Source organism: Synchiropus splendidus, chromosome 1 (assembly GCF_027744825.2).
Source record: "Synchiropus splendidus isolate RoL2022-P1 chromosome 1, RoL_Sspl_1.0, whole genome shotgun sequence".
In the NCBI taxonomy this organism is placed as follows: Eukaryota; Metazoa; Chordata; class Actinopteri; order Syngnathiformes; family Callionymidae; genus Synchiropus; species Synchiropus splendidus.
In genome coordinates this window covers 48,833,206-48,955,101 of record NC_071334.1, presented here as the reverse complement: position 1 = coordinate 48,955,101, position 121,896 = coordinate 48,833,206, and the positions used below count along the sequence as shown (strand labels likewise).

Genomic DNA, 121,896 nt, shown 5'->3' with positions numbered 1-121,896 from the left:
TAGCTCAAGGAAATGTCTGATTCTTCTGCATAAAAGGAACATCAGAAAGTCCAAAGAAAGTGGCTTCAATATCAAACACTATAAATGGAGATTCATTAACAGAGAAAAAGAGTCAAAACAGAACAGAATATCACATCTCTGCTAAGTGTAACCCATTTAACACTTTGCTGTCAGAATATTTCCATTGTGTATTCAGTTTACTACCGGAGCCTTTGACAGTTTTCTGTCCAGCATCTATGGGATCAAGCATTGGATGCATAATATAACTTTAATTTTGCCTTCAAGTCTTTACTTTGACGCAGGTTCTCTAATTTAATAGGAGCAAAATAACCTGTCAGATGAACAGATAAGAATGTTGGAAAAACAAACCTCACCCAGGGAAAACGTGAAAAGAAAACAAAGGGAAAAAATAATTCTTGATAAGTGCATGAGAAAATAAAATATGAACCAAAATTAAATATACAGATTCTGAAATTGAATGACATTTTTAAGGGCATTTGAGAAACTGTCAAAATGAGTAAGCCTTCACTTCCTGGTGTGGTCTGTGTGTATTTCAGATAGACTCAGTCGTCTATCTAGCAACTTGAGTTGGACCCAGTCCATCATATCTGGATGGACCACCTTTAAAGCGTTAAAGCTGTGGGAGGAAACCAGAGGCTACAGAGGTCTCGTAGTGCAAGCTAGATTTGGATACCACTTACCACACGACTTCTTAAATAATCTGTTAAACGCTGATCTGATCTTTGAGATGAGAGAAGAACTTGTAATGTGTGGAAACATCTCCTCACCTGGAGGCTAAGGAAAGTCAACCGAGCGTAAAGAACACATAAAAATGTAATAGAAATTGAGGTAAAAAAGAAGTTGAGCTCGTAAAAAAACGTAATAGTAATTGAGATCAAAAAGTTGCGCTAGTGGACGCACCATGTGTAATTCAGGAAATGAACACTAGATAGCAGCGCTGCGTAAAGTATTTGCCCAGCTCGATGAGCGCTTCTTCCGGCTCCTCTAAGTCCAAGATCATTGTTCTCAGTTGTAAATAGTTGGAATCACCAATCCAGGTTGGAGCTAAGATCCTTCAGGTTTACGTTACTCAAGGTCTTGATCATGAGAGAGGAAGACATGTGGGCAGTATGCTATTAGGGTGAAAAAAAGAGCTGAGCCAAAACTCAAAGCTGGAAGTGGATTTCTACTCTCTTGCGATCGCGAGTGTTGGGAAGTGAGACTCAGAGTGGAACCACAGCCCCCGGCGTTGCGAGGTAGAAATGTGGGGATCAGGATGTCTTGAGACCTCTCAGGTGTGCCGAGCACCTCACCTCCTTAGGTCACCCACCCCCACAGAGCTGGGGAGTTTGAGTGGATGGGCAAGATGTGACAGCTACTATCCCCAAGCAGTCAGACTTCTGACCTCTAAACCAGCAATAAACCACTCTCGGTGATATGTTTCGTGATATGTTCACTGCTCTGCAATAGCTCACTGACTGCAATACTTACCTTACCTACCTCTGCGATACTTATCGCACTGACTGTGCAAGAAGTTTTTAAAGTTTTATTTCTCTTTTTTAATCTACCCTGCACTAGCATTGCCTGTTACTACTACTTCGTATGGTTGTCCTCATCTCAAACATTCAATTGGATTGCAGACGCAGTGTTGAAAGTGAGCAAGACAAATAAACGCATCTTGAATCTTGGATTTTCAGTTTCAGCTCAAGTAATTAACTAAAAAGCAAATGTGAGTTTGCCTTACTTTCACTCATTACTCCAAAATATTTCATGAAAATCTTGCATAACACCGATGAACTAACGCGTTCTGCGTGAGCTGTGATGAGGCCTTGTCCCGCCTGTAGTCAAGACAAGCCAAACAGCAGGGGGCGTCAGAGACGCTCTATCCCCCTCCCCTCCGGCTTCTCGTGCCCGCGCAGCAGCAGCTGTCAGTGAGTCGGCGCGGATGCACGCGCTGAGAGCCTGTGGTGGTTGTGGATGGACGCAGCGGCTTCTTCTGGCCATCTTGTAGCAGACACGATGAGACGCTGACAGAACCAGCACTGGATCCTCTCTTTTCCCTGCGACACCGTCCTTGACAACTGTTAACGACCAACGCCAGTGTAGACTTGAACCTCGGGACCAAAACACGGGAGTTGTGGATTACACCGCGGACGCCGCGCTGGAACCATGAGCTGGGGGTCGGAGCTGTGGGTGAGTCGTGCCGCAATTGTCCCCCTCTCTCTGCTTGCATTAAAAAAAAAAAAGCGCGGATAGTGGCGCCTCAAATACCCGAACATTGTCCTTAAACCCGCACTCCCAGCTCTCCCTCGGAGCTAACGCGGGGGCTAATTTGTAGCGCTAAGTGCTAAACGCTTTAAAGCGTTACTTGGTTATTACGTCACAACGTGGAGGAGCTTTGATGTTTTCACCAAAACACAGCAGTAGATGAACCAGCGCAGGATGAATATCATTTTTGGATGCACACCTGACTATTTACCAGCACGTTTAGAACACACCCCCTCAAAATACAGCCTCTCGTCCAGGACCCAATAGTAGTTGGGATGTTTTGGTTGTTGCCCGGTGGAAGTTGTTTCCAGATATTGTGACACATCTGTATTCGTTAGTTTGTTGGCCCGTATAAAAACCATTAATAGATTATTTTGCCTATGTAAAACTCAGCGTCGAAGTGATATTTCCCTCACAAATGAACCCGTATTACGTAATGACGTGATCATTACGCGTCAACCGTCTCTAAAGTGATAAGCCACACTGAGTAAGACTAGTAAAATAGCTTTTTAATAGTAACCTGACAATTCCCCGAAATGGTCTGATTTATTGAACGTGAAAACATTACAAAATAGGTCCCAGATGGACAAAATGCATTGTAAAGTAAACAACTCTTATCTGTTTAGAATTGCATTAGTAAGTATCTTGGATTTTTATGATAACCATGTCATAACATATATTTGGATATGGTGTTTGCAGATGTCTCAGAGTCAGTTACCAATTCTCCTCCATTGAGTCCAGAGAGCAGCCCAGAACAGAGCTGGCCCTCTTTGACTGTCCAGCTTCTTCTTGTCTCTCTCAGAAATACTTCCCGCCTGGCGGAGTACTCCATACAAAACAGCTAATATTACCACCAAATAATGTAACTTTCTTACAATAGAGGCATTTGCTAATTGAGACCAAATTGTAATTCTTAAAACAAAAACAAACATGTCTATTTTTCATCCGTGTATCTTGAGTCATCACAGTGTGGGGATATTGAACTAAAAGCTCAGTAGTAGTGCACAAATGCATTCAATATATTGGTAAATACAAACTGGCGTTCATGTGCCAAGCGTGATGCATTTGGCCCTATACTGACAGTAACTGCACGGCAAAGCTCATGGAACGCTTGAAGCATACTTAATCTATTTTCACATCCTGCTGAGGAAGTTCTGGGTCCTACCCTGATGACAGTTGCTGGAGACTAAAGCTTGTGCTCAATAAGTGAAAAAATGTGTTGCAATCTTAAATATTCTTCGCAATATAGTCGTCTTGAGTGGTCATAAAATCACATTGACAGCAGGAGAAGAGGGTTAAGTAAGATAGGCATGGATAAAATGATGGCTAAAAAAACAGGTTTCTTTTTAATAATGTGAGGCAAATGATGTGGATAGATGTTTTCATTTTAGGTTGATGTCATTGGATCATTAATTGCCACCAAGTATGTAATTTGATTTGTCAGTGGTTGGGCTAACAGCTGTGACAATTAACTGTCAAACATTTTTGGACGTGACCATGAAAGTTGAACCATACAAAGAACAACTAAATTGCTCGTTCCTTCTGATCTGAGAAGCCCAAAACTTACTTTAAGTAGTGACTTGGTTCACAACCATAAACACAACGTGTGGTGATCGTGTCATGCACTGTAGACATATTGTCTTTCCAAATTTTTTTTTCAAATTTTCAATTGTTGAATTTCAACACCATTAAGTAGCGCTACCGCAGTAGCGCTTATTGCCTCTTCAGGAGACAAAAGACCTTGTGGAGCTTTGAATTCCAGCCTTGTGATGTCATTCTTTAGCCCAATACTTTATTACAACACTCTGTATCTGATGTCAATTCAGTCTCTGAGTCTGTGCAATTCTCAAATGTGCAGGCTTCTCTAGTATTACATCTGTAAAGCAGTCATATAGATTTCAGGTCTGTCTTCAACAATTTTACGACTTGATAATAAGCAGGCGTGTGAAGTTGAATTCCTGCTGTTGGGGGTTTATGCTTTGGCGGCTCGTGCTGCTGTTTTGTTGTGGAAACGACTGACTGGAAGTGCAGCAAGGCATTCAGCAACTGGAGAGGAGTGGGCTTGTTGTTGCAGGATTCAGTGTGTGTGTTGGTATGTTTTCCATGTTCATGCATGCATATGCAAGTTACCATACTGTGCTGGTCGTAATGTAAACCAGTGTTGCGTTGTCTTCCTGGTTTAATTTGTTGAGTCAAAAATTATTCATCGAATGAGCCAGCAGCAATAAAATCTGGAGATAGTTAAATCTGTTTGCCTTTCCAAGAAAAAGGGAAAGAGGAGGGGCAGAGAGGGGCTGCTCTCCTGAATTCTCCAGTAATTTACCTGTTCCAAAGTTCACTGAGAACACAACTGGTGCCCCACATTCTTTTCCCCAGTGATGTCGGAGTGTTAGCACTTCTGTATAGGTAGTTGAGCAAAGCAAATAAAGCCGGGAGGTATGTTTAATGCTTGCATAAGAATGGTAAATCTGAAAAAGGTTTCCATAATGTAAAGATCATATCCTGATGTCTTGGTTGGTGTATGGAATGTAGACATAGACTTGTTTGTGTAATTTTAAGGAACTTACCTTGCACTGGGCAGGTGGCATGCTCCAGTTGGCTAATTGTTGGCTGGTTGAAGGCTTATTATTTTCAGCCCAAACAACAAAAACTAGAGATCCTGAGAGCCACTGAACCCTGAAAGAAAAAGCAACAAACTGCATCACTCACATTTCAGCATTTGTTTTGTTCCTGGCATTGCAAACACTACAAACAGCAGATGAATAATACAAGTACAAACACAGAAGTCAATTAAATAAAATGGATTATTTTCTACATAGTAATGAAATTAAGTTCATACTCCTTTGCTATATGTGTTTTTACCATGATAGAGATTACTGTATGTTCTGTAATGTTCACACCAGATTGGTCCTCATGGTTTTCATGAGTTGTCTTGACATGTGATCATATACAGATATGACTTGAAAGCCTGCATCACTGTGTCTGGACATTTAGAATATGATTTTGGCCATCACATCAAAAGATGTGGATGTGGTTAGCACCAGATATCTTGCTTGTTGCGTGACAAGGATTTTAACATCTGACTTTCTGTGGGGGTTTATTGACTTTTAACGATACATTTTATTCTATATTACTTAGTAATGTTTCTGTCTCTGTTGTCAGATCTCAAAGTGGAACATTGAATCCCAGGAATACAATACAGCTTAAAGAAAATATGGCATGTTTTACCCTGAAATGTTCAGTCTCAAATCACAAAACTGCGCTGCAGGGATACATACAGTACATGCTTTCTATCATCCTGTTCATGGTTTTCAACAGGAAACAAAGTTAGATCTCAGGAAGTGACATCATCAATGAGCAACATTTCACAACCGCTTCAGCATAACACGAGGCAGCACTCTGAAGCTGAACCTCAACTCAAACTCACAACAGTGCACAGAAAGATGTTCCATTGTGTGAATAAACAGGTGTTATTGTTGTGAGTAACACAACAGTAAGTATTCTCAGATTCCTTTTGTGTCACATCATCATGGTAATGGTAGTATTTACCGTGACTTAAAGACAGATATTGGTGTGACATCACCATTTCACTCACCTGTCATTTCAACATATAGCAGATGCAACCTAAGATGCTGAATTTGTTGTGTGCTTGCAGAGGCACCCAGCAGCAACACTGAACAATAAAAGACCAAGAGTGAAACTTTGTTATTGTACATATGTAGTATAGTTCAAAGTTCAGATTTATGATCCTAGTTTGCTTCTTCTTTCTTCATTTTACCATGTATTTAAGTTGAAATTTGCTTATTAAATGTTCCAGGAAACAGTAGCTGTGATAACAATTGTAACCACTCCTATTTTGTTGTTTTTAGTGTAACATTAATGCACATCATCTAAACAACCTCTTTGAATGGCCATTTTACTTTCTTTGTGGCTCTTTTTCAGATTTATATTTCAGTACCCTTTTTATTCTGGTTCCTCTTATCGGTTCCTCAGACAGGTTTGTTCCACGCACACACGTGTTGTAGAGTGGATGTCATCGGATAAAGAGTACTGTATTTGACCTGCTATGCTAAACACCCTAGGCGTTCATAGCACTTTTGCGCCAACTCCTAGCATGATGGATAGCATCTTCCCCACCATCATCTGAAGTCACTTATGAATGATCTTAATGCAGCTTTACTGTACCTACTATATCTTTTGGTTTCAGACCTGGGTGTATTGAGTTTTGATGGACTCGGTAATTGAAGGGAATCAGAACTAGAATTGTTAGTTTGACAAATTTTGAAGCATACTTTCAATTAATAACTCACTAATTTTCTGAGTTTTCTGTGAATTTGGTTTCGATATGACATTCTTTTTTACTGTTCAGTGGTGGAATATAATGAAACTACAATGCAGTCTTTCTTTCTTTGAATTCCAAAATCACATGATTCAAAGAGGATATTTGTTTTGAATGTGCGTGAAAGAAACATTTTGTACAAACTGGAGCAAGGAAGGGGGAAGTCATCTGTGGTGAGACATGTGACTGTTTCTCAGTTCAGATGAGAAATTAAATTATAAATGGATGTTTACGAAAGTTGATTGTGTGCTGCTTATCTAATACGTTTCTAATGACTTTCTCTGATGATATACGCGGTGTTTATATGGACGTTTAACTTAATTTCCATAAATTAGTATTTGCTTCCCGGTGAAGAACAAAAAGTTGGTGGCTCTATGTCATATCCCTTTTTTCGGTTGTTAACACCTTTCACTTCTCATGGTGAAATCATTTAGGACGCCACTTTTCATGGTGGAACCAGAGTACGGCTATCTTCCAGAGAAAAAGAAATATTTGATTTGGTACAATGGAGAAATCTGAGACTCTCCTGAAAGAGCTGCAGCTGAAGGTAGGTTGCATTCCTCGGTGGTCATCAGCGTCATTTTAGCTAATCTCAATTGAGTGTCAAGTGAAGGGTTTGGCTTTAAGGGAAAGATTTTAATTGTGGGCACTTTCTTTTCTTCAGATGATTACAAGGAGAAAGTTGCTTTTGTCCGTGGGGCCCCCACTTCACTGCTCTTGTGCTTGTAAAATTGGTCTTGAGATATTGCCTGAGGGGACACAGATGGAAGTCCAATCTAAACCTCATGAGTCTTGAGGATTCCAAGCATCTGCCAGTAGGAGTGAGATATATGAGCTAATACCAAGGTGATGTTCTTAGAGCCTTCTGGTCTTTCTGTTCTGTGATCAGACCCCCGCCACCCTGACCAGCCTTATCCCCTGCTGCTCATTTGACATTCAGGTCACATCCAGGACTGAAACCCGAGCCACTTTGTTTCCTTCTGTCAATGTGCTGGAGTCATGGGGGGTCATGACTGACTTCAGCCTTCCCCCGGTAACTTTTCCCATTACATCCACCCACCTGCCGCCTCTTGATACCATCGGGCCCACTTTGTCTCGCTGTAAACCCCCACGACTGAAGAATTACGGTCAATGGAGCCACATCTGAGCTCACAGAACACAGAGATCCCCAGGGGGTAAGAATCTTAAAAAGAGAGGATGAAGAGGATGGAGGGCACGTGCATGAGTGGGGTGCTTTTTCATATGTAAATAGAAGGTCATGGGGGTTCATATAGCATATCCCCTCTTATATTTCAGCCCATCATTAGCTTGATGTACTGATCACGCGAGGCATAACATCTGCAGAGGAACTGTTAAAAGGATAAAAACTTTTTTAAGAAATCCAGCCGCCTAAGAGTAGGATTTTGAAATAGGGCGTCCAAAGCCCCGCCGCTAGCCCTTTCACCTCCCGGCATGACTGACTAAACAACTTGCTTTATAAAAAAGAAGCTGCAAACATCTATTTGTACAAAACTAACTTTTTAATAAAAACAAACATCTTAGTCAAATAGCAGAGATTAACTCAGTAGAGTTGACCCTAATGAATTAAAAAAACAACATATTTTTATGATGATTCTTTCCCTTACTACAAGCTAAGTGTCTACAGTTTTTTTTCCGAATTATGAAGCGAATCCTCACTAGGTTTTGAGTTTTTATGTTTAACATTTGATTTTGATTCAATTTTGAATTGGAAATGCCTCTCCTCTACTTTGTTTCATCGATCCTTTGCTCCAGGGGTCATATATTCTGGTTGGACTGCACAGTATACATGATAATGCTCAGTTGACAACATCTACTCTGGTTCATTATTGCTGTCATTTAGTTTGAACATAATTCTTAATGCTCAACAGAAATTATTTATATCAGTAATCACTGCTTCAATACTTCTATTGAATACAATACAATGGTTATTAATCTCTGAAAGACGTGTGGCTGACAAAGTTTTAGTTTTGAAAAGCAACTTAAATTTTTGTGCTATCTGAATCATGCTCCTTCTGTTGTGTTTCTGTGTCACCCGTTTGGTTAGTATCTCCTCTGGTATTTAATAAAACAAAACAAAACAAAAAAAAAACACTTCAGTCACATGACCCATGGTCATCTGAGCCTGATCTGCTTATTGGCATATTGTACTACAAACCTGTACACAGACTCATTTGTTGTTCTTGCTGCTGTGGCGTCGTGTTTCCATCAGCAAGGTGACACGAGGACAGTGACTCAGTTGAGAGCTTCTTCTGTGACCAACACGTTTAGTTTTAGCTTCTGCTTGATATTAGTGTTGTAAAAGAATGTATTAACTCATAAGGACACATTTAGTAAGAAACAGGGGAGAAATTGTGCTTAACTGAATTTTTCAAATCATATTTTCATGTTTTTCATTTTTCTCTGAAGCACACTTCCTGGACTTCTGTAAATCCAAACAGTATCATAAATCAAAAATGTACCTCCATTACCAAAGGAAATGCATTTTTCTGATGTATCATACATCAATAAATGTCAAATATGCACTTCATAAACTGTTTTATCATGCCTTGAAGATGCCTTTACCATATGTGGCCTTCTGTGATTGTGAGGTTACGTGATCTTTGGGTTGAGAATCAGAGTGACATTCGTGGTCTGTTATTTCACTTCCTAAAAAAGCCATTGTTCTACGGACACACCAGATGTCTGTGCTGACATGTGAACCTGAGCTGGAAAATTCCACTTCATTAAACCTATCCACGTCTGATGATGAATCCAGATATTTAAGCGAGAACATCAATCAGGTTAATCGAAGAAAAAGTCTCCCAAAAATGACTTCCAACCTTACATAGCGATACGAGGAGATGCTGATTCAGTAGAATGAATAGAACGGACAGATGTATTCCCTACTACTGCTAATACCTGTAGCAGGTATTCTGATGGGCACACTTTGCTACCACTTTGTGGCTAAAATGTAATATATACATAGATGATGAAAACGCAAGTGTTGGCTTTGCAGATTATAGTACTTTTAGTAAGTTATGGTTGCATTTTGGTATAAAGGATATAACTGTATGCATAAATCTATTCTCAAATAAGTCAAGTTATTATAAAAGTAAATTTGTACTATTGACCTCCGGCTTTGTATTTCATCACTGCTGTTTATTTGAGTGATGCTATTTGTGCCACAGTCCATTCTGGTATATTTCTGCTAGATGCAGTTATAAAGTGAGTAGCTTGTTTCATCATATATGTATGCTCATGCAGTGCACACGCACACTTCCTTGATTGTGTTTGTAAGCGTGTGGTGACAAAAACGTTCCTCTTGACGAGCTTCCTTTTCTTTTTTTGCATGTCAAATTTGATGCAGCCTGGTATTTCCTAGACAGAGCTTCACATGCTGAGATTTAATACATGGTTGGTATGTACAAAAAAGATGTCAAAAGGTGGGAATAGAATGTTGGGACAGATTTTCCCTTCATCAGTGGAAAAACAACCTGTTCAGTCATTAAAAGTTGTCAAGGAAGGACTGAAGGAAGTGGTTTTTGGGAACGGTTTCTCACATTGGTCTTGTGTCTTTGTGGTAACTCTGTAGATCTTCTGCTCTGCAATGGGGTGGTGAAGGGAAATCATGACCAAATCTCAAGGTGTTTAGACCGTGAGGACCTGAATGATTTGGGAATCTGCATGCTGTTATAATATTACTATTTCTTGTGCATCAGGCTCCATGGTGGATGTATCATATCAAACAGCCTCTATGGACAAATTGAGAAATAAACCTTTGTCGTTCACCTGTTGTGGTCGGTGCTTGATGTGTAAACCCTTTATATATTGGTGCTGTCTGATGTAATGCGTGTTGTAACACCTTCCTGTATGTGAGGGAGTTTGCATATAATTTGCACAGTGCCCAGACTGCCTCGATGGAAGTGCAAGAGAGCAAAAGCCATCACTTCACGCTCTAAGGTATTGATCTTGGCTGCCAGAGTCAGGTTGATTGAGCCACACAACCAGTTCCAACACAGCAACTTCTAGCTTGAGGAGCAGTTTGAATCAGTAGGTATATCGAGGATTATGGCGTTACTTTCTTGCAACATCTCACTTTTAATCTTGAAACACCTTGAAAGGTAAATAAAAGTATGGTGTTTTGCAGTGGTGGAAAAAAAAAGTTTTTGGACGCCCCATCCATTCTGCCGTGTGCGAATGGCATGCCTGACAGATATTAAATTGACAATGTTGTGGTTTTGTTTTATGTGCAGGTTTAAGCACATTCTGTAATTTGTTGACTTGGACACTGACAATGTTGAGAATTGACATATTGAAACAGTCAAAAATTAGTTTTGCTACTTTGTCTTGTAAACAATAAATAACAAACACACAAATAAAAAAATACGTTTGTTTCTAGGGGTGTCACAATATCCACCTCGGCACAATATTATCACGACATAAACCTCACGGTATGATATTCATTGTAATATCGTGGGGAAGCTTGCAATATCAAGAATAACAACAAAAAATGCTTTGACAACATTTATTGTCATAATCAAGGTTGTCGGATAAGTACAAAATTCAAGTAACAACTCCACATATCATTTTTGAAAAAGGCAACCCATGAATTAAATTAAATGAGACAGTAGAAATTTAAACAGCCTATTTAATAAATAAAAATACACAGGTACAAAAATGCCCAGCCTTAAATAGTTATTATAAAATAAAAATTATACAAATAATTTAAAAGAAAAAAAAAACTCCCTAGTCTTTGACAGTCCAATAGAAATAAATATAAGTACTGAGATACCACAAAATTGCCTCATCTTTAGCAGTTAATAAACAACAACAGTAATTACAAAAAAACAAAATTCCACCACAATATCGCCTTATGTGCCATAATATGATATCGACAATACCGTGACACCTCTATTTGTTTGTGTCTGTATAATTCAGAAACACCTTTTGAAACACACAAAAATATTTTTCCACAATTTTTTCATCATTATATTTCAGATTATGTCAAATTTAAAGGCTGTGTTTAAGTCTTTTTTCCACCACTGTGTTTACTTATGCCATTCTTCTTGTGCTTGGTGTTTCCCTCATTTGACCATGACAGCTGTTGGAAAGAAGTGTAGTGGTCATGATTGTTTTTGAGCCACAACGTGAAAGCAATTGAGCTGTGTGTAGCACGACTTGGCTTGAGCAACACCAAAGCCCTTCGAACCAAAATTAGCTTCTCCAGTATCCTCCGTGCGGTCATCTGAGCTGAGTGGCATGTACAGTCTACGAGCGGTGATATTTGTATCTCAACAGAACTCGCTTGGTGTGTCTCACACTGTGTTGTGAAAATGTGAAGATCATATGACACTGCTGGACACTCAGATACATTTACAGATACAACTCGAGGTATGTCATGTATGACAGTCTTCAACAACAAAAATAAATATATAGATAAAAATATATAAAAAATAATATAAAAAATAAAGCCTATTCCTAACTCATTTACATGTTTCACATGGGAACAGGATATGTTTGTAAACCTTTGACTCGCACACAGAAGTTGTTTACGATGACATTTGATTTGATTTATTTGATTTCAGCACCAATCAGCTTCTTCATTTACTGACGAATCTTTGACGCAGTGACTCGCTCCCACCATGTTTGACCGGGTGTGCTTGAGGGTTGATGGAACACATTAGTCAATTCCAGCAGTCATATGACATGTAACGTCTAATCGACTACAAAAATTTGTCACGTTGCTTTGTAAAAACACACGGGCCACAGGTTGGGCATTGAGGTCGTTATTCAGAAGCAGTGAGAAAATATCACATTCTCTGGAATCATTAAGATATGTTGATTTATATTCCTTTAATTGGTTCCTGACTGAGGTCCGACTCCAAGTGGCCACCATCGCTGCGCGTCACGGAGGAGTTCGAGCGGTGACAGGTCAAAGTGTTCAAAAGTGAGGCTTCATTTTGTTTGTGAAGATAATGCGTCTTAAGGATGAGCAGCCCCCATCGACACCATGGTAGAATGATGAAAGAGCGTTCCGTGTTTGGTCTGTGACGTCACACACCCTCGAGCTAACAGCTAGCATGTCGGTTAGCACGGAGCCAACTTGTAAGAGGCGATTGATTTCTTTTGAATGATGTCACACACGTCACATCTGCATTATTAGAGGTTTTTTTTTTTTTACAGTGATGTAGTGAAGTGTCTTCAGTGTCTCTCCTCCTAATAATAACCAGAACTGAACTAGGGAGCAACTGAATACATCGTTTTAGATTATTATTCAAATAAGACCTTTTGATGTGGATGTTGATCAGATATTTTATATGAGACACATATGTGTATAGTGATGATTTTAAATTATTTTGTTTTGTGCTTCATGCTTCACAGGGTTAATACATGTTCCTGGATTATCCCAATGATTTTGAGGAAACCAAATGTCAAATCCGGTCAAATACCACAACTTTCGTTCTTGACGTCACTGTTTCATATTTTCATTTTAAGTTCGAGAAGCATCACATTTGAATGGCACAACACTGAAAGAAGAATTATTATTAAAATATTGTGCTTGGGTCACATAAGTCTGTGGCTTTTAAACAAAATGAACCCCAGCCCATCACCATTTAAACTAAGTCCTGGTCTGTCCACACTCAGGCACTGGTTGGTTGCAGCATGACGTTATAACGTGTACAGTGTGAACACAGTGAGTGTGCTGCGACTGAGAGGCAGGAACGGGATATTTGGAAACTAGACATTCTAAACAAAATCATCAAGACAAATTTGTGATATTATCTACGTGTGAGGTGAACATTTAAAATCTGAAAAGGGGGGGGGGGGGGGGGGGGGGGGGCAATAAATGGAAATCAATATTCCCAGTGTAATTAATATTCATTGACAGGAGATGAGTCAGAGCTAATCGGAGCCCAACTAGAATAAAAGTTTTGCCTTTCTTTCAGCATCAGGTAGGACAGTCATGTGATGAAACATGAAAACGGCAACCTAGCTGTTGGAGCAACACGCATACATAGGTGTACAATGAATACATATACAGTATAGTATGTACTTGTAAGCAAACTGGTGATGATAATGATATATCTTTTGTTGAAACAAACAAACAAAACAATGTAACGTGATAAACACCCATCAATGAGCAGGACATCAGAAAGGTTACCTGTCCATTGTGACATGGATAAGGAAAGTCATATGCTTGACTTGTAAAGATCCTGAATTTTCAAGTGACATAGTTAGCAGAGCGCAACTGACCGATGACAGCTTTTCTAGAAACACATATGATGATTTCAAGCGACTGTACATTCACTACAAAGAACCTCAGTCAGGTTTAAGTAGTTGTTGGAGGCAGGACTTAAAGTATTAGTCCTCCCTCTAGCAGCATTGTGTCCGTTTTCCTGCCTGAATAAATCTGAGTTGACAAGTTACACCCATAGAGTTGTTGGGAGTTTTGCTTGCTAATTGATGACATCTTCCCATATTGAAGACACAAATTTCCTTGATTCTCTAAAATAGGCCTTATGTAAGATGTTAAAGAGCTTTGTCCACCATCAAAACAGCTTAAGAAGAACAATGGCTAATGTGTGTTAGCTGGCCCAGCGGGATTAATCCGTCCAACAACAGCCTCTCATTGGGCAGCGGAGACGTTACTCCGCAGGTGTCGTAATGCGATTAAAGCTGCGTAATTTAATCAAGTTTAGCGACATTTCAATCCTTTTTTGCTTTGTTTTCGTGCTGTCTGCCGTCTTTAATGACTCCGCCACCTTTTTTTGATCCATCTGAAGGTTGCTTCTGGATGGTTCCACCGTAAAGAGGATTACCACGGGCGGTAGACCGTCAGTTCAAGTTGTCCTCTGAGGTGCATCGACGAATGCTCAGCTTCTCTTTTGCCGTTTTGTCGTGAAGACTGATCATGTTGCGCAGGCGAAGCGAGTTTAACATTTTCCTGGAGAATGTCAGCTCTTTGAAATCTGAGGGAAATCAGACCGGCGCCTTTGAGGAGTATGTGCAGTCGTTACTACAGATGAAGATGACCAGCACTGTGAGTGACTTGACATACCTAGCATTCGGCAATGCGTGAAACCCTTCAGTAAGATTTTGAGATGCTACAGTTGCCTCTCTGGCAACTTATTATTTCAACCATGCTTTAATGTTTCACTGCAGTGTTGCAACTTTCTGAATTAGTCGCAACAAAGGAAGTTATTGAGACAAAAAGAACAAACTGACACTGCAGTCATACATGTGTGTCTTTTTCTTCCCCTCTCTCAGTGGTGTCGACATGCCTGTGCTGTTAGTGTACAAGCTCACAGGGTATCCTTCATGTAATTGCTCAGCCGTCTGGTATTTTGGGTTCGTCATTGTTGTGTGTCACAGAAAATACCTTCTGCCTTATAAGATTTGGAACTCATCAGACGGTTTTAGCGTCTTGGTCTTTTTGAGAAGTCCAGGAAATTAGCGGGATCTTTTGTGCAAATTTGACTCATTTCAGTGCTGGAAATCAGACTTGTCCTACTGGGAGAAGGATTTATTATTTTAACATTTGTATGGTTGTTTGGGGTGAGAAAAGTGAAAGGAGGAGATTCAAGAGCACTGAACGTGACCCGCACTCCAACACTTAGATTTCAGGCGAGCTCAGGCAGGCGTTGTGTCTATAAATATCTTCCTGGCATGCAAACAAGAAGTCTTTTGCCTAACATCTACTGAGGCCTCAACAGCTGTTCATATTTTATTTTACATTTTTTTTAAACATTCCTGTAGTTTGCTTATTTTCTTCCATGGAATTCTTCGATTACATGGAAGTGAAATCACTCGTAGAAGTAAATAAAATGGTGGATTAGAAGGATCATGGTGATTATATTGCAACATAATGAAGGGTGCATATAACAAATTATTATGAACATTTTGATGAGAACATTGTGGAGTGCGACAACATGGATGAAAATGTTGATTGCTATGACTGGAAATGAGCGACTCTATTGCTCAAATGACTCACATGATTGTCAGTAGCTCATGGTTATGGGACTGCTGTTCATATTCCTGACATGGAGGCTGTGCACGCCTGAGGACACATTGTTCCGGCTTTCTCACTGGGACAAAGCCTGGTGTGTGTTCCACTGAGGGTTTGGTATCTCCCCCAAATATTTGTTCATGCTGCAGGACGCCCACTGTCAGCGCGACATGGACCAACCCCTTGTCCGACAGTAACTTTGTGTAGAGCTCAGTGTGTCACGCTCGAGCTGTATCATGATCAGCAGCCATGTTGCTCTTAGTCTGTTGATGAAAAGCAGTCTAGAACTTTGCTTTTAAACCACAAGAATAGTCCTGCTCTGTTTAAACAGTAGGGTCTTTTATTGGTGATTTGAATGGATGGAACTCTCATGATGATCACTAGTGTTTCCGCTTGTACTGTAGAACTGACATTGTATAATGTTCGCCTAGCTGTCATGGCAGCTGTTATTTGGAGTTAAAACGTTGAATTGAAATGAATCCAGCCGGCAACAAGGTTATCATGAAGTTCTGAGCTGTTATAAAGGGCTATTTTGAATCAGTTTTTTTTTCACGTTGACTTACTCCTACGATGTACTAGCCACCCTTTTCAGGGTCCTGTCCAGGGTCCAGCCTCTCGCCAAAGAACCGCTGGGATAGACATCAGCATCAAAGCGTCTCCATCAGTTGTGAATCAGAATGCTGCGTGAGTGTCTTCTTGGACTTCTGTGGACTTGTGTTGCCCACTGTGTGTGTGAGATGGAGGTGCCAGTGCTCAAACTCCCATTTTTGACTCTCCCATTTCCAGGGAGGCAGTTCCGCCGCTCAACGTTCCCACTCAGGTCCCTGTTTTTTCAGTCCGATTTTCTGTATTCACAGGACCAATCTAATCTAATCTAATCTAATCTAATCTAATCTAATCTAATCTAATCTAATCTAATCTAATCTAATCTAATCTAATCTAATCTAATCTAATCTAATCTAATCAGATTAGATGCATGAGGTTTAGGAGACTGCACAGATGACGATGTTCGCTAATGATATGGTGGTTTGCAGTGAGAGTAGGGAGTAGGGCTGAATGATTTTGGTAAATAATCTAATTGCGATTTTTTTCTCTCAATATCTTCTCATGTATTTTACAGCAAACACAACTAATAAATCAATCTGTATTATAATAAACCATATGTGATTCAGTATATATAATTGTTCTTGCTTATAGGCTATTCTTATGTTAAGATAAAGGCAAATTAAGCATGAATTAAAATGAAAGATGGTTTATTTGTCTACTTCAGTTTCAACTGTAGACTTACTAAACTGATAAATCACGCAAACTAAAGTGCATATTACAACAATAATGCAAACCAATATGTGGCTTTACCACTCTTAACACGTCCAACTCTTCATGTAAACGTGGATTGCACTTTTTAACCACTGTCTGAACATAAACAGCCCATAGTTAGTAATAAAAAAAAGCCGATTGGACAATAGACGTCACGTATTGCTGCCACTTCTACGAGTGCGCATCAGTTTTATTTACAGGTGCGAGAAGAGATGCAAAAAGGGTGCACGTGCATACGGATTGTGTTCTACGAGTATGTGGAACTTATGCACCTGTTTTGGCGGTGGTTGAGGTGGAAAACTTAATGAATCACAATTGCAGTGTCAAGAGCTCGTGTTTAGCCACTTGTATCTGTGCACTTAGAAAATGAAGGCGAAATTACTTTTCGTGTTTGTATGAATGTAAATCTTCTTTTTACACGCACTCGCCACGGGGTTTATGGATCCAAATGTGCAGTTATGGATACGAGTCTTGTGTTACGGGTATGTTGCACCCATTTTACCTTCATAGGCTAAAGCCGTAATTTACAGCTCAATGGCTGAAGCTCACTGTTGCGCTGCGCCACCAACGTGAAAGTCACGTGACCAGTCACATCGCAGCCTTACGTTGAGAAAATCACGTTTTATCATATTGCGGTATAATCGCAAATGCAATTAATCGTTCAGCCCTAGTAGGGAGGTGGTGTAAAAGCTCAGGAGGTGGAAACAGCATGAATATTTTGCCTCAATTGTGTAGTGTAAATGAACCGAGATGAAGTGGACAAAATCAGACGCAAATGCATCAGTAGGACAGCTAACAGTAAAGAAGTTAGGACAGATGGTTGGGACACACGGAGAGGAGAGTGTGTTAGACAAGAATCATAGAGGCTCATTGAAGTAGTGGATGTGCACATGAAGACAGTAGATGTGACTAGGGAGGTTTATCAAGGTGGGTGGAGGCTGTGGAAATGACCACAGAAGAAAAGTTACTGTGTTGTCGTGTTCCAGTGGTAGCTGTTCAAGCTGTCACTGTGTCTTCATTGCGACTGTTACAGCCTCTTCTTTTGTTGATGTTGCCATCTTTGTAGTTGTTGTCGATAACATTTAGTTCCAATGTTTAACAGTACTCATCAACATTTTAGTCTGTGTGCGCTTATTGAAACAGCATCTCGGTAGCACTGTCTTCAGCCCACGTGTGTCCACTAAAAAGACAAACGTGTCCTATTGTCACTTTGTTCAGCCTCCACTGAACATCTGTCCCTCGGGTCTCTCTGGAGCTGCAGTGTGACATCTGCTTTTTGTTCTCTCAGCAGGTTTCCTGTCAGAGGCCCTGCTTCTTATCCACACACCAGTGACACAACACCAGGAAATTGTTGCAAGAATCCCTTCAAACTCTGCAACATTTTTATCAAAATATCTAAAGTGACTTTTAAAAAGCTTCACATTTATCATTTTTTTGGTCATGGTTGCGTTCTGAAGAGCCTATTGATCTTCCTTTGAATCCCCAGAGTTCAGACCTCAGTAGCTTTAATGAAACAAAATCCTCTGGAGCCTGTGGCGGTGACCATCAGCCTAGTTCGCTGCTCTTGTATCACTGTTTTATCGCTTTCGTTCTGATTTTGATGAGTCAACAATTTCTACTGATTTTTACGGCTGTGCAAGCAAGCTGACACCACACATCCTGTCTAAAACAATCAGTGTTTTCAATAAGCTGTTGTGCAGCTCGTCTTTCTAACAGACACAGATGCAAGAATCACTAGTTTCACATTATACCTTTTCGTCAACATAGAGGGCGTTCAATTATATGTTGTAATTGTTGGGTAATATTTTCACAGTTTTTTCAGTTTTAATGTGTTACAATATTTATTGTTGTATAATTACATCAGCTTACTTTTCTCATTTTTAAAATACAGATTTATTTTCAAGATTGCCTATTCTTAACCTAATACAACCTGACTGTATTTTTTAACGGAAAGGAAAGTATATAATAAAAACTTTTTGCTATCACTGCTCCTGTCCTCCCCTGGTAAGTCTCTGTATGTCTACCGGATGGTAGTATGTAATTTCGTTGTTAATGCAGTATTTGTGGTGCTCTGACAAGAAAGGCTAGTTTATCTTTCATCATCTTCATCTTCGGGTAATTGTTTTAGTTTGTGGTGACCGAGTTATTTACTATGCAGTTTGTCACAAAAATTGCTCATTTGTTTTTATTTTACTGGTAAGGATTTGACATATTTAGGAAATAGTCAGGAAACATCGGCATTAATCTTTATTTAAAACATACAATATTTGAATAAATTTTACTAATCCAAAGCTGGAACAAGGTTGATTAAGATCAAACCTCTTTAGAGTCTAACTTATCAAGATAGTCTTTTTTTGTGGTGTACAGGCCCGAAAAGTAATTTCAGTGGGTAACCAGGTCAATCTTCCTTTCGGTCCGAGATCCCATCTTAACTGGATGCTAAATAATGTGCATTAGTTGAGATTAACTGAAGTCCAGTGCATTTAACCAGACCTTAATCCATACCAGTTGATAGAGCTGCAAGACCACGAGGTTGATCATAAACAACACAGTGGTTGTTTGGAGTGCAACATTGTATTTTGTCTTCTCGTTCTTTCAACCTGTTTCCTGAATAAAAAGGAATATTTAGCCTCTCAGTTGTATTTATTTGAACTGGTGTTGTACCACAATAGGAGATGCTTCCCGGGGAGCAGGCCTCAGTTCTGAAATAACAAACAGGGTGGGATTGGCCGGACTCCCGAATGCTTCATCTCCCAACATGCTGCAACTCAGGTCAGATGTTGGGTTGAGACAGCACGATCAATCAAGAGGTTATCGGATGAGTCGAACCTCCTTTGTGCAGGTGTTTTTCAGAGTACGAGTTCAAAGGGACTCTTGGATTAAATTAGATTAGATTGCCTCATATTGAAAGTAACCCTTCTGTGGATGAGTTTTCAGGACTGTGTCAAAGGTGCACGTGGAGATTCTGCTGATTAAATATGGCCATTTTCTTCCCCCATTGAGAAGGACTTATCGGGCTCTGACAGGCTAGTCTTCTGAATACACCAATTTAATGGCTGTGTGGAATAATGATTTCATGAGTCAGACCCACATCCTGTCTGATTCATATCCCACTGGGATTCAAGGACTCACAGTTCTGAGGTACTGGTTTCGGACCGCAGAGTCACCTCAGAGACTTTTCCTCTTACGCACCATTAAGTTGTCAAATAGTGAATCCTTTTCACTTTTTTGACTATGAAAGCGGTGTTTTTCAAATTGTGATATACAGACTGGAACGTAGGTGAATTGGTTCGGAAAGGTCTATATTTTTGATAAGCTAAAACTGAAATATTAAAAGTCATTTAACCATCAGTATGTCTTTGTTAAGTTACGTCACACTTCCAAATTTGGAGGATTAGTTGGAGCTTTTTTAAGTGTTGCATTGTCCTCTTCCTGGGAACTAAGCAATCCCATCAGCCTACAGTAACAAGCTTTGGCGATTTTGGCGACAGACCTGATTGTGTGACGCTACTCCTTTTCCTGTTACTGACAGCATGTTTAGAGGGAAGTGTTTCCGCTCACTCTGCTGCATTATTTATTAAATTCACCTCCCGTGGATTGATGGCTTTCCACTCAGCATCAGATGTTTGAAAGCTCAGTGACTTGTCACTGTGAGGAAGATCCTGGAGATAATTTTCTCCTTAGATGTTTATGGCAGTGATGTAGGAGTGGAAACTTTGGCAGCAGTGACTGTAGACTTGACCCCCTCCCATAAAAATGTAATCCCCTCTCATGTAATCCCGCCTTCTCTGTCATCTCCAGTCCTTTGAAAGCCCTCCTCCCTCTCCCCCGTCCTCCTCTGCCATCCCACTTATTCCACCTTACGCCTGATGGAGCATTAGGCTCAGAGCGCTAAGGGCGGCCACAGATTCACATTCAGAGTGCGAGTGGGCTGCAGCTCCAACACTTCCTCCCTGGGTCCCTTGGATTCTGACTTATTCCAGACGTTCAGGAATTACTTTGCTGTGATTCTTTTGTTTTTCCCGCTGAAGTACTCTGCACTTCACCCACCATCTCTCGGACGTTCAGGAAATGTGTTTCTCGTTTGGATATCGTCCCCTCCCCAGCCTCTAACCTGGATAAGAATGTTTCAGAAGGGTATTCCCTCTGTGGATAAGATGGTGCCCCTGCAAAAACGGGTAATTTGAATTGTGTATGGAGGAGTGTGAGTTGCAGAGAAAGGAGGGTTTGATGTGAGAATGTGGCTTCAGTGAGGCATGCGGGTTATTGTCTGTATTGTTCCCTGAGCCGCTCATGTGCAGAGGAGCAGCACAGTGTCAGGATGGCTTATGTACTAACCAGGGTTGAAACTGAAGATTGCATATTGATTGTCCACTAGAAAGCATACGTAACTGCATTACTTTGTCCGCTAATTCAACTGTTTGCTGGAGCTGATGGTTCAAAGTTCATTCATGACACGTACGATTGACAATTCCCAAGATAATTAAATCAAAAATCATAATGAACTAAACTATGGTGAAAGGAAACTAAAGATCAAAGAACTAAGATTAGAGGTGTTAAACAAAGAAGCTTGTTTTTGTTATCACATCATGCAAAGTAAGGCTGGACAGTAACAAAATTAGATTATAATAAATAAAAAGCATAGCAAAAGTACTTCAATCAAGCACGTAATGCTGTCATAGAAGTTGTAAACTGATTCAACATTATTTTTTCAATTCTAGAAAGTTCTAGCATGCTGGATCAACATGTTGACATGTTCAGGTGTGTTCAAAGGCTGAGAAACGTGTCTTTTTTATACTCTATAATGAAGCACCCAACTGTAAATAGAATATTCGCTGTGCTTCTGAAAAGGACATAGGAGCCAAACAAATGTTACTGCTTGTGTCTAACCAGTAACTCTGGGTTTTTAATCTTGTCACATACTGCTGAGTGGCTCGTCTGTGGTGAGTAATAGCTCATTGAAAACGAGCAACAATAGCGGCAGGAAAAGTCCCGCTCCCTCATTGTTTCACTTAACTGACCCAACGAACAGTTTGTCGATTAATGTCAGGCTTTAATAAAACATTATGAAACACACACACAAAAAAAATACAGGTTGCACTAGACACAAAAACCGCTTCCTTCCTTGCTTAGAGGAAGACGTTCTCGGTGCTGATGTCATTGAAGGTAAAGTGGAACACTTTGCAGTGGGAAACATTGTAGCTATCATTCGGAAAGAAAAAGCACTTTTGTGGATTGAAATATATTTCAAACATGGTTGATGACCTGATGGGTGACTGTTGGAGCTTCATCAAGGTACTTCTTCATTCTGCATCATCTTTTCCTGTTGCATGTTAAAGCTTTGTGAAAAATTGCTTTCGTTGGCAGCCAGATTTCTTGCTAAATAGCTCATTCTTAGCAGTTATTTTGCTCCAGGTCATGAATAAAGTTGACTGCCAGCTATCCCAATGTCGGTCAACGTGTGCTGGCACCTCTTTTTTGAACGTCTCAGCACATGAAACACGAAAGAGCCAAACTCTATTCCATGCCACAATGCTCAGGATTAACCTCTGACAGAACTAGGATAATTCATTTTACATTTTAATGCTACAAATTCTTTGCTGCAGTTCTGCTTAATATGTGATTTTGTGGCTATGTACTGTCTAAGGTTGTAAAGTCAATAGCAATGCCGTTGCATGCTATGTCGACTACTGCAATGACACTCAATAATGTCATTACAATTACATGTAAACTTGAAAACCGCTACATAGAATGTCAAAACCTCAACCTCAGTCTGAGTTCTACAGAAAGCAATAAGAGAAACAAAGACAAACTTTGAGACCTGCAAATTAGTGATTGTTAAGCTGCAGTGCTAGCCACTGTTCTGTGATACAAATATATTACCCTCAAAAGATTATGTTCCACATCCAAAGTGCATGGTTACACTCGACATACTGGTCATCCTTCTCGTCTTGTAGCTGGGACACTTCAGAAATGCCGACTGGATAAACAACTCATCCAGCTGTGCAGCAAGAGACCTCACACTGTCCAAATCTGACCTTCTGTGCAACTCCAGAACCAAGGACGTTTCTTCATAGATTCTGCCTCGTTTTCTTTCTGTCTTTCTGTATTTTATAACAGTTGATTAACTTGCTGTTAGACTTCAGACATCATCCTTCTAGGCTCCATCTACACAGCTATTCTTCAACTATTTTTTCCCCAGTTAAAAAAAGTGCTTTCTGCCATGCGCACAGATTTTTAAACACATTTAGTTCAACTCAGGCTTTAAGTTGGGCTTTTGAACCAGGGCATCCAAATCCCGCCCCTGGCCCATAAACCCGCCCCCAGCACGCAAACCTTTTATAAAAACAAACATCTGAGTCAAATAATTATCAACAGAATGAACGCCACAATAACACTTTCAGACGCAGGAGTCTCTTGGGCAGTTGTTTTACTCTGCTGACCCTGATTAATTTAAAAACAGATATAGTTAACATGATTCTATCGCTTACTATAGGCTAAATGTCTACAGCTTTGTTAATCTTCTTCCATGCCGTGAGTGTCATGACTCGAGAGATGTGGATAAGCACAAGATTATGCCGGTAAATAAATATGGCGGCCAAGCTACGGCTGCAGAAGTTTTGAGAAATGGCAAATTTTGATCATGTTCAGTGAAATTACCAAGCGGAAACACCGTTTTCTTGGAAACCAGCGTCACGACAGTACACACAAGGCATCACACTGGCACTAATAATCAGACATTTAGGGCGTCCTGCTGAGAAAAACTGGGCGTCCATTTTTTTTTTTTTTAGGCAGATCTGTGGTCGCATGCTCACGCAACACTCGCAACACTCCACCACTAGGGAGTAACCCAAGTTTCAGTTAGATTCAAGTTTTGATTCTGAAATATTTACGTGAGACTTGTTTGTGCCTGGCTTTTCTGAAGACTGTGCTTTAACTGTTACAGTATGTCCACAAAACATCTATGTTCACAATGATTGTTTGCTGCTCATTATGAACGTTTTGTCTTTACATTTACATGGTGTTTAAATGTTACATGTTACAGTTGTTGCTGAATGAGCGCCAGTCTGAAGTTTGTTATTTAAGTGATGATTTTCAAGGAGAGAGCTGAGACAGATGGTGGTGTCATTGTTCCTACTGATCAGTTGTTTATGCAGAGTGACAGGTCTGGCATTTTTCAATTGTATCCACTCAGGGACGCAGTCTCCAAAATGATCAGATCCATTAAGGATGCAAGGCCTATCCGACATAACCAGTGTGGATTAGGGCTGGGTAAAAAATATTTTAAATTTATTTAATTAAGCATTTTCCATTTTGCTTCACAGAGCATGAAATCAATTTGCATGTCATCTCACAGCGGCATGCGTAAGTCAGGTGGAAGCTTAGAAGTCTGCATGTCAGCACACTATTTTGGATCATCAATACAATAATATATGGATTTAAAAACAATCTAAGACATGAAGCTGGTCGTGGCTGCCAAGTGGAGCTCGGTTACTGCAACATTATGAAAAACCTCAGAACCCACGTGACCAGGTATATCACACTGCACCTCAAACCTTAGAGTTAGCTGTCGACTACAATCCATCTGGGGCAAAACAAATGTTTAGGTTTTTCAGTTTTTCCCTCCCACTATTGCTGTGTACATTTGACACAGGGTGGTTTGGGCTTGTGGTTGGGAGATGTTCCCTTTTCTTCACAGCTCCTGCTCGACTGGAGTTATCTTAAAGTGGTATATGAGTGGTACATTAAGGCAAACATGATGATCAGAAAGGGACTAATATTGCTAACAATAAGACAATGTGTGTTGCTTGCTTCAGCGTGATATTTGTGTTTGTTTACATGCTGAGATTGCCTGTATGAAAAAACAAAAGAAAACATATCATGAATTACTCTCTGGGAAAGACTCACTGGACTTACTGACAGCTGCTCGTCCACTTTGAGAGGGGCCAGCTGTGGTGGGCATCTCGTCTGGACACACTGGAGAGAAGATTCTGAGTTGACTTTCCAAAGCCTCTCTATTCCCATGACCAGAGCGAGTCATTTTTAATCTGGCTGGTGCCCCCACTACTGGTGGTGAGTGGGGAAAAATGCCATTTGTCAGTTAACCACGTTATCTCTTAAATATTTATTTTAAGTGACATTCAACACCACCACTTTCACATAGCTGCATTTACAGAGGTTTGCCTTCCATTAGCCATACCTGCACCTTGCTGTGTTACTTTCACTGTTCGTGGTCCTGTGTAAAGAGCTGACCTAACATACTCATTTTTTCCTTATGAACACATCATAATGCATAAGTCTCGGCAGGACAGATGGCATTGGTTAAAACAATCGTTCACTTTTAACAATTGGACTTTCATCTGCATCAGTTTGCACCTGTGTTGATTCATAGCTGTGAGAAAATCATCACATATTGAACACATTGTTTTGGCTGGTTTTCCTCCTTTTGGCTCTTATGTATTTTCTGTCAGATTTGTATTTTAATTAAAAAAAAAACAAAACAGAAGCCCAAACTGTTTTATTTTTTTATCTCACTGTACATTTTTCTATTCATCTTTTTCTATTCTTCTTCTCCTACTTCTATTTATAATGACAGTATAATTGAACTTGATGATCATTTTAGTGTTTTATTATTTTCATTTGGTTATTTGTCAGTCCCTCCTGCATTAGGTCTTTTAGGATTTAATTTAAATTATATTTGGACTCTTTTTATTCATTTGATTTTTACATTTTAGATCGATTTAATTTAAAGCTTAATTTACATGTTTAAACCAAGAAGATTTGTGTTCAGGTAAATTAAGCATGAAGAAATGTTATATTTGTAAATGTTAATAATGTCTTCTAATTTTCTTACTCTGCAGGATCAGTTCGACAACTTGGAGAAGCACACTCAGTGGGGGATCGAATTTGTGGAGAAGTACGCCAAATTTGTCAAAGAGCGCTCAGAGATTGAAGCCAGCTATGCAAAACAAATTAGGTAAGTATGGTCCTTCGCTAAGGATCAATGTTTCCTGACGTACTGGTGCTGTAGTTTGAAAAGCACACCGAACTACGCATCCCAACACTTGTTTGTTGTTCTTGGTCATTTCTGTTTTATTTCTTGTTCATTGATTTGTTGTTGTGTTTAATAATTTGTTATTTTATTTCCATTGTGCTTAGTGATTTGTTGTGTTTGCTATTTGATGAGGAGCTAATTTGATTAGTGTTTGTTTGATTTGTTAGTGTTAGGCCATTTGGCGCTTGTTTTATTAATTGTTTTTGTTTTGTTTATAAATACCTTTGTTGATATAGTGACCCAGTTTTTTGCGTTGGTCTTGTTCCGTCAAGGTACTTGTTGATTTTCCTATTTCCAGTGTTTAGTCATTTGTTGTTGTGCTTTGCACTTGAGGGCAATTGTGGTCTTGTCAGGCGTCTTGTGATGACAGACTCTGGAGAGTTTTGAGACGACCCTGACCTCTGTGTGGAGGAGGGAACTTGAAGTTGTAAATTAGCCATTGTAAAGACCAGGGATCTGTCAGTTTCCATGGTGACACACTCAGCAGAATAAGAGCTAATATGGATTTGAAGCAAAGACGTGGAGGAAGACATGGTTTCGCTCAAATCTAAATCTGCTGTTGCTCTAGGCCTGACGTGGTCATGTTGTGGGGGAGGGGCGTGGCTTGTGTTACTATAGAGACCACTAGGTATCAGCATTATCAACCCCAGGTCTGACCCAGATATTTTCCCCTTCAGTGTTGGGCGCCCCCCACCTCCCATCAAGCCCTCCCTTCAAACTCACGCTCTGTTGTGAATGATTTCCAAAGATAAGTGCTGCACTGAGATGATCCGTCTGCTGAGGACTTTAGCTCCCTAACTCAGTGGGAGACGGAGCACAAATCCACTGACTGTCCTTGCTTAAGAGCGCTCCCAATATGGCTAATGCTTTAAGTATTGACCCCGACACCCACTAGCTCAGAGAGACCCTCCGATACACACAGCATGGCAACCCCCGCTCATGAAGCCTTTCGGACCACACTTTTGAAGTCAGCTTGAGATAATAGGACTATAGACTTTGTTTACATACAAGCATTACCCACAATGCCTGTGAACTCCTCATATTTAAACAGAGGGATTACATGAATCATATTCCCTCAGTGTACCCGCCTTTATTATTATTATTATTATTATTATTATTATTATTATTATTATTATTATTATTATTATTATTATTATTATTATTATTATTATTATTATTATATAAACAAACTCTGCAATGTTCTCAACTTGAATCATGAAATTACATCTTTTATTCACATTAAAGCGTTCAGAATGCACTGTTTTCATCTGTGTGTCTGAAGTTCTGACACCACAGCCGGTCTCAGCCGGTGCTTCCCATTTCCAGTCATCTTGGAGATCGGCTCTGTGTGACACGCGGGTGTCAAGAGTGCATTTTGATCGCTGTAAATCTGTGATTTCATTGGTTAAATGTGACGAGACTCAATACTTTGGCTACATGACGCTCTTTAGCTTGTAAAAATCCATACATTAGGCAAGTCGTTGTAGTGTATAGAGACTGCAAGAAAAGTAGCATCTTATAGTCTGGAAATTACGGTATTTCCTAACAAGGATGTTGTATTTTGCCTCTCTGTGTCCTCTCTACTTCTAATGCTCCTCTATAGTCAGTTATCTTGTTCAATCAGGTTTAATCTAACCATCACGCTTCCACTAAAGCAGATGCGCTGCTAATTGCTTTTCTGTCGCTTTTTCTGTCAGATTTTCACTTCTTTTAAATTGCTGTGTCACAATAATTGATGTTTCACTGTGATGGGCAAGCCCCATCATGCATTAAAATTGTTGGACTCAGTCTTTTTTATTCTCATTTCCTCTTATTAAACAGATGGAAACACTGAAGCAAGTATTTGCTGCTTCTACTCTGTATGTGGCGTTACTGACACAGGAAATAGTGACTGAAAATCCGATGTAAAGTGTCGATTTACTTGAACTTACTGGTTAGCCAATTGTAGCACAGTCCTCGTCAAAATAATTAGTACCAAGCCCATCCATCTATCCATCCATCAATTTAATGATGCTTATATTCTATATATGCTTATATGGTATGGTATCGATACTTTCAGCAGGCAGTGACACTGGCACCTTGGCCATGGTTCATCACATACAGTGGTACCTGGGTTCTCGACCACAGTCCGTTCCAGAAGGCCGTTTCAGATGGCCGTTACAGAAGTGATTCGTTCGAAATCCGAATCGATTTTTCCCATTACAATTAATGGAAAAAGAAATAATGCGTTCCAAGCCTTAAAATAGGCTTTTGTAGGAGTGAATGTAGAGTGTCTGCTGCAGGTGCGCTGTTCCTCTATGTGTGTGGCCGCTGCATGTGGGAGGGGTTGCCGAGTGAGTGACGTCTCTCCAGAAGTGAAGAGGTGCCCGGTGCGTGTCCAGCTCTGAATGTGCGCTTCTGTGCAGTTTGGCTGTGACAAAGTCATAAACCAAGTCACGCTCTGTCCCAGACTCGCCTCATCCCTGTCCCGGCTCCAGCCGACGGCAGGACATCAAACCCTGCCTCGGAGCTGAGAGTCGAGAGTGAGCACCTCCCCACGGTCCAGTGCGGAGACAGGAAAGGTTTTACACCTCAATATGAAGAAAAAACATCAGTGCAATATAAATGTAGCTAACGGGACACGTCTGCATACAGAGGCTGCGTCATACACAATAACAATGCGCGCTGTGGGTCAGCTGATCGGTCCGCGCACGTTATGTTTTTTCTGGCTTTTTTCGGGGGTGTTCGAGTTCTGGATTTTTGTTCGAAATCCGAAGCAAAAAATCTCAAAATTTTTGTTTGAACTCCGATTTGTTCGAAGTCCGGGACGTTCAAAAACCGATATTTATTTATTAATTTGCTTTTTTTAACATTAAATTTGCCCTCTAAAAATCATGATAGTGCGTATCCAGCAATTTTAGTAATATGACAACCCTGTATTCCAGTTTAATTCAGTCTAACCAGGTTCCTCATATATTCTCAACATCTAAGCCAAACCCAAAAGTGTCAATAGTTGACCAAATATGTTCTGCTGTCTGACAAAATCTGTCACAAAGTTCCTAAGATTGTTTCAAATCTGCCATGTCTATTTCAGACTTGCTGTTTACTAGGTCTTCTTCGAAGACTGTCCACCATGTCTATTGCAGATCTATCGAGCATACCAAGCCAGCTGTGGATTTTACACAGCATCCTTTGCTGGCGTCATTACACTTTGGTTTGGTTGGAGGATCTCCATTAGCTGCTGAGCTAAATTGCTGCTGTCAACTGCTCATCTGTTTACATCTGACAATAGCCACCGCGGTTCCAATCCAATGATAATCCTCCTCCATTGCATTGATGAAAACATGCACAATGCTTCCGTCTCGTCGACAGTTTAATGCCCCCTCCCCCAATTGGCTGCCCCATATGGCCCTGCAGAGGTCTAAACTTCCACTAATATCGGTGTGGGGCTGAGGGTGTGAAGAAATGTGTGTCAGATATTTTATTCCAGGACCAGACACCATCTTGTAATTAGCTCCAACCCAGCACATTTCCTCAATATGTTGGGATGATAATTGAATCTGTCATGTGACCAACAGTGGTGCACTAGTTCCAGGAGGGGATGGTGAGGAAGTGACGCAGATCTGCCTAGCAACAGAGTAAACATCATCAGGGAACAGAAGTGTGTGTACGTTGGTGGGGGGATTGTGGGTCGGCCATCAAAATCACACACGATTGTAACACATGGATTATTTATTCCAGACAGCATTTTCTTAAATTAAACATACGTACTGAGGCATGAATGAAAAATTCAACCTTATGAAGCAATTTCACTTCTTGTTAACATGAGCTTTGACCTAGATTTAGTTTCTTTTTTTTTTATGTTGATGTTGTTAATGAGTTTGGATTTTGGTGATGTGGCAGTTGGTAGTCATTTGAATGATTCTTTTCATGATATTATTACTTTGTTTTTTTTTTTTTTGCAATAATAATATTAATCCCTTTTCTTAACCATTAAGTTAAAGAATATATACGCAGAACATCAAATAAATGAATCTGGAAGTAAATAAATGAGTTACAAGTCAAATTTGCAACACATAAAATGAAGCTGACTAAACAATGGAATCAGCTTACCTTACCTCATCTATCATATGTCATAGATTTTTTTATTTAACATTTATTTATTGATTCATTGAAATTGTTATTCGTTTTTTACACCCTTTATCAGTGACATATTAAATGGTAATAAATTGTTTTGTTACTTTTCTATCCACATTTATTCATATTTCTTTTGTTAATGTTGCAGACATGTATTTCTAATGTAATTTTGAAGATATTTTGTTGCCTATCCCTCCAAAATAGGAAGAGACATTCTTAATTTATAACTATGAGCAGACACCACTTCCACCCCGGAGCAGAGAAATTATAGATATGTTTTTCTGACAGAGGAGCCTCTGAAAGCAGCAGTGGCTCTACAGCGTAGAATGAGTGTGTGACAAAATAAAAGGCAGGAGTTGAAGGAGCTGTTGGCTATTCAAACCCTCTGTCATATTTCAACTGCCAGTGTGTTTATTGAATATGTTAAAGTGTTAAATTGACCTGATCTCTGAAGGGGTCAAACTGAAAAGATTGCTCAAGAGGACTCTGCAGATGTCTGTAAATCAGATGACAGAACACAAGCCTGACTGCAGCTCCCATCTGCTTGTCTTGTGCCACTGACACACAAGCAGTGTCAAATTAAGGCCACACGAGGAACATGGCTGCACTAGCACTGTGAATTCTCTAAAGATTTATGATCATGAGATGGTGGTTCAGAAGCACTCTGCTGGATTGAAGCACTATACTGTATGATCTGTTGACTGGTATTGATGAGGAAATATGAAGAGAAATCTGTTGACAATGATGTTTGTCTGATGGTCATCTGACACTGTTGTCCTCTTCACAGGAATTTATCAAAGAAATATCAACCCAAGAAGAACTCCAGAGAAGAGGAAGAGAGCAAGTAAGTGAAAAATTCATACTCCTTTTTCCTATTGTCTCGGCAACACAAATGTGACTTATGATAGCACACACACACTCACGTTTCACTAGTTTTTTGAGGACTTCTCATTTACAAAGCCCTTTCCCCAGCCTCTCCCGCTTAACTTAACCATCCAAAACAAATGGCTAAACTTAACCAGGACCCTGAACCAAACTTTAACCTAATTATAAATACCCTGTTCTTTTGAAGATTTCATCCTCAAATTGAGGCTAACCTTGTGGAGTCCGGAAAAAGGGCCTCACAAAGATACGAGAGCCCCACAAGGAGGTGTTTTCCCCAAATTGGTCCTCACTATGATAGGATAAGAGTTTGCAATGGAAAGTGTGAAGAAGCCATGTAATGTAATAGTTATACAATTGTCATACAACTGTGATATAACACGTTTGGGGGATGAGAGCTGCATTCCAAATGCCTCAGATATAAGACAGAGGTTTTTGCTGCCTTTCGTGTTGACTATGAATCGGTAATCATTGCTGTCTTGCAGATACACATTCTGTCGAGCATTCCTGACGACGCTCAACGAGATGAACGACTATGCCGGGCAGCATGAGGTCATTGCTGAGAACTTGACCTCTCAAATCATCATAGAGCTTTCACGCTACCTGCAGGAGCTCAAAGCCGAGAGGAAGTCGGTGAGTGGCATCATACTTCTTTTTGAGTTGAAGACATATAAGAGTGAAATGTTCTGAGCTTGCTGTGCTTCGTCTTTGCTGAGGTCATTGCAGAGTAAATATAGACCCACTGGAAGGCTCGCCAGAGGAGCAGAACGTGTCACTCCTTTTTCTGGAACAAGCTCACTATCATTAACTCAATATTTCTCTCTACTGGAAGTTAGATGCACCACACACACACACACACAGACTAAAAGTTGAGGTCACCATCACATCAGGAAGCCATTTGCAGCAACAGTGCAGCGACCATTGAGTCATCAGAGATGGAATAATTCCTGAAGAAGTCAAGAGAGTCATGGAAGGTCAGCTGAGGGAAGTGGAGTGGAAACACCACTGCAGAGCAAACATCTGGTCACTGCTGGTGTCATCAGAGCTGCTGTCACGGTCACCTTTAGAAACAAAACATCTGGAGTTACCTTCAGAGATCAATGTTGAAACTCTGTGGAAAATACTGGGAATAAATAATGGGGATCTGAGAGTTTTTGATGGATTGTCAAGCCGATTCCATCAGAAGTGTGGCGTTTTTTTTTTTTTTTTTTTAGTACATGTAGTCATTACGGGCGACGTCACCTCTGGAACGAAGATATAAGTGCGAAGGATGACTGCAAAGCCTCACAGCTGCTGTAAATATTTAAATGTTCCACGCTCCTCTGTGCTCTCGTGCTGTAATTTGTCAGACACGTTTGCCAGCAGAGCCAGACGTGAGGCTCATACAGTGGTCACCTCTCCCCGTCATGTCTTTATCTGGGCTCATAGCAGATTCCAAAATGAAGGAGCCAAAATTGAAAAAGAAGTTTTCTGGCTGTTTCGTAGTCACTCCTCCTGCTTCCCACAGTGAGCCTCATGCAGAGCGCAGCGTGGGGCCACATGAGAGGTGAGGCCGAGGATGTTGTCTCTATGGATTTTGAAAGAGCCGCTGAGATTGTTTTTACAAAACAGGGGCAGGCTTGACATTTCCTGGCTGTGGAGAGTTTCATAATGTTACCAAATATGTATGTTATTTTAACTAGTTCTTACATCACTCTTTATGTGAAAGGCTTTTATGACAAAAGATTTTTTCCATTACATTTTCTTAATATTGTATCCTCAACCATGTTAAATATTTGGTATTTTTGATTTTGCATGGTCCAATCCATTTCATAACCCTATTAATAGTTCTTCTTTTGATGTCCATTTGCAGGTATTGCTTATACTCAAGCAACTTAAACATAATAACGTCTAAGATTGGTATTAAATAAAATAAAATAATAAAATATAATCAGATAGCAGTAATTGATTTCCTGAAAAGTCATTATCAACTTGAAAGTAATGTCAACTGAATAACATTGAATCTAATGTAATATTAGTTTTGATGAGTGCACTTTATTAATCAGACACTCCAGATTCTTTGAATTATTTATTTATTATTCGTGTATCTTGGATTTTACTCATTAAATTCATACATGCTAAATGTATTTTTGCTATATTGTAAGCGACAGAAATGGAGGCCTTTCAGTCGTGTCATTCTATAGTTCGACCATGGTGGAATGAAGACAGTGCCATTGGAGCACTCATCTGCATTGTTCCATCCAATTCAGTCCAAGTGTTAATAGTTGAAGGATAAGGAAGGGAGCTAACTCTTCCTGTCCTGAAAGTGTGCTGGGGAATCACAATAAGCTGTACGGTCAGCAAAGTTCTGACTCAGCGATTGCTGGGCTTAAAGACGTGTCCTCTCTAATCATGATAGATAAAGACACAATATAGATGTCAGCACCTGTAGCTCTTTTTATTATCTTTCCTCCTATCCTATCATCACACACCGTTACAATAACCAATGTACTGCAAAGGATGTACAATACGGCTTCTGCTTCGGCTGCACCAGCAGAAAGGTTAGCTGGCAAATGAGCTGAGTATATCTTCAGGTGGGTTTGGCAGCAGGTTGGGACCACGATCTTCTGCTGTCCAGGGGGGAACAATAAAAGTATTAACCATAGAATGAATGTTTCCTGCCTCTAATATCGCGTCATGAAGTCCAAATTTAGGGGTTAAAGGGGTGTAAAAGGGTTGACGCAAACTATCATATATATTTTTCAACACAATTTAGCAGGAGCTGGCTGTGTATTTGAAGTTGACTAAACTAATACTTTAACAACAGACTGATGATCAAGTACATTTTATAAGTGGGGTTCAATTACATATATGCTATAACTATACTTAGGCTTGATTTAGTGCAAGGGTCCAAACACTTTTTTTTCAGTGACCCAGGCTAGTGCTACAGCAGGAGAAGTGATGATGGTCCACTTGGCACTATTTAACTTTAACCTTAAACTCAGACAAAGATGTTGCAGCTGAGTGGAACACTCATGCGCAAGTTTCCTTTGGTGGCACAATGCTGTAAAAGTTTAATACAACCAAGCTCATTGCACATTTGAAGCAGCACAAACAAGATCCCTGAGACGCAGAAACAAAAAAAAAACACTAAAGTGCTGCGCGAATTGTCCACCCAAAAAGCTTTTGTCCATGTCATTTTAGATGGCATCGTTTTTACTTAGGTTAATTTTCAGGGTCTTCTAATTTATTTCATTCAATTGTAGAATGCTGTAATACTGAAATGTTTTTATGCTCTGATGCTGACAAGGTACTGTAGCACTAGTGGGTTTGTGAGGGGAAGTCCAATCTGATCTATTTATCGAGCCGTATATTCATGTGTGACTTCTGTGTTGCGTATAATTAACAGCGCATGAAGGCACGCTTCAACTAATCTCTCTTGTAGTATCCCTAATTCCGGGTTCCCATTGTGACATATCTAGTAAAATGCATGATGATACCTATACCGGTCATTTTCTGACAGCTGTATCAATGTCGATACAAATTGACACCTCTTATTGTGTCAGCCGTGACAGTGATAAGCTGTGTTGGTATTATATTCATCGATGCATGTTGTTAAAACTGAACTAATATCAGTCAATGTTTATCCTATTGTGAGCATGTGTCACAGCTTTTATGATCAAAGCTCGAGATGTAAAGAGGAGCAATGAGGCATGTACTCAAAATTGGGTCAAATCTTGTAACATATAGTACAGCACCCCCTCCTGTGGAGGTACAACTGACAGAAAAACGTTATGAGGTGGCCCTCATGTACAGGCTCACAACGTCCTAGCACAGTTTTTTTCTCTGTCTTCGAGCCCGTTTAAAGAATGAGTCAAAGTCCTTCTTTTTAGGTATGGCTGAATGAAACAGTCTCTCCTTTTATTAATCATCCCTCTTGTTTCTAATTTGCAAACAACAGTTTGTGCTCATCTTTGTGTTTGTTGACACAGTGCACACTACAGGTGCATTTTTGGTAAATGAAAACGTGTTGCTGGATGACTCACTGGCACATTTGCTTCAGGTTTCTGTTCCTCTTGGGAATTAGAACTAGCTCGGTCTGTTTTTTTTTTTCTCTTTGTTATTGGTCCGTAGATGTGTGTGTGTGCTGAACCACGGAGCTCTTGAGTCACAGAGTGGAAATGTTCCACTCAGTTGTTCGTCTTTGTCCTGGCCAACAGAGGGAAGATGCTGGGAAGTTGAGGTTGATAAGTGAGACAGGCAAGAAATGCTCTACAACAATGTGTTTTTATCTACCAGTCCAATTGTTTTCCACCTTGATTCATTGAATGCGTCGTGTGATGATGACTTTGCTCAGATACTGATCATGTAGCAACTCATTGATTGATTACTATTATATCTTGCTGCCTTTTGTTTTGCCAGTATCACCAGTTTTCTTTATTTTTCAACCCACTCATTCACAGTTAACAATCGTATCTGCGATCCAGATGCTTTTTACTTGATGCATTTTCAAGACAGATTTCAAAGACAATGAGGTCATGATTTGTGGCCTAAACAAACCGTAGTGTTTCACTTGAGCTGTTTGGAGAAGTGTGTGTGTAGTTTATTTATCTCGGCCTTGGTGCTCACTGTGGCAGGAAAGTGTTTCCTGGTTTCCATGGAGACCAATGTTGGTTTAAGATTGCTAGTTTTCATCTCTTTGTTGTTACACTTTGCAACCGTTGACAGATTAGTATCCTGTCAGCTGTCGAAATACTTCCTCTGCTGAGTTGTTGCACTTCTTTCTTACGCAAAGTTTGAGGGAAGATCGGGAAATGAGAAGCGCAGGTCATCGCTGCATAATCAGGTATACAGTGTTTAAAAAACTGAAATCTTCCATTGGCTGTTCTGATCCTCTGAAACAGCTGCGTTAAACATCAAACTGAGGTGAAGCTGTAGCCTAACATCTGGTACATCATGATAGGACATGAGTCGACTCATCACAAAGGTCCTCCACCTCACAACCCTTCTCACTACCAGTGTATTTTTAGCCATTTTGTTTGGGACATTCACATTTCTCTTCCTTTAAGGTTGAATCTGCAGTGCTTGTCCATTTTGACCAATGAAATGAGACACTCAAGATGTGAGACTCGATTTGCTCTGCAGAAGAGCATGGTAGCGGTAACTGCTAAGAAGACTTGAGTCTGCAAATTGTTGTGAAATCACATTCACTGTGGAAAATAGTGGCGGTAAAATAGCAAGTGTTTCAGTACATGGCACCCGAAGGCTCGCCTGAGATTTCAATTCATAGCTGAGAATCACAGAACCTCACGTGACAAGCCGAGTTGTGATTAGAAACCTTGGTGACTTGATCAGGAAGTCACATCTCTCATAGTAGGGAAATGTGTAATTTCCAATGTCAACTTCAAACGTGTCTTGTTCTGTGTCTGCAATAGTCATTTGTAACCTCAAGTGATGAAAAGTGGAAGGCGGAAAGATCGTTGGCGAGCTGAGGCATCAATATTCAGCTCAGCCTCTGCAGTCTGGCAGCACTCTCCTCATTCACAGTCACACCAGCTTCTTTCATTCTGACTCCTCAGACTTTCTCCTCATGCCTTTGGATATTCTTCATACATGACGAGCAGTTTCTTGAATTTGCGACAAAATGTGCACTTGGCAGTGTCAGATCATGCAACATTTGCGTCTGCCCAGAGATTGGAACACATTCTGTGTTTCCTGATTTTATCTCACACAGTTTGGAGCTAGATTGGTGTTGCCATGTCAACCATTTTTCTTCTGTTTGACTCGATTTTTGCTTCTGTTCTCAAACTACACCTTTTCCCGCCTATGTCAAAACTGTTGCTTGTTGTAGTACTTTAAAAAGTGATCTTATAATAATTTAATTATAACATGACAATAACAATAACAATTAAAAAATATGTATTATTAGTATTACTACTATTAATATTACTATTATTGTTATTATAAATATAATTATAATTGAATTAATTTAAATACATTTCCCCACAGTGGGACTAATAAAGGACATCAAATTATTATTATTATTATTATTATTGTTGTTGTTGTTGTTGTTGTTGTTGTTATTATGCATACATCTTCAGATAACAGCGCAATTAATGATATTACAATGATTCTTAATTTTAGTTGAGTTTTCCATCGTATGTTGTATATATTTTTGCAATACATTAGTGATATATTTAATCCATCCATGCTATATGTCTTGTACTGTAGCATATTTGACAATAAAGTTACCTACCTACCTACCTACCTTAATCGAGATACATTCAAATGTATAAGCTTGAAAAAAAAATCATGTTATATTGTGTATGTTGTGATATGTTATGTGTTAAGTGTTTCACTGGTGTTCACCTGTTATCTTTTTTTTTTATGATCAGGGTCAGCACACTTGCTCCAATACTCTCTTATCATGCGACTTTTCTGATTTTAAGCATGTGCTTTCTCTTTCCGCAGCACTTCCACGATGGTCGTAAAGCACAGCAGCACATTGAGAGCTCATGGAAGCAGCTGGAATCGGTGAGTGACTCCTGACATCACTGTGGTTCCAGAACATGTCACGCAGCCAGCGGCACACTCACTGAGAAATCACAGACTTGAAGAGCCACCACCTGAAATACTTCCCTACATGTAACTGAGCTGAAATAAGTAACACAGTCAAAGGTCTATCAGATAATTGTTGTTACTAATTCGTCTTCAGAGAATTACTAGTAGTACGTCACAACTATGATGAGAAGGAGCCCTAGGTTGCTCATATTTTCTTCTCTGTCTGACAGTGTTGCCTTTTGTCCTCACACCAGTGCATTCTGATGCAGTTGTGAGAAAGATTGCTGCACTAATGTACTCTAACGGCCACCCTGAATCATTTTAAGATTATTGTTCATGTTGATGTAAATCACAGTGAAATTAAATGGTGAAATTAGGGCTGCAATGATGTCAATGGCTTGCTGCATTTGAAGAGTGCACTGGGAGTGAGAGTTCAGTCGGCACTGGTGTTGTAAGAGTTCAAGATCACCGGCACACACTAGCAACACTGGCATGTAAACGTATGTTAACACACAATTATTTTGGTTAACTTAAATGTCAAAAAGTGCCTGATATTTACTGTACTCCACTATCAGAAGTGACTTTCTGATACAGAATGTAGTGAAGCAAGTAGCAGTAATGACATTGGTAAGTAACCACTGAGCACTTAAGTTATTGACCTAAGTTAACTTAACAAAATGTGATCGTTTTCAAGACAGGAATGAAGGTGAATACTCCACTGTAGTGATGATAAATTAAAAAAAGTAAGATAATAATAAATGACAGCAGATATGATATCCTCTTATGATTCGTTGTGCTGGCTTAATAACAAATGCATTCTTGCTTCTTGGAAGAGCAATTTTATTGGTAGACAAAACAGCCTTTGTACTCCTTGCAGCAGGTGGAATCTTTCACTCCAATCCATGAAAACATTTCCGTTAAATGTGGCTACGGATGAGTGACATTAACTTGCGAGCTCATTCACTGGAACTGGCAACTACAGATACTATTGCGCAGAGCACATCACAAGTGTAATGATCAACACTCACCAGTAGCTTCTAGCTAGCAGCAAGCGGCGTTTCCATCATTTTCATACGTGTGTGTGTGTGTGAGTAAAATAGAAATCTTCACATCAGATGTTGATTGTTTCGAAAACAAACTCTTTGGCACCTGCGGTTAGCTGTCACCAATCTATAAAGGTTGCGGAGAGCATGCTGTCTTCATCTCACTCAACATCTTGCCTATGATTTTAACATTTTAACCCCAAATAAGTACTGACAGTACACAGTCTATGATATGAAAATTAAAAAACGCTGTATTGAACTGAGGTACACTGATAGTGTCTGTACTTTGCAACTTTGCGATACTGTTCTGCACACTATAACCGAATCACCTGCCTCTGTAAAAAAAACTTGATCAGAAATTTAAGATAAAGTTCACACAGAACTTCATTCTTATCTCTGCCTTCTATGGGGGAGAGAAAGCCTGAGCTACATAACTGCCTTGTCCTCCTCTGCTTGTGTATGCGTTCAATGATGCCTTTGTGTGTGTGTCGGATAGTCCAGAGTGCACGATGACCCCACAAACACTGATTGTTCACTCCCAGGGGTCGACAGTGGGTTGGATGAATGCTTGTTTTTCCTCCACACAAATGGTCACTATGGACATTTGTTTCATCTGCAGGCTACATGGCTGCGATCGTGACATTAGGTGACCTGTGTCGCACACGGTGCTAGTCGAGCAGAGGACATGACGCGCTCACTACATTTCTTGACGTCTTGAGTGTTTATGCAAAGGTCAAGGCGCATTAGATTTGTTTGAGAAACAGCACTGAGTTTACTCATGTTTCAACTCGTGTGCTCCCCCTAGAGTTTGGTTTAGGTTTGGGTCATCACCTATACCCAGCGAATATATTTCTGTCCCCATTTCATAGAATGATGAACTGTTCTGGATGTTGAATCAGCTATTACATGATAAAAACATGTCCTCTCCTCAATTTTTGCACTGGTTTGTACTAATACGTACATACAGGATGTGAACAAAAAACTACTCTGTCTACAGCTAGTAGGTGAACAACCCACAGGTTGGTTTCTTATCTGAATGTGGCACTAGTATTATTACATATGATGTGGGACAACATGTACTGTGAACATTATTGAGTGTTCGTTGAATTAGAATGTTAGCTCATCATTATATAACTCTAGCTGCTCCAGATAAAACATCGTTAACGTGTCCAAATTATTATTATTTTTTGAACAACAGCTGGTCTGTAGTATGTCTGGAAACTGAACACTGTGGACTGTTGTGTGTCTGCTTCAGTCTAAGAGGAGGTTCGAGCGAGACTGCAAAGAGGCCGACCGAGCGCAGCAGTACTTCGAGAAGATGGATGCTGACATTAACGTGACGAAAGCTGACGTGGAGAAGGTACGTGTCATCCTGGTCATATGCTGCCACCAATCACCACGCTTGTCCTTCATGCTTAATGCACAGACGTCGTTCGAGTGGATTGCATGGCTTCTCGCTCCCTCCCTCCTGTCACTCTTGTTATTCCTCTGAAATGTATGAGCTTCTTTATGTCTGGCCTCATGCAGGCTTTACTGTTCGTCCCTGTTGCTGCGTCACAATGGTGGATATTTTTGTGTGTGAGCTCTTATTTTAGGAGTATGAAAGCCATATGGCGGCGTTGATATTTTTGAGTGAAGTGGTCTGAACTTATGGATATTATCGATCAACATGGATGGATAGGTTTTTATGTTTACCCATGAATTTCATGAGTTAATGTGATTATCATGAAAAAAATTACAAACAAAACAAATGCAATGAAAATGCAGGTTAAAACAAACAAACAAAACATTATTTATTAATAGTTAAGATTAAAAAGATGAATAAAAACCCACGCCAATCTGTAAACTTGACAATTAAAAAAAAATGTAAACCTTTTACAATGAAATCTGGCTATTAAAATAAATCTGGTCAGAATTGTGGATAAACAATGGTGTTACGGTAAATAAAATGATTTACTGAATAAAAACTAAGATAAAGAACTGAAGAATATTAATGCAAAATTTATGTCAAGCTGTTAATCTTGTTAAATAGCATTGTAATTATTTATTTTTTCATCAGAAGAAAATCAAAGTAATATTGACAAATTTGATTCTCATCACAAACCCTACTGATTGTGTGTGACTGTGGGCATGTCCTCTTATCTATCAACATGTGGTGATCATCAGATCCTCAGCAGTCCTGATTGTCGCTGATGTCATTTCCTGTTGTCAGTGAACCTCCCAGCCTTTAACCCACACTGCTCTCACGACCGTGATGCTCAGCGGGTCAGCGGCGTATGCTCTCGCCCTTTCTTCAGCTGCTCGCAGCGAACGACCCGCCTCACAGTCAGACACGATTATCATGCAGATCAGCGCCTGGAGAAAAGGCTCTTTCTCACATTGGACGTGCAGCCAAACATGACAATGAGCGCTGGCCGCCCCTGGACACAGCAGACTCACTAGTAGAACATGGTTTGCTGCAGAGTTCACACGCACTTGTTCACAATTTATGTAAAGTGATAAAGTAAACATGTTGTTGGTTTGGAGGAGGAGGCTGCTGAAAGTCGACTGCAAATGACGGCCGCTGTGTTTTCAGAGATTTAAACAGTGTAGAAGAATAATATATTCGAACCGCTGCACTTTAGTACGAGGAGTTTTATTAAGATTCTACTTGACCTGAGATGTATAAAAGGCAACGATGAAGGAGTGCCATCCATAAATACTCTTATTGCCCTCTAAAAATACACTATATATCCAACCTTAATGGTTTTGTGTTGAAACATGTTGATTTATTCTTCAGTGTAGGTGTTGCCTCGATCCTGGCGCTCGATTTCTCCCACTCGCTTTTCACTTGTTAGAAAAAATAATGACTCGAGAGAAAGACAAGAGTTTCCAAGATAGTAGCAGTGGAAAGGTTTCTACAGAAAATGTTATTATGTAAAGAGGATCCAACATGTTCAATGATGGATGAGAGCACAGGCCAGGTTCACGAACCTACGGTTTCTGAGCCAGATCATTTTTATGTATAAATATTTTTTTGTATTCTTTATGGGTAAAGTGGGTTTTTCAGCTCCCCCTGTCAAAAAAGTTCCTGACCACTGCTGTCCTCTTCCAGGGGGTCTGCTCCATGGCCCTGCCCCTTCCTATTGAACACCTCAGGAGCCACCCTGATAAGATGCCTCAATCACCTAAACCGCCTTTCCTTAGTGGTTCTACTTTCAGTGTCTTCCGGATGCTCCTCTAAGGAAGAATCGTAACACCCTATGGAGAAATAATATCAGCCTCTTGTAGTTGAGCAGCTGCTGGTCAATAACTAAGAGTATATTCTTACCAGTCAGACTACAGCAGGCGCACGTCTCATGTTGAGTTGAGGTTTGGTGGTTTGTCATTGCAGCTGGTGCAAAACCTCTAACGGTTTCTCATGGCAGGCAAATCCCTCAATTTGAGGTTTGGAATCACTCCTCACGCGCCCTCCGATCCAGAACTCTTTCAGGGAAGTCCCCGCTCACATACCTCCTGCTCTGAGTCCTACTTTCTCACAGTCATTTACGTCTGCCTCTAAATGTCTGCAAAATCATTATTTCGATGTACTTGATACCCGGGCAATGACATGATGTCATGTGGTTCAGGAAGTGTATCTATAGTGACATGTTGTTTAGCTGGAAACGGCTAACAATTCTTTTTGTGTGTGAATGTGTGTTTGTGTATTTATTTTTATGGCAAACCCTGAAGCGAAGTTCTCTGAAGGTAGGTCCAACGGACACAGAGTCTGTCATATCTGTGGGAACACACACTGTCTGGACTTGCGTCTCCACACACACAAACACTGGTGTGGTCCTCGACCCGGTCACCGTGAACACGCTTTGTCCTGTCTGACTGTGATTTGCCCCCGTACAGTAGCCAGCTTGTCTCCTCACTTAACAAAAGGCGTGACAGATGTCATTGTACTTAATTTTGATTCTGAGAGATACAATATTGTGAACAAGCGGGTGGAATAACTACAAAGGTTTTTATTCATTGACACTATTGATGAATGGATGGATTTGTGATACAGCGGAACAGAATAGATGAAAGATGATGGAGATGTCTTCGGTGGTTGTTGTATGGAATGGATATATTGATGGATACATTTTGGACGTGTTCGGGTGTTAACGGTTGTATTGTCAATGTAATTTTTTTCAATATGATTTTTTTTTTTACTTCAACTACAAGTACAAGGTGATCCTTGTACTTGTTCAAAGATTATCACTACTTCAGCACTCTTTTCAGAGAAAACCCTTGACAACACCATGTGTTCAAACCTCTTTTTGCTATGTACCATCTTTATAATTATCTGTGGTATTAATTTCCGTGTCTAAAAGGACATCTTGCTTGTGTAGGTACCAGATCAGCTCGGCCTGTCAGCTCAGGGTCGACCCTGGTAGTGTCATTAGATTACAAGGTTGTTTGTGGCATGACCTGCGGAAGACAGACCAATGGAGATGACGGAGATGCAAGTATAGACCACAGGGATATTTTCCTTCATTTGTATCTGTAGATATATTTGTATTGTATATCTCTGGCTCAGTCTCAAGTGTGATACAAAGTCTGCATACAGTAAGGAACTTTTAAATTTACCGCCGTTGCCATTGACTGACTCCCCGATCCTAGCGTGGAACCCAGTCTAGATGTGCAAAGAAACGCTGTTACCATGGTTGGGTGTATACATTTTTATTCATTTTCTTCATTGTTTTGTTCGGTTCGCAATTTTCTTTTGATTTAAGCGAATAATTACATTTTTACGCAGCTCGAAGTCAATATTCTTATTATTTAAATGATTGATCTTTTTACTTTTCTTTTTAAATAAATGGGATATTGTCAAAATAAGATGCGCAGATGTGTAGCTGCTGCTTAGAAGGTTATTTCCAGACAGGAAACATGTTGTCTCTGGTGGCTGCAGCTCATGTTGCTGTTTTGTTGTGCAGCAGTTTCCATGGCAACAGTGTTTACCTCTTCATTGTAAACACATTTCTGCTGGCAGCACAACTGCAGTGGTGTTCTTCACACATACTTGCTCTGTGTGGAGTTGTGATCGCCCCTCTGAAGGTGAAGATCAGTCATGCTATCGTCCCCAAGCTGAAAGATGACATCATTATCTCTTCTCCATATGTGTGTGTGTGTGTGTGTGTGTGTGAGAGAGAGAGCCATTAACTCTGATTGGTGTATGAGGATGGATATGACACTCTGTGAACTACCTTAGCATTGTAATGTATATGAAACACAGAGGATCTGCCTTGCAGCTTGTTCCACAGCTCATGTGTTATGTGACACATCAAAGTATATTACAAAGTGTCATTTACCTCATTTACTTTTATGTGTTTAAAAAAAAAAAAAATAAGTGAGAAAACTAAGTTGAAAAAACGATTCTCAATTGAAAAATATACATTAAACCAACATTTAATTTATAAAATGAATTATGTTTAATGTAAAAAAAATAGTCTTGTAGCATATTACATACTCATGCTGTGATGAGTCAGTGGAGTATAACTACTCATACCGATTGATAGGAGCTGTCTCAAGACAATGTGATATAAATTAAAGCACTGTTTGCTCTCAGTGTTGATAGTTGTTAACGTGCACGATGACGGAGGTGCTGGAATATGAACCTCAGATTTGATGGAAAAGGAAACAGATCAGGTCATTAGCGCACAATGGAAAACGTGCAGACACACGCCACATGTCGTCTGGCTGAGATTATCTGATGTCCATCTGCTTTCCGTGGCTCTGAAACGGGCTCTTCCAATACAGCATCACTATCACGCTCCAGTATCAGTCCCCTGAAGTCCACTGTCACCTGCTTCACCGGTGCTACGTCCAGGAGCTGCTTGTCTTACTGTGACGGCCGCATGAGTCTGCTGCACTGACACGATTTTTTTGTTCTGTTTTTCTAAGTCAGCATCACATGAGCTTGTCTCTGATGAGGGTGTGCTTTTTAATTTTCCTACAGGCCCGGCAGCAAGCGCATATGAGGCAACAGATGGCCACGGACAGCAAAAATGAATACTCCTCCTACCTTCAGAAGTTCAACCAGGAGCAGAATGAACATTACTACACCGTCATCCCCAATATCTTTCAGGTAAAGTGTTGATGGAAACCGACTGTTAAAGGTTACACCTTATTTTGTAACTGATATGAGGAGTTCATGATTCAAGTTCAGAACATTCTTTCTACGGCACAGACAGCACCACTGCTCCCACAGTCACTGTTTTCCTCTTTAAATTTAGTGGGTGAAGCTAATATTCCAGTGTGCTCTACAGTCCGGTCTTTACGGTAATTACATTGTGTTAAGTCATTAAGTTAGCCCATATGGTATAACATGACCCCTATTATTGCACAAACAGATATAAAACATGTTGTCACACAATGGGTAATATAAAACAACCTCCCATGGTAGTGCCAACAAGATGGTGTCATGTTGCAGTGAAGCAGTCCGTCACACATTGTTAGTATTATTAGAGAGATATTACCTCTAGTCAGTTTGTGGCAGATCAAGCAATAAAAAAGTGTAATACAGTTTGTCACTTGGATCTGCTCATGTTCACATCCTAAATTTCCGTATGACAGAAACTTCAAGACATGGAGGAGAAGCGGATTGAGAGGATAGGAGTGTGCATGAAGACATTCGCAGATGTGGACCGGCAAGTGCTGCCCATTGTGGGGAAGTGTTTAGACGGAATGACGAACGCGGCCGAGTCCATCGAGCCTAAGACTGTGAGTACCAGAAGAAAGACTTCCACATGTGGAGGAAACATTGCGACCCACACACCCGGGCGCTCAGTCCAAGCAACAAGTGTGCTGGTGGGTTGGCACCTCTGCAGGGGCTTTTTAGAAATTAAACGGCCCACCTGGGATCTGTATAATGGTGTGGGGGGACAGAGTTGAGCTCAACACGCTGAGAAATCAATGAGCTGCAAGCACTAACACTCACAGCGACGCATCACAAGCCAACTGTGCCATTTTATTGCTTTCTGTGTGGTGTTAGTATGTTCTCTTGCTGAGGAGGGTTTTCCTTTGAAAATACAGTTACAGTGCAATTGAATTGCGTTGACCAACAAAGGCTCAATGTGCAATCAAACAGTGCCATATTTGTGTCGTTTAAGTTTTAACCAAGAATGTTACAAATACACAAAGAATATCTGTGAAATGGCAAAATGATTTTAGAAATACAGTAACCAAGATTGATTTAAGTAGCCTGTCTGAAAACAGATTAGATGTAGTGAAAGATAGAGAAGTACTGAAATAGTGAAATATAGTTGTAGATTATAAATTAAATGAATGGAAAATCCAAAATGTATTATTTGTTTATCGATTGTTGTTTATTAACATTTAACATAGCACAAATAACACAAATATGTTGAAAGTTAGTTTTAGTTGATTTTTAGCTAAAATTTATAACATTTGTGAAATGTGTACTTCTTAAGATACTGTTTATTTTTTTTATTTGAGTTTTTAAACCTTCAAAATGTTGTGAAAACCAAAAATATCGAATATGATATGTGACATATCCAATATGAAGAAGGAAGAAATTAATTTATGCGCCCAATAAACAAATCATTTTTTGTTCGAAAATATTTCACTGTGAATGTATTTTTTTTCTGAAGTACTTTCTGAAGTATGAAATTAGATGACGGTAATATGACTGTGATACAAAAAAAGCATTTTTATTTTGTTGCTGATGGGAATTAAGTAAAATTATTGACATTGAATATTGCACAAATCCAATAACAATGTATGTCACGAGTGATCAATAAATAATATATTATACATCTCAGTTTAAGACTTTGTTCGTACAAAATTGACATGCACATCAGTACAATTTTCTCTCCGCACAGCAGTGCTAGCTGTGACTGCAGAGGAAGCTCCAGCCCATTAAATTTAATCTCACCCTCGTCTAAAAATAGGAAGCTATTCACGTTGTGCAGCCGACACTCGGGCTTTCTGTGCCACTTCTCTCTGATAAATTATGTTTTACTGAAGACAAAAAGATGATTTACTGCAACGTCACATGATGGTCGTCAGCCTTTGTGACAAACACAAGACTCTCCACCGGGAACTCTTGTTATGAGTGTGTAGTAGCTTCAGGGGGAGCACGGTTGCTGCTCCAGTAAACAACGTGAGGCAGCAGCACGTCACATGACCCCCTTCCATCCTGTCTTTCTACTTATCTACCTAAAACGACGACGCTCTGCTCTCAGTGACAGCCGGACCCTTGTCTCTTATCACCTCAGATAGTCGACGGCTCTTCCTGTGTCTGCGAAGCTCGAGTGTGACCTGACCTCAGTGTTTTTGTCATAACTCCTGCCTGACAGAATCAGGTCTTTTCCTCTCCCTGAGTGGCTTCTAAACCCAATTACCACCCTGGATTTACTGTGTGTACACAGTCTAGTTGACGGCACATCCTTTAATGACTTGCCCAAGTCGCTGTCGTGGTAATGTCAAACAATCAGCTGCTAATACTGCGTGTATGATATTTCTACAGTATATTTTAAGCACTAACTGAATCCCAGTTCCTCTGTCTATGGAAATATTACAAAAATTGAATTACACATGACTTCACTCTCCATTGCTTATCCAGTGCTGGGTTGCAGAGGCAGTATCACGGTGTGCCCTGTGGTCGGCACACATCCTGGCCGTACCTGGGACACCCTCGATGGAAGGTGACCTGGAGGCACCCTAAAGTGGTGCCTGAACCGCCTCATTTCATGCCTCCCAATGCAAAGAAGCTTGACTCAGAGTTCCTTGTGGATATCAGATCTCTTCACCCGATCTCTCGCGGGCGCCAGGCCACCGCCTGTTGAAGCTCATTCTGTCTGCTCGTTTCCTGGATTTCCTTTATTCTCTCATGACCCACAGTTCATGACCATAGATGAGGCTTTGCTTAAACGCTGACCAGAAAATACAGAGCTTTACCATTTTGAAATCAGCCTTTGTGGAAACGATTAAGTCTCATCGCTTCCTGAAAATGCCCTTTTGTCACGGTATTGAAGAATGTAGAAGGTGATTTACTTTGCACTCTCTATAGGTGTCAAGTGTTTTGCAGCAGGTTTTTAGCGAGGCAAAAGCGTGAGAGGAAAGTGCCACCAGGGACCGCAGGAGCTATCAAGCAGTGCTGGAGTCATGAAAATTAAACACAAAAAAGATATAGTTAAGACGACTTACTGCCTGTGCAGCCCTATTACACTCCATCCCTCTGTACCATGGTGGTGCATACCTTGAGAGTGTGTTTACACTTGTTCTCTCTTCTCATCTCCAGGACTCCCAACAGGTGGTGGAGTCATACAAGTCTGGCTTCGAGCCGCCGGGTGACGTGGAGTTCGAGGATTATGGCCAGGCCATGAAGCGGAGTCCATCTGACACCAGCCTGACGAACTCCAGAGAGGTAAAGGAGCGGCCTGCTGGCAAGAGCAAAGGCAAACTCTGGCCTTTCATCAAGAACAAAAACAAGGTAATGCACACGCACACTCTCTTCTTTCCACACGCCGCTCGTTTGTTAACATCTCTTCACTGGATTATTTCTGTTTAGCATTGTGTTGCAAGTTCACAGTGTTGGCAGTTTTTGTTGTTATTATTTGCCACTTGTTTCTTCCTCCTTGGCCACAACCAGCAATTCAGAGCTTTTCCACTGTAACACACTCCCTAATGCGACTCTGTCCGGACTCGGCAGATATTAACTTCCTCTCAGGCCTGTTTCCACTGATCCAGCTTTGGGTGGTTTCCTGCTCGGCCAACACTGACCTCTGACACTCACGGGGCTGCTGGCAGAGTCGTTGTTGAGATCGATGCGAGCATGAGTGAGTCACTGGGTGTGTGCGCTCAAGTAGGTTTTTTGAGCAACGCTCACTCAGACCGGAACTCATGTCACAACTCTTTCACTCACTTATAAGCATGATGGTGAAACTTGGGTGGGTGAAGGTGATTATTGGCATCAGCAATGAGGAGTTACCGAGCTACTTTAGCTTGCTAGCTAACAAGTTAGCGATTCAACACTGACTTATCGGACACTCAGGAAACACCTCTGTTGCTGACATATATTTGTTATTGTAGCTTTACTGTTATAGAGATCTTAGACAATTTTTACTTATTTTATATTATCGGTACCCAACACCACCAAAAGCAACATTGTTTTGTTTTGACATAACTGCCAATAGGCATTTTGTGATTCTGATACTAAATAAGAATAAAGCTACTAGGACACCTCTTGCTAACATTCAGCTAAAAGCTGACGTCACCTAGTTGAAATTGAAAGTTTGAGCTCTGATCTCAGCATTATAGTCCTTTAGCTTCTGCTGAAGCTATGAGGCGAGTCGTGCTCATAGCTTAAGATGACACTGTAGCTGAAGTAAGTAAGTTAATGCTTAACACATCTGTTTACTTGTGCAATCTTCATTGCTAAAGCTGAGAGGCTCCTTTGGCACCTACATTCAGGTGTTCTACTACAGCACTGAAGTTAAGAGACTGTTAAGCTACTTGGGCACAACGCAATGCTCATCTTTGAGGTCTCTGCAAATGTCATTCCTGAAGTTGAAAGGCTAGGCATATGAAGGTTGTCTCTCTTGCAAAAAGGTCATGTTAGTACATTACTTTGCTAATTAAAATTTTTAGTTAATTTTTAGTTAAACTGAGGCGTGACCCTTAAGGAATATGTCGCAGTACAGGTCGTCTCACTACTTTGTGCACTGACCTGAATGCGCGTGTTGGCTAAGATATGTTAGCATTTCAGCAATCTGACTGCTTTAGAAACAGATCTCACAAAGTAGCAACGTGCAAGTTAATGATATGCTTGTTTGAAGTTGTGATGACATTGCCAAACTATTCTGTGGTGCACAGCAGGACCAGCAGACCAGGAAGAAGTGTCGCAGTGGTGCAACCTGTTGATATTGCATTTGTGCTAAGAAGACCTGGAACGCACGCTTGACTTGTCTGAACTGATGAATAATGCAGTCAGACGTTTTAGGATGGAGATGAGCAATTAGATTTCTGTGATGATGACCTGAATCGAGCGGCTCATTTCCTCGGGGAGGTGGCGTGTTTCTCGGCCTAGTTGGCACAAAAATGTGTTTTAAAAATGGCGTGCTGCATGCGCTCTGACTGGAACTCTGCTTTGTTACAGCCGCTCCGCTTTGACACGTGTTGACGCTTCCAGCTCACCTTTTTGTTGTTCTCTTGATTTATTTTCACAACATAACCAGTGACGCTTGTTCGACTACTTCTGTTTGGGTTTTCTTTTGTGTGTTTTAATTTTTAATATTGTCGAGGAGGCTTATTTATTTCGTTTTGTGTTCCCTCTTCTTCCTCCTCTGCCTCCTTTAATTTTTGTTGAAAACTCGCCCCCCCCTTCTTCCATGTTTTTCTCTTCCTCCTCTCTATCTGCCACCGCTCCTTTTCTTACTGGTAGCTTATGTCCCTTTTAACATCCCCACGCCAGCCCCCACCTGCCCCCCCAGCATCATCCCCGCCCTCACCCTCTGCTGTTCCCAACGACCCCCAGTCTCCCAAGCAGCACAAGGAGCCCCTCTCCCACCGCCTCAACGACTTCATGGCCTCCAAACCCAAAATGCACTGCCTCCGGAGCCTGAGGCGAGGGGTAAGTGTGTGTCCCGCGAGCTTTTGCACAAATACGTGCGTGTGCGTGTGCTTGTGTGTGTGCAGCTGAGCTCTTCACCTGCCACGCTGTGTTTGTGAGCAACATGCTCTTCACCTGGTGACCATGTCGTTTCGAAAGTGCTGAGCGACAACTACTTGCTACCAGGGCTATGCATTCCTCTAAATGTCATGATATTATTCAGTATATTGGCAAGCATACCGAGCACGTAAGCTATGGTGGAAGACAGGTGTGCCATCTTACCCTCATGTATATAATCATAATGGCTACATATGCTTCATAGCTAGCCAAATGCTACTTAAACTGGGTGGAACATGAACATGAACATGAGCATTTCAGCAATCTCATTAAGCATTTGAGTTACTTAAAACGTATCTGCATCAGGTAAATGGAAAAAGCATCGCAGGTAAATCATTTGGGCACACACGTCTTCTTTAACACATTTGATACCCCAACCCATCACACACTTAAAACACAAAAACTAGTTGATGAAAATGGATATTACAATGTGTCAGCATCACAAACTGCTTTTTCCACATTACGCGTCAACACAGTAGTTATTAACGTCATTAAGACGTTAATATCAAGAACACACCAGCAAGAAAAGCACAGCATTGGTCTGAACATAATCAGCTACACAAAGGCAAAACAACAGTTGAACAATTTGGCAGCTATATTTCCTCTTCAGCTGCAGGCAATGTGAAACCCCCCCATCCTCTTACAGCCCTGATATCAGTTGTCAATATCATTTATAATAATTGAAAACTTGAGCTGAGTGACAGCTCTTTAACCAACGACAGTGTCCAGCCCTGGTGAGCAACTTAAACAGAGCATGTTGTCTCACTCACCCAGTCCCAAATCTCACTGCTTCTTAAGCCGGCTTCTTTTGCGCACAGTAATGTCACCTTTCTCACTCACCAGCATCTCTTCATCCCCCTTCTGAACTCACAGCATCCTCCCCCTTATCATCATCCCCTTCAGATCACCCAAAACTGCTGATTTGGATTATTTTATTTTATTTTTTTGCTGGGGCTTTGCTGTGTTGACCCCCTGAAAGTGAATAAATCTAAGAGGTGTAATGTTATGAGTGACAATCATATAAACATATGTATATTTATTTTCAAGTGTGATAGAAGACCGACAGCATTGACGGTTAGAGTGTGCTTTCCGGCCATGCACCCTGACCTCCGCTTCTCCCTGACCTCCGGAAAGGGCAGCTGCTCACGTGTTCCTTCCTGTTCTCCTCACAATGATATCACGTTTGTGAGAGGTCACGGTTATTTAAAGCAAGATGTTTCACATCTTCATCAAAGTGAAAACAATGTGTTGCGTCAAGTGTGCGAGGGTATCGCAGGGGAAATGATTGAAGGTTGACAAATAGAAAAGAGGAAGTGAGGTTTTTTTTATGTAACCCACTGAGTTAGCAGGAAGTCGTTTTTTGAAAGCGGAAGCGCCGCAGAAGATTGCAAATGCAGAGATAAAAGCCTCGGAGACAGATTGAAAAGGGATTTTACCAATGTGTCATCATTGGCATGCACAATGGTTTGAAAAAGTCCAAATATAAAATTGGCACCAAATATTGCCAACTATTAAAAACTGCTGGAGCAGAGACATTTATACATGCATCTTGAAAAGTATGGTTTCGAAAATAAAAACAGTTGGTAATAATGACATTTCAGAAAACTACATAAAATTAAAGTATTGGATTTATTTTTTAATATTGATTAAAAATAAATATGACAAAATGTAATAAATTAATGTGATAATAGATCATTCTGAACATGGGTGAAAATCAACTTTTGGCCATGTATTTACATATGGAAGTAAAGTTTAGCCTCTCATATGCAGGTTTGTGCTTGGCAACGAGAAGACATAAGATCAGTATAATAGCTTTTGTAAGGGAAGAATCAAAAATAGAATGCTTTTTTCATGGGGTATGAATAATATATATAATAATTGTGTGTGTGTGTGTGTGTGTGTGTGTGTGTGTGTGTGTGTGTGTGTGTGTGTGTGCGTGTGTGTTAATATGATAATTGGGCCCAAGTTTGGTTCACAGTCCTGGTTCACGCATATTACTCATTCACACACAGACTAAATCATGTTGCTGTATGATGCTCTTTATTGTTACAGAATAGTTGGGTTTCAAAGCATCCCTGTTGATGACTGGTCCATTCAAATCTACTTCCAAGTGTGCTTGGTTGGAAATGATTTAGGAAACATGCATCACATTTCAGTTCATGAAAGATCTCCATATGTGAGTGTAGCAGCGTGGTTGTTTTTGTTTCCCCTGTTCACTTGTCTGACTGCATTTTATAGACGTATCATGAGTCATGTCGACACAAGATAGCGGGCTAATCCACTGGAATATTAGCTCATGTTTTGGACGTGCCTGCCTCCGCCTCACTGGCACAGACTCTGAGCAGCTGCTGGTGGGATGTTGGAATATTTCCTCACTGACGAGTTGCATCTGTAGAGTCCAAAATTGTGTGGCTCTCACTGTGATGTTAAAATCATCACTGTTTCTTCACTGAATCTTAAGTCAGCCAGTGAGGCGGGGGCTATCGCTTAGCCGGCATCATCTGACAATCAAAGCTGTATTCTCTCTGACGACCACCTCAGCAGCAATCGCCCCGGCCCACCTCGCTGCTTTGTAACAAAGAGCTCATGAAGAGGACCCTTGGTCGGCCCACGTACGCGTTTGAAGCCAGACAGTATGTTGTAAGTGTGTGAGACGGGTGCGTATGAGGGCCAGAAGGTGTCTGTCTGTGCTTCTGTGACAGGAAATAAGATCGATGTTCACAGACGACGCAGACAGTTGCCTCGTGAATTTGAAGACTTGTCACAATTCAGGAGGGGAAAATTGCTGACAAAAGAGGCCAGTGTCTGCGTCTGTGCTGGTCACGTGGTACCAGTGACTTCATCCCACATCACATGTTCCGGCTTGACGTTGGCGTCCTGCAGCTGTTTCAGGGACTCCCTACCCCTGAGCTACATCCAGGGGTCAATTCACAAAGTGTCACAAGCACCTGAGAGCGGTGGCCAATGATGCTTTCCTCGCTCTCATCTGCTCACTTTCCTTCAGTTGGAGAAACAGATGAGGTGCTGGTCACACTTTGGAGGTGCAGTTGCAGAGTTAACCCCTCCTGGCGCTTTGAGTGTTCAGCAGCCTTTCCTGTTCTACTATATACCTGTGTATCTGTGTCTGTGCCACTGTTTCGACAGCTTAAGTAGTCTATCATCGTAGTAGTAGTAAGCAGGTTTTGTCTTCACACATGTAGAGTTCTACATGTGAGGTATATTCAGCACAAGTATGGGTACAGAGAGGCAGTGTGCTGTTGTCCTGAGTGGGTCAAGGAGAGAGTGGGGCTGTGTCAGCTCTTATTGTTGCTATGGTGATGATGACTGACAGATGATGTGTGGGAGGAGTCTCCCTGGACATGTCTGCTGATGATTTAGTGGTCTCTGTGGTGAGGAAAAGTAGGAGGTGGAGGAGAGGTTGGGAAGATGGAATGAGCTGGAGAGGAGAGGGAGGAAAGTCAGAATACATATGTATGAATGAATGGAATGGAGGAGGTTTGGGAGGAGAGGTAGTGAAAACAATTCAAGCATTTTGGGTGAGTCATCCGAGCGATGGGCAGAGATAAAGGAGGTGAAGATGACAGTGCAGGCAGGGTGGAGAAGACTGTGATGTCAGAGTGAAAGAAGCTGAGTCAGAGTTGGAGGAGGTGGAGATGAGTGTACTGAGGTTGTCGTTGGGAGGAACTAGAAAGGTAAAGATCTGAAATGAAAAACACAGCACATCGAATGCAAATACCATGTACGTATCATATTAATTCAAAATACTCCACCATATCTGCATTAGATATTACAGTCTGTTTGTTTTATCAATTTTTCATAAACTACGACTATTTTGTCATAAATACCTACATAATATGCTTTTTTAAAGAATGGCATCATGAAAGCAAATACTGTGGGAAGTATATACAGGACTGTCTCAGAAAATTAGAATATTGTGATAAAGTTAATTATTTTCTTTAATGCAATTAAAAAAAACAAAATGCCATACATCATGGATTCATTACAAATCAACAGAAATATTGCAAGCCTTTTATTATTTTAATATTGCTAATTATGGCTTAGAGCTTGAGAAAACTCAAAAATCCTATCTCAAAAAATTTGAATCTTTCCTCAGATCAAGTAAAAAAAAAAAAAAAAGCATATCAGCAAAACAAAATAAAACATTTGAAAATGCCCATTAATGCACTCAGTACTTGGTTGGGAATCCTTTTGCCTGGATTACTGCATCAATGCGGCGTGGCATGGAGGAAATCAACCTGTGGCATTGCTGAGGTGTTATGGATGCCCAGGATGCTTCAATAGCGGCCTTTAGCTCAATTGCACTGTTGGGTCTGGTGTCTTTCAGCTTCTTCTTCACAATACTCCACAAATTCTCAATGGGGTTCAGGTCAGGGGAATTGGCAGGCCAATCGAGGACAGTAATGCCATGGTCAGTACACCAGTTACTGGTGGTTTTGGCACTGTGGGCAGGTGCCAGATCATGCTGGAAAATGAAATCATCATCGCCATAGAGCTTTTCAGCAGACGGAAGCATGTAGTGCTCTAAAATCTCTTGGTACACAGCAGCATTTACTCTGGACTTGATGAAACACAGTGTACCAACACCAGCAGCTGACATGGCTCCCCAAACCATCGCAGACTGTGGGAACTTCACACTGGATTTCAAGCAACTTGGATTTTGCTCCTCTCCAGCCTTTCTCCAGGCTCTGGCGCCTTGACTTCCAAATGAAATGCAAAACTTGCTTTCGTCTGAAAAGAGGACTTTGGACCACTCTGCAACTGTCCAGTGCTTCTTTTCCATAGCCCAAGTCAGACGCTTCTTCCGTTGTTTTGAGTTCAGAAGTGGCTTGACCATGGGAATACGGCTATTGTAGCCCAATTCCCGGACACGTCTGTGAACAGTGGCTTTTGATACCTGGACTCCAGCTTCAGCCCACTGTCTTTGAAGCTCCCCCAAATTGTGAAAGCGGCTCTTCTTCACTATGCTGTTAAGGCTGCGGTCATCTCTCTTGGTTGTGCAGCGTTTCCTGCCACATTTCCCCCTTCCAACAGACTTTTTATGAATGTGTTTTGAAACTGCACTCTGTGAACAGCCTGCTTTTTGACAAATTTCTTTTTGTGTCTTACCCTCCTGATGGAAGGTGTCAATGATGGTCCTCTGGACAGCAGTCAGATCAGTAGTCTTCCCCATACTTGTGATTTAGTTTACTGAACCAAGCTGAGTGTTTTTAAAGGCTCAGGAAACCCTTGCAGGTCTACTTTTTCTTGATATTCTAATTTTTTGAGATAGGATTTTTGAGTTTTCTCAAGCTCTAAGCCATAATCAGCAATATTAAAATAATAAAAGGCTTGCAATATTTCTGTTGATTTGTAATGAATCCATGATGTATGGCATTTTTGTTTTTTTTAATTGCATTAAAGAAAATAATGAACTTTATCACAATATTCTAATTTTCTGAGACAGTCCTGTATGTTGATTTGATCATGGTCATCCAAACTGATTATGACTCAACATTGATATGGATGGATATGATATGGATCTTATGCTGTATTATGTCGTCACTAATAACTTTTTAACGGATTTTTTGTTGTTGTTTATGCGTGTGAGTGGTTATTGTTTTTTCCAAAAGAAGCTGCTCAGTCATGTCATCATTTCGCGTCGTGGATGCTTTGTCAAGGTCCGAGTTGGAAGACTTTGATCTGATTTTCAACCATCAGCACGCAACTTAATTTTCCTGGCTTCCTAGTTGACTCCTCCGTTCTCCAGTTTATAGATCAAGTCTTGTTTGTCTTTTGTCTACAGCCGCTGGTCTGTAGCTCCCCCTGCTGTTCTGTCTCTGTCATTGTTTCAGTAGCGGAATCATTAATTGGGTTTTTCTTCTTTAATTCCATCCGTCTGCTTCCGCCGTAGTTCTCATCCGTCCATCACTGTAGAGCTGTTAGACTTCACCACGGGGGAATAGAAGCGCCTTCTGCGCTTCTTTTTTCGACGACGTGGTGAAGTTTGCCCAGAAATGTGCAGAAAAATGGCTTTTGTTATTCAAGTTTTCTCCTGATGTTGACTTGTCTCTGTTTTTCTCTCCTGCTCTGTGCCATTTTTCTCTCATCCCCCTCCCCAACATGAAGCTTTCTCTCAAGCTGGTAAGCATGACCGTGTCACGACACCCGAGTTGCAGCATGACCACTGCACGCACGTCTCCCCGTAACACTTGTTGATAACTCATGTTGCTTTACTTGGGGATCAGTGTGATACAACGAAGGGCAGTAACATCTTGTCGTTGTCTCATTTGTGTGCTGTTTTTATGTTTGTGTGTTTGCTTTGGTTTGTGGTGCAGATCACTCTCAATTCCCACGTCAGGAATCTCATTGAGGTGATCAGACGTTTTACTTTATTTTGTCCGTCAGCTCGTCTCCTGGTCTCGAGGAATGGCATGTCCCCGTAACCAACACTAATCTAGTCTGATGTCGGATCGATCGTCCTCACACTGCATGACCTTTCCATTGTGTTTTCTCAAAAAGAAGAGTGCAACAATTTGGGAAATGTGCTCAGGAAACACCTTAGATAGATTCTTATAACTATGAATGGAACCTTCACGTATAAGACAAGCAGACAGGTCTGATGCAAGCCAAAGCTGCTTTGAGGTAAAAATCGTCTCAGAACTTGAGAATATGAGCAATGGCCACGATCCTTCAATAGATGGTAAAGGTAGATCAGGTAGATCACAGATCTGAGAGGCCATCTCACTTGTCCAGGTAAAGCCTTTGTTTCTTCATTACTTTGAAAGTTAGCAAGGTGGGTCTTGACTTGATTCCGCCTTGGGTCTGCAATACAAGAACAGCCCTTCAAATTCTGGTATTCTTTTTTCGACTGTGACTGTTGACTGTGGGCTTTTGGAACAGGACAGCTCGACAGCCATAAAACACAATTTTCAGCACCACCTAAATCATCACCAAAGTAGACCAAAAGATGGAACGGAAAGAAACATGGTTTTACTCTTACTCTTTACTCCCGTTCATGTGGAAGTTACATTACATTTTTGCCTTTTAGCACCATGTTACTTTGTTGCTCTATCATCCATGTTTATGCACAGTGCTCGCACCATCTTGTTGAGTCACACAACAGCAGACACTTGAAAAGTTATTGGTAACAGTCTGAGCAGAACCAATCCAGAGATTGTGGGGATACGTGACTTTGAAATGTGTTTGAATACACTTCCTGAGATACAGTTCTCACTTAGGCCTTGTACAATCTTCTGAGTATAAACTGAAGCTTATGATCACAGGTGAATGAGCACAAATCCCAAATTGTTCATCTGAAACTCGCATCTCCGTCTGAACTATTTGGTGCAATTAAAGTGAATCATTAGACAACTAATACACTTCTTGAGACACTTTCTTGGTCTGGTAATGAAGACTGATGATGTAATTGCTCAACATCAACCTGAGGATGGCGCTCTTTAGACCCATCATAGTTATGACAGCAGGTAGAGGAGCATGATTCTGCATGATGATTAACCGATTCTTGTCATGTGGTCAGTGTTGCATGCTGCTAGATGGAGGAAGGGTAAGGTTGCCGTGGTGACCTAGCAACACCTGTAGCTCCTGCAGTCACATCCCAGTGGTGACACAGTGACAAACTTTCACCTACACAGTCGACACGTTCAAGTCTGAAAGCAGTTGTGTATTTGAAAATCCTTCATATATTTTTGGTGAAATTGCATTTATTTACATCTTCTATCAAAGGATGTATACAAAACATGAAAAGTTTGAAAGTCTGACAAGTGGGGAAAGGAATATTTTTATGCATGTTGCTACTGGTAATGAATAGGTTAATAAATAATAAAACATTCATTTGTTTTCCTTTTTTTTCTTAAAGAATGTAATTAATCATGTGAAGTTACCGTAAATTCTGGACTATTAGGAGTATTAGCCCCACCCTCTAAATTTAAGAAGGAAAATAGATCTTGTTCATACATAAGCTGCACCGGTCTCTAAGGCGTGGGTGCGGTGGTGCTGTCTGCGCTGTAGAAAGGTGGTGCACCAGGCTTAAAAATGCATGAGGATCTCTTCTAAACTAGTTTGGAAATCGGGGTCCAGCATGGAGACTGACTCATGAATCAAATTGGGCAATGTTTTGAACTTGAATCATGAACTCCTCACATCTTTTATTCAAATTAAAGTGCTCCAAATGCACTGTTTTCAACACACACCTTTTGAGCGCTTTAAAGCAGCATGACGCTCTTTAGCCTGTAAAATCCATATATTAGTCTGTCGCTGTATAAGACACAGGCTTCTGCCCACAAGAAAAAAAGTATCGGCTTATAGTCTGGAAATTACGGTATGTTCAAACTATAAGGTAAAACAATTTAATTAATGGTTTTCACTGTCAGCATATTTTAGAAAATTCCTTTAAAAACATGGTTATTTTTTTTATTTTGAATTGAAATCAAAACGACATTATAACAAAATAAAAATAAACAGAGCGCAAACCTCCGCCAAGCTCATTTGTTCCTTGTCCCATTTCATGTGTCCTGAAAATTTCATCCGGATCCCTCCATACCTTTTATTTGGAACAAACACAGACAGAAAAACAGTCAGAGTAACATCAAAAGTATGACCTCCTTGGCAGAGGCAAAGATATCAGAATGCCATATATAAAACGGATTGGATATACTGAACATTCTCCTGATTTCTGATATGAAGCGATGTATTTTCACACTTATGAAGGCCCATCTGCCGCTCTCTCACCTCTCTGTTCATGAGTCGATCCATGATCACATTTGTGTCTGGCAGCTGAGTAGGTGAAAGTCCAGCTATTGATTGACAAACCTCTGAAGTGGCTGCAGTATCTTTCAACGCAGCGTCAAACATGGAACAGTCAATAACGTGAAAGACTGAAGAGAGATACTGCACCCAGAGTTTAATAAAGTTGCTTCCACCTCATGGCATTTCCTTTGAATCCCTTTTCTCTGCAGGGTTCTGGACCGGAGGACTTCAGCCACCTTCCCCCGGAGCAGAGGCGGAAAAAGCTGCAGGGCAAACTGGACGACCTGAACAAGGACATCCAGAAGGAGATGGACCAGAGGTATCGGTGTTGTTGTAGAGATGTGCAAGTCACACACTCCTTCAGATCGCCCAAGTGGCTTTATTAAGCGTCTCCTTTAAGTCCAATCAGATGATTTAAAACTTCGGTTTTTAAGTTACTCATGCCTAATTTGTCCTGGTGTGCTCTTCAGTTCTCTTGTTTTTGACGTGATATGTGGGATGAAGTATAAGTCTAAATATGTTTTACTATTATTATTTACTAGTATTTACTAGTGCAATGTGTCATTACAATCACAGAATCACTGAGAGTCTGTGAGTCTGACTTCCACTGACATACAGGAGTTGGACAAAATAATGGAAACACCTTAAAGCTTTTTTAGTTTTAAGGTGTTTCCATGATTTTGTCCAACCCCTGTATGTGACTGGTTAACTAATGTTGATTGTGTTGTAAAATATTTTTACTGACTTGAAGTAAAGTATTTTTTATGCTAATCTTGGCGTGTTCTGACCCACATATGTTGCTCTCATAGGGACGCTCTGGCTAAGATGAAAGACGTGTATGTGAAGAACCCACAGATGGGAGACCCTGCCAGCGTGGATCCCCGACTATCAGAAATAGCCCAGAACATTGAGAAACTTCAGTTGGAAGTTCAGAAGTTTGAGGTGAGTGAGTTACGGCTGTTGCCGTCGGCACTTGTTTGGTTTATCTCTAAACAAAACACAGCTCGGCCATATTTGGAGATGGTGTGCTGCAGCTGGCCATGATGTGCTCTTGGGAGGATAGTGACAAAACATTATCCTTGTGAGGACCGTATGACATTGTGGGGACATTGGGCTGGACCCCACAAGGTTAAGGATGAAAACTTCAAAATAAGTGGGTGATTATAATTAGGTTTAACTTTGGTTCAGAGTCATGGTTAAGGTTAGCCATTTGTTTTCAATGGTTAGGTTTAGGCTGAGAGGCCTAGGGAAAGGGTTATCGCAATGATAATCCTCACAATGTCCACTCAATGATGCTGCTGTGGTTCTTTTTTTCAGCAGTGTAAACATAACAAACATAAAAACACTGTTTTACTGAGCTGTCTAACATCAAACCATTGGGATTTTCTTGTATAGATAGTTTTTCTTCTTATTAATAAACTATTTAACTCACCTGAAGCTTTCTAAGTAGACAAGATGCATGTAGAATGTCTGCATCAATGGGTTCATTCAAAAGCTTGACACTTGTCTCTGTGTCTTCAGGGCTGGTTAGCCGAGGTGGAGGAGCGAATGCCGTCCAAGAGCGACTCCAACAGGAAAAGTGCAATCTACGAGACACAGAACAGCACAACGGTCAACAACAACTGCGCGCAGGACAGAGAGAGGTATGCTAAACTCCAACCCAAGCGGCGAAGGAGCCACGACACGGCGGCCATTTCACACTATATTCACTGAGTGTGTGTTTCGGCCCTCGAGCAGCCCGGACGGCAGTTACACAGAAGAGCAGAATTCAGAGACTCAGGTGAAAGCCACCATCAATCCGACGTCCAGCACACCTGAGTTTGATGACGAGTTTGACGACGAAGAGACGCTGCCAACCATCGGAACGTGTAAAGCGCTGTACCCGTTTGATGGTAATAAACACAACACTGCAGTCAAGTAATATCAGATTAACGCAGTACTAAAGGAGCCACAACTTGTGACTAGCTCCCTCTACGACTAACGCCTGACTTCAAGAGCTGCTGCTCAGCACTCCTATTAATGCATATAATGCATATACGCTAACGTAATAATAATAATAACAATAACAACAACAATAATAACAATAATAATAATAACAACAACAACAACAACAATAAGAACAATAACAACAACAATAATAATAATAACAATCACAACAATAATAATAATGACAATAAGAATAAGAATAAGAATATCAAAGTAATAACAAAGTAGGCTTCATATGCAGGAAACCATGTAACTGTATAGTCGTCGAGGAGCAAGCTTCGAGGACTCCAGTAGACAGCCTCAGGGCTCCCTTTCTTCTGTGTGAGGTGGTTAAAGTTATTGTCTCGTAATGATGCCTTTTCTGCGATGCGCTTAGAAACTGACTTTACTGCATACCTCTACCTCCCTCTCACCTTGGACCTCACCTCACCTCCCCCCAGATTCTGCTCCAGGATTCCTCTTGGTCCGCTTCTAGCCCCTGAAATGACTTCACAAACATCCAACATGACAATTGTGGCACCAAAATTACTCACAACTGTGAATGGTTGGTGGCTAACCGTCCCATTTTGCCTCCTCTTCCTCCAGGTCAGAATGAGGGCACCATCTCTGTGGCAGAGGGCGAGCTGCTGTATGTGATCGAGGAGGACAAAGGGGACGGGTGGACACGGGTGCGCAGGAACGAGGAGGAGGAGGGATACGTGCCCACGTCCTACATTGAGGTCTTTTTGGAAACAAACGCCAAAGGTGCTATGACATACATTTAACTCAACCGTGTGACTGTTTGTGTGACCACACTGGACTACAACACACACTTTGTCTTTTGTGCCTCACGACACTGAAAGTGAACCGAGTCAACCGGAAAGAAGAAAGTCTGTAAATGCAGTCCCTCGCTACTCTTTTATTTTCCCCTGCTGCCACCTAGTGGTCACTAGAAACAGCACAGTGTTACAGTTCAAGCGCAGACGATCGATGTTCAAGATGCTGTTTTTAAAGACAAAGAATCTCTTAAAGCAACTCTATGTCGTTTCACCTTTACTTATGGTTGGATCACATTTTGAAAGTGATAGTTTCCAAGTCTATCAGAATTATCTGCAAACGTCAATAATGAATTATCACGTCAGCGATTACTTGAATATGATCTTCTCTGACTGACTCGTTGTGTCTGTTACCAAAGTGAACTGTAATGTGGTTTCATGCTCATGTTAGTGTTAAAACAGATGAAGTGAAATTAACCGAAGCATCAGGTAGCCTGGCTATAAGATAAACTTTGCAAATATATGATTGCAGAATTGCAAAGAAAACAAGACTTTCAGCTTTCGACTAAAAATGAACAGGACATCTTCAAAGATGTATGTGTGTCACCTCAGCTGTTTTTTCCATTGGCCCTCAGACGGTGCTGCTGGTCATTAGCCACTGCAGGTAGAAGATGTACTGAAGAGAGAGACACCACATCAGCTGTCTTACTGTGAACAACTAGCACAACTTGTAATTCCAATTGACTTATGAGACACAGATTCAGAGCGAGCTTGCAGCGATACACTTTAACTGTCTTCTTACCTCTTAAAAAGTAGTCGTCAAAATGGATCTGAGAAACAGACACAGTGTTGCTTTAATGTCAACCTCCAGACATTGCTGTACTTGACCAGACCCGCATGCTCCATGTGCAATTATGCAATATACTGCTGTAAATATGAAACTATTTTTCTAAACTACTGCAAAACATGACAGTCGCATGCTGTAGATAGACAAACTTGTAATTATTACCACCACTTTTTGTTAAAAAGGAGTCTGCCGTTTTAATTGCTTTGATATTGTTAGTGTTGAGATGTTCTGGTGTTTTCTTCCAGGCCAGTTTTAGACGCAGTAATGGAATTAGTGCTACTGAAGTTCTCTGGTGAGACCGTGTGGGGGCGAAGCGATGTTGTGCACGAGTCTGATGAACGCATGATGTCATTCCACTAGAACGATGGCGACATCACCATTAAACCTCAGACACTCGTGGTTCAGCATGTGCGCAGTGGGATTGAAAAGCATGAGGAAGGGTTTTTTTTTTTTTACAATGACTTTCGGCATGTTCATAAGAGTCGGCTAAACTTTCTAAGCGGATTTTAAGATTCTTACTATGTTCCTTTTCGGTCCAAAATGATCCTTCATAGTTTATTTATTCTTCTCCACCGTAGGGCTGCACAATAACAGGATGTTTTCCCATAACATTATGACCAGTAGCCCTGTTTGTCAATGCTCAGAAAAGCAGAAAATAGTCTCAGTTTACCCTTTAGTTAGATGGTGGGGGTCTCTTGTGTTGTGTCACTATGTTGGCACTGTAAGTCATTTTTAGTTGGGCTCTAGGCACAAGCATTATATTCAACTAGAAATACAATTTACTAGTGTTCTGCTAAGCTTTATTAGCTGCATGTGCATTAAAGTGTTTTTTAGTGAAAGATAATGAAAAAAGATGAAAAAGAATGTTTGGTTTTCCCATTTTACTTCATTCCTTTATTTCAATCTTTGTCAACTAAATTAGCCCCTAAAATGAAGCCATCTCAGGTAGAAGTTGGGGACCTGTTATCAGGATTCATGTGAGGTGTCTTGTGAGTTTTGCTTTGCTAGCATTTTCAATAGCCTACCAGCCTGTAGAATTTGAACTTCAATGTTAGGTGGAAGATCTTTCACATACCTTTCACTTCATCTTGAGCATCAAGGTTGTTTTTTTTAGGTGGCGCTCCGTGCAGTGTCAATTGTTTGACGGTGTTGTTCACCTGATCCACATTAGATGCAACGCGAGGCTAGTAATGTGATGGTATAATGTTATGTTATGTAGCCCTGCGTCACCTCACCTGACACTCAAACCTCCACCTAATGCTCTTCTTTGTCATTTTTGTTCGTGTTTTTTTTTTTTTTTGCCTTTATTCCAGATTCCTAGAAGTGCGGCTGGCCGAGGAGCGGCAGGGCAAGCAGCCTCGTGGAGACCACTGCGCTGTTGTTCCTCACAAACAGAGACACGGCCAATTTAAGATTTCCCCAAACCTAATAAACCGTCGAGCGGTGCTTCAAAATTCATAAACCTCTGACACAACAGTAACCGATCCATTCGCTTCGACACGTTTTCAGCAGAGCTTTGCTTCTTAATTACTAACACGCTTGCTCCACCGCTGTCAACAGCCCCACCCCCACCTTTAACTCCTGAATTCTGTTTGTCCTGTGTCCGGCGGAGGAGGAGGATGGAGTGGTCAGAGACAGGAAGAGGAAGAACCCTGGACACTTGTGCACTATAGAGGGCGCTCTTATAAAAAATATCTCTGAGTTAGGTAGAAGGTTCTGTTTTCATGAGGGACTAGTATTACCACGGGACCTGCCTTAATTCACTCGGTGACCATGTATTGCTGTCATGGTGCAAGTGTGTTTAGAAAAGTGTTTCTAAACACACAGTTTGATGACTCTCCGGAGAAAATGTTCCTAAACTTTGATAAGTTGATTTGTGCCAGATGAGTCATTGAAGAAAATTTCTATTTTGTATTGGGGAGGCATCTTAACGGTCACACCCAGGATGAAGGAGCAACAGACATTTAAGCCACTTTGAAAACGGCTTTGCTGTTTCAGTGACGTCTGGATGCTTGTGTCTCTGAGTGAGGATATTCTTGAACACCCCAGTGGGGAGGTGCCCTAGAAAAGTGTTTTGCTAGGTTAGTGTCTGGATTGTTTTGGTCAAATATGATACATTCATTCATTCTCCGCTTTTGTCCCTGGTTCACCATCTCATCGTTGGGTGCTACAGGTCCCTTGGTACAGCTAGCCCTGCTCAAATGGTGCATTCAACGTAAACACGACATCACACCTTCTGTTTCTGGGTGCAGACGTTCGTTTTGCTTTTTCTGAAATGGTTTTCAACTGGTTGGAGGAGGTGCCCAGTCTGGAAATGTGGCGTTGTGATAGTGCCCCTCGGGTGTGTAGTTTTGATTATGATTGAGCATGTTGAAGCTCCTCTTTAACACCAAATCCTCATATAGTGAGGTTCCAGTAGGTCTTCATCTCCACATGCTAGTAGATGCTGCCTTACTGTGTTCTGCTGAAGTAGACCCCCCAAACCAGCAGATGTGGAGTGAAGACGTAGCATCTGGAGACTATTCTGCTTTGTATTTCTGAAACCAACTGGAGCTACAACCAATGCCGTTTGCTTTCTCCTGAGTGTTTTCTCTTTGCACTCCTTCACCAGTTTTTGATTTCTGTTTTCACTCATTCACTCTCTGTCCCTTCTTTTTACTGCTGAACATCTTGGGCCAGTGATTGAAAGTGTGTTTCCAAGTGAATATTTTGACTGTAAATCTCATGAGCCACAGACTTTCACAGGTCAGTGTGATACAAGTTTTAAACTTAGATTTCCAAACATAGTTGCTTAGCATTTGTGCTTGACCTCGGTCTCCGGACTGGGAACTCCCCCTAAAGAGAGTTGAGTGGCACATTAGGCTGGTGGTCATAATGTAAAGGCTGATTGCTGTGGGCTTTTTCTGTGTAACATCCAGCTGAAACCAAAACTGCTCTCCTTCTCTCTTGTGTTTGTCTTGTATCGATGCTGTTCCTCTTCACCGCTACCAATGATGATGATGCCATCATCACCATCTAGAAACGTTCCTCCTGTCTCTGACCACGCCTCCCCCCTCACCTCCTGTCCTCCCGCAACCCTCCCTACGCAGCTCCTTTCTCCAGCTCAGGTTGGCGACTCTGGCGTGCTGCATGCTTGCCCTGTCTTCCTCCTCGCGCCCTCTGCTGGTGGAGGCGTAACAAGCAGGGAGCGGGTGGTGGGCCTCCAACCCGCCACCCAACTCCCTCCGCCTCAGAGCCTTCAGTTAACCCTCATTGCCTGTTAAAATTAACCAGTCTGGGTTCAGTGCCTGTGGTTCTTTTTATTTTGTATCTCTTTTGTATTTGTCAAGGAAGCATGTCGCCCTGTTGTTGTTTTCTAACGACAGATGTCCTCCTCACGTCTCCCACTTGTGTTTGTTGACGGTGTTGACCTACTGTATATGAAAGTATACTGTGATTCACCTCCTGTTGGTGGCGCCACCTGAATCTGAAAAGATGTGATTTTTTTGTATTAATTTCAAAAATGTTCACTGACAGCGCCCCCTACTGCTCGTCAGCACATCCGTGGTTGTGTTATCTTCTATGCTTTTGTGTATTTTTTTTTTTTTTTTACGCCTGAACGGACTGAAACGTTATCTACCTTCCGGATGTTGTTGTTGTGGATGAAGCCATTTAACATGGATTAACATTTAAAGGTGCGATCAAGAGCCTCGATATCGTACATTATTGATTTTGTAAATCCCTGCGTCGTAATACAACAAAACAAAAATGAAAAAAATTTATTTATCTTTTCTTTAAAGAGGTTAGCGTTTCAGCTTATATGGCAGACGTTGACTAGCGACACTCTGGCTTGGACGTGTCATGATGTAATATTGTAAAAATAAAATCATAATGGTGTTCGTAGAGGCACAGTAACGGCTCAACAATTTGCTGGGGCTATCTTTGCATTTTGCATCATACGGTCACTAGCTAAGCTGTTAACCACGAGCTAGCTGTAGCCTAGCGTACAACCTTGTTTCTTGGCACCAATTTCCAAAAATTCTGAATCAATGCAATGTGATACTTGTTGACAGATTTGACCCCTCAGCGATGTTAGCATTTTACTTGGGATAAACCTCTAGCAGCATACGTGTGGTTACTTTTTTTAAAAAACAAAATATGTCAATGCTAACAAACCTGTTGGACATCTCCAATCGTAGCATTTGCTAACTTTGTGAAGAAAGAAATGTGACTTTAAAAATAAAAAAAATAAATAATGTGATTATCGGTCCCCGTTACACTTGGAACCAGTCAGAAACTCACAGTTAGCAGAAGATATTTGATAAAAAAATATTGAAGCTATTGGTCACCTCACTTGTGTTAAGCATTTCAGCATCTTATGGTGGAACTGCAATAAGAAAGTGTCTGTCGTGACTAACTTTTCGTTTTCATCAGTACGTCCGCGAACCGTTGCCCCCAACCACACGTTCTAGGAGCCACCAAGAGCGGCTGTACAGTGAGGGAGTCAGAGAGAGTATATATGAATATATAAATAAGATTTAAAAAGGAAGACATCTATTTTAACTATTGAGAGTCACACCATGACTTTTATCTGCTTTGGCAAAGTAAGACTTGGGTTTTTTTTTTTTTTCCTTTCCTGAGGTCTACCAAACGCTGTCATTTGCACTTTCTGGTTTGTGTTCCGTTTGGTAGCCGCTCGCGCTTGGAGCACTGAATACTTTGTATTGTGTTGACTGTGCCAATTAAATATGCCTGGAAAGTCTTGTGTGGTGGTGTGTGTTGTTTCCCACAGATACCTCAAGTCTCCTCAAATGTGATGTACTGTGACACAATGAGGAGTGTAAGGAGGCCTATAGATGTATTTTTTTATTAAGAAGAACGGGTGAAAATTGCTACATTCTGATAAAACTCAATATCATGGCGATGTCGATTAAGTTGTGTCCCTCACGGTCCGCTGGGTGGGGACATAATAAATGGCACTAGCAAGCTGAAGTCAAGTCAAGTTCAGGGTATCTGAGTGATGGAACAGACGAGTCCTGCATAACTAAGTGGCAGGTATGTAAACAGGTATCTGAGTCACTGTGATGGGTCGGTTCAGAGAGATGTGGATGCTCTAACGTGCTTCAGGACTGGAGAGCTTGAATAGCTTGTTCACCATTATAGCATGTGTGAACAGGCTATTCACTATCCAGCCATGTTACAGTTGAAAAACGATAGAATCAGTCAGTGTTATGACATCAGAATGGATGTTTCACCAAGCCTCCTGCACAAAGAAACACAGAAAAATGGATGTATTGGGTGGGATGGCGGTGGACTCATGGGACTTTCTCTGGTGTTCCTCTTACTCCAGTACCACACAGCATTGGTTTCACTGAATAAAGAATAATATTGGTCATATTGGATCGAAAACATCAAGTCTGTCTGGAGCGGCAAAAAAACGAAAAACTTGTACACAAGTGTGTATTAGCTCTATTGCCCTACGGTCAGAATAACTACAGTAAGTAGGCTACAAATAATCCATGGTCTATGACACACTGCGGTTTGTTCACAACAGCCACCTGCCTGGCACCGTTCCGTGCTGAAAGGTGTGACGCTGCCTGTGACTGAAATCTCTGTTGACAGAAATGATGAAATTTAATATTTATTGTGCCCAGTTTTACAGCATTTGAAAACATTCAGGATGTCTGTATCATGCCTCTTCTACAGAAACCACCTGGTGTTACTTGCCTCACTCAAAAAAATTGAGTGAGAATGCTGTATATGCATGGGAGAATGACAATAGTGGGATATTGGAGCGACAGGTTGTGTGCTGTAGTTCTCATATTAGACCGCTAGAGTGCACCCATGTGACGCGAATGGTGATTTAACTGGTGAGCTCTCCCCTTAAAGTGCACTGCTCTAAAACCCTTCACTGGAGAACAAACATCCTACAGGCCGTTGTTTCTTCTCATCGAGGACATCAGGTATCAGTCACTCCAGTGATCCATTCTTGTCCCCGTCAGCTTCCTCAGCAGTGACAAAACTCTCCCTGTGTCTGTTTCCCTAAATAGCTGAGGGAAGATTGGCCCCAGTGGCTTCGGCCGGGTGACAGTTTCTTTGTTCCCAGACACAAGTGGAGCTCTAATTGCTTCTGCGGCCAGTGGTGCTGCTCACTGATGCTGAACCACCTTGTGAGGGCAGCAGAGAGCAACCCTGAGCCCTGTGTGTCAGAGTCCTCCAGCCTCCTTCCTCTTCTTCACCTCCCACACTCTCTCCTCGGCACCACAGCCTCAGTAGCAACTGACTGATGGGAAGCCACTGAATCTAGCGAGTCTAAGCATTTGTGAAGTCAAGCTGAGCGATGACGTAAAGAGCTTCAACCTGTCTGTCTCTGTCTTGTCTTCCACATCCACAGAGTGCATAGACAAGAGTCCATCTGTCTTCCCTCCTCTCTGCCGGTCTTTGTCTCTTGTCATTGTTTGCCCTTCTTGCCATCTTTTAATAGTTGTTTTCCCCCCCTAACGGTCCTCGCACCTGTCTGTCTTGTTTTCCTGTCTGTGTTCGATCTCTTTCTCTTCTTCAATCCAGTTGCGTCTCCCTCTGTCTGAATTCCTGCTCCTCCCCAACTTCATCTTCAACTCTCTCTCTCTCTCTCTCAGTTGTCTGTGCTTCTGGTACCGGCCTGTGTCTGTCTCTCTCCATCCTTGTCTCTACTGAGCTCATGCTGTGGGCGTCTGACTTTTACTTTGCTCCAACCTCCAACTCCCTCTGTCTTTATTGTCTCCTCTGCGTTTGTCTCACATCATCTTTCAGTGTCTCTCTTCATCTGTCCATCCATGCCATCCACCATCTTTCCTGAAGTGTCTGTCCCTCTTCACATGATCTGTCAAGTCCTTGTTTATCTTTAGGTGCTTGCTAGGCCCTCTGGATCTTTCTTTTTCTTCCAAACCCTCTCACCTGCATCTCAAAGGTCTGTCTCCATTCAACCCTGACAAGTCACCAGGAGGTCATGGACCTGTTCCTCTTCTTCCATGTGAAGTTCTTCTCTGAATTTAAATCGATCGGACACTCAGGTCAATGGCGTGGTGGACTTATGTTGAAGCCGATGTCTGGGAGGTCAAAAGTACAGTGTAAGCCGGGTCCTCCTGTGGACCACAGGTCGACTTGTCGCCTGCAGGTTTGTTTGTCACCACCCTTTAATTAGCAGCTGATGCTAACTACTGACCACTAAGGTGACTCGGTGGAGGAGTCGGCAGTGGTCAGGAGGTCGTTCTTTGACCCAAACTATGATGCATCTGTGTGTTCTGACCCAGTCCGGACTTTCTATCGTAAATGTCAATGAGCCGCGACCCCCCCACCACCACCCAAGAGCCAATAAGACCCGCGACACCTGACAAACATCAGCAGTTAAACCTTGAGAACTGAACTTGTCTGACTTCTGTTCTCCGAATCAATTTGGGTGAGGCGTCCAGCGGGAGGTGACCCCCTGAACCTCGTCCCTCTTTAGTCATGAAAATTACCTTTTTCACCTCCAGGTTATAATTTAGTTGCAGCTGCAGCCGAACACACACACTTTGCACACACGTCGTCGCTCTGCTCTGCCTGCGGATTCAAAGCAGGAAGTGAGAGCATCATCTCTAGCTAGAATATAACTTCTTCTGCATCTGTCGAGGCAGGTTCAAAACCAACATGAAGGCTGCTATCTAATGTGATCGTGTGCGAAGGTTGTTGCGAACACACACCTGCGTACAAACAGTGACTCCAGCTTCACTTTCAAACATGGAAACTAACATTATTCAGGTTGGTTTGACCTTGCTGGAGTTTAAAATGCTGATCAACCTGACTCCTCCAAGAGACTCGACACCTTAGTGATGACTTGTACCTCACATGACCCAGAAACTTCATTAAGAGTCACTGTCAGTGGCCAACTCCCCGTGGTGCCTTCAGTGCAGCCACTCTGGTTGCTCCACTTAATCCAGTCCCCCCCCACCGCCCGACAGTTGGTGGCTCGGAAACGAGTCTCTCAGCGACACTAATGGAGATCGAGGAGGCACATTCAGATGAAGACCCTGTGCACTGTACCTCAGGTCTTAAGTTGTCTTTGCGGCGTTGAGCAAAGTTAAAAAAAACAATTTGGGCGCCTCATCTCTCCAAATCACTTTTGTAACATTGTAGTGGACTGCTCAAGAAATTTGTAACCTGTGAGTCATGACTCTGATTCACTTGTTTTGCGTCCCACATTGGCAGAACAAATCAAATATATGGTGTTTTTCCACCTGGAGTCGCCCACTTTTGGGCGACTCACTGGTTCTCGGCTGACTCTCAAAATGTTGCAGTGCGGACATATGACGTCTTTGACTCCTGGCAAAGTGGTTCTCATATGGATTCTTAAATCTCAACAGGAAGTGAGCTGGACTCACTAGATCTTACATGAACACATGTGTTTCAATTCAGACTGCAGTGTCGGAGACATGAATCCCACATGACCTTAGTTCATGGAAGTTGGTCCACCTCTCTGAGGATGGAAAATGAATCCTTGTGACATGAGTTGTTGTTTTACATAAGAGGGAGTTGAGTCCCACACGTCTCAGTCCCTTTGAACGCTTTGACTCATGTGAGTCCCTGACCTGAGCTGCCAGATCAGAAGTCAGTTTAATTCATGGACTGGAAAGGAAGTCTCTATATCCAAGTGGCCCTTAATAGGTTTTGCGTTTCAGACACATTGACTAGATGAATCCCACAGGTCTGAATGAATCCTAGTGACCCTGGACTCTTCGGTGAGTCCCTCTGAGATTGTTACAGTACATGAGATGATTGGGTGACATGGAATAACCGAGTCCCACACATGCGAGTCAATGAAGTGAGCAGTCTTCAGGTGAATCCCACAATTGTGAGTCCCTGACCTGGGTTGAATTAACGGAAATAAATCTAACTATTTAAATATCCATGCTTCCTTGTTCCATGGTTTCATGTGGAGGACTTAGTGCATGACTTGAGCATAGCGCGAGTCTTCTAGACAGAGGTTCCAGACAGTTGACCAGGTTTAACAGTATTTCCAGTTTGACACACAGGAAGCACTGCTTTATGTCGCACTATATGATGCCAACATAAATCGGCATTGTTCAATGTAATTGATACTTAGTGCCTAACTAACTACACTGACTCCTCAGGCTCACTCTCCTGACTCACGTAAAGGATTCACCTGGCTCAAGTCCACGTTACGTCCACGTTACGTCCACGTTACGTCCACGTTACGTCCACGTTACTTCAGTGCGGCGCTCATGAAAACTGACTTTGTGAGGTTTCCTTACAATAAGAGTTGGTTGAGGATGAAAGCTGTGAGTCACAGTGTTTCTGAGAGAAGCCCAGTTTTCCTTCTGCTCCAAGGATCTGTGGAAAGTTGGTGAGTGAAGTATTGATGCTGGCGCCCGCTGCTGTCGTGATCTGGCAGACGACTCGTTTCACTTTTGTTGTGAAGTGGAAGACAGTCGAGGCTGTCGAGGCCCGTTCTGGCGGCGGATTATGATAATCCCATTAATCTGATGAGTCTTTAATCTGTCCTGTTGGTTGTCACATTTGTCGTCAAACTGTCGACTGACACAGTATCTTAAATTTGGGGTTAAATCCCAACAGATTCTTGTGTCTTGTGACACACACTGAGTCACACTGACTCTCTGGGATGTGTGGTATTCACCAATACCTCATATCGACTCTGTGAGTCAAACTCACTTGCTGGACTGCTGCCTGCCACTTAGATATGCAGGACTCGTTTGCTCCATCACTCAACTATGTAGGACTTGTATGCGTCAGGAGTCAGACGAACAAATGAGATCTTAAGAGACTCAGCCAGGTTTGTAGGGTTCCTCCAAGGCCCAAGGTCAGCATCCACCAGTGGAGCTTTCTTTCAGTGTCACTTGGGATCCTCCATTTTGTTCCAGGACTTTTCTGTCAGCTGTGAAGTCCATCGTCCAGGTCCAGCTGTGGTGCGGAACAGGGACCCCATCCTTCTGCCTCCCCCTCCGTCCGAACAACCCCCTGGAGGACTCAGACAGGCCTCGCACTGGTCTTGTCAATGTTTTCCTCTTTGCAATTTATTTGCGCTGCGATCGCTCGGCAACCACCACAACACCCCGCCTTCGCTGCTCGTCTGAAGCAGTTGAGGTCATTTTTGTGTCGACTGTTGTGCACATGTTGAAGACTCTTGTTTCACGCTGTTTCAGATGACTTGGTATTGGGCACCGTGCTGATAGGCCGTGTCACAGCAGGGCCCGCCCACAACTGGACTGTTGCGCCCAAAATGACCTGTGTTTGTTTACAATTGCGGTGAAAGTTGCGATCATTTCTGGTTCTTGAACATCATGAAGAGAAATAAGTTTGCAAATTAACTTGTGAAAAAATCAGTTTAGTCAGTTTTTAGCCTAAAAAAACTCAATTTTTCTATTTTCATTTTCAGTTTTGTAGAACTCACAGGGATTGGTTTAAATTGCATGAATGGTTGCAATCGCAACATTGCCATCTCCTGGACGGATGGATAAACGGTCCCAGGGTCATGTCCAGACTCCCTTCGACATGGAAGTTCCATCATCCTCAGCGTAGAACCACTACTCCTCCAAAGTACAGTAGCTTCTTGTCTGGATGTCCCCTGGACTGGACAGGTGTTTGACTGGGAGGAGGCTCCGGGTCAGACCCAGACGACAGCCATGATCTGGGAAACAGCTCAATATTCCCAAAAGGGCTAGAGATGAGTGGGAGGCGTGACGTGGTCTCAGCTGTGGGAAGGATGGATGGAAAGGCCAAATAATAAAACTAAGTCATCTTCAGCGTTTCACTCCATTTTCCTGATGTGATGTTCTTGCTTCGAAAAGCAGCCTTTCATTTGGATGAGTTGTCTCTGGGAATGACTCATTTAAACAACACTTGAGTCCCCGTGTTTGAGGTTCACCACATCTAATGTCTGACACAGACAGACAAGATGAGCTCAGTCCTCATTCTTCATCACATCCTGGTTTCTAAAGACACGATGGTGGGACCTGAAGATGTGAGTTCTATTTTCAACCAAGCGTAGCGGTTTAAACATCACTCCATGAGGCAACCAGTAGTGGGACAATGGAAACGCCAGATGTGCGGCGACGACAAGTTTTACGGAAAACTTGAGGGTTTCTAACTCAGATGTGTCCCAGTCCAAGTTGCTCAAACGTTTCTACGAACTTAAGTGTGTCACTCTTTGTCCATCACAAAGTGTCCTTTTCTGAAAAGTTGTTACAAAGTTCTGACATTTTCTTCAGCTTTATCATGCTTTTGGGAGTCAGCGCTGGTGAACAGAAACTTAACGGCTGGTCTACTGACCGCCTGTGACTCAGGCACTATCTGTCACTGTGAGGACGGACGCAACTCTGACTCGTCTGGGAACTTATCAACGTTAGCTCCTTCCGCTGTGATGAATGTTTTCTGAGAGGAAAATGGGAGCAATCGGAGTCCAAAGCCTCCGGTTCTGCCATTACATCACCGCTGCACACATCTGGAACCGCTAGAATGAGTGTGTGTGTAGGTGTGTGTGTGTAGGTGTGTGTGTGAGAGGGAGAGAGCGAGAGGGTTAAATGGAAAAGAGTGGGGAGGGGGTGACACATCAGCAGAAGAAGACAAAAACTGCTGTTTGTCAGAAAATGTCGACGGAGATGAGACGAAGCTGAATGATGTCACTTCCTGTTCGAGCCGATCGCTGTCGGATGATCTGGGGTCACAGTCTTAGAGTTTATCACGAAGACGATATTTCTGACTGCATGATAATAATCAATTTGAGGTCTCAGAAGTATTGATTTTTTTTCAGCGTCCACTAGGGGGCGACTCTTCTCTGATGGCTGAGCTGATCTTTCACTTCCCTCCCTCTTCTTCTGAAATCATTGAGTACTTCACTCTTCCTTCTGATTCCCCATTTCTCTTCCACGGTTTGGACGTCTACAGTTTCAGTTGCACTTTTCATCTTTCACCTCTTTCATCTGACTTTTTAACTGAGGAGCTTATGTTTTTCCCTTTCCTTCTTACTCACCTCTCCCTTGGCGTATTTTCTTCCTATTTCCCCCAGAAGTCTTCTGACTCATCTGGCTTCCTCTTTACTTTGTTCTTCTATTCTTCTGTCCTCTTTTTGGGGTTATTTCTTCCATCTCTTTGCATTCTTTTCTTTGTCATTCTTCTCCTCATTTCTTCAATTTTCATCTGTCATGGGGTCATGGTGGCTACAGTCATCCGCTTGTTTTCCTTTACTTTTTTTCCTCTCTTCTTTCCTTCATTTTCAATCATTCATTCATCTTTTTTTATTTTGTCCTTCATTCCCTCCTTCCTTCCTTCCCTCTCCACCTCGAGTGTCTGAGTGAAGACTGAGGAATAATGTCAGAGAGTCTCTCATAACCAGAGACGCCGAGAGGTTTGTTGTGAAAGCGAATTAATAGTTTTCAAAGTCTGACAATCGCAGGAGGACAGGAGGAGTCGGGGAGTTCCAGAGTCGATCTGCTTCCCAGATGTTTGCTCTGATTCCACTCTCCTCTCATTTTGGGTTTTATGATCGACTTCCACTCCCCACTGTAATTATCGGATGTGGAACCACCCAGATGTTGAGTCTGCTCACCTGGTGCTATCAGGCGGATGAGGTGGGTCGGGGAGCCGTGAGGGGAGCCTGCGGAATTTCAGAGGACGGAGAGAAGGAATTAGAGGAAGAGCACAAATGTACAGAAGCTATAAGTGGTTGCCTCCAGCAGAGCCTGTGGAACACAGCGGACCGTGTCTGTTGCATCAGGGCCACATGAGGTCATCTCCCCCTACTCCTCCCCCTCCTCCCCTTCTCTTGTGCTACCAGGAGCGCCAGCAGAACCAGGATTGTGAACCGGCTCGTGATTTTTATTTGTTTGGGAGTGAACTGCACAAGAGAAGGAGGTGACGAGGATCTCTGCTGCGGACTCCCCTCTCGCCCATTCAGTGGTGAGAACAAGACCTCCTCCCCCCCACGCCGACTCTCCGGCTTCAGTCTGGACGAGCTGGAAAAAAGGCTGACTCACACGGTGATAAATTCCTCTCTGGTGTTAAAGGATTTCCCCAGAGACACTTTTACCAGCCGGACTCAGCACCTAGGTCCTGGATCAAGGAATGCTGATGTGAACCCTCTGATCCAGTTTGAAACCAGTTTCACAACCAACTCTGATCCTGATACGCTTAACCTTTGTAACTCAGGAGGTTTCTGCAGACAGTTTGTAGTGGACTGTACCATGAAGCCCACCCCCCCAGGAGCTCATAAAAATGCTCAGCAGAAGGGATTCAGTAGGCGTCCAGAAAGCTCGGCATTACGTCACCAACCCCCTCTCCTGTACTGGAAATGTGGGCCTTCCCTACAGGTACCGTATTACCCTGCGTGTGGACAAATCTCATTCCAGGGAATATCGCCATTCCTTTTATTGCTCTTCTTCCCAGGAGCTACTAGAAGTCCCTCACACACTGTGGACCTCTCAGAGCTTGATGTCCTCAGAAAGGTAGGGCACACCATGGCTTGGCCCGTAGTTTGCAAGGTGTAGTCCTGGATGGTATGAGACTCCCAGATTGCTGGATCCCTGTCCCCTGGTTTTGGTGGAAGGCCACCCAAACTTCCACCAATCCTTCCGATGTGAGTCTTTCAGAGCTGGTCTGTCCTCTCTTGGGTAGACAGTTCAAGGTCCAACCCCATGACATCATGGCTCCGACAGGGGGCCCCATTCATGCACTTCCAGGGGATGATTGGAGTCTCTGGTAGGAAGTGATGAGCCTTTCTTCAAGCTAATCTCCACATGTGTGAAAGATGTTTGACCCTCAGGATTGGCTCAGATCTCTGAAGCCAGAGGTTCAGGTTCCCGGTGAACTCATACCACAGCCTTTGTGTTGTGACGCCTTTAAACCCCAATTTAGTTTCAAATCTGCACTTTTACATCCTGACCCTAATAAACTCCTCCAGGTGTCTCCGCTTTGATCCTCACCTCCTTCAGCATATGACCTGCATCCATCCTGTCCAGTGAAGCCAGTTTATTTATTTGCTGTTGAGACGCGTCCAGCGATGAGCACAGCTGCAGCTTTGGTAAATCATCTTCTCCTAGAAACCAAATCATTTCCAGCTGCAGCTCAGAGTCAGCGCCGCCTCCATCTTCTCCCCAAAACACGGCGGTGATAATGAAGAGCCGTGAAGCTGTTTTCAATCAAACAACTCTCCGGTGTGTCCATGTGGAGGATGAGGTGATGGTGTGAAGCACAGAATGTGACTCTGAGAGTTTACATGTTGGATATATTTTGGGTTTGAAATGGGTCACATGTCATGACGTCTCAGAGAGGCATCACATGGATCGCGCTTTGATGGTCTTCAACTAGGAAACCCGAATCTTTGGAGGAGGGCTCCCTTCACGTATGAGGTTGTACCCGTCCGTTTCAAATGATGTTGGTCCGTATCAGTAAGCTTTGTGGAAAAAAAAATACTGACGGAATGAATGCAGAGAATGGACAAAAGTTGAGCATAAATAGACCTTGACTGTTTTCCATAGTACCTATTGTTCTTTGTCACTTATAAAAGGTGGTGTTCTGCTGGTATCATCATGCAAAGATAAAGATATGTAAATGTAATGCAAAGATCCTTTCCACTGAAACCTCTTTACAGGGATTACGGTGGTGCTCACTAGTGACTTGAGAGTCAACATCTCTCCAGTGTGTCCTGTGTTCTCCCAGTGGAACAACTCAGACTCAATGCTCAAGCCACCCTTTCAGCACTGTCCTCTTCACCTCCCTTCATCTCTATCATCTATCTTTGGCACTGCTTAATGTGGGTGGGCAGTGGTTCTACTCTGAGTCTCTCACGGATGACTGAGCGTCTTCATCTAAGAGAGATGCTTGACAGAGACTTGTTTGTTCGCTCACCACAAAGCTTGTGACCACAGATGTGAGATGAAAAGTCGGTCAGTGTTTGTCTTCCGGCACTACTCCTTTATCCAACGCAGACTGAAGACTCAGCACCATCTGTCTATCGCCACCCTTCAAGACCCCGAGTTACATGACCCAGGCAGCACATTGCCACCTCTACAAATCTCCCCTTTTCTAGTCTCAATTTCTTTAACATTTTTTTCTAAGTTTGTGACCAACAGAGTGAAAGACTGAGTAACAAAGTAAAGTATTCAACTTCTTATTTGTGATCAATTCTTCAACATGCGGTTTGCCCAGACCAAACGACCCACAGATTGTAGTTTTCTTGTACAGTTTTGTTGCTGCCGTTGTGTTTCTGACAGCAAAAGTGCATTTAAAAATTTCTGCTGAAGAAATAGTGAGGCATTGCACATTTGACTTCTCTGGGCAGATTGCATCAAGATGAAGTTCTTCAGGCACCATCTGGGTCGACGTCTACGACTGAAGAACACTGATGGTAAGAGGCGTAAAGGAAAACAAGATGGCCGACTGACTCAGCAAAAACCTTTGATGAAAGCATTTGTCATCTCATTAATCCCAAGTGTGTTTTCCATCAGTCAGAACGCCACGACCGCAGACTTCAGGTTGTTCAGCTAGTACAATGTCACTCAAACTCAATACAGTACCAATTTCTGCTCTAATCCATTCCAGTCTCTTCCCAGGACTCCTAGGTCTCCACCACTGCACCCTGTCTGCACTGTCTTCTTCACCTACTGTACCTTCAGTTGGTTTCTCATTTTGCCAACATCATTTTATTTGATCCTTAGATTTGTCACTTTTTTATTACGACCCTCTGACCCCCTTGGGGTCGCAATTTTGTAGGAGTGAATGTAGAGTGTCTGCTGCAGGTGCGCTGTTCCTCTATGTGTGTGGCCGCTGCATGTGGGAGGGGTTGCCGAGTGAGTGACTCCAGAAGTGAAGAGGTGCCCGGTGCGTGTCCAGCTCTGAATGTGCGCTTCTGTGCAGTTTGGCTGTGACAAAGTCATAAACCAAGTAACGCTCTGTCCCAGACTCGCCTCATCCCTGTCCCAGCTCCAGCCCACAACAGGACATCAAACCCTGGAGTGAGCGCTGCAGCCTCGGAGGTGTGGAGAGCGAGCACCTCCCCTGTGACACTCTACCACGGTCCAGTGTGGAGACAGGAAAGGTTTTACACCTCAATATGAAGAAAAAACAGTCAGTAAATGTAGCTAACGGGACACGTCTACATACAGAGGCTGCGTTATACACAATAAAAAAAGCGCGTCATGGGTCAGCTGATCGGTCCGCGCACGTTTTTTTTTTTCGGGGGCGTTCGAGTTCTGGATTTTCGTTTGAAATCCGAAGCCAAAAAATCTCGACATTTTTGTTCGAACTCCGATTTGTTCGAATTCCGGGACGTTCGAAAACCGAGGTACCACTGTACTTAGAAGTCCTGTTTGTTTGGGAGAGCGTGGGCTGATCACTTTCTAAAGGTCTTAGCCCCAGTGAGTGGATCCCAGGGGTTCGCCAGTGACCACAGGGATCAGAGCCCAGCACCATTGTGGAATGTTACAAAACTCAGCTGTCATTTCACTGATTTGCTACCCGTTATTTTGGTTGGGGGCCTGGAAGGTAAGAAGCAGCGGACGCCCTCGTCTGCTTTCTCCCGCCTACTACACGTAGCTAATCTTATATTCTGTCCATGCTTGTGTGGGCTTCCTCAATGTACTCTGCTTTCCTCCCACAGACCAAAGCATCCAGAGGTAATTGATTCAAAATTATCCGTAGATGTGAGTGTGACCGTGTCCAGGGTGTCCCATGAGTCACAGTAATGAACCGCAATAAAGCAAATCCAACAAGTTTTTAAAACTCATCAGCTGCATTTAATTCCCTTTTCACTGCTTTTGACTGTTTGCTGGACACTGGACTCCCAAAACAATTCACAAGTGATGACTCTCTAATGCGTCTGAAAGTCGTTCACCTTGTCATCGAGATCCATGTCTTTGATCGAGAAAAGGCAACAAAACAGCAAGTGGTGCGATGAAACACTCCAGTGCTCCACGGGAGCATCCAGATGGCTGGGATTATCAATCCACAAAAGTGCGGCGGGAGCACAATCCTGGAGGCAGATTGGGTTTTTATAAAATTACCCTTCTCCCCGCCGTGTGTGACTCTTTGTTTCTTTTCTGTCGCTTACTCCTGCACCTCAGTGAATCAGGGCCACATTTCACTTGAAATGAGTTTGAAACCCTCAAAGCAAAAAGAGAAAAAAAAACACTGGTGATGTCAGCACGTCCACGTACGACCGCATTTAGACTGGTTCTGAAAAACAACAAGTTTGAGAGTCAGTTGTCGAAGTGTAGAAGCAATAGTTAAGTGAGCAGGTAGGAGCAGCTGTAATGTTTGGGAACTTCAGCTTTAGCATTTTAATTTGTTTGCTAAAGTTTAAACACAAGACTAAACATAATTATACTCACACTTTCCCACATTTTTTAATTTGCGAATGATGCTAATTGTTAGCGACTAATTTCTCTGGGGTTGCACCATCAAAGCAAACATTACTACATTCAAGTCTGGTTGTGTCTCTTCTGAATAAGTTGCTACTGTTCCGTGTTTCCTAAAATGCAAAGTGAAATTACAAACACTTCAGTTCACGATATTCAGAGCTAGCTTGCTATAGTTGCAGAATAATTCTGAAACAACATCTTGCAGAGAGGGCCTCTGTACTTTGCCCGTTGACCCCACGACATGACCTTGACTCCATTAACATGCTGGGAGGCTTGGGTTCCAAAATGCTATATTGGTCAGGAGATGTTAGCTACGCAGGAAAGCAGCAGAGGAAAATGAAAGTGAACTTTGTTGAGGAACTTAATGTCATTGTTAAATGATCAACATTTTTAGGTTAAGTTGTTTACAGAGAATATTCCCATAAAGTATGAATATTTGCTGTGTCGAACGTTATCTCACACTACTTTATAGTTGTCCCTCGTGATCATCCTCTTCAGTCACATTTATCTTTCACCAACCCTGGTGACTCTCTTTTTCCAGTGCTCAGGTATGCATGACGTCGTAGTGAACTGTTTGGTGAACCGTCACACTGCCATGTCTGGACTAATGCTTAGAGTCGTACATTTGAGGCTCTAAATCAGGCTGTCACTGTCTCCAGACGGAAGGTGAAGAAAGAACTCAGCGTTCTCTCATTACTGGCCCGACAGCCCCGACCCCTCATCACGAGGACCTCGGGCAAAACACTCTGTCTTTAGCCTCGTATCGAGGTTGGGATCGCGCTACGTTGATGCCTCAATCCCACGTCATGACGTCATGTTGCCACATCACAGGTTCGACCCAGCGCTCAGAGCTCTGCCGCGGCAGCTGTCGAGTCCACTCCTGTCGGGTTCTGTCCATGTCGGTGATTAGCGAGGTTGATGGACTGTTTAAGCTCACAACAAGGGAAATGTCTCCCTAAGTACCCGATGACTCACCCCGCTGCTCTTGGTTCAGTCATGCGGCACAGTATGGTTTACTGAATCACTCTGGAGTCTGTCTTTTCTGAAAGATTCCCGCTGAATAAATAAAGTACAGAGAGGCCATGCAGATGTTCCACGACGCTCGCAACACAGCCGTCCAGATTTCGAAGGTTGGTCAGCTGCGAGAGGATTTGTACGAGCAGAGGCGCCAGAATCTCTTTAATTCTCCATCGTCTTCACTCTTTCCACTCCCCCCCCCCTTCACCCGACTCCCTCCATCCTGTGTCTTGTGTTTTAGCTGGCAGACATAAATCAAGTGTCTGGAATGGAAACACTCACGTTACTGGTGTGCCACATGTGTTTATATTTAAAGTCTTTTCCTCTCGCTCTGTTTCTGGGTTAACTCTTTCGCAGGCGCACCTGAAAAACACGAGGAAATCGCTGGAAAGTGTGATTCAATGAGGAGCCCTCCCCCCTCGCCCCCCACATCGTCACAACATCCCGCCTGAGAAGCCGATCAGAGAGGAGGAGAAGAAAGAGGAGGTATGGTTCTGCTTGACCCGTGAGGCCGACAGAGGTGGAAAGAATGTGCTGTCCGGCCGGTGAACACGTTAACATAGAGAAGGGGGAAAAAGCTTCCTACATGCAGCGTTCCCACCGTACACCCCTCCTCTCTGAGAGCCCCTCCTCATCATCGGGGAAGGAGAGGGAGCAGAGCAGAGGCAGAGGAATGGAAAATTGGATCCGACACGAAGAGTTGAGAGCAATTTCTTGACACTCGAGAACAAAATGAAATGAATTTGAATTGTCAAATTAACCCATGAGTCACAATCATCATTTCAGTTATTGACTCGACTGTATGTTCAAGCTATAAGGCGCTTATGAGCTCAGACTCATGAGTCAAACAAAGCAAAAGGTATGCTGGATAACAGACACCTTCCATGGAACCAGGACCAACACAGACAGCAAGATAAGGTCATGAATCAGTCGAATCCTTGAGTAGTGACACCAAACATGGAATGATCAAAACTCAGTCATCCTGAGTGAATCCATGTCTGACTCCAGGAAGGGAGGTGCAAATATCTCATATTTTCAGGATGTAAATAGGGAAGTCAAACATCATGTATTTTTGAAAACATCAGGAAGCGTCCACTAGGGGGCTTCAGCTCTCAGTCGACCAATCTTCCCAGCGTGTCCCAGGTCTCCTCCTAGTTGCTTGGAAAACATCCATTTGGAGGCAGTTGGGAGAAATCCTATCAAGATGCCACCTAAACTGTCTTCTCTTGACACACAGGAGGAGCGGATCCTGAATGACTAAGCCAATAATTCTGGTTTGCCGCAAATACAAAACACGACACTACTGTTCTCTGACTGTCCAGCTGTAGCAGAGGTTTCTCTGTCTGGTGCATGTTCACGTTGCACACGGGATCCTTGTTCTAGAGTGCTGCGGCTCATCAGTGGGCGGGACATGGTGGCAGTCCAGGACACATCATCATCATCCTATCAAAGTCAGCAGCTGGAAAGCAAACACGTTTTCTGGCACACGTGCAGTGTCACTCAGCTCTGACCTCAGAGTTGCAGTGGAACTTGGTGAAGACAAAAAGTGAGTCAGATGCATTACCTCATTTGTCCACGACGACTTACAGTGGATCAGCTTGTCGCGGCAAGGGCCCGCACTGGCTAGCTGCATCCTCAACGCGGCTAGCTAACGGAGCTGAATCCTCAGTGAGTGACGGAGCAGTGAGTCGCTCTGACCAGGTTTAGCTTGCTTTACTAGGAATCCAGGTGAGAAACCATGTGCAGTTGTGCAACTTCATGTCAGTGATGTGTGGCGGGCTTCAAATGCCAGAAAACTAATTGTAACACAAACATCATGGTTGATTCTTCAGTCATCTGTTAGACTCAAATCCAGCGATTTCCCGTTGCTCATGGACGATTTTCCTCCGTACATGAGCACGTGCATTTGTTGGTGCTGCCGTTCGATGGAAGGTCAGGGGAGTATGGATTAACAGTCCAGAATCATGTCTTGAAAATGCTGTACTTAGGTCTAGATGTCTACAAATGGAGCAAAGTTGTGGCTGTACCGGTTGCTAGCTAAAGCAGAGAGTTGGAGGTCTGGGGTGAAATGCTTTCTGAAAGGTCAAACTGTTGTATGGACAAAAGAGGCCATCAGAGGGACAATGCTGAATGTTGATGCTTCCTGTTGTCTCAGTAAACAGGCCCACCCAGCTAGCCGGGCAACCGTGGGGATGTGTGTGTCACATATGCATAGGTGTCGAGTCTCCTCTGGGGGTCCCCACAAGAGTTCATTTATGAGGAACAGACCCACACCTGTTTGCCTGTCTGCACTTCCATTGACAGCCAGTGCTCCTTTGCAGTCTTCCCGAGGCTCGGGTTCCACTTGGAGCCACCTTTCCGGGTGGGGGGTTTGGGGGGTCGAAATCTTTGTCATGATTTGGGATGACCTCCCAGGAGGGTTTGGCGTCCACCCGAGTGAAGACAGTGTAAATCAGAAGAGGATGGCCCCTCGGGAGCGCCGGGCAGGGTCAAAGGGACCCAGCCAGACCGGGACCAGTGCTCCCTCGTGCCTCTAGATGACTCAACTCCAAAAGCTTTCCGGGCAATACGACCACGTCAGCGCTTCCTCGGCTCTTATCAAATGAAGAGCTCATTTTGAGACACAGAAGTAACGCAGTTTCTCTGTGAGAGACCTTCTGACACAGTATTCTCTTCTGCCTCTCTTCGGAGTGTATCGATAATGCTTTTAGCAGACTGCGTGTAAAGCAGGGCCCCCGACCTAACATCCCCTCACCCTGAGACTTCCTGCCCTCCCTCACTCTCCCCGACATGTATTTTGGCTTTCAACCTGGCTCTCCATCTTGATTCAATAATGTCAATCCCCAGACCACTTCACAGTTTCAACTGAGACAGGCATATGAATCAGCGAACTCAGCAGCCATTTCAGCTGTGAACTCAGCCTAGTCTTTGTTCCAGTCCCCCTCACATCCATGTGAGTGCTCATGACCCTTTGACTCCTTACACTTAAACTTGGCAATTAAGTTTGCAACTATTTTTTCCCCACTCGACTGTGTTGCCCACGACATTAGCTACTTCAAATGCTAACTGCATGGTCCACTTTTACCTTATACTGTATGAATTTTTGGCAACCACTTTCAGTCCCACCATGGAGCCCGTGGTTCTGAGAGACAGGATTTAAATGACTGAAACTTCACAATGTCAGTTGCGTTTAAGGCAGTGAAGTGGATCTTTTGCTACGACGTGTTGATCAGCTGGAGCTGGACAGCAGTGGTTTAAGTGAAATTGTTCTTGGGCTTGAACTTTCATGGATTATAGCCACACATTTACTTTGCGAAACAAAGAAACCTTATTGTGAAAAGTTGTCGTACATTAGGGACAAAATAGCTGTGGTTAGCTTCACTAGTTAGGTCAGAGAAATAGGCAAGACATGCATCCTATACCTTTAATAAACTTGTGTGAGATAATACGTATTTCAATATTCTGTCTGAGGCAGGATAAGTTCCATGATAGAGTCAGCGAGGTGTCGTAGAAACGCCCAACTCCACTGAACGTAAAAGCCATGTTTCCTGAAAGGTTCACTGTGTAAGAATTTCTCCCATCTAGTTGTAAAGTACCTATTGCAACTACGGTAGCCTTCACATGTCAAAAAGCCAAGATTCAATCCATGTTATTCTACCCAACAGTGCTCAAAAGGGTGACATCACAGAGTGGATAAAATGCAATGCATTGTGGACTTATTAGTTTGGCTGTTAAACTTGCTAAACCTGCTGCGCTATTACAGTACTACAGTATCGTATAGTATTACAGTAAGTGTCACACTTGTTCCCATGACGGCTTCTGAAAAACATTGGTTTGCGATCGTTCTCATTTCAAAAGTGTGGGAAGAGCAACAAAGATGCTCTGAATAACCTGGATAGCATCCAGAAAAACGCCCATACGTCACCACGTCATGTGTTGGTGTGTTCACAGCATTTTAGACTGGAATGTTTGAATAAGCAAAATCTGAATCTCAGCATGTGTGTTGCTGTTTGATAACATAACCTGTGTAGTAATGTCACTTGTGTTCGCTAAGCTAATCGCAAAGTCGGTCTCCACTCAGATCGCGCTACTCTGGTTAGCTTAGCTAGCTGACGGCTGTGAGAAAAAGACGGTTACTTTCTGTTTGTACACACCAAAATAGTTAAAAAAAACAAAACAAAACACAATGTTAAGGTTCTTGAATTGAAACAAAATAAAGTGTCAGGCCAGTACTACTAGTCTGCATTGACTGTATTTTCTAGACGAAGAACAAGACTCCTGTTGCTGAAATATGAATACGTGCATATGCTGTTAGATCCAGTGTTGTGACGATAATCATTAGCAGCACCAGAGTTTATCATGTGACAGTGGAAAATGCAAAAGGCGGAGCACTTTCATCCGTTATAGCGGTGAAAAAAAGGGGGGGCGTTCTGAATCATCAGAATGGCTATGTTAGGAGAGAACCTGTCCCGATGAATTGTCCCTGTATGAGCACAGTAGGGGGCGACCTCATCATCTCTTCCTCCCTCTGTGTCATGGCCTCTGAAAGAGCATGTTACTCCTCACACAGCCCGCACTGCATGTTCTGAAATGATCGCAGCTGGAACAGCTGCTGCTGTTAATATATATACACAACTTAATCACATAAATGGCAGAGCGTCGCATGCGTGGACCTGCTTCTTGTTGTGTTAAGGATAATTATGTTGCTACAAAAAGAATTGACCTGAGCTGGTAAAGATACACTGACAGGGCACAAATGAGAGCGAAGAGCAAAACAACGTGATGCGCGAGTGAGAATGAAAGACTTCTGCATCCCAATTCAGGGCCAAGTCAATGGCCTTTTAGGCATCAGCAAACGCAAAACCATGGTCACATGACTGTGGATAAAGAATCAGTCAAACTTTATTTATGAAGCACATTTCGTACACTGACTTGTATCGCCAATTATTTTGCTGTTCAGTGTTTAAGTGGGTTGGGCCCAAAAGTGACCCTTGAGGCACCTCACAATTAAGCTTTCTGACCAGCCACTGACTTAGTTTATATAAAGCCTCATGTGACCCACGGTGAAAGGTTTTCATGCTACCGCGAACCATTGTGCAGGAATGGATGTACAAGTAACGTCCGACTTACGACCTGCTGGACTTACGTCCAGCCGTACTTACGACCACGGCCACCGCAGCACGTAGCAGCCCGCCAACACGTACGACAGTTACGGCAGCTCAGTATCCCAGCATCTCACTCTCACACTGAGATCTACCACTACAGTGGTACCTATAACCCTCGCCTTGGCCATTTTGAATGGCATTCGACTTACGTCCAATCTGACTTACGACTGGTTGGTTGCAACCGATCCCAGTCGTAAGTCAGGTGTTACTTGTACGTCATTCAGAAGGCAGAAGGCTGACTTTGGCCAAGCCATCGATCTGTGACGCCTCAGAAATGAGTAGTTTCACCGTGTCAAATGTTGTGTTGTGATCAAGAAACGTTTTGATTTCAGAGCGCTACCTTGACAAGATCCGGCGGGGAGATTTTTAGCAAAAACTCTCAAAGAGTCCTGAATCCTGCTGAGCTACAAAGGGCTGGTTATCGTAGTGACTCAGATAATTTACCTGATTTTTATGACACCGTTCAGGTTGAAAGGTTTCAGTATTTTTAGTTGTCAGTTGGAAGCCAAAATATCTGTCGTAAACACTGATCGCTAATTTCCTTAAGGAGAGCCAGATTGGAGCTTCTCGTAAAAACATCAGTACTATCTTTGTTTTGGCTCGTCCAGCTAGGAGTCACCAGACAAAGGCCAGGTTCGGGGATTACACTTGGCACGGGAAGGCCTCAGGATTCCTCTTTTGGAGCCGGCCAACCAACACGGGGAAGTCTGCTCCAGTTGTTTCGTCTGATGATGACGAGGTTTGTCGTCCACTCCAGACTAAACCGTCTTCCTCAGAGCTGCTTTGTGATTTTCGGAAAACAGTTTACACAGCTGACGATGTGTGTCAAGAGCAGGTCTTGCTACCTTACAATTTGGAGCCTCGTATACAAGGTTTAGGCTCGATGTAAACATCTCAGCTTTCATTCTTTCTTTCTCATTCTTGGCACTTAATCTGCCTGTGAACAAATGGTGGAGGAAAATCTTGCTGGCTGCAGCAGCGTGTTATTGTTAAGGAGAAGAACGCTGACAGGAAGAGCTGGCAAATCCCTCTCTGTGTTTATCCCCAAACCATATGAGTCCAGTAAGTCACTCTTCCAACAAATATCATTGATAGAATTTCAGTCTGGCCCGAAAACGGCTTTGTTTTGTCCAAACAAATCTCTTATCGATCAAACTCACGCCGCAAGTTTTTATTGAAGTTATATAGAGGAGGTTTACGACACGCTGGTAGAAAGTCCAGGCTCATTATTTAAGAGAATTTCCTGGGAAACGTTCCCAGCCCACCACATCAGAAGATTAGAAAGAAGTGTTCTTAGCTCAGTATGTCCGCCACGTGATGTCACTGTTGTCGGTGGTGAGAACTTTCTTAAAATGTCCCTTTCCGTCATTCAGGAGGTAGAGATCTTGAATGTGATGGAAAGAGGTGAAGAAGAGAGTGCAGGCAGGGTGAAGACGACAGTGACATCAGGGCAGCGGCAGGAGAGAGATAGAGCATTGTAGGAAAATAATTTCTTCCTTCACACCTTTTTATCTCAATCCATCGCGACATTTTTTTTAGCTATGTTCAATTTCACTTTCCGCTTCTGCTTTCCTCTGTTTGCATGCACTTATGCTCCACGACCGATGAGTGTAAGCTTGGCTCATCTGAATGGTGTGCGTCCCTAAAGCACAAAAAAAGAAACCTATCGTAGTCCTGCCTTGAAGCTCTTCATCAAAAAGGGCTCATGTCGCCGAAAAACAGCAAATGCAGTTTTATAAAGCTGAAAAGCATCTAACAACTGTTGGAGAGATTTATCTTTTGCTGTGAGAGAATCTCCCAGTTCCCCCAAGGACACGAGCGACGGCGTCTATTCATAGGGTTTTTCTAATCTCTGTAATCAATCAGAGTTCCGGGAGCTGGACCAAAACCTTCTATTATTACCACATTTACAGATGTCCTGAAGAAATATGTCTCATTACTTTGTAGAATCGCCCTTTACAGCCCTGCACCAGGATCAGCTGTGCTCCCCATCCCAGGTCTTCTCCTGACTGTCAGAGAACCTAAACACTGTCAAGTTCGTCTGGTGTCCATGTCTCCGTCAATCTTGAAGTCACAGCGAAAGGAGTTGAATATTTGCATTTCTGCAAATTCAAGTTGTAGAAATTGGTTAGCTTCTTGCATTTTTGGACACTTTCGCCTTTGACGTTGAACATTTGTTTTTAACTGAGCTATTTGAGTAGTGAGAAGCTAATTCTCAGCCAAGGGGCTACAGATGTTAAGAATAGTTTCATAGTTCTAAATGAAGAGAGGCTTTTACTCAAATGAATTGTTTTAAATTTTTTTTTCCCAACTGGGCACAGGAAGAGCAGAGTGGCGCATTGTGCTAACCCGATGTAAGTCACCTTGAATGTAGCGTCTGCCCGGTGCCATTTTCATTTCTATTTGAGGCACCTGGAACTTGAGGGGGAGCAGTGGTTCTACGTTGAGTCCCTCCTGGATGACTGAGCTTCTCTCTCAAGTGTCCACACAGAGAAGAACTCTTGTGCTTTGGGTCACTACTAAGATGGTGACCACATGTGAGAGTAGAAAACCAGCCGTCAGCGGAAAGCTTTGTCTTCTGGCTCAGCTCACTCTTCACCTTGAGTCCTCATGACTGGAGATCTGTCTGTCCATACTTACCGTCCCCTCACTTGTGAACATGCAAATTGTAGTGAATGAGGGACACTATAGAGTGAAGTGACACATTGTGAGTGCTGTGTTACTGACACACCTCTTATACAGTGTGGGCGGAACTTACCACAGCACACTGGTCGTTTTACTTCACTGGTCATATTAGAAACATATCAGCCAGGTGCTAATCATTCTAAAGAACTTAATAGGAGCTCACTCAGCATGTCGATATTCTACTCCTGAATACACAGTTTACTTTCAACTACACTGTAATTACTGCTTATTAACAGTACCTGAGGAAGAAGTTACTTCATTAAATGATGTGTGTATGGAGTGTTAATGTGTAAACAAATAATGACAACGAAACAGGGCAGCGTGACGTAGTGTCACCACCCCATAAAATACTCATTGTGAAATGGATATAAACACAAACTGTGACTGATTCAACTTCAGTCGTGTCTCACGTGTGCCGAATGTTGTGCTCAATAGTAATATTTTCCTGAGCTGATGGAGCTAAAGAGGCATTTGGAAGAAATGGGTGAATAAAAAAAAAAGAAGACTGAGGTTGAAGAGAAGAGAGAAAGGGTGAGGAAAAGAAAGGCAGCGAGGCAGAAGGGAGGGATGGAATTCACTCCGGCGGAGGAGCCAAAGCAAATGTGCAGCTGTCGAGGATCTTTGTTCCCTTCTTAAAAAACATCGCCCTGCCGCGGTGTGTCTTGTTAGAACAGTCGTGACGACAAACGTCTGCAAGACTGAATCACAAACGCGTGGAAGAGCTGGGAAGAGTTACCCGGGGAGGACGGAGGAAGAAAGCAGCGAGCACCGTGTATCCCTCGGCCTCCCTGCGGACCGGCAGCCTGCACATGTCAGCGCACTGGCCCGCATATGTTTCTGCTATTACATGATAGGCTGCTCAGGAAGTATAGGAAAACTGTATCTGTCAGTGGGAGGGAGTGGGAGTGGAGGGGGAGGAGAGGACCAGCAATTAGCTCCACCTATTAATGTGAAAGCAGACTCCGTTTCTGTGGAAGAGATCTGGAACTGTTCATGTGATCGCAGTGATGATGTCATGTCAAGGGTTTGTGGCATGTCGGGGCAGTGTGTTGCGGTAAGGGAAAAGTGAGTGATGTCATTTCAGAGTGGGGGTCAGAAACACGGGGTGACAAGGAGCTGAACTGACTCAAGCTCTGCCTTGGGTTTGCATTGGAAGGAAAGTATTTCAAACAACGGCGTCTCACCCTTCTGTCTTTAACGGCGGTCTGTAAAGCCAGGAGACCAGTTGCTGGAGTTTCTGGGGAGGAATGTTGTCTGATGCGGGATTCTTCGTTTTATGATGCACCATATGTTTTCAGCTGGTCGGAAGGTCTGGACTGAAGGATGGCCTGAGAAATTTGGAGACCTTCACCTGTAGTTCAGGACAGTACCTGAGGGGCAGTGGTGCGCCCTCGTCGAGTGAGAAGGAAAGGAAATAAGTCAAGGTTGTCTGGATGCTGTCAATGTTCTGTTGAGGTCACAGCTAAAGCGTTCTGTAAAACCCTTTTTGTGGGGTTATTTGAGAAGATACGAGTGAAATATACAGGTCGGCTCTTTGTGTGCTGTTTGGTCAAATTGATTCGGACGAACTTGACAGTGAATGGCTTCAAAGACTTGCTGAAGACTATAGGTTTAATGAAAAAAGCACTGAGACAGTGCAGACCTGTGCCAAGCAATAATTTGATTTTCACTTATTTGCACTGCTTTGAAAGCTCATTCTTTAAACGCTGTTGTTCTCCGTTAAGATTATTCTTTGCATACTGAGACACTACTGTGAAAACTGTTTAGTGAGCAAGTCTCTAGTCGAGTTATTAATTCCTAGAACGCATGCAATGATGTGCAGAAGTCTTTTTCTTTGCCCGAACGCAGCACTTGCGATGAATCAAAAAGATTCCTGGATCCATAAGGAATGTCAAAAACACCTCCCTCCAACAATTGTACCGCAAATATAATTTCCTCAAAATTTAATCGAATGTTATTAAGAGATTTTGCGACCCGACAGACCGTCATGGCGGTGGTTTCAAAAATCTCTAAATTTGATTATTAACCATCATTTGGACTGTAACTTGGGCATCATGACTGGCAGCACGGTCCCCCGCTGGTTCAGAACTCAGCAGCGAGGCTTCAAATTGTATTTAACAAGACGGGAGCACATCGCTCCTGTGTTAGACTCCTCTGCACTGACTCCTGTCCTCTTTAGAATCCACTTTAAGATTTTACTGATAACTTTAAAAGTCCATCTTCGCCTGGCCCCCGACTACATTGTAGAACTGCTGACCCTATTAGAACCAACCAGGACCCTCTGATCCTCAGGTGGGACTCTGCTAGAGGTCCCTTCGTTGAGGTGACACCGCCATTTCTGTCTGGGCTCCTCTGGAACAGTTTGCCAGAGGAGATACCAAGCAAAACGTGCACCGCCGCCTTTAGATCCCTGCTAAAAAGTCACTTCTATAGCCCTGTTTTTATATAATATCCTCCTAACCTTTCCTTAGTTCTCAGTCACTGAAGGCCCAGCTTTCCACCTTCATGGTTAAGCTAGTGCAAAAAATCTGATACCGTAGACATGATTTCGGATCACCATTCAGACATGAAAGTTTTGAATGTAAATTTTTTTTTTTTCTGATGAGTTAGTCAGGGAACACAGTCAAAAACCAAATATCTCCACCATCTCTAGCCTGATGCCAAGCTGGCAGTCAATCCGAAAGCCAGAACAGAACGAAGATAAAGAGGTGTGTCTGGGCGAACGATCTGGAGATATGGAAAAAGCCCTGTCATTTGGCAAGCTGGGCTTCGCTGATAGACAAACAGTTTATTTCAGTCCCCGAAGGCTCTCCTGGCAAACCTCAGTGGAATCAGCGGGTAAGCGAGTGAGCCTTATTACATTGACAGGTTGCATGATGGGAGAAGGTCACCGGGTCCAACAATGTTTCTGACAGGCAAATTCACACGGGTTCGGGCTCAGCACAGAGTCATCCGCTTCATAATTCTACGGTAGAAAACATGACCACATGAGAGGATGTTTTGTTCCTCTGGCAAGGTGCGAAAGATATTACAGCTTGTAAAGTTTTGGAAACGGCTGAAGTTGAAGTTACAAACATGCAGGCAGCATCTTGTACAAACACACGTGTCGGTAGCGTGACAGGATGAACTTGTGCTCACTGTGGCTTGCTACATGTACTGGAGCATTTTGCTTAGAAATGGATGCTGCTGAGGCAACTCATGGAGCCAAAGTTAAGGAGAGCAGATGGTTTGGACACATGGAGAGGGGAGACAGTGTGGGACCAATAACGTTGGCGATGAAGAGGAAGACGACCAGTGAGAGTGATAACGAATGAGAACATGGAGGAGTGACCAGGGAGGTGGAGTTGATGAGGCAACACAGAGAAGGTGGACCTGGACTTATTCGTGGAACAAAACTGTGGAAAACGTAGATGTTCTGTTAGCAAAAGAACAACCAACCGATGTGTGTTCGGTTCGTGGTGACCAGGAGATTTATCTCATGTGGCTTGAAAACTCCAGCTGGAACTTGATCTTCAAAGAGTTCAAGAAGTCTTTTAGCTTCAGGGCAACATTTCCTCCACAGTTTATCTTCCTGCCACTATGTCACATAATGCAGCTCGACATAGCTCATGTTCAGATGATGGAAGGCTGCATATGAAGGGTTCCTCTGTTCTCCTCCCCGAGTGAGCAAAGACGTTGCTTTTATTCCACCGATGGAGTTCGACTGGACATCGGTGACAGGAGAGTGAACTCTGCTTGAACCCCCCCTGAAACTGGCTATTGTCTAAACACAGGCCATGAAAAGACGTGGAAGCAGTAAATGAGAAATGTGTGCGCAGCCTCGCAGTTTTCACACACTGCCAGGATCCTGCTGAACACATTGGCACTTGTTTGAGGAGCCATCTGTGGAGAAACCAAACCCCAATCTTCCACATTATCGGGCTTGATTTGGTAACATGAACCGTGGGGTCTTCGCCACCGGAGCCTTTGCGTACTCTTTAACCATCGAGACTAAAGGGAGCCAACATCTCTGGGCAGATGCTGACAGCAGGATACTGAGCAGTCCGTAAAGTGTCATTAAACCCAGCGAGCAACGCCAGTTGGCGGCTCTTTCTCATCTTAATATAGAGAAGCATATGCTGGGCTTCAGACTCTCCCAGACCGACTGCCTCACAACTTCAGACGAATGGCTTGTTAGCTTGAGTCTGACCCACGTGTCAGTACATCACAGACACTGGAGCACAGAGATCATTATGATCTTTGAAGAAGCTTTTTCTTCTGGGGGTGTCTGCAGGCAGTGATGTCACCTTTCTTTCCCCTTTCTTCAGTCATTTTTCACTCTGGGGCAAACATTTAAGAGAGTGGAGGAAACATTAAGACCTTAAGCACTGAGAAAGACAGGAACATGGGACGTTTGCGGGAGTGAACAAGCCGATATGGCAGCGGGATTGTTAATGTTTGAGACGTGAGAGATTGAGATTTCAGCCATAGGGCAACTTCTGAGTCAAAAACAGACATTATACTTCATAGTGAGGGAAGAAAACTGGGGTTCTCAAAGTGAATCCTATCCCCACATAGGGACATACTAGCGCCAAACAGTAAGGACCAATATATGAGATCCTGCGAAGCTATTGCACAGGTCAATTGGTCACATCTTCAATATTCACTATGTAGAAATCGGCAAAACCTCAGAGCCTGGCGCTCCATCCGGGGTTGCTGGGTCCTGGGTTAGAGCCAGAACAATCTGAGTTCCAGGGTCTTCTTGGTACCTCTGAGTTTGATGACCTCAGGTGAAGGTAGAAATGTGAATGGTTTCAAACTGGACCATTCGAAAATGCGCCTAAGTTCAGGATGAGCTTGGATCAAAGGCAAAACACTTCTTGAGCTTCAGGAATATTCCAAACCTTTAAAAGCTGCCCTCATGTGGCCCCTGTGAACCTAAGAAGTAGGTCAAATAGCAGCCCTGCTGTGAGAGGTCGGGGAGAGGGACCAGTGGGAATGTGGACGCAGCTTTCGTGAATCAAACTCTGACAGGTGAAAAGAGTAACACGAGGATTCAATACCGTCGATGTTGTTCTTCCAACATATGAAGAATGTAGGCAGCTGAAATCAATCTTCAATATTTTCAACAGCGCGCTCCTGAGGCTCTTTTGCTGTCTGTGCCCAGTCACCTGGGGAGACAAAGATGGTCTGCAGGACGACACAGGCCTAAATTTAACGTTTGTTGACATGGGACACACTCATGTCAACTAAATATACTCCGCTGAACCATGCAAGGTATGTTTATAAGCTGAGACAAAGATTTTGGAAATGCATAGAAGCCACTTGTGTGACTTAAACCATATGGCTTTCATTCGTCTTTACGCCTGTTTTGTTTCAGCTTCATATACATTCAGTCCCACACACGCTTTGTTTGACAGCAGCGTCAGCCACCACTGGATGCTATGAAGCGTTTCCTCAACAGACGCTTGTGGGCCCTTTAAGATTCAACATTCCCACTGAGCAGCATCCCTCGTGGAGTCACACCATATTGTGTCACAATTTGGGCGTGTTGACGTGGAATTCCATGTTTCCTCCAGCCACTCAAGGGTCTCCCAACAACTCTAGAACTTCTAAATAACTTAAAAGTGAAGCATAACAACTCACTTCAGTTGGTCAGAGGTAGAGGTTAGGTAGGTAGAGACTAAACATTAAGATAGCAAGAAGCATCTTGGTGTCCTGAGTGGAGTAGACCCAGGGAGTAGAGCCAAGACACGGTTGAGAAGGAGGTTTAGGAGAGAGGGAAGACTGAGTAGTGGAAGAAAGTGGATGGATGGAAAGGGCATCTGTTTCACTCAACCTGCCGTCCTCTTTTCCATCATTCGACAAACTCAACAAACTTAGGTCGACAGCTGACATGTGAGAAATAGCTGCTGCCTCACAGTGCGTTTACAAGACCAACACATTCTCGCCTCAGACATCACCTACTGATGAGCGTGAAGTGGTGTTTTCCAACCTATCCTCACGCGCATGGCATCATTTATTGACGCTAGGAAAGTGGACTTTTGGGTCCTATGCTGACGCCCAAGGCAGCCTTCAGCGTTGCGTGTTACGGGGCGTTAGTCTTTCACTAAAATGGCACCGTCATGTTAAGAAATAGCCAGATGTTGGGGTAAGTTGTGGGATGGTGCTAAATTCGTATATGATATGTTGTGGCAATTACTATCTAAAGCCGCTCGATCGGCCACAGTAAGGAGAGTCAAGGTAAGAGGTCATGAATAGCAACTGTCATCCAAAGTAATTCAGTGAGAAGAGCTACCGAATGTCTCCCTTCTTTTCAATGCTGCCTTTGGTGTCAGCATAGGACGCAAAAGTCCACTTTGCCAATGTCTTTACATTACGAGGGTGTGAGGATGGGTTGACTTTTTCGCCCTGAGAATTGCAGGATTTCAAGTTAATTCTTTTTCCTCTCCCACAGTGTGTCCTGCACTGTAGGTAGTGCATCACCAAACATGTGAAAAAAGGCTTGGGATGGTGCCACTTACAGTTCATGATCATGTATTGTGATCATGAGCTAGATTCACGGTGTGTACCATGAGTGAGGCAAATGAATGAGACAAAATTTTGAACGCAGCATTGCACCTATACCTTGTCCTGAACAGGATCTCCTGCACCCACCTTGTTCTTCATAGAAATTCGACTCTGCTGCTTAAATAGTGGGCGTCCTTGGTAACGTTATGGACACCTGACAGTCAACCAAAGAACTAGATGGAATAATCTTGGACACCCGATGTATCCACAGTGCTGACAAGGCTTTACGTAGAAGCGATGGATGGTCCTCTCCTCTTACGTTTTCCTCCTTTTTTTCCATCGTAGACAGACGTCCAAGTTCATGTCTAAGGCTTTCATCATCAGATGGATTGTCACCCAAATAGCATATGAAATATATAAGGTCTTTTTCTGGGAAGAGTCCAAGTGTGATTCAGAGCTTAAGCTTTAGCCTCGCTGAGAAGAGGTTCAGCCTTGGCTTGCTTCTCTTTCTGTTGAACTGAGAGTCAAGATGGGACATCAATCACGTCCATACTGTCCTGGCCTCCCTCCAACCGAACATGGGGCGTGACGAAAGACCATGTTTCACTTAAAGCGTTAAAGCCTTAACCCCCTAAAACTGGAGTGTCTCTACTGGCTTTACTATGCTCATAAAAATGTGACATTGACATGATTTATCCTTCACTGATGTTTGCTGTAGCCATTAGCTTCTCATTTATTTACAACGACAGGACGTAAATGACCAATGAGGGCATCGGATTGAAAACCATTCCCACCATCTCAGGGTCATCCATGTGTTTGTTCCTCATCTGTGATCGACATCCGGTTATATGCTCATACATGTAACATCTGCTTTGAATGTGTGCGGGTCCAACTCCTGCTAAAGGGATGGAAAATTGCATAATGGGAGGCGAGGGAGGGGGATCAGTCTGGTGATTGGAAAAAACAGGGGCACGGAGGGCAATATAAATCTGGAGATGATGACGATCCAGACAGAAGATCTGCCGTAAGCTCCGTCAGAGCCCTGCACACATGCCCTGAAATGCAGTGTGCATCACCAAGACGCTCTTCAAAGGGCAGAGTGCGACCAGTCTGGACACGCTCTCACCATCGCAATCCTGCCCTGTTCCTTTTGGCCGCCCTCCACTTTTCTCTGCTTAATTTCCTCCGTCCACGTGTTCCCCTTTGTGGACTGTCCCGCCCGTTGTGACAGACACTAATCCAAACTCTTTTATGAGGGCTTTTTATTTTTATATCCGTCTGTCTGGAACTGTAAGATATACCAAGGTTCTGTGGGCAGCTTCCACTTGGTCTCAAGTATTCAAGACTTTAGCAACTGTATATTTGATGCTGCGCCTATAAATTGTGCTGTCTGCACTTTTAAACCCTTGACACGTTCAGAATATCATCCTATACATTTATACAATCTGGACTTCAACTCTCTCTACTATAGCTATAGCATTAATAAAGCAGCTATACGTTACTTACTTATATATGTAAGTGCAGGACTTGATCCCACTAACACAACAATAACAATAACAATAACAACAAACATGGAGGAATCCCTGAACAAAAGCAAACAACAGTAGCCATATACAGTACATATACAGTCAAATGTACAGTCAAACATTCAGTGAGAAGAAGCGAACGCTTCTCCTCTCTTCTTCCCACATGTTCTCACTTCCTCCCTTGCCGCTTGTTCATGTCCCCAGGCTCTGTGAGAACTGGACCAAATCAGAGTTTGACAGAGATCTGAAAGAAGCTTTGAGCCTGCGCCGCATGAGCCGCCAGAGATGTCTTCTTTTCTCCATCTGTCTGTGTTTGGAGATCTTGGAGTCTAGTTCACGGCATCAATGACTCGGCGGTGTCGACCACATGAAACACCTCGGGAGCCCACGTGCGACTGGATGCCCAGGTGGGAGCAGGATGAACTGAAAATGGTCCATCATCAGCCATTTTAAGCAATACAGCCCTTTAAAATCTCCCACCTAGTTTTCCACTGGAAAAGCCTTCTCCTCCTCCTCCTGTTCCTCCTCCGTCCCCCACATCTGGATTTCAGCTATTATGCTTAAGATCTTACCGACAGAAGTGGCAAGTAGCAAAAGGTGCCTCTAAAACTGCTGTTACAGTAACAGGCTGATGGCGAATGTGCAAATGATGCATGTACCATCTGTCCACGCTGGATGTCCCCCTCCTCAGACTGCATGTTTATCTGAGCACTTTGGCATCAGGGGCCGTGTTAAGATTTTCCACGGGCCTCCTGCCAAACCACGATGAGATGTTTGTGATGAATCACGGAAAGTGTATTAAATGGGGGCGATGGGGGAGAACAGCAGTGAAATGATGAAACGGCGCCGTAAATGTTAAATAAAGACACATCGTGCTGCTAACACGTCTCGTGCTGCCAAATCTCTCCACTTTTAGCACCAATCTAGCGGAATGATGCCTCTGACTTGGAGCTTGTAAACAAGTTACATCCTGCTTTGTACTGTTACTACTAAAACTGTTGCTGCTTTGACCACCTGACTAGGATGACTAACACTAGCTTCCAGTTGTCTGCGGAATTGGGTCATTTCCAGCTCACAGGACGCTGGATTTCTCGCTAGCCCGAATTCCCTAAAATAGCTTCCCCGAAATTAAACAGGATGTAAAAGTTTATAATAAATGAAATACACTAAAGGAAACAAATGCATTTCACAAATGTGTATTTCCTATTATCTAGTTATGAACGGGAAGCATATATATCTTAAAGCAACTTATACTCGGGCGACACGCACTTGAGAATAGTTTTTGTCCGCCATCTTTTTTTCCGACCTTGATAAGTGGAACATAACTGTAACGCAGCTTAGTTTGCACGACGCTAGTTTGCACAACGCTAGTTTGCCACAGTAGGCAACCACACGACACTTAGCTTTGACCAGCAGAACTGTTGTGAGCCTAGAACTAGAGAACACCAACAACTACCATAAATGATTCCCTGTCACCATCTACAACAACTACTTCTCCAGAAGTAGTGGTAAGTATATGCAAAAACAGGGTGAGTATTTGCATGGCGGATTTCAACCTAGCCAGCTGTGTTTGTTCTTGACCAAACATATTGACTGATGACTGATAACTCATATAGTACAGTTAAATACTGTAATATTTCTCTTAAAATATGCCTGATTAGTATAACTACTATTTACAAGAAGCCAGACTAGTTTTTTTTCAGTCGACCTCAGCACCTTTTTATGATTTTATTCTGCTGATGCAGCCTGTAACTCGACCCAACATCAGTGCCATCAGTGCTGCATAGGACAGAAGGTTGACCATCCAGCTCCCTCTTAGATGGTCAGATCTATTTTGCGTGTAGGGATGTTGCTGTTGAGCAAGACCATGAATGAAACTGACTGATTCACTCGAGACCATCAGGCTGATCCTTCATGTCAGCTCTCAGGTGAGCTCCATGGCCTGCATGGGAGCTCCTCTGTGCAGTGAAGCACCAGTCCCTCGGGCTGCAGGGACATACTTTGAATATCTGGGACGGGTGCTGTCGGATCACAGAGGAGAAGCTTCATTAGCTGCAGCAGGACAAAACGTATTGGCCGGGCGTGGCAGCGCATTTGTGAGAACATCTGTTGGGCAGATTTCAGAAGCGATTTTGATGAGAAGCTACTAGACCATCACTCCTTGGCCTCTGAGAGCCTGGACCTGGACAAAAGTAGTCAGACACAAAGAGGTTGTTTTGGAGGAGTCTTATCCCCCACATCAGCTTGGCCCTGCCTGTCGGTGAGGTAATTGACTCAATAGCTTCTTGACCACGAACGGGGGGGAAACCACAAGCTTGACTCAGCATGTTTCTCGCTCTGACTGGAATACCTCACAAAGCCTCACACACGCCGTCTCTGAGGACATTGACTAACCGTTTGGAAATGGAAATTTGGTTTTGTGAGCGGGTTGCGAGCTGCATACTCACCAGGATCTACTGAAACATTTTACATGAATTCTAAACATTCAGGTTGCGGATGGAACGGACAAGACTCTCAGACAAAGAGCCCTTTGGAGAGTCACCATCACCATTAATGTGCAGTTACACATCTGCAACAAACACTTCTATGGTCTTCTGCTTCACTTTTGCTACAAATACTTCAGCCACTGACCCTGCCCCCTCTGGCAAACTCTCCTGTCACGACAACTTCTCCAGGGCCTTTGCTTGAGTGCTACCTCTGCTGAAGCCACTACAAAATACCAAATGTTTGAGACCCCTGGCTCCTGAAATATTACCAATATTGGTGGCCTATAATCTCCAGCTGATGTCTCCAGCAACCATCTCTGTCCCTTTACTAATTCTGTTTCTGTCGCCAGTGATACAGCTGTTTCTGCTGACCTCACCTACTATTAGCAACAATATTTTAGCAATGACTACCACCACTTTTGCGGCAACCACAACTTCAACCTCTACGTCTGTGCATGCAACTAGTACTTGTGCTGTTGATGTGCATCTGCTCCTAGTACACCTTCATCTTGTTCCCCTGTCAGTGTTTGCCACACCTGTACAGTCTGTGTTCTTAGACTTGCATGGCTTAATGGTTGAGGTTGAGCTTGCACCCCTTCCTGTCCTCATTTACACACTCTCTCTTGTACTACTCAATTGCAACTGTACAACTTCCAAAAGTGAATCAATAGCATCAGTTTTTCTGGTGCTTTTCAGTTAACAAGTTCTGGGAACCAGGAATCTCCTGGATATCATGCAGTTTGGTCTCACAACAAGCCTCAATTCTGTTCTGGCACCAAGTTGCAACGGTCGTCACGAAGTGCTCTGGTAATGCGGTGCAGAGTGAAGGAGGAGGAAGTGGGTTGCACGGTTTGGTTCTTCTGAAGCTGTAGGAGAGCCCAGCACCAAGGTCAGCCTGCGGTGGATGCATAAAACTATCGTAAAACAGGACTCACAAAGTGAGTGTTTTCACCCACAAAGGTGGTGGTTGAGTGTTGAGTACAGTAATGGTCACATGGATGTCCTGTGAATCTGTAGAGGCACATGTTTGGAGGGAAAATGGACGGATGGATCAGTGCAGCGTCTTCAGTCACGAGGTCTCTGTGTCGGTGGAAAGAGCTGAGCCAAGAGGCAGAGAGTCATCAGACCGAAGCTCTCAACACTCGAAGGGCAGAGCACAGATTTGTTGTGTTAATTAGCTGAGAGGAGAACAATCCGCTTTCCTGTCATGTGTTGCTGAGACATTTCAGGAACAAATAAAGCCTCCCAAAGTTCCATAACAATTGATTTCACTGAGAACATTTTCCTTCCAGTTTTTATGTTGCTGTGGGATTGTAATCATTTTACGACCTGGCAGCTCAGTGTGGGACACAGCATCCATCACTAACTTCATAAATCACCAACAAACAGAAACGAAGGCTGCTGGCAATTAAAATAAATGTGATCCAGATCTTTGGGAGAATGACAGCACATTTCAAAATAAATAGGGTGCAGATTTGTTCTGGACCAGCACTGACCCCAATGAGCTTGACCTCTCGCTTGTCCCTCTCAAGGCACTTCAGTGTTTACTGCTACTGTTACCTCCATCACCAACCTTCTGTCTCTCCTCTCCTTAAACAACCTCCTCCCCAACTTTGTCTCCAAACCTCTCCCTCGAAGATACTCCCTGCTCCCTCAGAGATACTCATTTCTGATCTGGTCCTTTTTAGTTGGTTCCTCTCACCCTGACCTGCTTGATAAATGTCAGTTTAAAATTGACTCCCTCATATGGTCTCCACTCGGATACATCCAAGTCCACAAGTTACTAGAAAAAGGGCAACAAATATAACAATGTGGCTGATGCTTTTAGAGGATGTATGACATGACACCTGCTTTAAAAAAGAAGCTTTGTCCAATTGAGCCTGTTAAAGTCGCCCCGTCTCGAACTGAAAGTTTCTCAGCAACTGAAAAATAAACATTTGCATTGTCTGCTGTCATCTTGATAGACAGGATGGAGATACCAGGAAGAAGAATGAGAGGAGGACAAGAGGAAACTAAGGATGAGCCTACACCTTATTCAGCCTACGCCTCAGGACTTACCCACTGATGAAGAATGTCCCAAAGACAAGGAAAAGGATCTGTCATTCTACATGACAAACAAGAGGTTGACCATCTCTCAGGACTTCTGTCACCACAGCACCTTCACAGAAGCACAAATTACTGACACTTGGCTTCTGAGGGGAGAATGTACCCACTTTCTACATTTGATACATCGACCAATAGAAACCAAAGTTTCAGGTCGGAAGTAGGATGTAGCGTCCAAACACCACCTAGCCAAACCCTAATCCATGATTAGCATATCGACACTGAAAGAAATCCACGGGCTGTGATGTTTAATCCACAATATCTGGAGAGCAGCGGCGGGAGATGGGCCAGAAACTCACGGCTGCTGGCCACGTGTGAGACGGAGTTTGGGCTCAAGTGTTCGGATGCCTGCAGGGCTCCAGTCCACTCGGGGACAGAAATCCAGAAGTTTTACAGCTGCTGGAGGAGTCAGAGAGGTCATTCAATTACTCAGGAGTCATGGCAAAGCAGCAGTTACCTGTGAGGCATATAACCTGGTGAGGACTCCAGCAAGATAATCCATCATTTGTGGCCTTAATTGCCTTCTCTGCTGGTGTCAAGCACCAGCTCATGGCCTGCAGTTATGTCGGCGCAACACCTGCAAACCCATTTTTTTAATAGGTGAGCACCGCTGAGGGAAAATTCCAAAGATTGTAATGCTATCAATCTTGAAGTCAAATGACCTGGACAAGCCGGATGGTTCATAATGCTGCGGTAAATTTACGTCTATTAAATTTGTAGTATACATTGCAAATCGCAATTTGTTCCCATCAGGAGTGATCCACATAGTGCAGTAGCACTTCAGGAGTTGGGTTGCTTTGACTGAAGATGACTCCTAAACTTCACTATGGGTCCACCAACACTGAGATTTTGATCCCGGATTTTGGCGATTTTCTCAAGAGTCAAGTGTGACACTGCCTTGTCATCAGCCATAAGGGAGGAGAGTTGGGGATGTTCTCTGCCCACCAGTCTACTTTGGTGGTTCTTCCTCACCTGACCTCACTTGCTTGTATTCTTCTACGTTTTTATTGTTCAGCCCATCAAACTCCTTCATGTCTATGAGGTGTAATGTAAATGCTCATTAGCCTTGAGCTCATGCGTCATTAAAAGTTATTTTTTTCTTTGACCATAGGTCATAATGGCTGTTGTGTTGATGCAAGTTCTGGTGCGCGAAGTGTCTCACACCACCACCGACTCTAGCCAGTGGATTTTACATGTGACTGTGTCGAAATGTGGGATGTTTGAAAGATTGAAGGTGTATTTGTGAGGTGGTCATAATGTTATGACTGATTGATGTCGGACACCATGTTACAGTTAACTTTACGGCACATAGTGGGAGTCGACACTAACATCATTGCACCCAGCATGTGATCTAGGTATAAATAACCAATTCATTGGACTTGTGGAATTGTCAGAACAGTGACGTTACATGTGTTTGCATGAAAACACTGCAATGTTTTTGCCTCGGCCACTTCTCCACCTCTCACTGGAGAAGTGTCTGGGTTCAACACATGGAGGAAAACGCTACCCATGGCAGACCTCATTTGGTTCGCTGCACTGAAGTCAGGGACACTTCATTTAGCATGTTATCATGCATTCTCATTCGTTGCAGAGCCATGCAAACTTGCATTACCATCTTTGCTATCGACATGTAATGGGCAGCCCTGCGTTGGAGGGAGTTCAGGTGGAGGTGGGTTGTGAGCTGCTTGAGCTAGTAGCTATTCTTCTTCATTATAAAAGGGTTTCATTGCGGAACCTCTTCGACTGCACTGAAGAAGAACTTGTGCTTGCCAGTTGTGATGTTGTGGCCGACCCTCCGCAGCACTTGTTTGCAGAGTTGTCTGGAATTACACACCGGCACAGGTATTCCTCTCTCACTCCAGGGATGACTGCCAGTGCTGCTTCACACTCGCTCGACAAGCGGGAGCAGCTGAGTTCATGACGACGTGTCAAGAGTGTAGCGTGTAGGTGTGGAGTGTGTGAGTGTGTGCGATGGATCAAGAGGAACATGTTGTTACCGTTGTTTATTAGTGTAATAAACAGTAGGTTCGACGCAACTTCAGCTGCCGTTTTGATCGTGACAATGGCAACCTGCAGGTGGTCATGATCCAATGACTGCATCCCGTCGTGTGAATAATTCACCACTGAGATTTGCAATATTGAATCTATTGGAGTCTGCCCCGAGGCCTCCCCCCAGTCTTAATCACGCTGTGGCACAGAGTCGATGGGCAGGGAGATTTTGTTTTTAATATATGCTGATGCTTTGTGGACGTCTTTGCTGTTTGTTGTGTATCTTTAATGTCTTGGGTGTGTGTCAGTGTCTTTGTTGTCGTTGGCTGTTGGGAAACATTGAATTTTCCCACTGGGGGATCTAATAAAGGCCATCTAATCTAATCTGATCTCATTTTAAATCTGAGTCATTGTTGGACACGTGACACCTCCTATTGGGTTCACAAGACGCACTTACGAACAGCCAGAGTCAGTTTTAATGGCGTAGTTAGCAGCTATATTTAGGACTGTTTGTTCGACTGTCTTCAACACTCCGCCCCACTCGACTTTATCTTCTCCATGTGTCAGTAATTTTGGGTTTATGCGTGTCATTAAAGTCTTTGTTGGTGGCGTTTGTTCTTCTGTTAAAATGTTGTAATTACCCTGCCGTCCTCCAGAGGAGTTTCATGATGCTACTTTGGTGAGGGTGAAGACTGCGTTGGGACTTCATATGATTTCAGTCCATCTTAGTGTGGTGCTCCATGGAGATGTTGATAGTGTAGAAAAGGAAGTGGTGGTGGTTTGCTCGCTGGCTTGTGGAGAGGAGACACCGGACCAAGAATCTCAGTGAGACAACCAATGCGGTCGATGATGAATGAGATCATGTGGCAGTGTGTGACTTGAAGATGAGGTGAGACAACGTTAGTCTCTCCAGCATTGTAATGGAGTGAGACAGAAACCTCATAGTCATATCAAGCTCAACTTTAAAATGTGACAGTTGCAAAACGAAATGGACCTCACAAAGAAAAGGTGACAGTTAAAAAGTAGTCACACTAAAGTCTGCTTTGATGGTTCAAGATCGAGTAGCACGATTGGATTGATCATGAAATACACACTGTATTTTATTTAATAAAAAAAACATTAAATAAAAAACATAACAAAACAAAAAACACTGAAAAGTTGATTTTCAGTATGTATTTAAATAGATCAACATGTCTCTGTCAGTACCTATAAACACTCAGTAAACAGTATTACAGGGTGGGGATGGTCTTTGGTTTGGTGACCTCAGGATCTCATCACTGCTTTTTCTAGTTGACACAGTTCTATTGGGTCCTTCAGAACATCTACTCTCAGGGAAGGATCAGCTTACTGAGGTCTGAGATTGACGCTCTCGGTCTCAGTGGGAGATACGATCATTTTGCCTGGTGCTGGAGTGCACTGTGTAGGGGCCTTGAGGAGGCCCCGGGGCAGACCTTGGTCTCACCTGAGATGTGATGTCTTACCGTTGACCTGGAGCACTTGGGTATTCTCTCAGGAGAGCTTCTTTCTGCTGAGTGTGGGCCTCTTTACTGCTACCACTGCCTCTGCGACCCAATCTCAAATAGGAGGAAGAAAACAGACTTGTGTGTGAAACAAAAGAAGATGAACTGAAAAAAGATTTCTGAATAGATTTCTGATTCACCGTAACTCAGACAAGGAAGTCTGGAGTTGCTGACTCATCAGATCATTCACCTCCACCAAGCCACGACCACCTGCTTAAAGAGAGTAGCTTCAGGAGGCCGAAGCTTCTCAGCGTTTTGTCAACAGCGCAAGTTGGATCAAGTCCGTTCAAACAGGAAGGAGGTTGCAGCCTGACTGAACTTCTGGATCATTGGGAACACAAGAATTCGCCACATGGTCCATAAAATTAACTCTTTGTTGGATTGGCTGTTTCATAATCCTGCTGCATATTTGAGGTGCAGATGTTCTGCCGAAGCAGCCGAGTGGGCTTGTTAGCATTCAGCTCTTCACTTTTTATTTCCATCATCGGGTATTTCCTGCCTGGAGGTCTGCAGCTACTCTCACTTGCTGTGTTGACGCCTTCGAAAGCAGAGTCTGAGTCCTGTAATATGGAAGTAGAATGCAATTAAATAATATGTGTAGAAGAAATGTTGAAAAAAAAAAAATATCGTTGGGAACAAATAAAAACACAGCACTCACCGAAAAAAGTGGACGAATAAAAAGACTGGGGACAGTTGGTAGTTAATGAAGCCAGTTTGAATTTCTCTGACTAATTTACAAGGCTTTCTCTCCCACATGGAAATCAGTGTTGAGCGACTCTTGGGCTGTTCTTTATCTGGTGTCCTGGCGAGGGACGAGCTCGAACACATTGCACAATGGAAAACATGGCGAAGGCCAGCGTCGGTGCCAAACAGGCATTAACAAGGCTCAACATCTGTCGAGGAGCTACGCCGGATCCGTCCCTCTACTGAACAATGACTCAATTCCTTCACAGCCAATCAAATCCCAGGATCCTCCTGGAGAGGATCCTTGGAGCTGACCCGCGGTCGGGTTGGTTCCAGTGCTCCACTCCAGGCTGCCATGAAAGCGAAGCCACATAGTGAAGTGCCTTCTGTAATTCATCCCCGCAACAACATGAGAAATGTTGTGAAATATGGAGGCAGGTCTAAGTGTGTGTAATTCAGCTTGTTCAAAGTTTACAAGAGATGAGAGCCAGTTGAAAGAGAAGCGGGCAGGAAGAGGAGCGTCGGATGAAAGACTGAGAGCTCAGCCACTTCTTAATTACAGTTTTTCATTTCAGGGCGATTGTGTGTGAGTGTGTGTGTGTGTGTTGTGTCTCCGCTAAGAGAGTGAAACCAGGTGCTGTAAACAAGGTCAAACTTTCTTTCATCAAGCGGACTTGAGAGCTTCGAAGACATTGAAGATGCCGAGGCGTTTGAGCAGCAGATCGACCAGGGTAGCTCACACCTTCACATCAGATCTTCAGTCATGGCCTTGGAACCGTTCGTATGAGACTCCACCACTGGTTTGAGTCGGAGTCAAAGACTGTTTCCAAAAGGTGGCTCACAGTAGCTCACAGGTTCTTGGCGGTGCACGTTTGAATGTGAAGCAGGGGGGTAGGTGAGGATTAGCACCTCTGAATTTAAGAGCTGTGTTTCTCAGCAGTAACTCACAGAGTGAAGTATCCTGCCAAGGTTGCCCTTCAAATGATGAGTCTCAGTCCTGAAACGGCTCAGAAAAAGAGTCCCTTCAAGGTCAAGGATCTGCTGTACAGAACTGGTTTCTTAAGCAAGTCGCCCCTGAGGAGGGAATGGCACTTTCTAGGCCAGAGAGTTGGAGTCAGAAGACTCTGCAGACCGCACAGTGGCGTAAACAAGACTCCACATTCAAGATAGCTGGACTCTGGTAACACCCCAGACCTGAGAGTTGGAATCTCAAGACTCTACTGACTTGGACAAAACACACAAAACTCCCTTGACTCTTCAGCTGGTGAGGCTCTTCAGAGAGTTCCCATATTTGGAACTGAACTCTGGACTCTAAAGACTGCCCAGAACCTTAGTCGTATTCGTAGTCAGATGTTCCAGACCAGAGACGCAAGAATGTGTACACCCCAGAGCTTGACTCACCCTTTAAGACTGAAGGCCTCAAAAGTAACAATCACTGCGACTCACAGGAAGGTCAGACCTCAGATCTGGGTTAACTTGACACAAGGTTGTAAAGACTCTGAGTTTACAAGTAGGTTCAGAAAGGGCCCACAGTGAGACCCCCCACTGTGGTGAGTATGATATGAGTATGACGTTTCTGTCTCAGTAGTGGATTGAGGGAACATTTTACAGAGCCCTAAACATGAGTCGTCCCCCAGTGGAGCAACGGGCCTCCATGAAACACAGCTGCCCTGCTGGTCCTCCTCTGTCCAGACCCAAGAATGGGACTCTGCCTGGACCTCAAGGCTGGAATCGCAGTCTGAGAGGCATCAATGTTGCAGTTACCAGACTCAAGAACTCTGACTCAACAGTCAATACAGAACTGAGAACAGCCTCATGTTGAGGTGAAATGGGGAACTGTGGACCAGAACCTGCAGAACTTCAGGCTCCATCCAGCTGAACCCTGACACTTCTGAGTGTCACCTCTGACAGCTGTCGCCGTGGTAACGCCACGTTGTGTGGAGCCTGTGAAAGTGTCGGGCGCCGGCTTCTTTTTAATTGCCATAAACTGAGGAGGAACCGGGCCAAGACAGGCGCCGCGCATGGAGCTCAGCCCCGACATCCTTAATAATGAGTGTGTCTCATACTTGTCTCATCTGCAGAGGTGTCGATGGCTGCGTGGCGCAACAACTTGAGTTCTTTTCAAACACTTGTTCGGAGATGGAGCTGCAATGACAAAACATCTTGAATGGAAAGACTCATCAGTCATCGCTCACAACAACACAAGTCAAAATAACTCCAGTTGAGAACAGAGAAAATATAATCAAAGGGCACAAATGAAAAACACACACATTAATAATAATAATAATAATAGAGATAAAAAGAAAGAAACTTTCCTACATTTTTAGGAATAAACAACCATCCAGAAAAACAAGCCCCAAACTTGACATTCCAAAAATGAAATGTGCAACAAATCAATGAACAAACAATAACAAAAACCAGACACAAAACAAAAAACAAAAGCATTATATTAATAATAATAAGACGTGATCATTGCGCATCAATTTGATATTGATTTGCTATTGATAATAATAAATAATGTAAAAAAAAAAAAGTATAACATATTAAATAAGTAAATAAATACAAACAGAGACAAAAGATGTGACCTTGAAAAAAAAATAAACAAAACACAAACAAAAGCTTTTCACAAAAACAATTTTTTTGGTTTTTTCTACACGTCAAATCAAATTTAAGAACTATATGGACACAATATAAATAAAGTTTGTGCTTGAGAAAATAAGTGTTTTTTTCTGCCAGTCAAATATTCCTATTGAATACATTGTTGCTCCAGTCAGTTCCGTCATTGGGCGACAACCATCCCTTCTCTTCTTTAAACGCACCGGACTTTCTCCTGCTGTTGAGAACATAGCGGGCTGAGGAGCACCGTGTGGTGGGCGTCAAACTTTCCCCTCAACTTTCCCTCCCACTCGCACCAATAACAGAGCAGCGTGTCTCGGACGCGCCTCCGTGATTCGCTCGCCGCTTCTGTCTGTTGACTGACTGACAGCAGGGAGTGGGAGTGGGGACTCGATCCCGAGCGTCTCCGAGCTGGAGGGGGGTCTCTGTGAAGGCTGGAAAAAGTGGGCACCACTTGTGCTCGGAGGCTCGGCGGGTCACTTGAGCAGAGCAGAGAGGAGAGAGGGACGGACGGACATCCGTCCACTGACCGGAGGATCCCACACTCACTCACCCTTATGGCTGCTTGAGAATTAACGAGGACCCCCCCACCCCCTTTTCCTCTCTTTCTCTGGGACTTTTTTTCCTTTTTTTGAAACTCCTGAATTGTCCTGAAGCACAAAAGTTTGTCGAGAAGTGACTCCACTCGCCGTGGACTTGCGCCACCGTCATGGATACGCATATAAGATGGAAAGTTAAACGGAGGATAAGGGACGCTCAAGTCACTTTAGCGGTGATCCTGCTTTTTGTTACATCGCAAGCAAGTTCAGGTAAGATGCACTCCGCCTTTCATCCCGCCACACACTGGAGAAAGAGCCTCAGAACTGCAGGGAAAACTTTGGTTTGAGGCTCAGAACCGCACCAGGGGCGGCTTCTGTCGCTCCGAGGCCGTGGGCATTATAATTTAACTTCAGGACCTGGTACTGAAGTAGGTGACACAAGTAGAAGGAGTAGTTCTGATGTTGCAGTAAAAAAAAAAAAGATGCAACACTGGCACCACCGACACACAAATGATCAAAAAAGAAAAGAAAATGAAACTTTCCATCCACAATGAAAGTGCAGATCCAAAGCACAGTCAGTATTTCCAACAGAAAATGTAGTTTCTCCACTTTATTTTGTCTGAAAATAACTAGTTTGACGAATCAACTGACCCGTCCCACTGGTCCTAATGATTACTCATATTACACTCCATGGCTGTCCCTCAGAGATTTTTATTCTGAAACACTGCAAGCATTTTTACCCAGTCAAATCAGGGCAAACTGCTTTTTTTCTCTCAGAAACACTCAGATCTGAGCTCAATCGACATATTTTGACTCATATTTACCAATAAAGTCTTGTGATTTTTGACCAACTTAATGATGTACTGCTGCACCTACTGTACCAACACTGCCCCCAAATTGATTTGCATTTTATAATGTAAAATACAACATCAATGCCATATTTTTTACAGCAGCAGAAACGCCTTCAGAAGCATTTTAGCCAGAAACTTGAGTCACCCGCACTGTTTTAAAATAGTTTGACTGTAATGTTTGAGCTAAATTGAAATTTTTAAGTTCCTGAACACCACTCATCTGAAGGCACTTTTGTTGGTGGTGATACTACTTAGTACTCTGAAGTCATCTTTCATTTCAAACTTTTTAAGGAACAATTTCATTCTAACTACCTTTTCATCAAGTTTGCAATCTTTCCAGTTTCTCTGCTTTTATTTGAATGTCTTCACACCAAAACCAGCCCTAACTAAACCCCAGTAGTAGCTCCAATTTAAAAATGTTATTTGAGCATTTGAAGAGACTATACAGGGTGTTCCACAAATATTAACCCCAAATCTTTTTGAGGTACAGAATTAAGGTAAAAACTGATTTATCTTGTTATTAAAATACAGCAAAGCAGGACAACACTAAAGAATTACAGTTTATATCTGAATATTGGATTGAATTTGTGCTTTTAAACAGATATAAATGAGTTAAATGTGACTTCAAAAAAGTTACTGCAGAGTTGTGTGCTGTATTGTGGAGTAAAATGTTGAACACGTTTGTGGTGTCAAGAGCGGTTCAGTGGTTCTGCGATGTGGACGCTCCGCTGTCTTTTTTCCTTTGACATTTTTCACCGATGAGCACAAAATCTGGAGGAGGGAGGGGCCACAGGCGGCGCCGTTTGGATCCGCCCTCACAAGTGTCTGTTGGACTGACAACTGTCCTCAGAGTGATGTCTGTTGTGGCTTCTGAGAGGTGACCTGGTGAGGCAGTTCTGCTCCAACTGCTTATGTATTATTAGCACCTTGAGAAGCGGCACCGTTGGTGGTCCAAGTGTGAGTCCGACAGGTGGATGCAGAGACTGTTGTGGAGGAGCTGAGGCGGCGCCAGATGCTCCGGTGTGTTAGCGTGATGACAGAGGCGGATTGCCGGCCACTTAGCAGGTCACTTTGTAAGCAGGGAAATCTTGGAGCTGCTGCTCCCATTCAGCCTCCTGGACAGTCATCACATGTAACGTGTAACAAAGCAATGCAGCTTTACTTCTTCTTACGTGTAAACTGCCTTGCTTTCCTGCTGGAATTCCAATGTTTTGGAAGGTTCCTACTTTTCTGTCGCTTCATTTCGCTTAACTCAACTGAGCATTATATGGAGTGTGTGGTTTTGTCTTTCTCCTGGTTAGTATTTCTGTCATGTAAGTAGTCTTCAAAGATATTAAACTGACTGAATAATTGTACTTTTATTGTGGTAGAATGTTGCAGGTTTTGACTGATTTTAAAGCAGCTAAGTACTTAGTGAACCAACTTTCCTCCTTCTGCTAAATGTAATATCATCTGGAATCTAATAAATATTTGTGTCTATGCTTCGAGCTTGAGTTCAACTCATAAAAATATTTTTTTTTTGCATTCCTGTGTTCATAAAGTCTTTCTAGCTACATCCTTGTTAGCCTTCAGAAGGTCATTACTTTGTTCTCAGTCATTTTATACAATTGCGAAAGCTCGCTTGCAGCAGTTAGCTTGCTAGCTCCCAAACTAAAAACTACTTCACTAAAGAAAAACCTAACAATAATAGTGACATTAGCATTACTGGCAGGCAAACGGTGCTAATGTCAACTCATTAGCATCCTCCGCAGGCTAACATTAGCTTTAAAATGTGCACCATGATTCTGTCTGGTCTGGAACACCAGCAGATTAAAAAAACTAAGTGGCATTAGCATTATTGTATCTCTGCTTATCAGAGAAAAAGAAAACATTTTGAGGTCGTTTCAGACAGGTTTTATTCCTAACTGTACATGACTTGTTTACTCTGCTAAAGTGCATATATGCAAACTAGGTAGTATAATTTTTAATGAGGCTTAAGAATATAGCAATTTGAATAAGGGCGACAATGGAGTGGATTCTCTTTCGCCTTATTTCAGTTTCAGTTTCCACTTTGTGATTTATAATAATATATTATCATCTTTAGGGCAAAAAGCTGCATGCGTTAAATGATGAGATGATCGGTACGCCCCCTGTGGTTACATTCGGAATTACATCTAGTTTCAAAAACACAAGTTCACTCTAATGATTTTACGACAAAGACCACTCAAGTAAGTAGTCCCACTACATCCTGTGGTTTTAGTATATATTTTTTAATTCCTCCACTAGATGGCAGTAGACATTTTGCTCTCTAGATCCTAATTTTGCCAACTGTTACTGTAAGTAAACCTTCAGTATCATGTCACTGCTCAAACAGACATCCACGTAAAAGTATACGCTGATTACAGGCAACCTTTGCTGTAGTCTCAGGTTATTTGAGGCTGTGTCAATCTGATCTGTCCTCGGCCAACTCCAACCCTACAGGCTGGATTAAAGAAGCTCTTAAAAATGACAAGATGGACCCGATAGTGCGACTCCAGGGTGCACGAACGCTTCCCAAAATGACACCTGATGATTTATTACGAAACTAATTGCAAAGTTTTTGTCAAGTCTTTCTTTTCCTCACAACCGTGGTCTTTTTAAATAAACTGGGGGTCGGCAGGTTGCATGCTTGTGGGGGATCTGTCAGTTGTCGAGATTCATCTTGACCCAGATCGGATGACCTTTAGCCTTGGGGAGGGACCTGGATGTGCATTCACTCAACTGAGCGCGTGCAGAGGCCTGCCCCGACACACTCACTTTACACACCAACATAAACCTGTCAGGTATTTGAGCAGGGCCCTCCCTTGTTATTTATGTGCTCATATCTCCTCAGCGATAAGAGGTTGATGCGTTTAAGGACATCTAGTGGACATCCACTGGCACACGGGAACTATCGTCATTTGTCGTCTAATTTGATCTCCACCACGGAAACAAAACAAAGATAGAACTGGAAGATCACTGAAATTGCATTTCATGTTGCCACAGACTCCATCAGAGCCGATCATATTTATATCCAATCGCCTCATAAATCCGGCTTCAGAGAACAAGTCGACTTTGGCTAAAATAAGCCACAGAGCTTTCAATGAGGACCAAGATAACTGATTTATTTGTCCTGTCAATGAAACTCCGACCTATATATACACTTTGAAAACATAAGCAAACTTCAGGAGATTGTGATAATGGTAATGATTAAAAAAAAAAAAATATATATATATATATGTATATGTAGTGATGCAAAAGATTCCTTCCTTGGAATAAAGTTTGTGGTGACTCTGACTTGGTGGAACAACAGACACTGTTGAAGAATTCAACCCATGAAACATCTGCAAAATATTCAGTTCAGTATAAACTGCAAATGTGTTATATGTATTTGAGCAACATGTAAACACTTTAATCTGATGTATCTTAAATTCACTGACTTTATTATGTCTAATTTGGAAAAATAGTTTGTAGAAGCTTGGTGGAAATACCGACAGAGTGTGTATATATATATATATATATATATATATATATATATATATATATATATATATATATATATATAGTCACGTCAATCTAGATTACTCGGTCCACACGTCCCTCTGGAGGTCATCCAGTCCTTGACGTTAATGAGAGGAGCTTATTTTAAATGTGGTAATAACCAAAGGGTCCGCCTGACCTGGAGGTCAGGAATGAGAGTGGGGGTCAAAGGTCGTGACTTTCGAATATATAGGCACAGGTTTGCAGTTACATGGCTCGAGGGGACGACTTCTGCTGCACCGGTAATGAAACAAAAACATTTAGCTGAGCTTTTGGAGCATGACGGCTGTGAGAAAGTGATCCAGACTGAGAAGTCACGTGGCTATTTTCACTAACTAACACAGCTACTGCAAGTCTCTACATCTTCATTTATCTTCATCATCCTCTCCAGTCACACCTTGTCCTTGTCTATCTCAAACTCTGTCTCTCCTCTCCACGTGTTTGAACTCCCAGGACTTTGTCTCCTGACTCCACTAGGAGTCATCCCGAAGTTCATTCAAGAATGATAGTCCATGCGATACATCTCTTGTTGGTCATGAGTTTGAAAGTTATGATGGTCAGCGTTGCACTACTGAGGCACTTAAACCTGGTACATAGCTGGAGCGACTCCTCCCCACTTTATACTGTTGGAGAAGTTGCCCTTGACTTCAAGGTGGGATTTGTGACATTGTTCATTTTGACCCTCAGCGTTGTGCAGCTGTTTTTGGTTTACAATCCACATGTATACATCTTTAAAGTCTTTTTAAATGGTATTGGACCCCTATTGAATGCATCACCACGCGTGAGTTGTATTTTCCCTGCCCATCAAAAAGGCTTTGTTTGAGTTGTTCAGCTGAAATGTGATTCTCCCCAGCCCACACCCACTCTGCTGTGATTGGTCAGGAGGAAACATTCTGCTGACAGCTGCTGTCAGGAACGCCTCCCTCATGAAACAGAAGCTTGTCGCTGCACTGTTAAACTCCATATGACAGCTGACTTGGAAGTTAAAATCACTTGTAGCCAAAGCCCAATTTCCTGGTCAGTCCATGAGCGTTCTGTCTCTGACTTCCGCGTTTGCCTATGATGATAATGATGATTGCGCTTTGAGTGTGTGTTGCTCATGTACACACACAACACGTGTGAATTAAGGTCATAACAACACTGAACTAACTGACCTGAATCAAGCATTACATCTCTGATCAGATGGAAAGCGTCTCTGCTGCACGGCTTGGTCTGGTCAGTAGGTGGGTGGGTTCAGGGCTGTGCTGAAGGCGGAGTCAATCCCACTGTGACGTAACAATTCGCTGCGCTCCTGTAACCTCCATACGTTATTGTGTTACCGTGAACACGTTTGTGTCTCACAGGTCTACACACTGCTGTCGAGGGAGCGTCTACTGAGGTCATACGTTTGTTTTGGTCTATTAGAAGACTGAAAATGACTTAAATGTAATTTGCATTGACAATTTAAATCCTTTTTGATGGTCATAAAACAGCCTTTATGGCGGTCGTTAAATGCAAAAGCAATTCCCCAGGTGTTTGAAGGTGAAACCTTCCAGCTCTAAATCAAATTGCTCTCCTCAAAGTTTCCCCAGTGTTTTGCTGAGTGGCTCTTTTCTCAAAGGATTTCCATCAATGGAGTCTTTTCAAGAGTCTTTTTTTTCACTCTGGTTTGTTTGGATTAATTACACTGAAGTCTTGAGATGGAGGGCTTGTGTTCACTGCGGACGTTCACGCCAAGTCGACTTGCGAGTCTCACTCTATAGGTGAGCGAAAAACCGAAATAACATACTTGGAATTCTTGTTACAAATGAAAACAAGGATGGATTTGAGCCAGAGTGGCGGGAGGAAGCTATGACAGGGTATCTGGCGGAACCAAGAAACGTGATCCACTTGAAGATGTGTGTCGCATCAGGAATGACATTTGTTTTGTTGTTTGCATTATAGCGGGATAAACAGAAGAAAGGCTTCGCTGTTTGACGAAGCACGTCTGGAGTTCATAAGCTCCATTGTGCTGTCTGCTAAAGCCTCCAAAAAGCCAGCACAAATGTCTTCCAGATGTTCTCTTACCATTCCTGGTGGAAAAGGCAACCACGGGAAAAAAAAAAACGAAAAAGAAACGTTGCATTTTCTAAAGAAAATACACCGTCCTGCGCCGTTTTTCATTTCAGCTCCGATACTCCCAATCAAGTCACATCTGTGAGAGCTGAGTTTGTAGAAATAGCAGCGTGGCAGCCGGGTTCCTGTGTTCTCACACACATCAGGGTCATTAAAAGGTTCTCTTCGTCTGAGCGAGCCAACTTTATGACAGGGTTAAAGGTCGCGTACAGCTGGTGTGCAGGTGTTGTTCATTTTTCTGGGCCTTTTTATACCGGGTTCATTTACGTTCAGGAAAGCAGCTTCCCCTGAATTCAAGCCTCTGTTTAAGAACTCTTTGCGTTAGTTCATTGTCTTTGTTGATGTCATGTGTTTCTTCTTCTGACTGCCAGTCATTTTGTGAAGAATACTGTGAGGGTCGTCTACATGAGCCTGTTTCTTTCCATGGTTTCCTTTTGGTGATGTCATCAGCTACTCTGAAGTGCTGTGTTGTGTTCAGCATAGATGCATGTCAGAACCGTGGGTGTCCTCCAGACTATACGTGAGGGACCAAGATAAACTTTGGTTTGACCCCTCGTCCTTATCGTGTTCTTCCAGTCGTATTGGCTTCATGAGGGGACCAACCATTGTCTCCAGAGATTTGCGTTCCATTTATGCTCAATGATAAGGACGGATACGGACGGCACCTTCCGGACAAAATGAATTTCTCCACAAAGCTTAGGACCAAACGGACCTGTACCACCGGAAACCATGGGGCCAGTGTTGTTGTTTCTAGCCAACACGTAGCTCTAATGAGACACAAAGAAGACGTAACAGCACGTGTCGTGCTGGAAATTCTCCGCCCTCTATTTTGCAATATATTTAACACCCTCACTGGTAACCACCTCCTAGAACTCTGCCTCTGTTTCATCTTTTGTGCAAGACGTACATTATCAATAATTTTTCCACAGTCACCATGTTTGTTTGGAGTTGTCATCATAAACTTTTTACTTTTAGCTGCTCCCACTGGTGGATATATATGTGAACAGGACGTATACAATTTTATATGTAAAGGGAGGATAAAGGGGCCTTTCGACTGACTCCGATGCAGTCGTGGACTTGTCGACACCGTGTACTCACCACGTCAAACAAGTGAGGTTGTAACACTATTGAACCACTTGGTGAAAACAGTGCTACTTCAAAACGGGTCATGTGGTAGTTCTGGTCCAACATATCCAAGGCGCGAGACTCTGTCTATACTGAGGGACACATTGGTATCCTATTTAAAGTTAGCTGGTTCTCCTGGCCTCATGGGACTCTTGTGTGAGTGAAGGGGTTACTACCAAGTTCAACTTTGCTTGCTGTTCCTGCTGCAGGAACAGGCCATAACAGAATGTTCAACACTGCTCAGTCAATGTCATGCTGAACTGCAAATGTGTCATCGCTCATTCTCTAGCACCAGCCTTAGCATCTGTCTTTTGTCAAGCCACATCATCTGGATTTTACCCCAAAAGACTTTTCTAATGCTCTTTTGACACAAAGGCTCCATTGTTCCTGCTGGTCTGTCATACATGCTGCGTTCTGACGGCCATTATGGCTCGCAAGTCCTGTTTTTCTAGGGGAAAAACTGCACTTCTGCAGCTTCGTCTGCCACCCCCTCTTGCTCCTTCCGGTTAGGGGACCTTGAGCCACATGTGTGGGCCATGTAGGGGTATGACTCGCCTGTGACATGTGGAAAAGATGGGGGTGTTCCTTACGGTTTAGGAATCCAAACCGCCTGACTGCAAATCCTTATACAGCTTCATATCAGGAATACGAACAAATATATCATTGGTTGATTTGCCGGTTCACCAGTGTCAACGTGACACGTTGAATTGCACGTGCTGTCAGCAGCACCTCAGACCTGTGGTACAGGTGTGCGTCTGACAAAACAATCATTGGACAACCTTCTAAAACTAAAGGTTCCTGTTAAAGGTAAATGAAAACACACAGATGGTCTCCACATGGGGCAGCGAAAGACTGACATCACCTGCTCCCTTGGTAATTAGTCGGTTATTTTAGTTGGTCATTTCCAGAGTCACCTTAAAGTGCTGAAGCCTGCAGTCATGTCCAATTTAAGAAGGAAAAAAAAAAAAGGCGTGCTGCAGGAATCTGGAAGCGGTGACCCCTCGGCTGCATGAGCCACTTCATCCCATAAATGGGGGCTTTGTGAGAGTCACAGTTGGAAAAACAGGGGCTGTAAATCAGCACTAATGCCTGATAACAACACGGGAGATAAAACAAAATATGCGGGACATGTTTTTGACCCTGCGTGGGAGCTAAGGAGATCCTTTGTCCCCGACAAACGCTCCTTTATTTTGGCTTTTTTGACTGACAGTCAGCCGTCTATTCCACCGCAGACTAATTAAGGGTCAAATTATTGTTTTGAACCTCTCAATGGAGCTCTGTTGTCAGGGAGGTCCGTTGAAAGACGTGCTGACAGCTTCTACCTACTTTTGAGGATGGAAATGCCGGAATCAGAGTCATAAATCAAAGGGAGCCACTAGTACAGAAAACACTGTCGTCAGCTAATCTGGTCATCAGATGTTTGCATTTATTTTTGCCACAAAAAAAACGTTAAAAATTATGTTTGTATTCAGCGTCTCCACCGATGTTAGTCTTCATCTAGATGCTCCTTGAAGTTCCTGTGATCCAAAAGACCAAACTGTGGGGTTCGGCTTCATCCAAACCTAGTTTGGAGCCATGTATCGGGGTGCAAAAGGTTCTCTCGGAATTGGCTTGGTCCTCAACTAGCCTCCCGAGGCGAGTCCATTTCTAAAAGCAACACAACTGGCAGTAACAGAATGTAGCCTTGAGAAGTGGTTTGGTCCTCCTAATGCTTCTGGATAACACTGTGTGCTCAGATGTAAGCATGAAGAATGACCTGTCAGTCAAACCAAACCCTGAGATCTGGCTCCGCACCAGATGGACTTGGATCACAGGAGCCCATGGGCAGCGCTGGAGAGATGCCCCTTGGTTTACACAGCTATTGAGGACATTAGGAGCTATGAGATCATTGTCATTTTGTTATTGGCGCTGCTGAACTTGTCATCAAGAAAACAAACGATTTTAAGATGGACTTCTTTGTGACAAGATGTTTACTGATGCTGAAGTGGTACTTGTGGCTGAAATCTTTTAATGATGAGCTCCTGAGAACCACAAAGACACCAGTGAAGGGATGGTGCCTGCTGTTTAGACAGTTAACGTAAAGTCTTGGTCTGGCCTGGATGCTAGCTAGCATAGTACCTTATGGACGTCAAGAGGTCTGGGACACGTCGCCTCTCCAACTTTGGCCCCTCTGAGCGCCTGGCCCTGGCTAACAAGTCAAGTATTCAGTAATAACTGTAAGAACTGAGGGATAGAAACTGCTTTTCTGTGTAATGGGGTATTATGATCATCAAGCATGGAAAGCAATGCATGACTCATCGTTTCCAAACTCCCCCTCTTGTCCCCCTCCTCTTCCCTTTCCAGAGCGCAGCCACAGGCCTGGCCTTTCCCAAGTGTAAGCCTTTCTTCTGGGAGGAAAACAGTTTATTCGTCCTGTTAGCGCCACAATCCTTCATATTCTCTTTCTAATCTTTGGAAAACAAAGTGAGGGAAGTGGTTTGAAAGCTTGATGAGTTTTTGGTTTTAAAGCAAAGCATGTGCCTTAAATTGTCGCAACAGGATGTGTGTTCGCGAGATTGTTTAGCGATACACATATTTAGAGTCTTTAAAGCTTCAGTTAATCCACATATTTGTAGATTTTTCCACTGCGATTCTGCATTTGAGGTTCTCAGAAGATCAGATTGGTGGCCAAGGGGTGGGATTTTTCTTCAAGGCTCGGACAAAGGAGGGTGGATGATCTCTCTGAAGCTGAGGTGTGGTGGTATCATCATCCAGAATTGATGCAACAATTGCTTTTTCATTGAGCTGACCGGAGGCTGAAGCAGCTCAGACTGTGGTGGATATTCCCATTGTGGGCTCAGAAGACTGAAATATCCACCTGACCCAGTTCCAATGAAGAATTCAGCAGCTTTAGTTTGTTTCTGGTGTCTCGTTCTCTTTAAATATACAACTGAATTAGTCAGATGTGGTCCTCCGGAGAGCCGCCGATAAGTGGAACACAATAGGTGCCTAACTGAGATGCCTCTTTTGCGGCGTGTCTGCTGTGGTGCTGACAACAAGGAACGTCTGTGGCCCTTTAGGTTCAAGTTAACGCCGTCATGTTGAGTTAGAGATTGGTCTGTCACTGAAGATTCTTCTCACTGGGATGGGTTTCTGGACCTTTTGTGTGGTGAAGAACACATTTGCAGTGACTCCAAAAGAGGTCCCTTCCCTCTCGTTCTGGAAGTGAGGGTTGTGGTGCAGTCGCACGTCTCACATTGTTTCGGCTCTGTTTGTGTCACATCTTTTAAACTTGTTTATTTGCATTTTGATTTTTAACAATTTATTTTCATTACTCTTGCCATTTTAATTTTTTCTTCATCAAAATATATTAAAATATTTGTGCTCATGCGCTACATTTATTTTTACAGTTTTAATCATTTCCACTCTGATCTGTTCAAAGTGAATTAATTACTATACATACCATACACAACGTTTCTTTGGAACAATTGTCTTCTTCTACAAATGGATTCATACTTTATATTCTTATAAATGAAGTCATTTTTAAAACCAAACTGCATTGAATTGTATTCATTCTTTTCTTCTACCGTGGCTCATCGATGCTTCCTCCCCCTCCATGATACGGTCATGACCAATGTCTTTCACTGAATCTGAGTGGCTTGAATATTCTGGCAGCCCTCGACATCTGCGTGTCATCGCTCCATTCAAGCTTCATTATCTCACAGCATTCATCGTCCTCAGGTTCAATTTCACAGCTCTGCCCTGCACCACTGAGGCTTCTGCTGGAAATGACCCCTGCAGGGGCTCTGTCTTTATTGCTGGACTGTTACAACTGTGTAACAGCAAGGATGTCAGCGATTAAAAGACAAGCGCTTAAATGAAACTGGTGGAGGCCATCACATCCCTCCAGAGGTGCGCCGAGGAATCTGCACTCACTTTTTCCGTCTGCGGTGGGACACGTGAGGTGAAGGGAAGCATCTGGTTTTAGAAGAATGTATTGTCAGTGGAGAGACGGAGAAGCTGCGGTGGAGAAAGTGCTCCACTTTCTGGACATCTGACTTGGTTTTAGTGGCAGAGCTGCAGATGTCTGAGGGAGTTCATGAGTCTTTGGGTCGTCTCGTCAGTTCCTTAAAGCTTCAGATGCGTTTTTTTTTTTTCTTTCATTTTTTGGGATGATTTTGTTATTGCTTCACTTAAGCTTTTACCAATGTCATCATCATTCACGGTATTTCTTTGTATTGTGCAAGAAAACAATTATATAATTATTATTATTATTATTATTATTCATGATCAACATGGAGAGCAGTGCTTCTTACATCTCTTTAATTATAATAAAAATATTATTATTACTTAATAAATCCCCATTTCTTGCTTTTCTTTCTAGTGTTTTCTTTTTTCAGTGTTTTTTTCCCTTTTTTAGCGGTTTACTTAATTGTCATTTTGTTTTATTTTATTCTCTTTTTCAAATTAAAATTGTGGGTCATAACATTTTTTCATGATATATAAGCTTACTACTACTCATTTAAACATTTTTTTTATGTTCACATTTTTTGTTCCCACCCAATACAAATGGGGCTTTTTTCAAATATGAGAAGTTCCAGCTCTGTTCAACTAATCTTTTTATCACGACAGTTGTTTCACTCAGCAGAGATTCCTTTCCCTTGACTGTCTTTTTTGTGTCTATATCATTTTGCAAAATTCCTTTAGTGTCCCTCAATCTTGTCCAAATGTTTCTGCTAGTCTGTTTAGAGCCCGCTTTGGGGCTGAGGTGTCTGAGGTGTGTTCAGTGTGTTTAATCTACCAGTGCTAATGTCTCCGGTATGATCCCCACCTCTGGTCACATGAGACCCCCCACCACTGTAGCCGCGTCAACAATGAGGCCAACATAACCTCTTGATACTCTCCAGTGAGCTAATAAAGCAGAGAGGATGTGTTTTCAGAACTCACAACAGTGAGAAGTGAGAGCCCTGACATCTGGGTGGAAATCCTCCAATGCAGCTTTAATGACTGAACGATCTAATATCTCTTTCACCTGCGCTGTGTAACACGGGGTTTTCTAACCGAGGAGACTTGTCGTAATGAAAAGGCGATGTATTTCAGGAGGACTGTGTTGTTCTCCAAGTGAGTGTGGCTCCTCTCCGCGGCTGCTAATTACTGTACTTCATGTCCTCAGCGCCAGGTCAAGCATGTGCCTGGAGAGTCCGGCCTCACTTCAGGAAGGCTGGAGGAGGACGGGGGTTAGAGAAGGAGGCAAGAATGTTAATCCCCCTCCCCTCCTCATGAATGCCCTCCTCATTCACTCCGACTGTCCAACGCTGCGACGTCCATGTGTGCACTCAAAGATGGATCTGTTAGCGGGATCCACTTCAGTCCTGGCGTCGAGCCCGAGGCTGGATTATGAATCTTTCTCTCCAAAGCTGCTGCAGAGACAGAAAAAAAAAGTCATCATAGAAAAAAAAATCAGAGTGATGGGGGGTGGAGTGCA

The 121,896-nt window shown here is 42.8% G+C and overlaps 2 protein-coding genes across 28 annotated transcripts in view; both read left to right on the top strand.

Annotated features, from left to right (window-relative positions):
- The first annotated feature begins 1,933 nt into the window (after window positions 1-1,933).
- On the top strand, window positions 1,934-64,200 carry LOC128752323 (formin-binding protein 1). Of its 25 annotated transcripts, XM_053853402.1 has the most exons (19): window positions 13,472-14,648; window positions 25,793-25,908; window positions 30,890-30,946; window positions 31,470-31,617; window positions 37,435-37,497; window positions 39,823-39,927; window positions 42,279-42,293; window positions 44,533-44,661; window positions 45,150-45,296; window positions 47,839-48,030; window positions 49,981-50,169; window positions 56,392-56,406; window positions 56,601-56,636; window positions 59,241-59,350; window positions 59,841-59,973; window positions 60,553-60,674; window positions 60,766-60,923; window positions 61,603-61,761; window positions 63,933-64,200. In XM_053853402.1, the coding sequence occupies exons 1-19, from the start codon at window positions 14,520-14,522 to the stop codon at window positions 63,938-63,940; spliced, it is 2,031 nt and encodes a 676-aa protein (XP_053709377.1). In that variant the 5' UTR covers window positions 13,472-14,519; the 3' UTR covers window positions 63,941-64,200. The 25 variants fall into 25 exon arrangements, with proteins under 25 accessions (XP_053709388.1, XP_053709387.1, XP_053709376.1 ...); XM_053853413.1 differs by lacking the exon at window positions 13,472-14,648 and adding an exon at window positions 1,934-2,193 and having other exon boundaries at window positions 61,603-64,200; XM_053853412.1 differs by having other exon boundaries at window positions 13,471-14,648; window positions 50,074-50,169; window positions 61,603-64,200.
- A 44,483-nt stretch (window positions 64,201-108,683) lies between these two features.
- Window positions 108,684-121,896, top strand: part of col5a1 (procollagen, type V, alpha 1) — a 77,524-nt gene continuing 64,311 nt past the window's right edge. For all 3 annotated transcript variants that reach the window (XM_053856844.1, XM_053856836.1, XM_053856828.1), the window contains exon 1: window positions 108,684-109,095. In XM_053856844.1, coding sequence (XP_053712819.1) covers window positions 108,996-109,095 — 100 coding nt within the window. In that variant the 5' untranslated portion in view covers window positions 108,684-108,995. The remainder of the gene's footprint in view (window positions 109,096-121,896) is intronic.

Bases quoted from the DNA above. Each gene is read 5' to 3' on its own strand.
- LOC128752323 (XM_053853399.1), top strand. From the start codon at position 14,520: ATGTTGCGCAGGCGAAGCGAGTTTAACATTTTCCTGGAGAATGTCAGC. The intron at 30,947-31,469 runs GTAAGTGAAAAA...GCTGTCTTGCAG, and splicing joins AGAGAAGAGGAAGAGAGCAA to ATACACATTCTGTCGAGCAT. The intron at 59,351-59,840 runs GTATCGGTGTTG...TTGCTCTCATAG, and splicing joins CAGAAGGAGATGGACCAGAG to GGACGCTCTGGCTAAGATGA.